Genomic DNA, 139,994 nt, shown 5'->3' on the forward strand with positions numbered 1-139,994 from the left:
ACCCAGTCCGCCGCGTGAATCAAAGGATCTATGGTTTTCCCTCGAGTCTTTCCCACGAGGCTTTCCCACGAGGCTTTCCCACAGGGCTGTCCCACGTGCACACGTGGTGGGAGTCGATCCTCGGCTTGAACGTCAAGGCAGTGCAGGGAAAACAGGTTCCTCTGGAATGGACTGACACATCTGGGGGACTCTTGGAATGGTGGCACGACCCTGGAGTTCCTCTCGCCTTTCCTGTGGAGAGCGCCTCCTCTTGAGATGCGACGGGAACGCCGGGAAATCTTTCCCTACGAAACAGGGAAAGGATCACTCATCTCGAGGTAGGAGGCGAAACGGGGCTCCCCTGGATGTGTGCGGGACACCACGTACTTCCTCTCGAGTGGAGACGGGTATGTCGGGGAACTTCTTGAGTTGCAGCAAGGGTGTGAAGGACCCTTTGGAAGTTCCAGTGGTTAGAAGTGATTGGCCTCGAGAAGCCTCAGCGGAAATGGGCCTCATCTCGCCTGGAGGGCAAAACCTCCTGGATTTTCTCGAGTTGCGGCAGGTGCTCTCGACTTACGACGGGGACCTCAGGGACCCGCTCTGGTGGCCTCAGGAAAGGCCAGTCCCCATGCGAGTTCCTCGGGGGCCTCTCGGGATTCCTCTCCCGTCGATGCCGGGGCCTAAGACCTTGTGTGGAGTCGGGGCCGGAACCTGAGGATTCCTCTCCAGTGCTGACATGGATCTTGGGGTACTTCTGGAGTCTCCCCAGGGGAGTCAGTCCTCGTCTCGAATGCGGGCATGCACTTGCGCTTTCCTCCAGAGCGGTAGCAGCAGTGTCACGCAGTTCGCCGCGTGGATCAAAGGATCTATGGTTTTCCCTCGAGTCTTTCCCACGAGGCTTTCCCACGAAGCTTTCCCACAGGGCTGTCCCACGTGCACACGTGGTGGGAGTCGATCCTCGGCTTGAACGTCAAGGCAGTGCAGGGAAAACAGGTTCCTCTGGAATGGACTGACACATCTGGGGGACTCTTGGAATGGTGTCACGACCCTGGAGTTCCTCTCGCCTTTCCTGTGGAGAGCGCCTCCTCTTGAGATGCGACGGGAACGCCGGGAATTCTTTCCCTACGAAACAGGGAAGGATCCCTCATCTCGAGCTAGGAGGCGGAAACGGGGCTCACCTGGATGTGTGAGGGACCACACGTGCTTCCTCTCGAGTGGAGACGGGTATGTTGGGGAACTTCTTGAGTGGCAGCAATGGTGTGAAGGACCCTTTGGAAGTTCCAGTCGTTAGATGTGATTGGCCTCGAGAAGCCTCAGCGGAAATGGGCCTCATCTCGCCTGGAGGGCAAAACCTCCTGGATTTTCTCGAGTTGCGGCAGGTGCTCTCGACTTACGACGGGGACCTCAGGGACCCGCTCTGGTGGCCTCAGGAAAGGCCCGTCCCCATGCGAGTTCCTCGGGGGCCTCTCGGGATTCCTCTCCCGTCGATGCCGGGGCCTAAGACCTTGTGTGGAGTCGGGGCCGGAACCTGAGGATTCCTCTCCAGTGCTGACATGGTTCTTGGGGTACTTCTGGAGTCTCCCCAGGGGAGTCAGTCCTCGTCTCGAATGCGGGCATGCACTTGCGCTTTCCTCCAGAGCGGTAGCAGCAGTGTCACGCAGTCCGCCGCATGGATCAAAGGATCTATGGTTTTCCCTCGAGTCTTTCCCACGAGGCTTTCCCACGAGGCTTTCCCACAGGGCTGTCCCACGTACACACGTGGTGGGAGTCGATCCTCGGCTTGAACGTCAAGGCAGTGCAGGGAAAACAGGTTCCTCTGGAATGGACTGACTCATCTGGGAGACTCTTGGAATGGTGGCACGACCCTGGAGGACCTCTCGCCTTTCCTGTGGAGAGCGCCTCCTCTTGAGAAGTGACGGAAACGCCGGGAATTCTTTCCCTACGAAACAGGGAAAGGATCCCTCATCTCGAGCTAGGAGGCGGAAACGGCGCTCCCCTGGATGTGTGCGGGACACCACGTGCTTCCTCTCGAGTGCAGACGGGTATGTCGGGGAACTTCTTGAGTTGCAGCAAGGGTGTGAAGGAACCTTTGGAAGTTCCAGTGGTTAGATGTGATTGGCCTCGAGAAGCCTCAGCGGAAATGGGCCTCATCTCGCCTGGAGGGCAAAACCTCCTGGATTTTCTCGAGTTGCGGCAGGTGCTCTCGACTTACGACGGGGACCTCAGGGACCCGCTCTGGTGGCCTCAGGAAAGGCCAGTCCCCATGCGAGTTCCTCGGGGGCCTCTCGGGATTCCTCTCCCGTCGATGCCGGGGCCTAAGACCTTGTGTGGAGTCGGGGCCGGAACCTGAGGAATCCTCTCCAGTGCTGACATGGATCTTGGGGTACTTCTGGAGTCTCCCCAGGGGAGTCAGTCCTCGTCTCGAATGCGGGCATGCACTTGCGCTTTCCTCCAGAGCGGTAGCAGCAGTGTCACGCAATCCGCCACGTGGATCAAAGGATCTATGGTTTTCCCTCGAGGCTTTCCCACGAGGCTTTCCCACAGGGCTGTCCCACGTGCACACGTGGTGGGAGTCGATCCTCGGCTTGAACGTCAAGGCAGTGCAGGGAAAACAGGTTCCTCTGGAATGGACTGACACATCTGGGGGACTCTTGGAATGGTGGCATGACCCTGGAGTTCCTCTCGCCTCTCCTGTGGAGAGCGCCTCCTCTTGAGATGCGACAAGAACGCCGGGAATTCTTTCCCTACGAAACAGGGAAAGGATCCCTCATCTCGAGCTAGGAGGCGGAAACGGGGCTCCCCTGGATGTGTGCGGGACACCACGTGCTTCCTCTCGAGTGGAGACGGGTATGTCGGGGAACTTCTTGAGTTGCAGCAAGGGTGTGAAGGACCCTTTGGAAGTTCCAGTGGTTAGACGTGATTGGCCTCGAGAAGTCTCAGCGGAAATGGGCCTCATCTCGCCTGGAGGGCAAAACCGCCTGGATTTTCTCGAGTTGCGGCAGGTGCTCTCGACTTACGACGGGGACCTCAGGGAACCGCTCTGGTGGCCTCAGGAAAGGCCCGTCCCCATTCGAGTTCCTCGGGGGCCTCTCGGGATTCCTCTCCCGTCGATGCCGGGGCCTAAGACCTTGTGTGGAGTCGGGGCCGGAACCTGAGGATTCCTCTCCAGTGCTGACATGGATCTTGGGGTACTTCTGGAGTCTCCCCAGGGGAGTCAGTCCTCGTCTCGAATGCGGGCATGCACTTGCGCTTTCCTCCAGAGCGGTAGCAGCAGTGTCACGCAGTCCACCGCATGGATCAAAGGATCTATGGTTTTCCCTCGAGTCTTTCCCACGAGGCTTTCCCACGAGGCTTTCCCACAGGGCTGTCCCACGTACACACGTGGTGGGAGTCGATCCTCGGCTTGAACGTCAAGGCAGTGCAGGGAAAACAGGTTCCTCTGGAATGGACTGACTCATCTGGGAGACTCTTGGAATGGTGGCACGACCCTGGAGGACCTCTCGCCTTTCCTGTGGAGAGCGCCTCCTCTTGAGAAGCGACGGGAACGCCGGGAATTCTTTCCCTACGAAACAGGGAAAGGATCCCTCATCTCGAGCTGGGAGGCGGAAACGGCGCTCCCCTGGATGTGTGCGGGACCCCACGTGCTTCCTCTCGAGTGCAGACGGCTTTGTCGGGGAACTTCTTGAGTTGCAGCAAGGGTGTGAAGGAACCTTTGGAAAGTCCAGTGGTTAGATGTGATTGGCCTCGAGAAGCCTCAGCGGAAATGGTCCTCATCTCGCCTGGAGGGCAAAACCTCCTGGATTTTCTCGAGTTGCGGCAGGTGCTCTCGACTTACGACGGGGACCTCAGGGACCCGCTCTGGTGGCCTCAGGAAAGGCCAGTCCAAATGCGAGTTCCTCGGGGCCCTCTCGTGATTCCTCTCCCGTCGATGCCGGGGCCTAAGACCTTGTGTGGAGTCGGGGCCGGAACCTGAGGATTCCACTCCAGTGCTGACATGGATCTTGGGGTACTTCTGGAGTCTCCCCAGGGGAGTCAGTCCTCGTCTCGAATGCGGGCATGCACTTGCGCTTTCCTCCAGAGCGGTAGAAGCAGTGTCACGCAATCCGCCACGTGGATCAAAGGATCTATGGTTTTCCCTCGAGGCTTTCCCACGAGGCTTTCCCACAGGGCTGTCCCACGTGCACACGTGGTGGGAGTCGATCCTCGGCTTGAACGTCAAGGCAGTGCAGGGAAAACAGGTTCCTCTGGAATGGACTGACACATCTGGGGGACTCTTGGAATGGTGTCACGACCCTGGAGTTCCTCTCGCCTTTCCTGTGGAGAGCGCCTCCTCTTGAGATGCGACTGGAACGCCGAGAATTCTTTCCCTACGAAACAGGGAAAGGATCCCTCATCTCGAGCTAGGAGGCGGAAACGGGGCTCCCCTGGATGTGTGCGGGACACCACGTGCTTCCTCTCGAGTGGAGACGGGTATGTCGGGGAACTTCTTGAGTTGCAGCAAGGGTGTGAAGGACCCTTTGGAAGTTCCAGTGGTTAGACGTGATTGGCCTCGAGAAGTCTCAGCGGAAATGGGCCTCATCTCGCCTGGAGGGCAAAACCGCCTGGATTTTCTCGAGTTGCGGCAGGTGCTCTCGACTTACGACGGGGACCTCAGGGAACCGCTCTGGTGGCCTCAGGAAAGGCCCGTCCCCATTCGAGTTCCTCGGGGGCCTCTCGGGATTCCTCTCCCGTCGATGCCGGGGCCTAAGACCTTGTGTGGAGTCGGGGCCGGAACCTGAGGATTCCTCTCCAGTGCTGACATGGATCTTGGGGTACTTCTGGAGTCTCCCCAGGGGAGTCAGTCCTCGTCTCGAATGCGGGCATGCACTTGCGCTTTCCTCCAGAGCGGTAGCAGCAGTGTCACGCAGTCCACCGCATGGATCAAAGGATCTATGGTTTTCCCTCGAGTCTTTCCCACGAGGCTTTCCCACGAGGCTTTCCCACAGGGCTGTCCCACGTACACACGTGGTGGGAGTCGATCCTCGGCTTGAACGTCAAGGCAGTGCAGGGAAAACAGGTTCCTCTGGAATGGACTGACTCATCTGGAAGACTCTTGGAATGGTGGCACGACCCTGGAGGACCTCTCGCCTTTCCTGTGGAGAGCGCCTCCTCTTGAGAAGCGACGGGAACGCCGGGAATTCTTTCCCTACGAAACAGGGAAAGGATCCCTCTTCTCGAGCTGGGAGGCGGAAACGGCGCTCCCCTGGATGTGTGCGGGACCCCACGTGCTTCCTCTCGAGTGCAGACGGCTTTGTCGGGGAACTTCTTGAGTTGCAGCAAGGGTGTGAAGGAACCTTTGGAAAGTCCAGTGGTTAGATGTGATTGGCCTCGAGAAGCCTCAGCGGAAATGGTCCTCATCTCGCCTGGAGGGCAAAACCTCCTGGATTTTCTCGAGTTGCGGCAGGTGCTCTCGACTTACGACGGGGACCTCAGGGACCCGCTCTGGTGGCCTCAGGAAAGGCCAGTCCAAATGCGAGTTCCTCGGGGCCCTCTCGTGATTCCTCTCCCGTCGATGCCGGGGCCTAAGACCTTGTGTGGAGTCGGGGCCGGAACCTGAGGATTCCACTCCAGTGCTGACATGGATCTTGGGGTACTTCTGGAGTCTCCCCAGGGGAGTCAGTCCTCGTCTCGAATGCGGGCATGCACTTGCGCTTTCCTCCAGAGCGGTAGAAGCAGTGTCACGCAATCCGCCACGTGGATCAAAGGATCTATGGTTTTCCCTCGAGGCTTTCCCACGAGGCTTTCCCACAGGGCTGTCCCACGTGCACACGTGGTGGGAGTCGATCCTCGGCTTGAACGTCAAGGCAGTGCAGGGAAAACAGGTTCCTCTGGAATGGACTGACACATCTGGGGGACTCTTGGAATGGTGTCACGACCCTGGAGTTCCTCTCGCCTTTCCTGTGGAGAGCGCCTCCTCTTGAGATGCGACTGGAACGCCGGGAATTCTTTCCCTACGAAACAGGGAAAGGATCCCTCATCTCGAGCTAGGAGGCGGAAACGGGGCTCCCCTGGATGTTTGCGGGACACCACGTGCTTCCTCTCGAGTGCAGACGGGTATGTCGGGGAACTTCTTGAGTTGCAGCAAGGGTGTGAAGGACCCTTTGGAAGTTCCAGTGGTTAGATGTGATTGGCCTCGAGAAGCCTCAGCGGAAATGGGCCTCATCTCGCCTGGAGGGCAAAACCGCCTGGATTTTCTCGAGTTGCGGCAGGTGCTCTCGACTTACGACGGGGACCTCAGGGACCCGCTCTGGTGGCCTCAGGAAAGGCCAGTCCCCATGCGAGTTCCTCGGGGGCCTCTCGGGATTCCTCTCCCGTCGATGCCGGGTCCTAAGACCTTGTGTGGAGTCGGGGCCGGAACCTGAGGATTCCTCTCCAGTGCTGACATGGATCTTGGGGTACTTCTGGAGTCTCCCCAGGGGAGTCAGTCCTCGTCTCGAATGCGGGCATGCACTTGCGCTTTCCTCCAGAGCGGTAGCAGCAGTGTCACGCAGTCCGCCGCGTGGATCAAAGGATCTATGGTTTTCCCTCGAGTCTTTCCCACGAGGCTTTCCCACGAGGCTTTCCCACAGGGCTGTCCCACGTGCACACGTAGTGGGAGTCGATCCTCGGCTTGAACGTCAAGGAAGTGCAGGGAAAACAGGTTCCTTTGGAATGGACTGACACATTTGGGGGACTCTTGGAATGGTGGCACGACCCTGGAGTTCCTCTCGCCTTTCCTGTGGAGAGCGCCTCCTCTTGAGATGCGACAGGAACGCCCGGAATTCTTTCCCTACGAAACAGGGAAAGGATCCCTCATCTCGAGCTAGGAGGCGAAACGGGGCTCCCCTGGATGTCTGCGGGACACCACGTACTTCCTCTCGAGTGCAGACGGGTATGTCGGGGAACTTCTTGAGTTGCAGCAAGGGTGTGAAGGACCCTTTGGAAGTTCCAGTGGTTAGATGTGATTGGCCTCGAGAAGCCTCAGCGGAAATGGGCCTCATCTCGCCTGGAGCACAAAACCTCCTGGATTTTCTCGAGTTGCGGCAGGTGCTCTCGACTTACGACGGGGACCTCAGGGACCCGCTCTGGTGGCCTCAGGAAAGGCCAGTCCCGATGCGAGTTCCTCGGGGGCCTCTCGGGATTCCTCTCCCTTCGATGGCGGGGCCTAAGTCCTTGTGTGGAGTCGGGGCCGGAATCTGAGGATTCCTCTCCAGTGCTGACATGGATCTTGGGGTACTTCTGGAGTCTCCCCAGGGGAGTCAGTCCTCGTCTCGAATGCGGGCATGCACTTGCGCTTTCCTCCAGAGCGGTAGCAGCAGTGTCACGCAGTCCGCCGCGTGGATCAAAGGATCTATGGTTTTCCCTCGAGTCTTTCCCACGAGGCTTTCCCACGAGGCTTTCCCACAGGGCTGTCCCACGTGCACACGTGGTGGGAGTCGATCCTCGGCTTGAACGTCAAGGCAGTGCAGGGAAAACAGGTTCCTCTGGAATGGACTGACACATCTGGGGGACTCTTGGAATAGTGTCACGACCCTGGAGTTCCTCTCGCCTTTCCTGTGGAGAGCGCCTCCTCTTGAGATGCGACGGGAACGCCAGGAATTCTTTCCCTACGAAACCGGGAAGGATCCCTCATCTCGAGCTAGGAGGCGGAAACGGGGCTCCCCTGGATGTGTGAGGGACCGCACGTGCTTCCTCTCGAGTGGAGACGGGTATGTCGGGGAACTTCTTGAGTTGCAGCAATGGTGTGAAGGACCCTTTGGAAGTTCCAGTGGTTAGATGTGATTGGCCTCGAGAAGCCTCAGCGGAAATGGGCCTCATCTCGCCTGAAGGGCAAAACCTCCTGGATTTTCTCGAGTTGCGGCAAGTGCTCTCGACTTACGACGGGGACCTCAAGAACCGCTCTGGTGGCCTCAGGAAAGGCCAGTCCCCATGCGAGTTCCTCGGGGGCCTCTCGGGATTCCTCTCCCGTCGATGCCAGGGCCTAAGACCTTGTGTGGAGTCGGGGCCGGAACCTGAGGATTCCTCTCCAGTGCTGACATGGATTTTGGGGTACTTCTGGAGTCTCCCCAGGGGAGTCAGTCCTCGTCTCGAATGCGGGCATGCACTTGCGCTTTCCTCCAGAGCGGTAGCAGCAGTGTCACCCAGTCCGCCGCGTGAATCAAAGGATCTATGGTTTTCCCTCGAGTCTTTCCCACGAGGCTTTCCCACGAGGCTTTCCCACAGGGCTGTCCCACGTGCACACGTGGTGGGAGTCGATCCTCGGCTTGAACGTCAAGGCAGTGCAGGGAAAACAGGTTCCTCTGGAATGGACTGACACATCTGGGGGACTCTTGGAATGGTGGCACGACCCTGGAGTTCCTCTCGCCTTTCCTGTGGAGAGCGCCTCCTCTTGAGATGCGACGGGAACGCCGGGAAATCTTTCCCTACGAAACAGGGAAAGGATCACTCATCTCGAGGTAGGAGGCGAAACGGGGCTCCCCTGGATGTGTGCGGGACACCACGTACTTCCTCTCGAGTGGAGACGGGTATGTCGGGGAACTTCTTGAGTTGCAGCAAGGGTGTGAAGGACCCTTTGGAAGTTCCAGTGGTTAGAAGTGATTGGCCTCGAGAAGCCTCAGCGGAAATGGGCCTCATCTCGCCTGGAGGGCAAAACCTCCTGGATTTTCTCGAGTTGCGGCAGGTGCTCTCGACTTACGACGGGGACCTCAGGGACCCGCTCTGGTGGCCTCAGGAAAGGCCAGTCCCCATGCGAGTTCCTCGGGGGCCTCTCGGGATTCCTCTCCCGTCGATGCCGGGGCCTAAGACCTTGTGTGGAGTCGGGGCCGGAACCTGAGGATTCCTCTCCAGTGCTGACATGGATCTTGGGGTACTTCTGGAGTCTCCCCAGGGGAGTCAGTCCTCGTCTCGAATGCGGGCATGCACTTGCGCTTTCCTCCAGAGCGGTAGCAGCAGTGTCACGCAGTTCGCCGCGTGGATCAAAGGATCTATGGTTTTCCCTCGAGTCTTTCCCACGAGGCTTTCCCACGAAGCTTTCCCACAGGGCTGTCCCACGTGCACACGTGGTGGGAGTCGATCCTCGGCTTGAACGTCAAGGCAGTGCAGGGAAAACAGGTTCCTCTGGAATGGACTGACACATCTGGGGGACTCTTGGAATGGTGTCACGACCCTGGAGTTCCTCTCGCCTTTCCTGTGGAGAGCGCCTCCTCTTGAGATGCGACGGGAACGCCGGGAATTCTTTCCCTACGAAACAGGGAAGGATCCCTCATCTCGAGCTAGGAGGCGGAAACGGGGCTCACCTGGATGTGTGAGGGACCACACGTGCTTCCTCTCGAGTGGAGACGGGTATGTTGGGGAACTTCTTGAGTGGCAGCAATGGTGTGAAGGACCCTTTGGAAGTTCCAGTCGTTAGATGTGATTGGCCTCGAGAAGCCTCAGCGGAAATGGGCCTCATCTCGCCAGGAGGGCAAAACCTCCTGGATTTTCTCGAGTTGCGGCAGGTGCTCTCGACTTACGACGGGGACCTCAGGGACCCGCTCTGGTGGCCTCAGGAAAGGCCCGTCCCCATGCGAGTTCCTCGGGGGCCTCTCGGGATTCCTCTCCCGTCGATGCCGGGGCCTAAGACCTTGTGTGGAGTCGGGGCCGGAACCTGAGGATTCCTCTCCAGTGCTGACATGGTTCTTGGGGTACTTCTGGAGTCTCCCCAGGGGAGTCAGTCCTCGTCTCGAATGCGGGCATGCACTTGCGCTTTCCTCCAGAGCGGTAGCAGCAGTGTCACGCAGTCCGCCGCATGGATCAAAGGATCTATGGTTTTCCCTCGAGTCTTTCCCACGAGGCTTTCCCACGAGGCTTTCCCACAGGGCTGTCCCACGTACACACGTGGTGGGAGTCGATCCTCGGCTTGAACGTCAAGGCAGTGCAGGGAAAACAGGTTCCTCTGGAATGGACTGACTCATCTGGGAGACTCTTGGAATGGTGGCACGACCCTGGAGGACCTCTCGCCTTTCCTGTGGAGAGCGCCTCCTCTTGAGAAGTGACGGAAACGCCGGGAATTCTTTCCCTACGAAACAGGGAAAGGATCCCTCATCTCGAGCTAGGAGGCGGAAACGGCGCTCCCCTGGATGTGTGCGGGACACCACGTGCTTCCTCTCGAGTGCAGACGGGTATGTCGGGGAACTTCTTGAGTTGCAGCAAGGGTGTGAAGGAACCTTTGGAAGTTCCAGTGGTTAGATGTGATTGGCCTCGAGAAGCCTCAGCGGAAATGGGCCTCATCTCGCCTGGAGGGCAAAACCTCCTGGATTTTCTCGAGTTGCGGCAGGTGCTCTCGACTTACGACGGGGACCTCAGGGACCCGCTCTGGTGGCCTCAGGAAAGGCCAGTCCCCATGCGAGTTCCTCGGGGGCCTCTCGGGATTCCTCTCCCGTCGATGCCGGGGCCTAAGACCTTGTGTGGAGTCGGGGCCGGAACCTGAGGAATCCTCTCCAGTGCTGACATGGATCTTGGGGTACTTCTGGAGTCTCCCCAGGGGAGTCAGTCCTCGTCTCGAATGCGGGCATGCACTTGCGCTTTCCTCCAGAGCGGTAGCAGCAGTGTCACGCAATCCGCCACGTGGATCAAAGGATCTATGGTTTTCCCTCGAGGCTTTCCCACGAGGCTTTCCCACAGGGCTGTCCCACGTGCACACGTGGTGGGAGTCGATCCTCGGCTTGAACGTCAAGGCAGTGCAGGGAAAACAGGTTCCTCTGGAATGGACTGACACATCTGGGGGACTCTTGGAATGGTGGCATGACCCTGGAGTTCCTCTCGCCTCTCCTGTGGAGAGCGCCTCCTCTTGAGATGCGACAAGAACGCCGGGAATTCTTTCCCTACGAAACAGGGAAAGGATCCCTCATCTCGAGCTAGGAGGCGGAAACGGGGCTCCCCTGGATGTGTGCGGGACACCACGTGCTTCCTCTCGAGTGGAGACGGGTATGTCGGGGAACTTCTTGAGTTGCAGCAAGGGTGTGAAGGACCCTTTGGAAGTTCCAGTGGTTAGACGTGATTGGCCTCGAGAAGTCTCAGCGGAAATGGGCCTCATCTCGCCTGGAGGGCAAAACCGCCTGGATTTTCTCGAGTTGCGGCAGGTGCTCTCGACTTACGACGGGGACCTCAGGGAACCGCTCTGGTGGCCTCAGGAAAGGCCCGTCCCCATTCGAGTTCCTCGGGGGCCTCTCGGGATTCCTCTCCCGTCGATGCCGGGGCCTAAGACCTTGTGTGGAGTCGGGGCCGGAACCTGAGGATTCCTCTCCAGTGCTGACATGGATCTTGGGGTACTTCTGGAGTCTCCCCAGGGGAGTCAGTCCTCGTCTCGAATGCGGGCATGCACTTGCGCTTTCCTCCAGAGCGGTAGCAGCAGTGTCACGCAGTCCACCGCATGGATCAAAGGATCTATGGTTTTCCCTCGAGTCTTTCCCACGAGGCTTTCCCACGAGGCTTTCCCACAGGGCTGTCCCACGTACACACGTGGTGGGAGTCGATCCTCGGCTTGAACGTCAAGGCAGTGCAGGGAAAACAGGTTCCTCTGGAATGGACTGACTCATCTGGGAGACTCTTGGAATGGTGGCACGACCCTGGAGGACCTCTCGCCTTTCCTGTGGAGAGCGCCTCCTCTTGAGAAGCGACGGGAACGCCGGGAATTCTTTCCCTACGAAACAGGGAAAGGATCCCTCATCTCGAGCTGGGAGGCGGAAACGGCGCTCCCCTGGATGTGTGCGGGACCCCACGTGCTTCCTCTCGAGTGCAGACGGCTTTGTCGGGGAACTTCTTGAGTTGCAGCAAGGGTGTGAAGGAACCTTTGGAAAGTCCAGTGGTTAGATGTGATTGGCCTCGAGAAGCCTCAGCGGAAATGGTCCTCATCTCGCCTGGAGGGCAAAACCTCCTGGATTTTCTCGAGTTGCGGCAGGTGCTCTCGACTTACGACGGGGACCTCAGGGACCCGCTCTGGTGGCCTCAGGAAAGGCCAGTCCAAATGCGAGTTCCTCGGGGCCCTCTCGTGATTCCTCTCCCGTCGATGCCGGGGCCTAAGACCTTGTGTGGAGTCGGGGCCGGAACCTGAGGATTCCACTCCAGTGCTGACATGGATCTTGGGGTACTTCTGGAGTCTCCCCAGGGGAGTCAGTCCTCGTCTCGAATGCGGGCATGCACTTGCGCTTTCCTCCAGAGCGGTAGAAGCAGTGTCACGCAATCCGCCACGTGGATCAAAGGATCTATGGTTTTCCCTCGAGGCTTTCCCACGAGGCTTTCCCACAGGGCTGTCCCACGTGCACACGTGGTGGGAGTCGATCCTCGGCTTGAACGTCAAGGCAGTGCAGGGAAAACAGGTTCCTCTGGAATGGACTGACACATCTGGGGGACTCTTGGAATGGTGTCACGACCCTGGAGTTCCTCTCGCCTTTCCTGTGGAGAGCGCCTCCTCTTGAGATGCGACTGGAACGCCGAGAATTCTTTCCCTACGAAACAGGGAAAGGATCCCTCATCTCGAGCTAGGAGGCGGAAACGGGGCTCCCCTGGATGTTTGCGGGACACCACGTGCTTCCTCTCGAGTGCAGACGGGTATGTCGGGGAACTTCTTGAGTTGCAGCAAGGGTGTGAAGGACCCTTTGGAAGTTCCAGTGGTTAGATGTGATTGGCCTCGAGAAGCCTCAGCGGAAATGGGCCTCATCTCGCCTGGAGGGCAAAACCTCCTGGATTTTCTCGAGTTGCGGCAGGTGCTCTCGACTTACGACGGGGACCTCAGGGAACCGCTCTGGTGGCCTCAGGAAAGGCCAGTCCCCATGCGAGTTCCTCGGGGCCCTCTCGTGATTCCTCTCCCGTCGATGCCGGGGCCTAAGACCTTGTGTGGAGTCGGGGCCGGAACCTGAGGATTCCTCTCCAGTGCTGACATGGTTCTTGGGGTACTTCTGAAGTCTCCCCAGGGGAGTCAGTCCTCGTCTCGAATGCGGGCATGCACTTGCGCTTTCCTCCAGAGCGGTAGCAGCAGTGTCACCCAGTCCGCCGCGTGGATCAAAGGATCTATGGTTTTCCCTCGAGTCTTTCCCACGAGGCTTTCCCACAGGGCTGTCCCACGTGCACACGTGGTGGGAGTCGATCCTCGGCTTGAACGTCAAGGCAGTGCAGGGAAAACAGGTTCCTCTGGAATGGCCTGACACATCTGGGGGACTCTTGGAATGGTGGCATGACCCTGGAGTTCCTCTCGCCTTTCCTGTGGAGAGCACCTCCTCTTGAGATGCGACGAGAACGCCGGGAATTCTTTCCCTAGGAAACAGGGAAAGGATCCCTCATCTCGAGCTAGGAGGCGGAAACGGCGCTCCCCTGGATGTGTGCGGGACACCACGTGCTTCCTCTCGAGTGGAGACGGGTATGTCGGGGAACTTCTTGAGTTGCAGCAAGGGTGTGAAGGACCCTTTGGAAGTTCCAGTGGTTAGACGTGATTAGCCTCGAGAAGCCTCAGCGGAAATGGGCCTCATCTCGCCTGGAGGGCAAAACCGCCTGGATTTTCTCGAGTTGCGGCAGGTGCTCTCGACTTACGACGGGGACCTCAGGGACCCGCTCTGGTGGCCTCAGGAAAGGCCAGTCCCCATGCGAGTTCCTCGGGGGCCTCTCGGGATTCCTCTCCCGTCGATGCCGGGTCCTAAGACCTTGTGTGGAGTCGGGGCCGGAACCTGAGGATTCCTCTCCAGTGCTGACATGGATCTTGGGGTACTTCTGGAGTCTCCCCAGGGGAGTCAGTCCTCGTCTCGAATGCGGGCATGCACTTGCGCTTTCCTCCAGAGTGGTAGCAGCAGTGTCACGCAATCGGCCACGTGGATCAAAGGATCTATGGTTTTCCCTCCAGGCTTTCCCACGAGGCTTTCCCACAGGGCTGTCCCACGTGCACACGTGGTGGGAGTCGATCCTCGGCTTGAACGTCAAGGCAGTGCAGGGAAAACAGGTTCCTCTGGAATGGACTGACACATCTGGGGGACTCTTGGAATGGTGGCACGACCCTGGAGTTCCTCTCGCCTTTACTGTGGAGAGCGCCTCCTCTTGAGATGCGACGGGAACGCCGGGAAATCTTTCCCTACGAAACAGGGAAAGGATCACTCATCTCGAGGTAGGAGGCGAAACGGGGCTCCCCTGGATGTGTGCGGGACACCACGTACTTCCTTTCGAGTGGAGACGGGTATGTCGGGGAACTTCTTGAGTTGCAGCAAGGGTGTGAAGGACCCTTTGGAAGTTCCAGTGGTTAGAAGTGATTGGCCTCGAGAAGCCTCAGCGGAAATGGGCCTCATCTCGCCTGGAGGGCAAAACCTCCTGGATTTTCTCGAGTTGCGGCAGGTGCTCTCGACTTACGACGGGGACCTCAGGGACCCGCTCTGGTGGCCTCAGGAAAGGCCAGTCCCCATGCGAGTTCCTCGGGGGCCTCTCGGGATTCCTCTCCCGTCGATGCCGGGGCCTAAGACCTTGTGTGGAGTCGGGGCCGGAACCTGAGGATTCCTCTCCAGTGCTGACATGGATCTTGGGGTACTTCTGGAGTCTCCCCAGGGGAGTCAGTCCTCGTCTCGAATGCGGGCATGCACTTGCGCTTTCCTCCAGAGCGGTAGCAGCAGTGTCACGCAGTTCGCCGCGTGGATCAAAGGATCTATGGTTTTCCCTCGAGTCTTTCCCACGAGGCTTTCCCACGAGGCTTTCCCACAGGGCTGTCCCACGTGCACACGTGGTGGGAGTCGATCCTCGGCTTGAACGTCAAGGCAGTGCAGGGAAAACAGGTTCCTCTGGAATGGACTGACACATCTGGGGGACTCTTGGAATGGTGTCACGACCCTGGAGTTCCTCTCGCCTTTCCTGTGGAGAGCGCCTCCTCTTGAGATGCGACTGGAACGCCGGGAATTCTTTCCCTACGAAACAGGGAAAGGATCCCTCATCTCGAGCTAAGAGGCGGAAACGGGGCTCCCCTGGATGTTTGCGGGACACCACGTGCTTCCTCTCGAGTGCAGACGGGTATGTCGGGGAACTTCTTGAGTTGCAGCAAGGGTGTGAAGGACCTTTTGGAAGTTCCAGTGGTTAGATGTGATTGGCCTCGAGAAGCCTCAGCGGAAATGGGCCTCATCTCGCCTGGAGGGCAAAACCTCCTGGATTTTCTCGAGTTGCGGCAGGTGCTCTCGACTTACGACGGGGACCTCAGGGACCCGCTCTGGTGGCCTCAGGAAAGGCCAGTCCCCATGCGAGTTCCTCGGGGCCCTCTCGTGATTCCTCTCCCGTCGATGCCGGGGCCTAAGACCTTGTGTGGAGTCGGGGCCGGAACCTGAGGATTCCTCTCCAGTGCTGACATGGATCTTGGGGTACTTCTGGAGTCTCCCCAGGGGAGTCAGTCCTCGTCTCGAATGCGGGCATGCACTTGCGCTTTCCTCCAGAGCGGTAGCAGCAGTGTCACCCAGTCCGCCGCGTGGATCAAAGGATCTATGGTTTTCCCTCGAGTCTTTCCCACGAGGCTTTCCCACGAGGCTTTCCCACAGGGCTGTCCCACGTGCACTCGTGGTGGGAGTCGATCCTCGGCTTGAACGTCAAGGCAGTGCAGGGAAAACAGGTTCCTCTGGAATGGACTGACACATCTGGGGGACTCTTGGAATGGTGGCATGACCCTGGAGTTCCTCTCGCCTCTCCTGTGGAGAGCGCCTCCTCTTGAGATGCGACAAGAACGCCGGGAATTCTTTCCCTACGAAACAGGGAAAGGATCCCTCATCTCGAGCTAGGAGGCGGAAACGGGGCTCCCCTGGATGTGTGCGGGACACCACGTGCTTCCTCTCGAGTGGAGACGGGTATGTCGGGGAACTTCTTGAGTTGCAGCAAGGGTGTGAAGGACCCTTTGGAAGTTCCAGTGGTTAGACGTGATTGGCCTCGAGAAGCCTCAGTGGAAATGGGCCTCATCTCGCCTGGAGGGCAAAACCTCCTGGATTTTCTCGAGTTGCGGCAGGTGCTCTCGACTTACGACGGGGACCTCAGGGACCCGCTCTGGTGGCCTCAGGAAAGGCCAGTCCCCATGCGAGTTCCTCGGGGCCCTCTCGTGATTCCTCTCCCGTCGATGCCGGGGCCTAAGACCTTGTGTGGAGTCGGGGCCGGAACCTGAGGATTCCTCTCCAGTGCTGACATGGATCTTGGGGTACTTCTGGAGTCTCCCCAGGGGAGTCAGTCCTCGTCTCGAATGCGGGCATGCACTTGCGCTTTCCTCCAGAGCGGTAGCAGCAGTGTCACCCAGTCCGCCGCGTGAATCAAAGGATCTATGGTTTTCCCTCGAGTCTTTCCCACGAGGCTTTCCCACGAGGCTTTCCCACAGGGCTGTCCCACGTGCACACGTGGTGGGAGTCGATCCTCGGCTTGAACGTCAAGGCAGTGCAGGGAAAACAGGTTCCTCTGGAATGGACTGACACATCTGGGGGACTCTTGGAATGGTGGCATGACCCTGGAGTTCCTCTCGCCTCTCCTGTGGAGAGCGCCTCCTCTTGAGATGCGACAAGAACGCCGGGAATTCTTTCCCTACGAAACAGGGAAAGGATCCCTCATCTCGAGCTAGGAGGCGGAAACGGGGCTCCCCTGGATGTGTGCGGGACACCACGTGCTTCCTCTCGAGTGGAGACGGGTATGTCGGGGAACTTCTTGAGTTGCAGCAAGGGTGTGAAGGACCCTTTGGAAGTTCCAGTGGTTAGACATGATTGGCCTCGAGAAGCCTCAGCGGAAATGGGCCTCATCTCGCCTGGAGGGCAAAACCTCCTGGATTTTCTCGAGTTGCGGCAGGTGCTCTCGACTTACGACGGGGACCTCAGGGACCCGCTCTGGTGGCCTCAGGAAAGGCCCGTCCCCATGCGAGTTCCTCGGGGGCCTCTCGGGATTCCTCTCCCGTCGATGCCGGGGCCTAAGACCTTGTGTGGAGTCGGGGCCGGAACCTGAGGATTCCTCTCCAGTGCTGACATGGTTCTTGGGGTACTTCTGGAGTCTCCCCAGGGGAGTCAGTCCTCGTCTCGAATGCGGGCATGCACTTGCGCTTTCCTCCAGAGCGGTAGCAGCAGTGTCACGCAGTCCGCCGCATGGATCAAAGGATCTATGGTTTTCCCTCGAGTCTTTCCCACGAGGCTTTCCCACGAGGCTTTCCCACAGGGCTGTCCCACGTGCACACGTGGTGGGAGTCGATCCTCGGCTTGAACGTCAAGGCAGTGCAGGGAAAACAGGTTCCTCTGGATTGGACTGACACATCTGCGGGACTCTTGGAATGGTGTCACGACCCTGGAGTTCCTCTCGCCTTTCCTGTGGAGAGCGTCTCCTCTTGAGATGCGACGGGAACGCCGGGAATTCTTTCCCTACGAAACAGGGAAAGGATCCCTCATCTCGAGCTAGGAGGCGGAAACGGGGCTCCCCTGGATGTGTGCGGGACACCACGTGCTTCCTCTCGAGTGCAGACGGGTATGTAGGGGAACTTCTTGAGTTGAATCAAGGGTGTGAAGGACCCTTTGGAAGTTCCAGTGGTTTGATGTGATTGGCCTCGAGAAGCCTCAGCGGATATGGGCCGCATCTCGCCTGGAGGGCAAAACCTCCTGGATTTTCTCGAGTTGTGGCAGGTGCTCTCGACTTACGACGGGGACCTCAGGGACCCGCTCTGGTGGCCTCAGGAAAGGCCAGTCCCCATGCGAGTTCCTCGGGGGCCTCTCGGGATTCCTCTCCCGTCGATGCAGGGGCCTAAGACCTTGTGTGGAGTCGGGGCCGGAACCTGAGGATTCCTCTCCAGGGCTGACATGGATCTTGGGGTACTTCTGGAGTCTCCCCAGGGGAGTCAGTCCTCGTCTCGAATGCGAGCGTGCATTGCGCTTTCCTCCAGAGCGGTAGCAGCAGTGTCACACAGTCCGCTGCGTGGATCAAAGGATCTATGGTTTTCCCTCGAGTCTTTCCCACGAGGCTTTCAAACGAGGCTTTCCCACAGGGCTGTCCCACGTGCACACGTGGTGGGAGTCGATCCTCGGCTTGAACGTCAAGGCAGTGCAGGGAAAACAGGTTCCTCTGGAATGGACTGACTCATCTGGGGGACTCTTGGAATGGTGTCTCGACCCTGCAGTTCCTCTCGCCTTTCCTGTGGAGAGCGCCTCCTCTTGAGATGCGACGCAAACGCCGGGAATTCTTTCCCTACGAATCAGGGAAAGGATCCCTCATCTCGAGCTAGGAGGCGGAAACGGGGCTCCCCTGGATGTGTGCGGGACACCACGTGCTTCCTCTCGAGTGCAGACGGGTATGTCGGGGAACTTCTAAAGTTGCAGCAATGGTGTGAAGGACCCTTTGGAAGTTCCAGTGGTTAGATGTGATTGGCCTAGAGAAGCCTCAGCGGAAATGGGCCTCATCTCGGCTGGAGGGCAAAACCTCCTGGATTTTCTCGAGTTGCGGCAGGTGCTCTCGACTTACGACGGGGACCTCAGGGACCCGCTCTGGTGGCCTCAGGAAAGGCCAGTCCCCATGCGAGTTTCTCGGGGGCCTCTCGGGATTCCTCTCCCGTCGATGCCGGGGCCTAAGACCTTGTGTGGAGTCGGGGCCGTAACCAGAGGATTCCTCTCCAGTGCTGTCATGGATCTTGGGGTACTTCTGGAGTCTCCCCAGGGGAGTCAGTCCTCGTCTCGAATGCGGGCATGCACTTGCGCTTTCCTCCAGAGCGGTAGCAGCAGTGTCACGCAGTCCGCCGCGTGGATCAAAGGATCTATGGTTTTCCCTCGAGTCTTTCCCACGAGGCTTTCCCACGAGGCTTTCCCACAGGGCTGTCCCACGTGCACACGTGGTGGGAGTCGATCCTCGGCTTGAACGTCAAGGCAGTGCAGGGAAAACAGGTTCCTCTGGAATGGACTGACACATCTGGGGGACTCTTGGCATGGTGTCTCGACCCTGGAGTTCCTCTCGCCTTTCCTGTGGAGAGCGCCTCCTCTTGAGATGCGACGGGAACGCCGGGAATTCTTTCCCTACGAAACAGGGAAAGGATCCCTCATTTCGAACTAGGAGGCGGAAACGGGGCTACCCTGGATGTGTGCGGGACCCACGTGCTTCCTCTCGAGTGGAGACGGGTATTTCGGGGAACTTCTTGAGTTGCAGTAAGGGTGTGAAGGACCCTTTGGAAGTTCCAGTGGTTAGACGTGATTAGCCTCGAGAAGCCTCAGGGGAAATGGGCCTCATCTCGCCTGGAGGGCAAAACCTCCTGGATTTTCTCGAGTTGCGGCAGGTGCTCTCGACTTACGACGGGGACCTCAGGGACCCGCTCTGGTGGCCTCAGGAAAGGCCAGTCCCCATGCGAGTTCCTCGAGGGCCTCTCGGGATTCCTCTCCCGTCGATGCAGGGGCCTAAGACCTTGTGTGGAGTCGGGGCCGGAACCTGAGGATTCCTCTCCAGTGCTGACATGGATCTTGGGGTACTTCTGGAGTCTCCCCAGGGGAGTCAGTCCTCGTCTCGAATGCGGGCATGCACTTGCGCTTTCCTCCAGAGCGGTAGCAGCAGTGTCACGCAGTCCGCCGCGTGGATCAAAGGATCTATGGTTTTCCCTCGAGTCTTTCCCACGAGGCTTTCCCACGAGGCTTTCCCACAGGGCTGTCCCACGTGCACACGTGGTGGGATTCGATCCTCGGCTTGAACGTCAAGGCAGTGCAGGGAAAACAGGTTCCTCTGGAATGGACTGACACATCTGGGGGACTCTTGGAATGGTGGCATGACCCTGGAGTTCCTCTCGCCTTTCCTGTGGAGAGCGCCTCCTCTTGAGATGCGACGGGAACGCCGGGAATTCTGTCCCTACGAAACAGGGAAAGGATCCCTCATCTCGAGCTAGGAGGCGGAAACGGGACTCCCCTGGATGTGTGCGGGACCCACGTGCTTCCTCTCGAGTGGAGACGGGTATGTTGGGGAACTTATTGAGTTGCAGCAAGGGTGTGAAGGACCCTTTGGAAGTTCCAGTGGTTAGATGTGATTGGCCTCGAGAAGCCTCAGCGGAAATGGGCCTCATCTCGCCTGGAGGGCAAAACCTCCTGGATTTTCTCGAGTTGCGGCAGGTGCTCTCGACTTACACTGGGGACCTCAGGGACCCGCTCTGGTGGCCTCAGGAAAGGCCAGTCCCCATGCGAGTTCCTCGGGGGCCTCTCGGGATTCCTCTCCCGTCGATGCCGGGGCCTAAGACCTTGTGTGGAGTCGGGGCCGGAACCTGAGGATTCCTCTCCAGTGCTGACATGGATCTTGGGGTACTTCTGGAGTCTCCCCAGGGGAGTCAGTCCTCGTCTCGAATGCGGGCATGCACTTGCGCTTTCCTCCAGAGCGGTAGCAGCAGTGTCACGCAGTCCGCCGCGTGGATCAAAGGATCGATGGTTTTCCCTCGAGTCTTACCCACGAGGCTTTCCCACGAGGCTTTCCCACAGGGCAGTCCCACGTGCACACGTGATGGGAGTCGATCCTCGGCTTGAACGTCAAGGCAGTGCAGGGAAAACAGGTTCCTCTGGAATGGACTGACACATCTGGGGGACTCTTGGAATGGTGTCACGACCCTGGAGTTCCTCTCGCCTTTCCTGTGGAGAGCGCCTCCTCTTGAGATGCGACGGGAACGCCGGGAATTCTTTCCCTACGAAACAGGGAAAGGATCCCTCATCTCGAGCTAGGAGGCGGAAACGGGGCTCCCCTGGATGTGTGCGGGACCCCACGTGCTTCCTCTCGAGTGGAGACGGGTATGTCGGGGAACTTCTTGAGTTGCAGCAATGGTGTGAAGGACCCTTTGGAAGTTCCAGTGGTTAGATGTGATTGGCCTCAAGAAGCCTCAGTGGAAATGGGCCTCGTCTCACCTGGAGGGCAAAACCTCCTGGATTTTCTAGAGTTGCGGCAGGTGCTCTCGACTTACGACGGGGACCTCAGGGAACCGCTCTGGTGGCCTCAGGAAAGGCCAGTCCCCATGCGAGTTCCTCGGGGGCGTCTCGGGATTCCTCTCCCGTCGATGCCGGTGCCTAAGACCTTGTGTGGAGTCGGGGCCGGAACCTGAGGATTCCTCTCCAGTGCTGACATGGATCTTGGGGTACTTCTGGAGTCTCCCCAGGGGAGTCAGTCTTCGTCTCGTTTGCGGGCATGCATTGCGCTTTCCTCCAGAGCTGTAGCAGCAGTGTCACGCATTCCCCGCGTGGATCAAAGGATCTATGGTTTTCCCTCGAGTCTTTCCCACGAGGCTTTCCCACGAGGCTTTCCCACAGGGCTGTCCCACGTGCACACGTGGTGGGAGTCGATCCTCGGCTTGAACGTCAAGGCAGTGCAGGGAAAACAGGTTCCTCTGGATTGGACTGACACATCTGCGGGACTCTTGGAATGGTGTCACGACCCTGGAGTTCCTCTCGCCTTTCCTGTGGAGAGCGTCTCCTCTTGAGATGCGACGGGAACGCCGGGAATTCTTTCCCTACGAAACAGGGAAAGGATCCCTCATCTCGAGCTAGGAGGCGGAAACGGGGCTCCCCTGGATGTGTGCGGGACACCACGTGCTTCCTCTCGAGTGCAGACGGGTATGTAGGGGAACTTCTTGAGTTGAATCAAGGGTGTGAAGGACCCTTTGGAAGTTCCAGTGGTTTGATGTGATTGGCCTCGAGAAGCCTCAGCGGATATGGGCCTCATCTCGCCTGGAGGGCAAAACCTCCTGGATTTTCTCGAGTTGCGGCAGGTGCTCTCGACTTACGACGGGGACCTCAGGGACCCGCTCTGGTGGCCTCAGGAAAGGCCAGTCCCCATGTGAGTTCCTCGGGGGCCTCTCGGGATTCCTCTCCCGTCGATGCAGGGGCCTAAGACCTTGTGTGGAGTCGGGGCCGGAACCTGAGGATTCCTCTCCAGGGCTGACATGGATCTTGGGGTACTTCTGGAGTCTCCCCAGGGGAGTCAGTCCTCGTCTCGAATGCGAGCGTGCATTGCGCTTTCCTCCAGAGCGGTAGCAGCAGTGTCACACAGTCCGCTGCGTGGATCAAAGGATCTATGGTTTTCCCTCGAGTCTTTCCCACGAGGCTTTCAAACGAGGCTTTCCCACAGGGCTGTCCCACGTGCACACGTGGTGGGAGTCGATCCTCGGCTTGAACGTCAAGGCAGTGCAGGGAAAACAGGTTCCTCTGGAATGGACTGACTCATCTGGGGGACTCTTGGAATGGTGTCTCGACCCTGCAGTTCCTCTCGCCTTTCCTGTGGAGAGCGCCTCCTCTTGAGATGCGACGCAAACGCCGGGAATTCTTTCCCTACGAATCAGGGAAAGGATCCCTCATCTCGAGCTAGGAGGCGGAAACGGGGCTCCCCTGGATGTGTGCGGGACACCACGTGCTTCCTCTCGAGTGCAGACGGGTATGTCGGGGAACTTCTAAAGTTGCAGCAATGGTGTGAAGGACCCTTTGGAAGTTCCAGTGGTTAGATGTGATTGGCCTAGAGAAGCCTCAGCGGAAATGGGCCTCATCTCGCCTGGAGGGCAAAACCTCCTGGATTTTCTCGAGTTGCGGCAGGTGCTCTCGACTTACGACGGGGACCTCAGGGACCCGCTCTGGTGGCCTCAGGAAAGGCCAGTCCCCATGCGAGTTTCTCGGGGGCCTCTCGGGATTCCTCTCCCGTCGATGCCGGGGCCTAAGACCTTGTGTGGAGTCGTGGCCGTAACCAGAGGATTCCTCTCCAGTGCTGTCATGGATCTTGGGGTACTTCTGGAGTCTCCCCAGGGGAGTCAGTCCTCGTCTCGAATGCGGGCAGGCACTTGCGCTTTCCTCCAGAGCGGTAGCAGCAGTGTCACGCAGTCCGCCGCGTGGATCAAAGGATCTATGGTTTTCCCTCGAGTCTTTCCCACGAGGCTTTCCCACGAGGCTTTCCCACAGGGCTGTCCCACGTGCACACGTGGTGGGAGTCGATCCTCGGCTTGAACGTCAAGGCAGTGCAGGGAAAACAGGTTCCTCTGGAATGGACTGACACATCTGGGGGACTCTTGGCATGGTGTCTCGACCCTGGAGTTCCTCTCGCCTTTCCTGTGGAGAGCGCCTCCTCTTGAGATGCGACGGGAACGCCGGGAATTCTTTCCCTACGAAACAGGGAAAGGATCCCTCATTTCGAACTAGGAGGCGGAAACGGGGCTACCCTGGATGTGTGCGGGACCCACGTGCTTCCTCTCGAGTGGAGACGGGTATTTCGGGGAACTTCTTGAGTTGCAGTAAGGGTGTGAAGGACCCTTTGGAAGTTCCAGTGGTTAGACGTGATTAGCCTCGAGAAGCCTCAGGGGAAATGGGCCTCATCTCGCCTGGAGGGCAAAACCTCCTGGATTTTCTCGAGTTGCGGCAGGTGCTCTCGACTTACGACGGGGACCTCAGGGACCCGCTCTGGTGGCCTCAGGAAAGGCCAGTCCCCATGCGAGTTCCTCGAGGGCCTCTCGGGATTCCTCTCCCGTCGATGCAGGGGCCTAAGACCTTGTGTGGAGTCGGGGCCGGAACCTGAGGATTCCTCTCCAGTGCTGACATGGATCTTGGGGTACTTCTGGAGTCTCCCCAGGGGAGTCAGTCCTCGTCGGGAATGCGGGCATGCACTTGCGCTTTCCTCCAGAGCGGTAGCAGCAGTGTCACGCAGTCCGCCGCGTGGATCAAAGGATCGATGTTTTTCCCTCGAGTCTTACCCACGAGGCTTTCCCACGAGGCTTTCCCACAGGGCAGTCCCACGTGCACACGTGATGGGAGTCGATCCTCGGCTTGAACGTCAAGGCAGTGCAGGGAAAACAGGTTCCTCTGGAATGGACTGACACATCTGGGGGACTCTTGGAATGGTGTCACGACCCTGGAGTTCCTCTCGCCTTTCCTGTGGAGAGCGCCTCCTCTTGAGATGCGACGGGAACGCCGGGAATTCTTTCCCTACGAAACAGGGAAAGGATCCCTCATCTCGAGCTAGGAGGCGGAAACGGGGCTCCCCTGGATGTGTGCGGGACCCCACGTGCTTCCTCTCGAGTGGAGACGGGTATGTCGGGGAACTTCTTGAGTTGCAGCAATGGTGTGAAGGACCCTTTGGAAGTTCCAGTGGTTAGATGTGATTGGCCTCAAGAAGCCTCAGTGGAAATGGGCCTCGTCTCACCTGGAGGGCAAAACCTCCTGGATTTTCTCGAGTTGCGGCAGGTGCTCTCGACTTACGACGGGGACCTCAGGGACCCGCTCTGGTGGCCTCAGGAAAGGCCAGTCCCCATGCGAGTTCCTCGGGGGCCTCTCGGGATTCCTCTCCCGTCGATGCAGGGGCCTAAGACCTTGTGTGGAGTCGGGGCCGGAACCTGAGGATTCCTCTCCAGGGCTGACATGGATCTTGGGGTACTTCTGGAGTCTCCCCAGGGGAGTCAGTCCTCGTCTCGAATGCGAGCGTGCATTGCGCTTTCCTCCAGAGCGGTAGCAGCAGTGTCACACAGTCCGCTGCGTGGATCAAAGGATCTATGGTTTTCCCTCGAGTCTTTCCCACGAGGCTTTCAAACGAGGCTTTCCCACAGGGCTGTCCCACGTGCACACGTGGTGGGAGTCGATCCTCGGCTTGAACGTCAAGGCAGTGCAGGGAAAACAGGTTCCTCTGGAATGGACTGACTCATCTGGGGGACTCTTGGAATGGTGTCTCGACCCTGCAGTTCCTCTCGCCTTTCCTGTGGAGAGCGCCTCCTCTTGAGATGCGACGCAAACGCCGGGAATTCTTTCCCTACGAATCAGGGAAAGGATCCCTCATCTCGAGCTAGGAGGCGGAAACGGGGCTCCCCTGGATGTGTGCGGGACACCACGTGCTTCCTCTCGAGTGCAGACGGGTATGTCGGGGAACTTCTAAAGTTGCAGCAATGGTGTGAAGGACCCTTTGGAAGGTCCAGTGGTTAGATGTGATTGGCCTAGAGAAGCCTCAGCGGAAATGGGCCTCATCTCGCCTGGAGGGCAAAACCTCCTGGATTTTCTCGAGTTGCGGCAGGTGCTCTCGACTTACGACGGGGACCTCAGGGACCCGCTCTGGTGGCCTCAGGAAAGGCCAGTCCCCATGCGAGTTTCTCGGGGGCCTCTCGGGATTCCTCTCCCGTCGATGCCGGGGCCTAAGACCTTGTGTGGAGTCGTGGCCGTAACCAGAGGATTCCTCTCCAGTGCTGTCATGGATCTTGGGGTACTTCTGGAGTCTCCCCAGGGGAGTCAGTCCTCGTCTCGAATGCGGGCATGCACTTGCGCTTTCCTCCAGAGCGGTAGCAGCAGTGTCACGCAGTCCGCCGCGTGGATCAAAGGATCTATGGTTTTCCCTCGAGTCTTTCCCACGAGGCTTTCCCACGAGGCTTTCCCACAGGGCTGTCCCACGTGCACACGTGGTGGGAGTCGATCCTCGGCTTGAACGTCAAGGCAGTGCAGGGAAAACAGGTTCCTCTGGAATGGACTGACACATCTGGGGGACTCTTGGCATGGTGTCTCGACCCTGGAGTTCCTCTCGCCTTTCCTGTGGAGAGCGCCTCCTCTTGAGATGCGACGGGAACGCCGGGAATTCTTTCCCTACGAAACAGGGAAAGGATCCCTCATTTCGAACTAGGAGGCGGAAACGGGGCTACCCTGGATGTGTGCGGGACCCACGTGCTTCCTCTCGAGTGGAGACGGGTATTTCGGGGAACTTCTTGAGTTGCAGTAAGGGTGTGAAGGACCCTTTGGAAGTTCCAGTGGTTAGACGTGATTAGCCTCGAGAAGCCTCAGGGGAAATGGGCCTCATCTCGCCTGGAGGGCAAAACCTCCTGGATTTTCTCGAGTTGCGGCAGGTGCTCTCGACTTACGACGGGGACCTCAGGGACCCGCTCTGGTGGCCTCAGGAAAGGCCAGTCCCCATGCGAGTTCCTCGAGGGCCTCTCGGGATTCCTCTCCCGTCGATGCAGGGGCCTAAGACCTTGTGTGGAGTCGGGGCCGGAACCTGAGGATTCCTCTCCAGTGCTGACATGGATCTTGGGGTACTTCTGGAGTCTCCCCAGGGGAGTCAGTCCTCGTCGGGAATGCGGGCATGCACTTGCGCTTTCCTCCAGAGCGGTAGCAGCAGTGTCACGCAGTCCGCCGCGTGGATCAAAGGATCTATGGTTTTCCCTCGAGTCTTTCCCACGAGGCTTTCCCACGAGGCTTTCCCACAGGGCTGTCCCACGTGCACACGTGGTGGGAGTCGATCCTCGGCTTGAACGTCAAGGCAGTGCAGGGAAAACAGGTTCCTCTGGAATGGACTGACACATCTGGGGGACTCTTGGAATGGTGGCATGACCCTGGAGTTCCTCTCGCCTTTCCTGTGGAGAGCGCCTCCTCTTGAGATGCGACGGGAACGCCGGGAATTCTTTCCCTACGAAACAGGGAAAGGATCCCTCATCTCGAGCTAGGAGGCGGAAACGGGACTCCCCTGGATGTGTGCGGGACACCACGTGCTTCCTCTCGAGTGCAAACGGGTATGTTGGGGAACTTATTGAGTTGCAGCAAGGGTGTGAAGGACCCTTTGGAAGTTCCAGTGGTTAGATGTGATTGGCCTCGAGAAGCCTCAGCGGAAATGGGCCTCATCTCGCCTGGAGGGCAAAACCTCCTGGATTTTCTCGAGTTGCGGCAGGTGCTCTCGACTTACACTGGGGACCTCAGGGACCCGCTCTGGTGGCCTCAGGAAAGGCCAGTCCCCATGCGAGTTCCTCGGGGGCCTCTCGGGATTCCTCTCCCGTCGATGCCGGGGCCTAAGACCTTGTGTGGAGTCGGGGCCGGAACCTGAGGATTCCTCTCCAGTGCTGACATGGATCTTGGGGTACTTCTGGAGTCTCCCCAGGGGAGTCAGTCCTCGTCTCGAATGCGGGCATGCACTTGCGCTTTCCTCCAGAGCGGTAGCAGCAGTGTCACGCAGTCCGCCGCGTGGATCAAAGGATCGATGGTTTTCCCTCGAGTCTTACCCACGAGGCTTTCCCACGAGGCTTTCCCACAGGGCAGTCCCACGTGCACACGTGATGGGAGTCGATCCTCGGCTTGAACGTCAAGGCAGTGCAGGGAAAACAGGTTCCTCTGGAATGGACTGACACATCTGGGGGACTCTTGGAATGGTGTCACGACCCTGGAGTTCCTCTCGCCTTTCCTGTGGAGAGCGCCTCCTCTTGAGATGCGACGGGAACGCCGGGAATTCTTTCCCTACGAAACAGGGAAAGGATCCCTCATCTCGAGCTAGGAGGCGGAAACGGGGCTCCCCTGGATGTGTGCGGGACCCCACGTGCTTCCTCTCGAGTGGAGACGGGTATGTCGGGGAACTTCTTGAGTTGCAGCAATGGTGTGAAGGACCCTTTGGAAGTTCCAGTGGTTAGATGTGATTGGCCTCAAGAAGCCTCAGTGGAAATGGGCCTCGTCTCACCTGGAGGGCAAAACCTCCTGGATTTTCTAGAGTTGCGGCAGGTGCTCTCGACTTACGACGGGGACCTCAGGGAAACGCTCTGGTGGCCTCAGGAAAGGCCAGTCCCCATGCGAGTTCCTCGGGGGCGTCTCGGGATTCCTCTCCCGTCGATGCCGGTGCCTAAGACCTTGTGTGGAGTCGGGGCCGGAACCTGAGGATTCCTCTCAAGTGCTGACATGGATCTTGGGGTACTTCTGGAGTCTCCCCAGGGGAGTCAGTCTTCGTCTCGTTTGCGGGCATGCATTGCCCTTTCCTCCAGAGCTGTAGCAGCAGTGTCACGCATTCCCCGCGTGGATCAAAGGATCTATGGTTTTCCCTCGAGTCTTTCCCACGAGGCTTTCCCACGAGGCTTTCCCACAGGGCTGTCCCACGTGCACACGTGGTGGGAGTCGATCCTCGGCTTGAACGTCAAGGCAGTGCAGGGAAAACAGGTTCCTCTGGAATGGACTGACACATCTGGGGGACTCTTGGAATGGTGGCACGACCCTGGAGTTCCTCTCGCCTTTCCTGTGGAGAGCGCCTCCTCTTGAGATGCGACGGGAACGCCAGGAATTCTTTCCCTACGAAACAGGGAAAGGATCCCTCATCTCGAGCTAGGAGGCGGAAACGGGGCTCCCCTGGATGTGTGCGGGACACCACGTGCTTCCCCTCGAGTGCAGACGGGTATGTCGGGGAACTTCTTGAGTTGCAGCAATGGTGTGAAGGACCCTTTTGCAGTTCCAGTGGTTAGATGTGATTGGCCTCGAGAAGCCTCAGCGGAAATGGGCCTCATCTCGCCTGGAGGGCAAAACCTCCTGGATTTTCTCGAGTTGCGGCAGGTGCTCTCGACTTACGACGGGGACCTCAGGGAACCGCTCTGGTGGCCTCAGGAAAGGCCAGTCCCCATGCGAGTTCCTCGGGGGCCTCTCGGGATTCCTCTCCCGTCGATGCCGGGGCCTAAGACCTTGTGTGGAGTCGGGGCCGGAACCTGAGGATTCCTCTCCAGTGTTGACATGGATCTTGGGGTACTTCTGGAGTCTCCCCAGGGGAGTCAGTCCTCGTCTCGAATGCGGGCATGCATTGCGCTTTCCTCCAGAACGGTAGCAGCAGTGTCACACAGTCCACCGAGTGGATTAAAGGATCTATGGTTTTCCCTCGAGTCTTTCCCACGAGGCTTTCCCACGAGGCTTTCCCACAGGGCTGTCCCACGTGCACACGTGGTGGGAGTCGATCCTCGGCTTGAACGTCAAGGCAGTGCAGGGAAAACAGGTTCCTCTGGAATGGACTGACTCATCTGGGGGACTCTTGGAATGGTGGCACGAACCTGGAGTTCCTCTCGCCTTTCCTGTGGAGAGCGCCTCCTCTTGAGATGCGACGGGAACGCCGGGAATTCTTTCCCTACGAAACAGGGAAAGGATCCCTCATATCGAGCTAGGAGGCGGAAACGGGGCTCCCCTGGATGTGTGCGGGACACCACGTGCTTCCTCTCGAGTGCAGACGGGTATGTCGGGGAACTTCTTGAGTTGCAGCAATGGTGTGAAGGACCCTTTGGAAGTTCCAGTGGTTAGATGTGATTGGCCTCGAGAAGCCTCAGCGGAAATGGGCCTCATCTCGCCTGGAGGGCAAAACCTCCTGGATTTTCTCGAGTTGCGGCAGGTGCTGTCGACTTACGACGGGGACCTCAGGGAACCGCTCTGGTGGCCTCAGGAAAGGCCAGTCCCCATGCGAGTTCCTCGGGGGCCTCTCGGGATTCCTCTCCCGTCGATGCCGGGGCCTAAGACCTTGTGTGGAGTCGGGGCCGGAACCTGAGGATTCCTCTCCAGTGCTGACATGGATCTTGGGGTACTTCTGGAGTCTCCCCAGGGGAGTCAGTCCTCGTCTCGAATGCGGGCATGCACTTGCGCTTTCCTCCAGAGCGGTAGCAGCAGTGTCACGCAGTCCGCCGCGTGGATCAAAGGATGTTTGGTTTTCCCTCGAGTCTTTCCCACGAGGCTTTCCCACGAGGCTGTCCCACGTGCACACGTGGTGTGAGTCGATCCTCGGCTTGAACGTCAAGGCAGTGCAGGGAAAACAGGTTCCTCTGGAATGGACTGACACATCTGGGGGACTCTTGGAATGGTGTCACGACCCTGGAGTTCCTCTCGCCTTTCCTGTGGAGAGCGCCTCCTCTTGAGATGCGACGGGAACGCCGGGAATTCTTTCCCTACGAAACAGGGAAAGGATCCCTCATCTCGAGCTAGGAGGCCGAAACGGGGCTCCCCTGGATGTTTGCGGGACACCACGTGCTTCCTCTCGAGTGGAGACGGGTATGTCGGGGAACTTCTTGAGTTGCAGCAAGGGTGTGAAGGACCCTTTGGAAGTTCCAGTGGTTAGACGTGATTAGCCTCGAGAAGCCTCAGCGGAAATGGGCCTCATCTCGCCTGGAGGGCAAAACCTCCTGGTTTTTCTCGAGTTGCGGCAGGTGCTCTCGACTTACGACGGGGACCTCAGGGACCCGCTCTGGTGGCCTCAGGAAAGGCCAGTCCCCATGCGAGTTCCTCGGGGGCCTCTCGGGATTCCTCTCCCGTCGATGCCGGGGCCTAAGACCTTGTGTGGAGTCGGGGCCGGAACCTGAGGATTCCTCTCCAGTGCTGACATGGATCTTGGGGTACTTCTGGAGTCTCCCCAGGGGAGTCAGTCCTCGTCTCGAATGCGGGCATGCACTTGCGCTTTCCTCCAGAGCGGTAGCAGCAGTGTCACGCAGTCCGCCGAGTGGATCAAGGGATCTATGGTTTTCCCTCGAGTCTTTCCCACAAGGCTTTCCCACGAGGCTTTCCCACAGGGCTGTCCCACGTGCACACGTGGTGGGAGTCGATCCTCGGCTTGAACGTCAAGGCAGTGCAGGGAAAACAGGTTCCTCTGGAATGGACTGACTCATTTGGGGGACTCTTGGAATGGTGGCACGAACCTGGAGTTCCTCTCGCCTTTCCTGTGGAGAGCGCCTCCTCTTGAGATGCGACGGGAACGCCGGGAATTCTTTCCCTACGAAACAGGGAAAGGATCCCTCATATCGAGCTAGGAGGCGGAAACGGTGCTCCCCTGGATGTGTGCGGGACACCACGTGCTTCCTCTCGAGTGGAGACGGGTATGTCGGGGAACTTCTTGAGTTGCAGCAATGGTGTGAAGGACCATGTGGAAGTTCCAGTGGTTAGATGTGATTGGCCTCGAGAAGCCTCAGCGGGAATGGGCCTCATCTCGCCTGGAGGGCAAAACCTCCTGGATTTTCTCGAGTTGCGGCAGGTGCTCTCGACTTACGACGGGGACCTCAGGGACCCGCTCTGGTGGCCTCAGGAAAGGCCAGTCCCCATGCGAGTTCCTCGGGGGCCTCTGCGGATTCCTCTCCCGTCGATGCCGGGCCTAAGTCCTTGTGTGGAGTCGGGGTCGGAACATGAGGATTCCTCTCCAGTGCTGACATGGATCTTGGGGTACTTCTGGAGTCTCCCCAGGGGAGTCAGTCCTCGTCTCGAATGCGGGCATGCACTTGCGCTTTCCTCCAGAGCGGTAGCAGCAGTGTCACGCAGTCCGCCGCGTGGATCAAAGGATCTATGGTTTTCCCTCGAGTCTTTTCCATGAGGCTTTCCCACAGGGCTGTCCCACGTGCACACGTGGTGGGAGTCGATCCTTGTCTTGAACGTCAAGGCAGTGCAGGGAAAACAGGTTCCTCTGGAATGGACTGACACATCTGGGGGACTCTTGGAATGGTGTCACGACCCTGGAGTTCCTCTCGCCTTTCCTGTGGAGAGCGCCTCCTCTTGAGATGCGACGGGAACGCCGGGAATTCTTTCCCTACGAAACAGGGAAAGGATCCCTCATCTCGAGCTAGGAGTCGGAAACGGAGCTCCCCTGTATGTGGGCGGGACACCACGTGCTTCCTCTCGAGTGGAGACGGGTATGTCGTGGAACTTCTTGAGTTGCAGCAAGGGTGTGAAGGACCCTTTGGAAGTTCCAGTGGTTAGACGTGATTAGCCTGGAGAAGCCTCAGCGGTAATGGGCCTCATCTCGCCTGGAGGGCAAAACCTCCTGGATTTTCTCGAGTTGCGGCAGGTGCTCTCGACTTACGACGGGGACCTCAGGGAACCGCTCTGGTGGCCTCAGGAAAGGCCAGTCCCCATGCGAGTTCCTCGGGGGCGTCTCGGGATTCCTCTCCCGTCAATGCCGGGGCCTAAGACCTTGTGTGGAGTCGGGGCCGGAACCTGAGGATTCCTCTCCAGTGCTGACATGGATCTTGGGGTACGTCTGGAGTCTCCCCAGGGGAGTCAGTCCTCGTCTCGAATGCGGGCATGCACTTGCGCTTTCCTCCAGAGCGGTAGCAGCAGTGTCACGCAGTCCGCCGCGTGGATCAAAGGATCTATGGTTTTCCCTCGAGTCTTTCCCACGAGGCTTTCCCACGAGGCTTTCCCACAGGGCTGTCCCACGTGCACACGTGGTGGGAGTCGATCCTCGGCTTGAACGTCAAGGCAGTGCAGGGAAAACAGTTTCCTCTGGAATGGACTGACACATCTGGGGGACTCTTGGAATGGTGGCACGACCCTGGAGTTCCTCTCGCCTTTCCTGTGGAGAGCGCCTCCTCTTGAGATGCGTCGGGAATGCCGGGAATTCTTTCCCAAAGAAACAGGGAAAGGATCCCTCATCTCGAGCTAGGAGGCGGAAACGGGGCTCCCATGGATGTGTGCGGGACCCCACGTGCTTCCTCTCGAGTGGAGACGGGTATGTCGGGGAACTTCTTGAGTTGCAGCAAGGGTGTGAAGGACCCTTTGGAAGTTCCAGTGGTTAGACGTGATTAGCCTCGAGAAGCCTCAGCGGAAATGGGCCTCATCTCGCCTGGAGGGCAAAACCGCCTGGATTTTCTCGAGTTGCGGCAGGTGCTCTCGACTTACGACGGGGACCTCAGGGACCCGCTCTGGTGGCCTCAGGAAAGCCAAGTCCCCATGCGAGTTCCTCGGGGGCCTCTCGGGATTCCTCTCCCGTCGATGCCGGGTCCTAAGACCTTGTGTGGAGTCGGGACCGGAACCTGAGGATTCCTCTCCAGTGCTGACATGGATCTTGGGGACTTCTGAAGTCTCCCCAGGGGAGTCAGTCCTCGTCTCGAATGCGGGCATGCACTTGCGCTTTCCTCCAGAGCGGTAGTAGCAGTGTCACGCACTCCGCCGCGCGGATCAAAGGATCTATGGTTTTCCCTCGAGTCTTTCCCACGAGGATTTCCCACGAGGCTTTCCCACAGGGCTGTCCCACGTGCACACGTGGTGGGAGTCGATCCTCGGCTTGAACGTCAAGGCAGTGCAGGGAAAACAGGTTCCTCTGGAATGGACTGACACATCTGGGGGACTCTTGGAATGGTGGCACGACCCTGGAGTTCCTCTCGCCTTTCCTGTGGAGAGCGCCTCCTCTTGAGATGCGACGGGATCGCCGGGAATTCTTTCCCTACGAAACAGGGAAAGGATCCCTCATCTCGAGCTAGGAGTCGGAAACGGAGCTCCCCTGTATGTGGGCGGGACACCACGTGCTTCCTCTCGAGTGGAGACGGGTATGTCGGGGAACTTCTTGAGTTGCAGCAAGGGTGTGAAGGACCCTTTGGAAGTTCCAGTGGTTAGACGTGATTAGCCTCGAGAAGCCTCAGCGGAAATGGCCCTCATCTCGCCTGGAGGGCAAAACCTCCTGGATTTTCTCGAGTTGCGGCAGGTGCTCTCGACTTACGACGGGGACCTCAGGGACCCGCTCTGGTGGCCTCAGGAAAGGCCAGTCCCCATGCGAGTTCCTAGGGGGCCTCTCGGGATTCCTCTCCCGTCGATGCCGGGGCCTAAGTCCTTGTGTGGAGTCGGGGCCGGAACCTGAGGATTCCTCTCCAGTGCTGACATGGATCTTGGGGTACGTCTGGAGTCTCCCCAGGGGAGTCAGTCCTCGTCTCGAATGCGGGCATGCACTTGCGCTTTCCTCCAGAGCGGTAGCAGCAGTGTCACGCAGTCCGCCGCGTGGATCAAAGGATCTATGGTTTTCCCTCGAGTCTTTCCCACGAGGCTTTCCCACGAGGCTTTCCCACAGGGCTGTCCCACGTGCACACGTGGTGGGAGTCGATCCTCGGCTTGCATGTCAAGGCAGTGCAGGGAAAACAGGTTCCTCTGGAATGGACTGACACATCTGGGGGACTCTTGGCATGGTGTCACGACCCTGGAGTTCCTCTCGCCTTTCCTGTGGAGTGCGCCTCCTCTTGAGATGCGACTGGAAGGCCGGGAATTCTTTCCCTACGAAAAAGGGAAGGATCCCTCATCTCGAGCTAGGAGGCGGAAACGGGGCTCCCCTGGATGTGTGAGGGACCCCACGTGCTTCCTCTCGAGTGGAGACGGGTATGTCGGGGAACTTCTTGAGTTGCAGCAATGGTGTGAAGGACCCTTTGGAAGTTCCAGTGGTTAGATGTGATTGGCCTCGAGAAGCCTCAGCGGAAATGGGCCTCATCTCGCCTGGAGGGCAAAACCTCCTGGATTTTCTCGAGTTGCGGCAGGTGCTCTCGACTTACGACGGGGACCTCAGGGACCCGCTCTGGTGGCCTCAGGAAAGGCCAGTCCCCATGCGAGTTCCTCGGGGGCCTCTGGGGATTCCTCTCCCGTCGATGCCGGGCCTAAGTCCTTGTGTGGAGTCGGGGTCGGAACCTGAGGATTCCTCTCCAGTGCTGACATGGATCTTGGGGTACTTCTGGAGTCTCCCCAGGGGAGTCAGTCTTCGTCTCGAATGCGGGCATGCACTTGCGCTTTCCTCCAGAGCGGTAGCAGCAGTGTCACGCAGTCCGCCGCGTGGATCAAAGGATCTATGGTTTTCCCTCGAGTCTTTTCCACGAGGCTTTCCCACGAGGCTTTCCCACAGGGCAGTCCCACGTGCACACGTGGTGGGAGTCGATCCTTGTCTTGAACGTCAAGACAGTGCAGGGAAAACAGGTTCCTCTGGAATGGACTGACACATCTGGGGGACTCTTGGAATGGTGGCACGACCCTGGAGTTCCTCTCGCCTTTCCTGTGGAGAGCGCCTCCTCTTGAGATGCGACGGGAACGCCGGGAATTCTTTCCCTACGAAACAGGTAAAGGTTCCCTCATCTCGAGCTAGGAGTCGGAAACGGAGCTCCCCTGTATGTGGGCGGGACACCACGTGCTTCCTCTCGAGTGGAGACGGGTATGTCGGGGAACCTCTTGAGTTGCAGCAAGGGTGTGAAGGACCCTTTGGAAGTTCCAGTGGTTAGACGTGATTAGCCTCGAGAAGCCTCAGCGGAAATGGGCCTCATCTCGCCTGGAGGGCAAAACCTCCTGGATTTTCTCGAGTTGTGGCAGGTGCTCTCGACTTACGACGGGGACCTCAGGGACCCGCTCTGGTGGCCTCAGGAAAGGCCAGTCCCCATGCGAGTTCCTCGGGGGCCTCTCGGGATTCCTCTCCCGTCGATGCCGGGGCCTAAGTCCTTGTGTGGAGTCGGGGCCGGAACCTGAGGATTCCTCTCCAGTGCTGACATGGATCTTGGGGTACGTCTGGAGTCTCCCCAGGGGAGTCAGTCCTCGTCTCGAATGCGGGCATGCACTTGCGCTTTCCTCCAGAGCGGTAGCAGCAGTGTCACGCAGTCCGCCGCGTGGATCAAAGGATCTATGGTTTTCCCTCGAGTCTTTCCCACGAGGCTTTTCCACGAGGCTTTCCCACAGGGCTGTCCCACGTGCACACGTGGTGGGAGTCGATCCTCGGCTTGCATGTCAAGGCAGTGCAGGGAAAACAGGTTCCTCTGGAATTTTCTGACACATCTGGGGGACTCTTGGCATGGTGTCACGACCCTGGAGTTCCTCTCGCCTTTCCTGTGGAGAGCGCCTCCTCTTGAGATGCGACTGGAAGGCCGGGAATTCTTTCCCTACGAAAAAGGGAAGGATCCCTCATCTCGAGCTAGGAGGCGGAAACGGGGCTCCCCTGGATGTGTGAGGGACACCACGTGCTTCCTCTCGAGTGCAGACGGGTATGTCGGGGAACTTCTTGAGTTGCAGCAATGGTGTGAAGGAACCTTTGGAAGTTCCAGTGGTTAGATGTGATTGGCCTCGAGAAGCCTCAGCAGAAATGGGCCTCATCTCGCCTGGAGGGCAAAACCTCCTGGATTTTCTCGAGTTGCGGCAGGTGCTCTCGACTTACGACGGGGACCTCAGGGACCCGCTCTGGTGGCCTCAGGAAAGGCCAGTCCCCATGCGAGTTCCTCGGGGGCCTCTGGGGATTCCTCTCCCGTCGATGCCGGGCCTAAGTCCTTGTGTGGAGTCGGGGTCGGAACCTGAGGATTCCTCTCCAGTGCTGACATGGATCTTGGGGTACTTCTGGAGTCTCCCCAGGGGAGTCAGTCTTCGTCTCGAATGCGGGCATGCACTTGCGCTTTCCTCCAGAGCGGTAGCAGCAGTGTCACGCAGTCCGCCGCGTGGATCAAAGGATCTATGGTTTTCCCTCGAGTCTTTTCTACGAGGCTTTCCCACGAGGCTTTCCCACTGGGCAGTCCCACGTGCACACGTGGTGGGAGTCGATCCTCGGCTTGAACGTCAAGGCAGTGCAGGGAAAACAGGTTCCTCTGGAATGGACTGACACATCTGGGGGACTCTTGGAATGGTGGCACGACCCTGGAGTTCCTCTCGCCTTTCCTGTGGAGAGCGCCTCCTCTTGAGATGCGACGGGAACGCCGGGAATTCTTTCCCTACGAAACAGGGAAAGGATCCCTCATCTCGAGCTAGGAGTCGGAAACGGAGATCCCCTGTATGTGGGCGGGACACCACGTGCTTCCTCTCGAGTGGAGACGGGTATGTCGGGGAACTTCTTGAGTTGCAGCAAGGGTGTGAAGGACCCTTTGGAAGTTCCAGTGGTTAGACGTGATTAGCCTCGAGAAGCCTCAGCGGAAATGGCCCTCATCTCGCCTGGAGGGCAAAACCTCCTGGATTTTCTCGAGTTGCGGCAGGTGCTCTCGACTTACGACGGGGACCTCAGGGACCCGCTCTGGTGGCCTCAGGAAAGGCCAGTCCCCATGCGAGTTCTTCGGGGGCCTCTCGGGATTCCTCTCCCGTCGATGCCGGGGCCTAAGTCCTTGTGTGGAGTCGGGGCCGGAACCTGAGGATTCCTCTCCAGTGCTGACATGGATCTTGGGGTACGTCTGGAGTCTCCCCAGGGGAGTCAGTCCTCGTCTCGAATGCGGGCATGCACTTGCGCTTTCCTCCAGAGCGGTAGCAGCAGTGTCACGCAGTCCGCCGCGTGGATCAAAGGATCTATGGTTTTCCCTCGAGTCTTTCCCACGAGGCTTTCCCACGAGGCTTTCCCACAGGGCTGTCCCACGTGCACACGTGGTGGGAGTCGATCCTCGGCTTGAACGTCAAGGCAGTGCAGGGAAAACAGGTTCCTCTGGAATGGACTGACACATCTGGGGGACTCTTGGATTGGTGGCACGACCCTGGAGTTCCTCTCGCCTTTCCTGTGGAGAGCGCCTCCTCTTGAGATGCGACGGGAACGCCGGGAATTCTTTCCCTACGAAAAAGGGAAGGATCCCTCATCTCGAGCTAGGAGGCGGAAACGGGGCTCCCCTGGATGTGTGAGGGATCCCACGTGCTTCCTCTCGAGTGGAGACGGGTATGTCGGGGAACTTCTTGAGTTGCAGCAATGGTGTGAAGGACCCTTTGGAAGTTCCAGTGGTTAGATGTGATTGGCCTCGAGAAGCCTCAGCAGAAATGGGCCTCATCTCGCCTGGAGGGCAAGACCTCCTGGATTTTCTCGAGTTGCGGAAGGTGCTCTCGACTTACGACGGGGACCTCAGGGACCCGCTCTGGTGGCCTCAGGAAAGGCCAGTCCCCATGCGAGTTCCTCGGGGGCCTCTCGGGATTCCTCTCCCGTCGATGCCGGGGCCTAAGACCTTGTGTGGAGACGGGGCCGGAATCTGAGGATTCCTCTCCAGTGCTGACATGGATCTTGGGGTACGTCTGGAGTCTCCCCAGGGGAGTCAGTCCTCGTCTCGAATGCGGGCATGCACTTGCGCTTTCCTCCAGAGCGGTAGCAGCAGTGTCACGCAGTCCGCCGCGTGGATCAAAGGATCTATGGTTTTCCCTCGAGTCTTTCCCACGAGGCTTTCCCACGAGGCTTTCCCACAGGGCTGTCCCACGTGCACACGTGGTGGGAGTCGATCCTCGGCTTGAACGTCAAGGCAGTGCAGGGAAAACAGGTTCCTCTGGAATGGACTGACACATCTGGGGGACTCTTGGATTGGTGGCACGACCCTGGAGTTCCTCTCTCCTTTCCTGTGTAGAGCGCCTCCTCTTGAGATGCGACGGGAATGCCGGGAATTCTTTCCCTACGAAACAGGGAAAGGATCCCTCATCTCGAGCTAGGAGGCGGAAACGGGGCTCCCCTGGATGTGTGTGGGACACCACGTGCTTCCTCTCGAGTGGAGACGGGTATGTCGGGGACCTTCTTGAGTTGCAGCAAGGGTGTGAAGGACCCTTTGGAATTTCCAGTGGTTAGACGTGATTAGCCTCGAGAAGCCTCAGCGGAAATGGGCCTCATCTCGCCTGGAGGGCAAAACCGCCTGGATTTTCTCGAGTTGCGGCAGGTGCTCTCGACTTACGACGGGGACCTCAGGGACCCGCTCTGGTGGCCTCAGGAAAGGCCAGTCCCCATGCGAGTTCCTCGGGGGCCTCTCGGGATTCCTCTCCCGTCGATGCCGGGGCCTAAGACCTTGTGTGGTGTCGGGGCCGGAACCTGAGGATTCCTCTCCAGTGCTGACATGGATCTTGGGGTACTTCTGAAGTCTCCCCAGGGGAGTCAGTCCTCGTCTTGAATGCGGGCATGCGCTTGCGCTTTCCTCCAGAGCGGTAGCAGCAGTGTCACGCAGTCCGCCGCGTGGATCAAAGGATCTATGGTTTTCCCTCGAGTCTTTCCCACGAGGCTTTCCCACGAGGCTTTCCCACAGGGCTGTCCCACGTGCACACGTGGTGGGAGTCGATCCTCGGCTTGAACGTCAAGGCAGTGCAGGGAAAACAGGTTCCTCTGGAATGGACTGACACATCTGGGGGACTCTTGGAATGGTGTCACGACCCTGGAGTTCTTCTCGCCTTTCCTGTGGAGAGCGCCTCCTCTTGAGATGCGACGGGAACGCCGGGAATTCTTTCCCTACGAAACAGGGAAAGGATCCCTCATCTCGAGCTAGGAGGCGGAAACGGGGCTCCCCTGGATGTGTGCGGGACCCCACGTGCTTCCTCTCGAGTGGAGACGGGTATGTCGGGGAACTTCTTGAGTTGCAGCAATGGTGTGAAGGACCCTTTGGAAGTTCCAGTGGTTAGATGTGATTGGCCTCGAGAAGCCTCAGCAGAAATGGGCTTCATCTCGCCTGGAGGGCAAAACCTCCTGGATTTTCTCGAGTTGCGGCAGGTGCTCTCGACTTACGACGGGGACCTCAGGGACCCGCTCTGGTGGCCTCAGGAAAGGCCAGTCCCCATGCGAGTTCCTCGGGGGCGTCTCGGGATTTCTCTCCCGTTGATGCCGGGGCCTAAGACCTTGTGTGGAGTCGGGGCCGGAAACTTGAGGATTCCTCTCCAGTGCTGACATGGATCTTGGGGTACGTCTGGAGTCTCCCCAGGGGAGTCAGTCCTCGTCTCGAATGCGGGCATGCACTTGCGCTTTCCTCCAGAGCGGTAGCAGCAGTGTCACGCAGTCCGCCTCGTGGATCAAAGGATCTATGGTTTTCCCTCGAGTCTTTCCCACGAGGCTTTCCCACGAGGCTTTCCCACAGGGCTGTCCCACGTGCACACGTGGTGGGAGTCGATCCTCGGCTTGAACGTCAAGGCAGTTCAGGGAAAACAGGTTCCTCTGGAATGGACTGACACATCTAGGGGACTCTTGCAATGGTGGCACGACCCTTCAGTTCCTCTCGCCTTTCCTGTGGAGAGCGCCTTCTCTTGAGATGCGACGGGAACGCCGGGAATTCTTTCCCTACGAAACAGGGAAAGGATCCCTCATCTCGAGCTAGGAGGCGGAAACGGGGCTCCCCTGGATGTGTGCGGGACACCACGTGCTTCCTCTCGAGTGGAGACGGGTATGTCGGGGAACTTCTTGAGTTGCAGCAAGGGTGTGAAGGACCCTTTGGAAGTTCCAGTGGTTAGACGTGATTAGCCTCGAGAAGCCTCAGTGGAAATGGGCCTCATCTCGCCTGGAGGGCAAAACCTCCTGGATTTTCTCGAGTTGCGGCAGGTGCTCTCGACTTACGACGGGGACCACAGGGACCCGCTCTGGTGGCCTCAGGAAAGGCCAGTCCCCATGCGAGTTCCTCGGGGGCCTCTCGGGATTCCTCTCCCGTCGATGCCGGGGCCTAAGACCTTGTGTGGAGTCGGGGCCGGAACCTGAGGATTCCTCTCCAGTGCTGACATGGATCTTGGGGTACGTCTGGAGTCTCCCCAGGGGAGTCAGTCCTCATCTCGAATGCGGGCATGCACTTGCGCTTTCCTCCAGAGCAGTAGCAGCAGTGTCACGCAGTCCGCCGCGTGGATCAAAGGATCTATGGTTTTCCCTCGAGTCTTTCCCACGAGGCTTTCCCACGAGGCTTTCCCACAGGGCTGTCCCACGTGCACACCTGGTGGGAGTCGATCCTCGGCTTGCACGTCAAGGCAGTGCAGGGAAAACAGGTTCCTCTGGAATGGACTGACACATCTGGGGGACTCTTGGAATGGTGTCACGACCCTGGAGTTCCTCTCGCCTTTCCTGTGGAGAGCGCCTCCTCTTGAGATGCGACGGGAACGCCGGGAATTCTTTCCCTACGAAAAACGGAAGGATCCCTCATCTCGAGCTAGGAGGCGGAAACGGGGCTCCCCTGGATGTGTGCGGGACCCACGTGCTTCCTCTCGAGTGGAGACGGGTATGTCGGGGAACTTCTTGAGTTGCAGCAAGGGTGTGAAGGACCCTTTGGAATTTCCAGTGGTTAGACGTGATTGGCCTCGAGAAGCCTCAGCGGAAATGGGCCTCATCTCACCTGGAGGGCAAAACCGCCTGGATTTTCTCGAGTTGCGGCAGGTGCTCTCGACTTACGACGGGGACCTCAGGGACCCGCTCTGGTGGCCTCAGGAAAGACCAGTCCACATGCGAGTTCCACGGGGGCCTCTCGGGATTCCTCTCCCGTCGATGCCGGGGCCTAAGACCTTGTGTGGAGTCGGGGCCGGAACCTGAGGATTCCTCTCCAGTGCTGACATGGATCTTGGGGTACTTCTGGAGTCTCCCCAGGGGAGTCAGTCCTCGTCTCGAATGCGGGCATGCACTTGCGCTTTCTTCCAGAGCGGTAGCAGCAGTGTCACGCAGTCCGCCGCGTGGATCAAAGGATCTATGGTTTTCCCTCGAGTCTTTCCCACGAGGCTTTCCCACGAGGCTTTCCCACAGGGCTGTCCCACGTGCACACGTGGTGGGAGTCGATCCTCGGCTTGAACGTCAAGGCAGTGCAGGGAAAACAGGTTCCTCTGGAATGGACTGACACATCTGGGGGACTCTTGGTATGGTGGCATGACCCTGGAGTTCCTCTCGCCTTTCCTGTGGAGAGCGCCTCCTCTTGAGATGCGACGGGAACGCCGGGAATTCTTTCCCTACGAAACAGGGAAAGGATCCCTCACCTCGAACTAGGGGGCGGAAACGGAGCTCCCCTGGATGTGTGCGGGACCCCACGTGCTTCCTCTCGAGTGGAGACGGGTATGTCGGGGAACTTCTTGAGTTGCAGCAATGGTGTGAAGGATCCTTTGGAAGATCCAGTGGTTAGATGTGAGTGGCCTCGAGAAGCCTCAGCGGAAATGGGCCTCATCTCGCCTGGAGGGCAAAACCTCCTGGATTTTCTCGAGTTGCGGCAGGTGCTCTCGACTTACGACGGGGACCTCAGGGAACCGCTCTGGTGGCCTCAGGAAAGACCAGTCCCCATGCGAGTACCTCGGGGGCGTCTCGGGATTCCTCTCCCGTCGATGCCGGGGCCTAAGACCTTGTGTGGAGTCGGGGCCGGAACCTGAGGATTCCTGTCCAGTGCTGACATGGATCTTGGGGTACTTCTGGAGTCTCCCCAGGGGAGTCAGTCCTCGTCTCGAATGCGGGCATGCATTGCGCTTTCCTCAAGAGCTGTAGCAGCAGTGTCACGCAGTCCGCCGCGTGGATCAAAGGATCTATGGTTTTCCCTCGAGTCTTTCCCACGAGGCTTTCCCACGAGTCTTTCCCACAGGGCTGTCCCACGTGCACACGTGGTGGGAGTCGATCCTCGGCTTGAACGTCAAGGCAGTGCAGGGAAAACAGGTTCCTCTGAAATGGACTGACACATCTGGGGGACTCTTGGAATGGTGGCACGACCCTGGAGTTCCTCTCTCCTTTCCTGTGGAGAGCGCCTCCTCTTGAGATGCGACGGGAACGCCGGGAATTCTTTCCCTACGAAACAGGGAAAGGATCCCTCATCTCGAGCTAGGAGGCGGAAACGGGGCTCTCCTGGATGTGTGCGGGACACCACGTGCTTCCTCTCGAGTGCAGACGGGTATGTCGGGGAACTTCTTGAGTTGCAGCAAGGGTGTGAAGGACCCTTTGGAAGTTCCAGTGTTTAGATGTGATTGGCCTCGAGAAGCCTCAGCGGAAATGGGCCTCATCTCGCCTGGAGGGAAAACCTCCTGGATTTTCTCGAGTTGCGGCAGGTGCTCTCGACTTACGACGGGGACCTCAGGGAACCGCTCTGGTGGCCTCAGGAAAGGCCAGTCCCCATGCGAGTTCCTCGGGGGCCTCTCGGGATTCCTCTCCCGTCGATGCCGGGGCCTAAGACCTTGTGTGGAGTTGGGGCCGGAACCTGAGGATTACTCTCCAGGGCTGACATGGATCTTGGAGTACTTCTGGAGTCTCCCCAGGGGAGTCAGTCCTCGTCTCGAATGCGGGCATGCACTTGCGCTTTCCTCCAGAGCGGTAGCAGCAGTGTCACGCAGTCCGCCGCGTGGATCAAATGATCTATGGTTTTCCCTTGAGTCTTTCCCACGAGGCTTTCCCACGAGGCTTTCCCACAGGGCTGTCCCACGTGCACACGTGGTGGGAGTCGATCCTCGGCTTGAACGTCAAGGCAGTGCAGGGAAAAAAGGTTCCTCTGGAATGGACTGACACATCTGGGGGACTCTTGGAATGGTGGCACGACCCTGGAGTTCCTCTCGCCTTTCCTGTGGAGAGCGCCTCCTCTTGAGATGCGACGGGAACGCCGGGAATTCTTTCCCTACGAAACAGGGAAAGGATCCCTCATCTCGAGCTAGGAGGCGGAAACGGGGCTCCCCTGGACGTGTGCGGGACCCCACGTGCTTCCTCTCGAGTGGAGACGGGTATGTCGGGGAACTTCTTGAGTTGCAGCAAGGGTGTGAAGGACCCTTTGGAAGTTCCAGTGGTTAGACGTGATTGGCCTCGAGAAGCCTCAGCGGAAATGGGCCTCATCTCGCCTGGAGGGCAAAACCTCCTGGATTTTCTCGAGTTGCGGCAGGTGCTCTCGACTTACGACGGGGACCTCAGGGACCCGCTCTGGTGGCCTCAGGAAAGGCCAGTCCCCATGCGAGTTCCTCGGGGGCCTCTCGGGATTCCTCTCCCGTCGATGCCGGGGCCTCAGACCTTGTGTGGAGTCGGGGCCGGAACCTGAGGATTCCTCTCCAGTGCTGACATGGATCTTGGGGTACTTCTGGAGTCTCCCCAGGGGAGTCAGTCCTCGTCTCGAATGCGGGCATGCACTTGCGCTTTCCTCCAGAGCGGTAGCAGCAGTGTCACGCAGTCCGCCGCGTGGATCAAAGGATCTATGGTTTTCCCTCGAGTCTTTCCCACGAGGCTTTCCCACGAGGCTTTCCCACAGGGCTGTCCCACGTGCACACGTGGTGGGAGTCGATCCTCGGCTTGAACGTCAAGGCAGTGCAGGGAAAACAGGTTCCTCTGGAATGGACTGACACATCTGGGGGACTCTTGGAATGGTGGCACGACCCTGGAGTTCCTCTCGCCTTTCCTGTGGAGAGCGCCTCCTCTTGAGATGTGACCTGAACGCCGGGAATTCTTTCCCTACGAAACAGGGAAAGGATCCCTCATCTCGAGCTAGGAGGCGGAAACGGGGCTCCCCTGGATGTATGCGGGACCCCGCGTGCTTCCTCTCGAGTGCAGACGGGTATGTCGGGGAACTTCTTGAGTTGCAGCAAGGGTGTGAAGGATCCTTTGGAAGATCCAGTGGTTAGATGTGAGTGGCCTCAAGAAGCCTCAGCGGAAATGGGCCTCATCTCGCCTGGAGGGCAAAACCTTCTGGATTTTCTCGAGTTGCGGCAGGTGCTCTCGACTTACGAAGGGGACCTCAGGGAACCGCTCTGGTGGCCTCAGGAAAGGCCAGTCCCCATGCGAGTACCTCGGGGGCGTCTCGGGATTCCTCTCCCGTCGATGCCGGGGCCTAAGACCTTGTGTGGAGTCGGGGCCGGAACCTGAGGATTCCTCTCCAGTGCTGACATGGATCTTGGGGTACTTCTGGAGTCTCCCCAGGGGAGTCAGTCCTCGTCTCGAATGCGGGCATGCACTTGCGCTTTCCTCCAGAGCGGTAGCAGCAGTGTCACGCAGTCCGCCGCGTGGATCAAAGGATCTATGGTTTTCCCTCGAGTCTTTCCCAAGAGGCTTTCCCACGAGGCTTTCCCACAGGGCTGTCTCACGTGCACACGTGGTGGGAGTCGATCCTCGGCTTGAACGTCAAGGCAGTGCAGGGAAAACAGGTTCCTCTGGAATGGACTGACACATCTGGGGGACTCTTGGAATGGTGTCTCGACCCTGCAGTTCCTCTCGCCTTTCCTGTGGAGAGCGCCTCCTCTTGAGATGCGACGGGAACGCCGGGAATTCTTTCCCTACGAAACAGGGAAAGGATCCCTCATCTCGAGCTAGGAGGCGGAAACGGGTCTCCCCTGGATGTGTGTGGACAACCACGTGCTTCCTCTAGAGTGGAGACGGGTATGTCGGGGAACTTCTTGAGTTGCAGCAAGGGTGTGAAGGACCCTTTGGAAGTTCCAGTGGTTAGACGTGATTAGCCTCGAGAAGCCTCAGTGGAAATGGGCCTCATCTCGCCTGGAGGGCAAAACCTCCTGGATTTTCTCGAGTTGCGGCAGGTGCTCTCGACTTACGACGGGGACCTCAGGGACCCGCTCTGGTGGCCTCAGGAAAGGGCAGTCCCCATGCGAGTTCCTCGGGGGCCTCTCGGGATTCCTCTCCCGTCGATGCCGGGGCCTAAAACCTTGTGTGGAGTCGGGGCCGGAACCTGAGGATTCCTCTCCAGTGCTGACATGGATCTTGGGGTATTCTGGAGTCTCCCCAGGGGAGTCAGTCCTCGTCTCGAATGCGGGCATGCACTTGCGCTTTCCTCCAGAGCGGTAGCAGCAGTGTCACGCAGTCCGCCGCGTGGATCAAAGGATCTATGGTTTTCCCTCGAGTCTTTCCCACGAGGCTTTCCCACGAGGCTTTCCCACAGGGCTGTCCCACGTGCACACGTGGTGGGAGTCGATCCTCGGCTTGAACGTCAAGGCAGTGCAGGGAAAACAGGTTCCTCTGGAATGGACTGACACATCTGTGGGACTCTTGGAATGGTGGCACGACCCTGGAGTTACTCTCGCCTTTCCTGTGGAGAGCGCCTCCTCTGGAGATGCGACGGGAACGCCGGGAATTCTTTCCCTACGAAACAGGGAAAGGATCCCTCATCTCGAGCTAGGAGGCGGAAACGGGGCTCCCCTGGATGTGTGCGGGACCCCACGTGCTTCCTCTCGAGTGGAGACGGGTATGTCGGGGAACTTCTTGAGTTGCAGCAATGGTGTGAAGTACCCTTTGGAAGTTCCAGTGGTTAGATGTGATTGGCCTCGAGAATCCTCAGCGGAAATGGGCCTCATCTCGCCTGGAGGGCAAAACCTCCTGGATTTTCTCGAGTTGCGGCAGGTGCTCTCGACTTACGACGGGGACCTCAGGGACCCGCTCTGGTGGCCTCAGGAAAGGCCAGTCCCCATGCGAGTTCCTCGGGGGCCTCTCGGGATTCCTCTCCCGTCGATGCCGGGGCCTAAGACCTTGTGTGGAGTCGGGGCCGGAACCTGAGGATTCCTCTCCAGTGCTGACATGGATCTTGGGGTACTTCTGGAGTCTCCCCAGGGGAGTCAGTCCTCGTCTCGAATGCGGGCATGCACTTGGGCTTTCCTCCAGAGCGGTAGCAGCAGTGTCACGCAGTCCGCCGCGTGGATCAAAGGATCTATGGTTTTCCCTCGAGTCTTTCCCACGAGGCTTTCCCACGAGGCTTTCCCACAGGGCTGTCCCACGTGCACACGTGGTGGGAGTCGATCCTCGGCTTGAACGTCAAGGCAGTGCAGGGAAAACAGGTTCCTCTGGAATGGACTGACACATCTGGGGGACTCTTGGAATGGTGGCACGACCCTGGAGATCCTCTCGCCTTTCCTGTGGAGAGCGCCTCCTCTTGAGATGCGACGGGAACGCCGGGAATTCTTTCCCTACGAAACAGGGAAAGGATCCCTCATCTCGAGCTAGGAGGCAGAAACGGGGCTCCCCTGGATGTGTGCGGGACCCACGTGCTTCCTCTCGAGTGGAGACGGGAATGTCGGGGAACTTCTTGAGTTGCAGCAAGGGTGTGAAGGACCCTTTGGAAGTTCCAGTGGTTAGATGTGATTGGCCTCGAGAAGCCTCAGCGGAAATGGGCCTCATCTCGCCTGGAGGGCAAAACCACCTGGATTTCCTCGAGTTGCGGCAGGTGCTCTCGACTTACGACGGGGACCTCAGGGAACCGCTCTGGTGGCCTCAGGAAAGGCCAGTCCCCATGCGAGTTCCTCGGGGGCGTCTCGGGATTCCTCTCCCGTCGATGCCGGGGCCTAAGACCTTGTGTGGAGTCGGGGCCGGAACCTGAGGATTCCTCTCCAGTGCTGACATGGATCTTGGGGTATTCTGGAGTCTCCCCAGGGGAGTCAGTCCTCGTCTCGAATGCGGGCATGCACTTGCGCTTTCCTCCAGAGCGGTAGCAGCAGTGTCACGCAGTCCGCCGCGTGGATCAAAGGATCTATGGTTTTCCCTCGAGTCTTTCCCACGAGGCTTTCCCACGAGGCTTTCCCACAGGGCTGTCCCACGTGCACACGTGGTGGGAGTCGATCCTCGGCTTGAACGTCAAGGCAGTGCAGGGAAAACAGGTTCCACTGGAATGGACTGACACATCTGGGGGACTCTTGGAATGGTGGCACGACCCTGGAGTTCCTCTCGCCTTTCCTGTGGAGAGCGCCTCCTCTTGAGATGCGACGGGAACGCCGGGAATTCTTTCCCTACGAAACAGGGAAAGGATCCCTCATCTCGAGCTAGGAGGCGGAAACGGGGCTCCCCTGGATGTGTGCGGGACCCACGTGCTTCCTCTCGAGTGGAGACGGGTATGTCGGGGAACTTCTTGAGTTGCAGCAAGGGTGTGAAGGACCCTTTGGAAGTTCCAGAGGTTAGACGTGATTAGCCTCGAGAAGCCTCAGCGGAAATGGGCCTCATCTCGCCTGGAGGGCAAAACCTCCTGGATTTTCTCGAGTTGCGGCAGGTGCTCTCGACTTACGACGCGGACCTCAGGGACCCGCTCTGGTGGCCTCAGGAAAGGCCAGTCCCCATGCGAGTTCCTCGGGGGCCTCTCGGGATTCCTCTACCGTCGATGCTGGGGCCTAAGACCTTGTGTGGAGTCGGGGCCGGAACCTGAGGTTTCCTCTCCAGTGCTGACATGGATCTTGGGGTACTTCTGGAGTCTCCTCAGGGGAGTCAGTCCTCGTCTCGAATGCGGGCATGCACTTGCGCTTTCCTCCAGAGCGGTAGCAGCAGTGTCACGCAGTCTGCCAAATGGGTCAAAGGATCTATGGTTTTCCCTTGAGTCTTTCCCACGAGGCTTTCCCACGAGGCTTTCCCACAGGGCTGTCCCACGTGCACACGTGGTGGGAGTCGATCCTCGGCTTGAACGTCAAGGCAGTGCAGGGAAAACAGGTTCCTCTGGAATGGACTGACACATCTGTGGGACTCTTGGAATGGTGGCACGACCCTGGAGTTACTCTCGCCTTTCCTGTGGAGAGCGCCTCCTCTGGAGATGCGACGGGAACGCCGGGAATTCTTTCCCTACGAAACAGGGAAAGGATCCCTCATCTCGAGCTAGGAGGCGGAAACGGGGCTCCCCTGGATGTGTGCGGGACCCCACGTGCTTCCTCTCGAGTGGAGACGGGTATGTCGGGGAACTTCTTGAGTTGCAGCAATGGTGTGAAGGACCCTTTGGAAGTTCCAGTGGTTAGATGTGATTGGCCTCGAGAATCCTCAGCGGAAATGGGCCTCATCTCGCCTGGAGGGCAAAACCTCCTGGATTTTCTCGAGTTGCGGCAGGTGCTCTCGACTTACGACGGGGACCTCAGGGACCCGCTCTGGTGGCCTCAGGAAAGGCCAGTCCCCATGCGAGTTCCTCGGGGGCCTCTCGGGATTCCTCTCCCGTCGATGCCGGGGCCTAAGACCTTGTGTGGAGTCGGGGCCGGAACCTGAGGATTCCTCTCCAGTGCTGACATGGATCTTGGGGTACTTCTGGAGTCTCCCCAGGGGAGTCAGTCCTCGTCTCGAATGCGGGCATGCACTTGCGCTTTCCTCCAGAGCGGTAGCAGCAGTGTCACGCAGTCCGCCGCGTGGATCAAAGGATCTATGGTTTTCCCTCGAGTCTTTCCCACGAGGCTTTCCCACGAGGCTTTCCCACAGGGCTGTCCCACGTGCACACGTGGTGGGAGTCGATTCTCGGCTTGAACGTCAAGGCAGTGCAGGGAAAACAGGCTCCTCTGGAATAGACTGACACATCTGGGTGACTCTTGGAATGGTGGCACGACCCTGGAGTTCCTCTCGCCTTTCCTGTGGAGAGCGCCTCCTCTTGAGATGCGACGGGAACGCCGGGAATTCTTTCCCTACGAAACAGGGAAAGGATCCCTCATCTCGAGCTAGGAGGCGGAAATGGGGCTCCCCTGGATGTGTGCGGGACCCAAGTGCTTCCTCTCGAGTGGAGACGTGTATGTCGGGGAACTTCTTGAGTTGGAGCAAGGGTGTGAAGGACCCTTTGGAAGTTCAAGTGGTTAGACGTGATTAGCCTCGAGAAGCCTCAGCGGAAATGGGACTCATCTCGCCTGGAGGGCAAAACCTCCTGGATTTTCTCGAGTTGCGGCAGGTGCTCTCGACTTACTACGGGGACCTCAGGGACCCGCTCTGGTGGCCTCAGGAAAGGCCAGTCCCCATGCGAGTTCCTCGGGGGCCTCTCGGGATTTCTCTCCCGTCGATGCCGGGGCCTAAGACCTTGTGTGGAGTCGGGGCCGGAACCTGAGGATTCCTCTCCAGGGCTGACATGGATCATGGGGTACTACTGGAGTCTCCCCAGGGGAGTCAGTCCTCGTCTCGAATGCGGGCATGCACTTGCGCTTTCCTCCAGAGCGGTAGCAGCAGTGTCACGCAGTCCGCCGCGTGGATCAAAGGATCTATGGTTTTCCCTCGAGTCTTTCCCACGAGGCTTTCCCACGAGGCTTTCCCACAGGGCTGTCCCACGTGCACACGTGGTGGGAGTCGATCCTCGGCTTGAACGTCAAGGCAGTGCAGGGAAAACAGGTTCCTCTGGAATGGACTGACACATCTGGAGAACTCTGGGAATGGTGGCACGACCCTGGAGTTCCTCTCGCCTTTCCTGTGGAGAGCGCCTCCTCTTGAGATGCGACGGGAACGCCGGGAATTCTTTCCCTATGAAGCAGGGAAAGGATCCCTCATCTCGAGCTAGGAGGCGGAAACGGGGCTCCCCTGGATGTGTGCGGGACCCCACGTGCTTCCTCTCGAGTGGAGACGGGTATGTCGGGGAACTTCTTGAGTTGCAGCAAGGGTGTGAAGGTCCCTTTGGAAGTTCCAGTTATTAGATGTGATTGGCCTCGAGAAGCCTCAGCGGAAATGGGCCTCATCTCGCCTGGAGGGCAAAACCTCCTGGATTTTCTCGAGTTGCGGCAGGTGCTCTCGACTTACGACGGGGACCTCAGGGACCCGCTCTGGTGGCCTCAGGAAAGGCCAGTCCTCATGCGAGTTCCTCGGGGGCCTCTCGGGATTCCTCTCCCGTCGATGCCGGGGCCTAAGACCTTGTGTGGAGTCGGGGCCGGAACCTGAGGATTCCTCTCCAGTGCTGACATGGATCTTGGGGTACTTCTGGATCTCCCCAAGGGAGTCAGTCCTTGTCTCGAATGCGGGCATGCACTTGCGCTTTCCTCCAGAGCGGTAGCAGCAGTGTCACGCAGTCCGCCGTGTGGATCAAAGGATCTATGGTTTTCCCTCGAGTCTTTCCCACGAGGCTTTCCCACGAGGCTTTCCACAGGGCTGTCCCACGTGCACACGTGGTGGGAGTCGATCCTCAGCTTGAACGTCAAGGCAGTGCAGGGAAAACAGGTTCCTCTGGAATGGACTGACACATCTGGGGGACTCTTGGAATGGTGGCACGACCCTGGAGTTCCTCTCGCCTTTCCTGTGGAGAGCGCCTCCTCTTGAGATGCGACGGAAACGCCGGGACTTCTTTCCCTACGAAACAGGGAAAGGATCCCTCATCTCGAGCTAGGAGGCGGAAACGGGGCTCCCCTGGATGTGTGCGGGACACCACGTGCTTCCTCTCGAGTGGAGACGGGTATGTCGGGGAACTTCTTGAGTTGCAGCAAGGGTGTGAAGGACCCTTTGGAAGTTCCAGTGGTTAGACGTGATTGGCCTCGAGAAGCCTCAGCGGAAATGGGCCTCATCTCGCCTGGAGGGCAAAACCTCCTGGATTTTCTCGAGTTGCGGCAGGTGCTCTCGACTTACGACGGGGACCTCAGGGACCCGCTCTGGTGGCCTCAGGAAAGGCCAGTCCCCATGCGAGTTCCTCGGGGGCCTCTCGGGATTCCTCTCCCGTCGATGCCGGGGCCTAAGACCTTGTGTGGAGTCGGGGCCGGAACCTGAGGATTTCTCTCCAGTGCTGACATGGATCTTGGGGTACTTCTGGAGTCTCCCCAGGGGAGTCAGTCCTCGTCTCGAATGCGGGCATGCACTTGCGCTTTCCTCCATACTGGTAGCAGCAGTGTCACGCAGTCCGCCGCGTGGATCAAAGGATCTATGGTTTTCCCTCGAGTCTTTACCAGGAGGCTTTCCCACGAGGCTTTCCCACAGGGCTGTCCCACGTGCACACGTGGTGGGAGTCGATCCTCGGCTTGAACGTCAAGGCAGTGCAGGGAAAACAGGTTCCTCTGGAATGGACTGACACATCTGGGGGACTCTTGGAATGGTGGCACGACCCTGGCGTTCCTCTCGCCTTTCCTGTGGAGAGCGCCTCCTCTTGAGATGCGACGGGAACGCCGGGAATTCTTTCCCTACGAAACAGGGAAAGGATCCCTCATCTCGAGCTAGGAGGCGGAAACGGGGCTCCCCTGGATGTGTGCGGGACCCCACGTGCTTCCTCTCGAGTGGAGACGGGTATGTCGGGGAACTTCTTGAGTTGCAGCAAGGGTGTGAAGGACCCTTTGGAAGTTCCAGTGGTTAGATGTGATTGGCCTCGAGAAGCCTCAGCGGAAATGGGCCTCATCTCGCCTGGAGGGCAAAACCTCCTGGATTTTCTCGAGTTGCGGCAGGTGCTCTCGACTTACGACGGGGACCTCAGGGAGCCGCTCTGGTGGCCTCAGGAAAGGCCAGTCCCCATGCGAGTTCCTCGGGGGCCTCTCGGGATTCCTCTCCCGTCGATGCCGGGGCCTAAGACCTTGTGTGGAGTCGGGGCCGGAACCTGAGGATTCCTCTCCAGTGCTGACATGGATCTTGGGGTACTTCTGGAGTCTCCCCAGGGGAGTCAGTCCTCGTCTCGAATGCGGGCATGCACTTGCGCTTTCCTCCAGAGCGGTAGCAGCAGTGTCACGCAGTCCGCCGCGTGGATCAAAGGATCTATGGTTTTCCCTCGAGTCTTTCCCACGAGGCTTTCCCACGAGGCTTTCCCACAGGGCTGTCCCACGTGCACACGTGGTGGGAGTCGATCCTCGGCTTCAACGTCAAGGCAGTGCAGGGAAAACAGGTTCCTCTGGAATGGACTGACACATCTGGGGGACTCTTGGAATGGTGGCACGACCCTGGAGTTCCTCTCGCCTTTCCTGTGGAGAGCGCCTCCTCTTGAGATGCGACGGGAACGCCGGGAATTCTTTCCCTACGAAACAGGGAAGGGATCCCTCACCTCGAACTAGGGGGCGGAAACGGAGCTCCCCTGGATGTGTGCGGGACCCCACGTGCTTCCTCTCGAGTGGAGACGGGTATGTCGGGGAACTTCTTGAGTTGCAGCAATGGTGTGAAGGACCCTTTGGAAGTTCCAGTGGTTAGATGTGATTGGCCTCGAGAAGCCTCAGCGGAAATGGGCCTCATCTCGCCTGGAGGGCAAAACCTCCTGGATTTTCTCGAGTTGCGGCAGGTGCTCTCGACTTACGACGGGGACCTCAGGGACCCGCTCTGGTGGCCTCAGGAAAGGCCAGTCCCCATGCGAGTTCCTCGGGGGCCTCTCAGGATTCCTCTCCCGTCGATGCCGGGGCCTAAGACCTTGTGTGGAGTCGGGGCCGGAACCTGAGGATTCCTCTCCAGTGCTGACATGGATCTTGGGGTACTTCTGGAGTCTCCCCAGGGGAGTCAGTCCTCGTCTCGAATGCAGGCATGCACTTGCGCTTTCCTCCACAGCGGAAGCAGCAGTTTCACGCAGTCCGCCGCGTGGATCAAAGGATCTATGCTTTTCCCTCGAGTCTTTCCCACGAGGCTTTCCCACGAGGCTTTCCCACAGGGCTGTCCCACGTGCACACGTGGTGGGAGTCGATCCTCGGCTTGAACGTCAAGGCAGTGCAGGGAAAACAGGTTCCTCTGGAATGGACTGACACATCTGGGGGACTCTTGGAATGGTGTCACGACCCTGGAGTTCCTCTCGCCTTTCCTGTGGAGAGCGCCTCCTCTTGAGATGCGACGGGAACGCCGGGAATTCTTTCCCTACGAAACAGGGAAAGGATCCCTCATCTCGAGCTAGGAGGCGGAAACGGGGCTCCCCTGGATGTGTGCGGGACCCCACGTGCTTCCTCTCGAGTGGAGACGGGTATGTCGGGGAACTTCTTGAGTTGCAGCAATGGTGTGAAGGACCCTTTGGAAGTTCCAGTGGTTAGATGTGATTGGCCTCGAGAAGCCTCAGCGGAAATGGGCCTCATCTCGCCTGGAGGGCAAAACCTCCTGGATTTTCTCGAGTTGCGGCCGGTGCTCTCGACTTACGACGGGGACCTCAGGGACCCGCTCTGGTGGCCTCAGGAAAGGCCAGTACCCAAGCGAGTTCCTCGGGGGCCTCTCGGGATTCCTCTCCCGTTGATGCCGGGGCCTAAGACCTTGTGTGGAGTCGGGGCCGGAACCTGAGGATTCCTCTCCAGTGCTGACATGGATCTTGGGGTAATTCTGGAGTCCCCCCAGGGGAGTCAGTCCTCGTCTCGAATGCGGACATGCACTTGCGCTTTCCTCCAGAGCGGTAGCAGCAGTGTCACGCAGTCCGCCGCGTTGATCAAAGGATCTATGGTTTTCCCTCGAGTCTTTCCCACGAGGCTTTCCCACGAGGCTTTCCCACAGGGCTGTCCCACGTGCACACGTGGTGGGAGTCGATCCTCGGCTTGAACGTCAAGGCAGTGCAGGGAAAACAGGTTCCTCTGGAAAGGACTGACACATCTGGGGGACTCTTGGAATGGTGTCACGACCCTGGAGTTCCTCTCGCCTTTCCTGTTGAGAGCGCCTCCTCTTGAGATGCGACGGGAACGCCGGGAATTCTTTCCCTACGAAACAGGGAAAGGATCCTTCATCTCGAGCTAGGAGGCGGAAACGGGGCTCCCCTGGATGTGTGCGGGACCCACGTGCTTCCTCTCGAGTGCAGACCGGTATGTCGGGGAACTTCTTGAGTTGCAGCAAGGGTGTGAAGGACCCCTTGGAAGTTCCAGTGGTTAGACGTGATTAGCCTCGAGAAGCTTCAGCGGAAATGGGCCTCATCTCGCCTGGAGGGCAAAACCTCCTGGATTTTCTCGAGTTGCGGCAGGTGCTCGCGACTTACGACGGGGACCTCAGGGACCCGCTCTGGTGGCCTCAGGAAAGGCCAGTCCCCATGCGAGTTCCTTGGGGGCCTCTCGGGATTCCTCTCCCGTCGATGCCGGGGCCTAAGTCCTTGTGTGGAGTCGGGGCCGGAACCTGAGGATTCCTCTCCAGTGCTGACATGGATCTTGGGGTACTTCTGGAGTCTCCCCAGGGGAGTCAGTCCTCGGCTCGAATGCGGGCATGCACTTGCGCTTTCCTCCAAAGCGGTAGCAGCAGTGTCACGCAGTCCGCCGCGTGGATCAAAGGATCTATGGTTTTCCCTCGAGTCTTTCCCACGAGGCTTTCCCACGAGGCTTTCCCACAGGGCTGTCCCACGTGCACACGTGGTGGGAGTCGATCCTCGGCTTGAACGTCAAGGCAGTGCAGGGAAAACCGGTTCCTCTGTAATGGACTGACAAATCTGGGGGACTCTTGGAATGGTGTCACGACCCTGGAGTTCCTCTCGCCTTTCCTGTGGAGAGCGCCTCCTCTTGAGATGCGACGGGAACGCCGGGAATTCTTTCCCTACGAAACAGGGAAAGGATCCCTCATCTCGAGGTAGGAGGCGGAAAGGGGCCCCCCTGGATGTGTGCGGGACACCACGTGCTTCCTCTCGAGTGCAGACGGGTATGTCGGGGAACTGCTTGAGTTGCAGCAAGGGTGTGAAGGACCCTTTGGAAGGTCCATGGTTAGATGTGATTGGCCTCGAGAAGCCTCAGCGGAAATGGGCCTCATCTCGCCTGGAGGGCAAAACCTCCTGGATTTTCTCGAGTTGCGGCAGGTGCTCTCGACTTACGACGGGGACCTCAGGGACCCGCTCTGGTGGCCTCAGGAAAGGCCAGTCCCCATGCGAGTTCCTCGGGGGCCTCTCGGGATTCCTCTCCCGTCGATGCCGGGGCCTAAGACCTTGTGTGGAGTCGGGGCCGGAACCTGAGGATTCCTCTCCAGTGCTGACATGGATCTTGGGGTACTTCTGGAGTCTCCCCAGGGGAGTCAGTCCTCGTCTCGAATGCGGGCATGCACTTGCGCTTTCCTCCAGAGCGGTAGCAGCAGTGTCACGCAGTCTGCCGCGTGGATCAAAGGATCTATGGTTTTCCCTCGAGTCTTTCCCACGAGGCTTTCCCACGAGGCTTTCCCACAGGGCTGTCCCACGTGCACACGTGGTGGGAGTCGATCCTCGGCTTGAACGTCAAGGCAGTGCAGGGAAAACAGGTTCCTCTGGAATGGACTGACACATCTGGGGGACTCTTGGAATGTTGGCACGACCCTGGAGTTCCTCTCACCTTTCCTGTGGAGAGCGCCTCCTCTTGAGATGCGACGGGAACGCCGGGAATTCTTTCCCTACGAAACAGGGAAAGGATCCCTCATCTCGAGCTAGGAGGCGGAAACGGGGCTCCCCTGGATGTGTGCGGGAAACCTCGTGCTTCCTCTCGAGTGCAGACGGGTATGTCGGGGAACTTCTTGAGTTGCAGCAATGGTGTGAAGGACCCTTTGGAAGTTCCAGTGATTAGATGTGATTGGCCTCGAGAAGCCTCAGCGGAAATGGGCCTCATCTCGCCTGGAGGGCAAAACCTCCTGGATTTTCTCGAGTTGCGGCAGGTGCTCTCGACTTACGACGGGGACCTCAGGGACCCGCTCTGGTGGCCTCAGGAAAGGCCAGTCCGCATGCGAGTTCCTCGGGGGCCTCTCAGGATTCCTCTCCCGTCGATGCCGGGGCCTAAGACCTTGTGTGGAGTCGGGGCCGGAACCTGAGGATTCCTCTCCAGTGCTGACATGGATCTTGGGGTACTTCTGGAGTCTCCCCAGGGGAGTCAGTCCTCGTCTCGAATGCGGGCATGCGCTTGCGCTTTCCTCCAGAGCGGTAGCAGCAGTGTCACGCAGTCCGCCGCGTGGATCAAAGGATCTATGGTTTTCCCTCGAGTCTTTCCCACGAGGCTTTCCCACGAGGCTTTCCCAAAGGGCTATCCCACGTGCACACGTGGTGGGAGTCGATCCTCGGCTTCAACGTCAAGGCAGTGCAGCGAAAACAGGTTCCTCTGGAATGGACTGACACATCTGGGGGACTCTTGGAATGGTGTCACGACCCTGGAGTTCCTCTCGCCTTTCCTGGGGAGAGCGCCTCCTCTTGAGATGCGACGGGAACGCTGGGAATTCTTTCCCTACGAAACAGGAAAAGGATCCCTCATCTCGAGCTAGGAGGCGGAAACGGGGCTCCCCTGGATGTGTGCGGGACCCCACGTGCTTCCTCTGGTGTGGAGACGGGTATGTCGGGGAACTTCTTGAGTTGCAGCAAGGGTGTGAAGGACCCTTTGGAAGTTCCAGTGGTTAGATGTGATTGGCCTCGAGAAGCCTCAGCGGAAATGGGCCTCATCTCGCCTGGAGGGCAAAACCTCCTGGATTTTCTCGAGTTGCGGCAGGTGCTCTCGACTTACGACGGGGACCTCAGGGACCCGCTCTGGTGGCCTCAGGAAAGGCCAGTCCCCATGCGAGTTCCTCGGGGGCCTCTCGGGATTCCTCTCCCGTCGATGCCGGGCCTAAGACCTTGTGTGGAGTCGGGGCCGGAACCTGAGGATTCCTCTCCAGTGCTGACATGGATCTTGGGGTACTTCTGGAGTCTCCCCAGGGGAGTCAGTCCTCGTCTCGAATGCGGGCATGCACTTGCGCTTTCCTCCAGAGCGGTAGCAGCAGTGTCATGCAGTCCGCCGCGTGGATCAAAGGATCTATGGTTTTCCCTCGAGTCTTTCCCACGAGGCTTTCCCACGAGGCTTTCCCACAGGGCTGTCCCACGTGCACACGTGGTGGGAGTCGATCCTCGGCTTGAACGTCAAGGCAGTGCAGGGAAAATAGATTCCTCTGGAATGGACTGACACATCTGGGGGACTCTTGGAATGGTGGCATGACCCTGGAGTTCCTCTCGCCTTTCCTGTGGAGAGCGCCTCCTCTTGAGATGCGACGGGAACGCCGGGAATTCTTTCCCTACGAAACAGGGAAAGGATCCCTCATCTCGAGCTAGGAGGCGGAAACGGGGCTCGCCTGGATGTGTGCGGGACCCACGTGCTTCCTCTCGAGTGCAGACCGGTATGTCGGGGAACTTCTTGAGTTGCAGCAAGGGTGTGAAGGACCCTTTGGAAGTTCCAGTGGTTAGACGTGATTAGCCTCGAGAAGCCTCAGCGGAAATGGGCCTCATCTCGCCTGGAGGGCAAAACCTCCTGGATTTTCTCGAGTTGCGGCAGGTGCTCTCGACTTACGACGGGGACCTCAGGGACCCGCTCTGGTGGCCTCAGGAAAGGCCAGTCCCCATGCGAGTTCCTTGGGGGCGTCTCGGGATTCCTCTCCCGTCGATGCCGGGCCTAAGACCTTGTGTGGAGTCGGGGCCGGAACCTGAGGATTCCTCTCCAGTGCTGACATGGATCTTGGGGTACTTCTGGAGTCTCCCCAGGGGAGTCAGTCCTCGTCTCGAATGCGGGCATGCACTTGCGCTTTCCTCCAGAGCGGTAGCAGCAGTGTCACGCAGTCCGCCGCGTGGATCAAAGGATCTATGGTTTTCCCTCGAGTCTTTCCCACGAGGCTTTCCCACGAGGCTTTCCCACAGGGCTGTCCCACGTGCACACGTGGTGGGAATCGATCCTCGGCTTGAACGTCAAGGCAGTGCAGGGAAAACAGGTTCCTCTGGAATGGACTGACACATCTGGGGGACTCTTGGAATGGTGTCACGACCCTGGAGTTCCTCTCGCCTTTCCTGTGGAGAGCGCCTCCTCTTGAGATGCGACGGGAACGCCGGGAATTCTTTCCCTACGAAACAGGGAAAGGATCCCTCATCTCGAGCTAGGAGGCGGAAACGGGGCTCCCCTGGATGTGTGCGGGACCCACTTGCTTCCTCTCGAGTGGAGACGGGTATGTCGAGGAACTTCTTGAGTTGCAGCAAGGGTGTGAAGGACCCTTTGGAAGTTCCAGTGGTTAGACGTGATTGGCCTCGAGAAGCCTCAGCGGAAATGGGCCTCATCTCGCCTGGAGGGCAAAACCTCCTGGATTTTCTCGAGTTGCGGCAGGTGCTCTCGACTTACGACGGGGACCTCAGGGACCCGCTCTGGTGGCCTCAGGAAAGGCCAGTCCCCATGCGAGTTCCTCGGGGGCCTCTCGGGATTCCTCTCCCGTCGATGCCGGGGCCTAAGACCTTGTGTGGAGTCGGGGCCGGAACCTGAGGATTCCTCTCCAGTGCTGACATGGATCTTGGGGTATTTCTGGAGTCTCCCCAGGGGAGTCAGTCCTCGTCTCGAATGCGGGCATGCATTGCGCTTTCCTCCAGAGCGGTAGCAGCAGTGTCACGCAGTCCGCCGCGTGGATCAAAGGATCTATGTTTTCCGTCGAGTCTTTCCCACGAGGCTTTCCCACGAGGCTTTCCCACAGGGCTGTCCCACGTGCACACGTGGTGGGAGTCGATCCTCGGCTTGAACGTCAAGGCAGTGCAGGGAAAACAGGTTCCTCTGGAATGGACTGACACATCTGGGGGACTCTTGGAATGGTGTCACGACCCTGGAGTTCCTCTCGTCTTTCCTGTGGAGAGCGCCTCCTCTTGAGATGCGACGGGAACGCCGGGAATTCTTTCCCTACGAAACAGGGAAAGGATCCCTCATCTCGAGCTAGGAGGCGGAAACGGGGCTCCCCTGGATGTGTGCGGGACCCACGTGCTTCCTCTCGAGTGCAGACCGGTATGTCGGGGAAGTTCTTGAGTTGCAGCAAGGGTGTGAAGGACCCTTTGGAAGTTCCAGTGGTTAGACGTGATTAGCCTCGAGAAGCTTCAGCGGAAATGGGCCTCATCTCGCCTGGAGGGCAAAACCTCCTGGATTTTCTCGAGTTGCGGCAGGTGCTCTCGACTTACGACGGGGACCTCAGGGACCCGCTCTGGTGGCCTCAGGAAAGGCCAGTCCCCATGCGAGTTCCTTGGGGGCCTCTCGGGATTCCTCTCCCGTCGATGCCGGGCCTAAGAACTTGTGTGGAGTCGGGGCCGGAACCTGAGGATTCCTCTCCAGTGCTGACATGGATCTTGGGGTAATTCTGGAGTCCCCCCAGGGGAGTCAGTCCTCGTCTCGAATGCGGGCATGCACTTGCGCTTTCCTCCAGAGCGGTAGCAGCAGTGTCACGCAGTCCGCCGCGTTGATCAAAGGATCTATGGTTTTCCCTCGAGTCTTTCCCACGAGGCTTTCCCACGAGGCTTTCCAACAGGGCTGTCCCACGTGCACACGTGGTGGGAGTCGATCCTCGGCTTGAACGTCAAGGCAGTGCAGGGAAAACAGGTTCCTCTGGAAAGGACTGACACATCTGGGGGACTCTTGGAATGGTGTCACGACCCTGGAGTTCCTCTCGCCTTTCCTGTTGAGAGCGCCTCCTCTTGAGATGCGACGGGAACGCCGGGAATTCTTTCCCTACGAAACAGGGAAAGGATCCTTCATCTCGAGCTAGGAGGCGGAAACGGGGCTCCCCTGGATGTGTGCGGGACCCACGTGCTTCCTCTCGAGTGCAGACCGGTATGTCGGGGAACTTCTTGAGTTGCAGCAAGGGTGTGAAGGACCCTTTGGAAGTTCCAGTGGTTAGACGTGATTAGCCTCGAGAAGCTTCAGCGGAAATGGGCATCATCTCGCCTGGAGGGCAAAACCTCCTGGATTTTCTCGAGTTGCGGCAGGTGCTCTCGACTTACGACGGGGACCTCAGGGACCCGCTCTGGTGGCCTCAGGAAAGGCCAGTCCCCATGCGAGTTCCTTGGGGGCCTCTCGGGATTCCTCTCCCGTCGATGCCGGGGCCTAAGTCCTTGTGTGGAGTCGGGGCCGGAACCTGAGGATTCCTCTCCAGTGCTGACATGGATCTTGGGGTACTTCTGGAGTCTCCCCAGGGGAGTCAGTCCTCGTCTCGAATGCGGGCATGCACTTGCGCTTTCCTCCAAAGCGGTAGCAGCAGTGTCACGCAGTCCGCCGCGTGGATCAAAGGATCTATGGTTTTCCCTCGAGTCTTTCCCACGAGGCTTTCCCACGAGGCTTTCCCACAGGGCTGTCCCACGTGCACACGTGGTGGGAGTCGATCCTCGGCTTGAACGTCAAGGCAGTGCAGGGAAAACAGGTTCCTCTGTAATGGACTGACAAATCTGGGGGACTCTTGGAATGGTGTCACGACCCTGGAGTTCCTCTCGCCTTTCCTGTGGAGAGCGCCTCCTCTTGAGATGCGACGGGAACGCCGGGAATTCTTTCCCTACGAAACAGGGAAAGGATCCCTCATCTCGAGGTAGGAGGCGGAAAGGGGCCCCCCTGGATGTGTGCGGGACACCACGTGCTTCCTCTCGAGTGCAGACGGGTATGTCGGGGAACTGCTTGAGTTGCAGCAAGGGTGTGAAGGACCCTTTGGAAGGTCCATGGTTAGATGTGATTGGCCTCGAGAAGCCTCAGCGGAAATGGGCCTCATCTCGCCTGGAGGGCAAAACCTCCTGGATTTTCTCGAGTTGCGGCAGGTGCTCTCGACTTACGACGGGGACCTCAGGGACCCGCTCTGGTGGCCTCAGGAAAGGCCAGTCCCCATGCGAGTTCCTCGGGGGCCTCTCGGGATTCCTCTCCCGTCGATGCCGGGGCCTAAGACCTTGTGTGGAGTCGGGGCCGGAACCTGAGGATTCCTCTCCAGTGCTGACATGGATCTTGGGGTACTTCTGGAGTCTCCCCAGGGGAGTCAGTCCTCGTCTCGAATGCGGGCATGCACTTGCGCTTTCCTCCAGAGCGGTAGCAGCAGTGTCACGCAGTCTGCCGCGTGGATCAAAGGATCTATGGTTTTCCCTCGAGTCTTTCCCACGAGGCTTTCCCACGAGGCTTTCCCACAGGGCTGTCCCACGTGCACACGTGGTGGGAGTCGATCCTCGGCTTGAACGTCAAGGCAGTGCAGGGAAAACAGGTTCCTCTGGAATGGACTGACACATCTGGGGGACTCTTGGAATGTTGGCACGACCCTGGAGTTCCTCTCACCTTTCCTGTGGAGAGCGCCTCCTCTTGAGATGCGACGGGAACGCCGGGAATTCTTTCCCTACGAAACAGGGAAAGGATCCCTCATCTCGAGCTAGGAGGCGGAAACGGGGCTCCCCTGGATGTGTGCGGGAAACCTCGTGCTTCCTCTCGAGTGCAGACGGGTATGTCGGGGAACTTCTTGAGTTGCAGCAATGGTGTGAAGGACCCTTTGGAAGTTCCAGTGATTAGATGTGATTGGCCTCGAGAAGCCTCAGCGGAAATGGGCCTCATCTCGCCTGGAGGGCAAAACCTCCTGGATTTTCTCGAGTTGCGGCAGGTGCTCTCGACTTACGACGGGGACCTCAGGGACCCGCTCTGGTGGCCTCAGGAAAGGCCAGTCCGCATGCGAGTTCCTCGGGGGCCTCTCAGGATTCCTCTCCCGTCGATGCCGGGGCCTAAGACCTTGTGTGGAGTCGGGGCCGGAACCTGAGGATTCCTCTCCAGTGCTGACATGGATCTTGGGGTACTTCTGGAGTCTCCCCAGGGGAGTCAGTCCTCGTCTCGAATGCGGGCATGCGCTTGCGCTTTCCTCCAGAGCGGTAGCAGCAGTGTCACGCAGTCCGCCGCGTGGATCAAAGGATCTATGGTTTTCCCTCGAGTCTTTCCCACGAGGCTTTCCCACGAGGCTTTCCCAAAGGGCTATCCCACGTGCACACGTGGTGGGAGTCGATCCTCGGCTTGAACGTCAAGGCAGTGCAGGGAAAACAGGTTCCTCTGGAATGGACTGACACATCTGGGGGACTCTTGGAATGGTGTCACGACCCTGGAGTTCCTATCGCCTTTCCTGTGGAGAGCGCCTCCTCTTGAGATTCGACGGGAACGCCGGGAATTCTTTCCCTACGAAACAGGGAAAGGATCCCTCACCTCGAGCTAGGGGGCGGAAACGGAGCTCCCCTGGATGTGTGCGGGACCCCACGTGCTTCCTCTCGAGTGGAGACGGGTCTGTCGGGGAACTTCTTGAGTTGCAGCAATGGTGTGAAGGACCCTTTCGAAGTTCCAGTGGTTAGATGTGATTGGCCTCGAGAAGCCTCAGCGGAAATGGGCCTCATCTCGCCTGGAGGGCAAAACCTCCTGGATTCTCTCGAGTTGCGGCAGGTGCTCTCGACTTACGACGGGGACCTCAGGGAACCGCTCTGGTGGCCTCAGGAAAGGCCAGTCCCCATGCGAGTTCCACGGGGGCCTCTCGGGATTCCTCTCCCTTCGATGCCGGGGCCTAAGACCTTGTGTGGAGTCGGGGCCGGAACCTGAGGCTTCCTCTCCAGTGCTGACATGGATCTTGGGGTACTTCTGGAGTCTCCCCAGGGGAGTCATTCCTCGTCTCGAATGCGGACATGCACTTGCGCTTTCCTCCACAGCGGTAGCAGCAGTGTCACGCAGTCCGCCGCGTGGATCAAAGGATCTATGGTTTTCCCTCGAGTCTTTCCCACGAGGCTTTCCCACGAGGCTTTCCCACAGGGCTGTCCCACGTGCACACGTGGTGGGAGTCGATCCTCGGCTTCAACGTCAAGGCAGTGCAGCGAAAACAGGTTCCTCTGGAATGGACTGACACATCTGGGGGACTCTTGGAATGGTGTCACGACCCTGGAGTTCCTCTCGCCTTTCCTGGGGAGAGCGCCTCCTCTTGAGATGCGACGGGAACGCTGGGAATTCTTTCCCTACGAAACAGGAAAAGGATCCCTCATCTCGAGCTAGGAGGCGGAAACGGGGCTCCCCTGGATGTGTGCGGGACCCCACGTGCTTCCTCTGGTGTGGAGACGGGTATGTCGGGGAACTTCTTGAGTTGCAGCAAGGGTGTGAAGGACCCTTTGGAAGTTCCAGTGGTTAGATGTGATTGGCCTCGAGAAGCCTCAGCGGAAATGGGCCTCATCTCGCCTGGAGGGCAAAACCTCCTGGATTTTCTCGAGTTGCGGCAGGTGCTCTCGACTTACGACGGGGACCTCAGGGACCCGCTCTGGTGGCCTCAGGAAAGGCCAGTCCCCATGCGAGTTCCTCGGGGGCCTCTCGGGATTCCTCTCCCGTCGATGCCGGGCCTAAGACCTTGTGTGGAGTCGGGGCCGGAACCTGAGGATTCCTCTCCAGTGCTGACATGGATCTTGGGGTACTTCTGGAGTCTCCCCAGGGGAGTCAGTCCTCGTCTCGAATGCGGGCATGCACTTGCGCTTTCCTCCAGAGCGGTAGCAGCAGTGTCATGCAGTCCGCCGCGTGGATCAAAGGATCTATGGTTTTCCCTCGAGTCTTTCCCACGAGGCTTTCCCACGAGGCTTTCCCACAGGGCTGTCCCACGTGCACACGTGGTGGGAGTCGATCCTCGGCTTGAACGTCAAGGCAGTGCAGGGAAAATAGATTCCTCTGGAATGGACTGACACATCTGGGGGACTCTTGGAATGGTGGCATGACCCTGGAGTTCCTCTCGCCTTTCCTGTGGAGAGCGCCTCCTCTTGAGATGCGACGGGAACGCCGGGAATTCTTTCCCTACGAAACAGGGAAAGGATCCCTCATCTCGAGCTAGGAGGCGGAAACGGGGCTCCCCTGGATGTGTGCGGGACCCACGTGCTTCCTCTCGAGTGCAGACCGGTATGTCGGGGAAGTTCTTGAGTTGCAGCAAGGGTGTGAAGGACCCTTTGGAAGTTCCAGTGGTTAGACGTGATTAGCCTCGAGAAGCTTCAGCGGAAATGGGCCTCATCTCGCCTGGAGGGCAAAACCTCCTGGATTTTCTCGAGTTGCGGCAGGTGCTCTCGACTTACGACGGGGACCTCAGGGACCCGCTCTGGTGGCCTCAGGAAAGGCCAGTCCCCATGCGAGTTCCTTGGGGGCCTCTCGGGATTCCTCTCCCGTCGATGCCGGGCCTAAGAACTTGTGTGGAGTCGGGGCCGGAACCTGAGGATTCCTCTCCAGTGCTGACATGGATCTTGGGGTACTTCTGGAGTCTCCCCAGGGGAGTCAGTCCTCGTCTCGAATGCGGGCATGCACTTGCGCTTTCCTCCATAGCGGTAGCAGCAGTGTCACGCAGTCCGCCGCGTGAATTAAAGGCTCTATGGTTTTCCCTCGAGTCTTTCCCACGAGGCTTTCCCACGAGGCTTTCCCACAGGGCTGTCCCACGTGCACACGTGGTGGGAATCGATCCTCGGCTTGAACGTCAAGGCAGTGCAGGGAAAACAGGTTCCTCTGGAATGGACTGACACATCTGGGGGACTCTTGGAATCGTGGCACGACCCTGGAGTTCCTCTCGACTTTCCTGTGGAGAGCGCCTCCTCTTGAGATGCGACGGGAACGCCGGGAATTCTTTCCCTACGAAACAGGGAAAGGATCCCTCATCTCGAGCTAGGAGGCGGAAACGGGGCTCCCCTGGATGTGTGCGGGACCCACGTGCTTCCTCTCGAGTGGAGACGGGTATGTCGAGAAACTTCTTGAGTTGCAGCAAGGGTGTGAAGGACCCTTTGGAAGTTCCAGTGGTTAGACGTGATTAGCCTCGAGAAGCCTCCGCGGAAATGGGCCTCATCTCGCCTGGAGGGCAAAACCTCCTGGATTTTCTCGAGTTGCGGCAGGTGCTCTCGACTTACGACGGGGACCTCAGGGACCCGCTCTGGTGGCCTCAGGAAAGGCCAGTCCCCATGCGAGTTCCTCGGGGGCCTCTCGGGATTCCTCTCCCGTCGATGCCGGGACCTAAGACCTTGTGTGGAGTCGGGGCCGGAACCTGAGGATTCCTCTCCAGTGCTGACATGGACCTTGGGGTATTTCTGGAGTCTCCCCAGGGGAGTCAGTCCTCGTCTCGAATGCGGGCATGCACTTGCGCTTTCCTCCAGAGCGGTAGCAGCAGTGTCACGCAGTCCGCCGCGTGGATCAAAGGATCTATGGTTTTCCCTCGAGTCTTTCCCACGAGGCTTTCCCACGAGGCTTTCCCACAGGGCTGTCCCACGTGCACACGTGGTGGGAGTCGATCCTCGGCTTGAACGTCAAGGCAGTGCAGGGAAAACAGGTTCCTCTGGAATGGACTGACACATCTGGGGGACTCTTGGAATGGTGGCATGACCCTGGAGTTCCTCTCGCCTTTCCTGTGGAGAGCGCCTCCTCTTGAGATGCGACGGGAACGCCGGGAATTCTTTCCCTACGAAACAGGGAAAGGATTCCTCATCTCGAGCTAGGAGGCGGAAACGGGGCTCCCCTGGATGTGTGCGGGACACCACGTGCTTCCTCTCGGGTGCAGACGGGTATGTCGGGGAACTTCTTGAGTTGCAGCAAGGGTGTGAAGGACCCTTTGGAAGTTCCAGTGGTTAGATGTGATTGGCCTCGAGAAGCCTCAGCGGAAATGGGCCTCATCTCGCCTGGAGGGCAAAACCTCCTGGATTTTCTCGAGTTGCGGCAGGTGCTCTTGACTTACGACGGGGACGTCAGGGACCCGCTCTGGTGGCCTCAGAAAAGGCCAGTCCCCATGCGAGTTCCTCGGGGGCCTCTCGGGATTCCTCTCCCGTCGATGCCGGGGCCTAAGACCTTTTGTGGAGTCGGGGCCGGAACCTGAGGATTCCTCTCCAGTGCTGAACTGGATCTTGGGGTACTTCTGGATTCTCCCCAGGGGAGTCAGTCCTCGTCTCGAATGCGGGCATGCACTTGTGCTTTCCTCCAGAGCGGTAGCAGCAGTGTCACGCAGTCCGCCGCGTGGATCAAAGGATCTATGGTTTTCCCTCGAGTCTTTCCCACGAGGCTTTCCCACGAGTCTTTCCCACAGGGCTGTCCCTCGTGCACACGTGGTGGGAGTCGATCCTCGGCTTGAACGTCAAGGCAGTGCAGGGAAAACAGGTTCCTCTGGAATGGACTGACACATCTGGGGGACTCTTGGAATGGTGTCACGACCCAGGAGTTCCTCTCGCCTTTCCTGTGGAGAGCGCCTCCTCTTGAGATGCGACGGGAACGCCGGGAATTCTTTCCCGAAGAAACAGGGAAAGGATCCCTCACCTCGAGCTAGGGGGCGGAAACGGAGCTCCCCTGGATGTGTGCGGGACCCCACGTGCTTCCTCTCGAGTGGAGACGGGTATGTCGGGGAACTTCTTGAGTTGCAGCAATGGTGTGAAGGACCCTTTCGAAGTTCCAGTGGTTAGATGTGATTGGCCTCGAGAGGCCTCAGCGGAAATGGGCCTCATCTCGCCTGGAGGGCAAAACCTCCTGGATTCTCTCGAGTTGCGGCAGGTGCTCTCGACTTACGACGGGGACCTCAGGGAACCGCTCTGGTGGCCTCAGGAAAGGCCAGTCCCCATGCGAGTTCCACGGGGGCCTCTCGGGATTCCTCTCCCTTCGATGCCGGGGCCTAAGACCTTGTGTGGATTCGGGGCCGGAACCTGAGGCTTCCTCTCCAGTGCTGACATGGATCTTGGGGTACTTCTGGAGTCTCCCCGGGGGAGTCATTCCTCGTCTCGAATGCGGACATGCACTTGCGCTTTCCTCCACAGCGGAAGCAGCAGTGTCACGCAGTCCGCCGCGTGGATCAAAGGATCTATGGTTTTCCCTCGAGTCTTTCCCACGAGGCTTTACCACGAGGCTTTCCCACAGGGCTGTCCCACGTGCACACGTGGTGGGAGTCGATCCTCGGCTTCAACGTCAAGGCAGTGCAGCGAAACAGGTTCCTCTGGAATGGACTGACACATCTGGGGGACTCTTGGAATGGTGTCACGACCCTGGAGTTCCTCTCGCCTTTCCTGTGGAGAGCGCCTCCTCTTGAGATGCGACGGGAACGCCGGGAATTCTTTCCCTACGAAACAGGAAAAGGATCCCTCATCTCGAGCTAGGAGGCGGAAACGGGGCTCCCCTGGATGTGTGCGGGACCCCACGTGCTTCCTCTGGTGTGGAGACGGGTATGTCGGGGAACTTCTTGAGTTGCAGCAAGGGTGTGAAGGACCCTTTGGAAGTTCCAGTGGTTAGATGTGATTGGCCTCGAGAAGCCTCAGTGGAAATGGGCCTCATCTCGCCTGGAGGACAAAACCTCCTGGATTCTCTCGAGTTGCGGCAGGTGCTCTCGACTTACGACGGGGACCTCAGGGACCCGCTCTGGTGGCCTCAGGAAAGGCCAGTCCCCATGCGAGTTCCTCGGGGGCCTCTCGGGATTCCTCTCCCGTCGATGCCGGGCCTAAGACCTTGTGTGGAGTCGGGGCCGGAACCTGAGGATTCCTCTCCAGTGCTGACATGGATCTTGGGGTACTTCTGGAGTCTCCCCAGGGGAGTCAGTCCTCGTTTCGAATGCGGGCATGCTCTTGCGCTTTCCTCCAGAGCGGTAGCAGCAGTGTCATGCAGTCCGCCGCGTGGATCAAAGGATCTATGGTTTTCCCTCGAGTCTTTCCCACGAGGCTTTCCCACGAGGCTTTCCCACAGGGCTGTCCCACGTGCACACGTGGTGGGAGTCGATCCTCGGCTTGAACGTCAAGGCAGTGCAGGGAAAACAGGTTCCTCTGGAATGGACTGACACATCTGGGGGACTCTTGGAATGGTGGCATGACCCTGGAGTTCCTCTCGCCTTTCCTGTGGAGAGCGCCTCCTCTTGAGATGCGACGGGAACGCCGGGAATTCTTTCCCTACGAAACAGGGAAAGGATCAATCATCTCAAGCTAGGAGGCGGAAACGGGGCTCCCCTGGATGTGTGCGGGACCCACGTGCTTCCTCTCGAGTGCAGACCGTTATGTCGGGGAACTTCTTGAGTTGCAGCAAGGGTGTGAAGGACCCTTTGGAAGTTCCAGTGGTTAGACGTGATTAGCCTCGAGAAGCCTCAGCGGAAATGGGCCTCATCTCGCCTGGAGGGCAAAACCTCCTGGATTTTCTCGAGTTGCGGCAGGTGCTCTTGACTTACGACGGGGACGTCAGGGACCCGCTCTGGTGGCCTCAGAAAAGGCCAGTCCCCATGCGAGTTCCTCGGGGGCCTCTCGGGATTCCTCTCCCGTCGATGCCGGGGCCTAAGACCTTTTGTGGAGTCCGGGCCGGAACCTGAGGATTCCTCTCCAGTGCTGAACTGGATCTTGGGGTACTTCTGGATTCTCCCCAGGGGAGTCAGTCCTCGTCTCGAATGCGGGCATGCACTTGTGCTTTCCTCCAGAGCGGTAGCAGCAGTGTCACGCAGTCCGCCGCGTGGATCAAAGGATCTATGGTTTTCCCTCGAGTCTTTCCCACGAGGCTTTCCCACGAGTCTTTCCCACAGGGCTGTCCCTCGTGCACACGTGGTGGGAGTCGATCCTCGGCTTGAACGTCAAGGCAGTGCAGGGAAAACAGGTTCCTCTGGAATGGACTGACACATCTGGGGGACTCTTGGAATGGTGTCACGTCCCAGGAGTTCCTCTCGCCTTTCCTGTGGAGAGCGCCTCCTCTTGAGATGCGACGGGAACGCCGGGAATTCTTTCCCGAAGAAACAGGGAAAGGATCCCTCACCTCGAGCTAGGGGGCGGAAACGGAGCTCCCCTGGATGTGTGCGGGACCCCACGTGCTTCCTCTCGAGTGGAGACGGGTATGTCGGGGAACTTCTTGAGTTGCAGCAATGGTGTGAAGGACCCTTTCGAAGTTCCAGTGGTTAGATGTGATTGGCCTCGAGAGGCCTCAGCGGAAATGGGCCTCATCTCGCCTGGAGGGCAAAACCTCCTGGATTCTCTCGAGTTGCGGCAGGTGCTCTCGACTTACGACGGGGACCTCAGGGAACCGCTCTGGTGGCCTCAGGAAAGGCCAGTCCCCATGCGAGTTCCACGGGGGCCTCTCGGGATTCCTCTCCCTTCGATGCCGGGGCCTAAGACCTTGTGTGGATTCGGGGCCGGAACCTGAGGCTTCCTCTCCAGTGCTGACATGGATCTTGGGGTACTTCTGGAGTCTCCCCGGGGGAGTCATTCCTCGTCTCGAATGCGGACATGCACTTGCGCTTTCCTCCACAGCGGAAGCAGCAGTGTCACGCAGTCCGCCGCGTGGATCAAAGGATCTATGGTTTTCCCTCGAGTCTTTCCCACGAGGCTTTACCACGAGGCTTTCCCACAGGGCTGTCCCACGTGCACACGTGGTGGGAGTCGATCCTCGGCTTCAACGTCAAGGCAGTGCAGCGAAACAGGTTCCTCTGGAATGGACTGACACATCTGGGGGACTCTTGGAATGGTGTCACGACCCTGGAGTTCCTCTCGCCTTTCCTGTGGAGAGCGCCTCCTCTTGAGATGCGACGGGAACGCCGGGAATTCTTTCCCTACGAAACAGGAAAAGGATCCCTCATCTCGAGCTAGGAGGCGGAAACGGGGCTCCCCTGGATGTGTGCGGGACCCCACGTGCTTCCTCTGGTGTGGAGACGGGTATGTCGGGGAACTTCTTGAGTTGCAGCAAGGGTGTGAAGGACCCTTTGGAAGTTCCAGTGGTTAGATGTGATTGGCCTCGAGAAGCCTCAGTGGAAATGGGCCTCATCTCGCCTGGAGGACAAAACCTCCTGGATTTTCTCGAGTTGCGGCAGGTGCTCTCGACTTACGACGGGGACCTCAGGGACCCGCTCTGGTGGCCTCAGGAAAGGCCAGTCCCCATGCGAGTTCCTCGGGGGCCTCTCGGGATTCCTCTCCCGTCGATGCCGGGCCTAAGACCTTGTGTGGAGTCGGGGCCGGAACCTGAGGATTCCTCTCCAGTGCTGACATGGATCTTGGGGTACTTCTGGAGTCTCCCCAGGGGAGTCAGTCCTCGTCTCGAATGCGGGCATGCTCTTGCGCTTTCCTCCAGAGCGGTAGCAGCAGTGTCATGCAGTCCGCCGCGTGGATCAAAGGATCTATGGTTTTCCCTCGAGTCTTTCCCACGAGGCTTTCCCACGAGGCTTTCCCACAGGGCTGTCCCACGTGCACACGTGGTGGGAGTCGATCCTCGGCTTGAACGTCAAGGCAGTGCAGGGAAAACAGGTTCCTCTGGAATGGACTGACACATCTGGGGGACTCTTGGAATGGTGGCATGACCCTGGAGTTCCTCTCGCCTTTCCTGTGGAGAGCGCCTCCTCTTGAGATGCGACGGGAACGCCGGGAATTCTTTCCCTACGAAACAGGGAAAGGATCCCTCATCTCAAGCTAGGAGGCGGAAACGGGGCTCCCCTGGATGTGTGCGGGACCCACGTGCTTCCTCTCGAGTGCAGACCGTTATGTCGGGGAACTTCTTGAGTTGCAGCAAGGGTGTGAAGGACCCTTTGGAAGTTCCAGTGGTTAGACGTGATTAGCCTCGAGAAGCCTCAGCGGAAATGGGCCTCATCTCGCCTGGAGGGCAAAACCTCCTGGATTTTCTCGAGTTGCGGCAGGTGCTCTCGACTTACGACGGGGACCTCAGGGACCCGCTCTGGTGGCCTCAGGAAAGGCCAGTCCCCATGCGAGTTCCTCGGGGGCCTCTCGGGATTCCTCTCCCGTCGATGCCGGGCCTAAGACCTTGTGTGGAGTCGGGGCCGGAACCTGAGGATTCCTCTCCAGTGCTGACATGGATCTTGGGGTACTTCTGGAGTCTCCCCAGGGGAGTCAGTCCTCGTCTCGAATGCGGGCATGCACTTGCGCTTTCCTCCAGAGCGGTAGCAGCAGTGTCACGCAGTCCGCCGCGTGGATCAAAGGATCTATGGTTTTCCCTCGAGTCTTTCCCACGAGGCTTTCCCACGAGGCTTTCCCACAGGGCTGTCCCACGTGCACACGTGGTGGGAATCGATCCTCGGCTTGAACGTCAAGGCAGTGCAGGGAAAACAGGTTCCTCTGGAATGGACTGACACATCTGGGGGACTCTTGGAATCGTGGCACGACCCTGGAGTTCCTCTCGCCTTTCCTGTGGAGAGCGCCTCCTCTTGAGATGCGACGGGAACACCGGGAATTCTTTCCCTACGAAACAGGGAAAGGATCCCTCATCTCGAGCTAGGAGGCGGAAACGGGGCTCCCCTGGATGTGTGCGGGACCCACTTGCTTCCTCTCGAGTGGAGACGGGTATGTCGAGGAACTTCTTGAGTTGCAACAAGGGTGTGAAGGACCCTTTGGAAGTTCCAGTGGTTAGACGTGATTAGCCTCGAGAAGCCTCAGCGGAAATGGGCCTCATCTCGCCTGGAGGGCAAAACCTCCTGGATTTTCTCGAGTTGCGGCAGGTGCTCTCGACTTACGACGGGGACCTCAGGGACCCGCTCTGGTGGCCTCAGGAAAGGCCAGTCCCCATGCGAGTTCCTCAGGGGCCTCTCGGGATTCCTCTCCCGTCGATGCCGGGGCCTAAGACCTTGTGTGGAGTCGGGGCCGGAACCTGAGGATTCCTCTCCAGTGCTGACATGGATCTTGGGGTACTTCTGGAGTCTCCCCAGGGGAGTCAGTCCTCGTCTCGAATGCGGGCATGCACTTGCGCTTTCCTCCAGAGCGGTAGCAGCAGTGTCACGCAGTCCGCCGCGTGGATCAAAGGATCTGTGGTTTTCCCTCGAGTCTTTCCCACGAGGCTTTCCCACGAGGCTTTCCCACAGGGCTGTCCCACGTGCACACGTGGTGGGAGTCGATCCTCGGCCTGAACGTCAAGGCAGTGCAGGGAAAACAGGTTCCTCTGGAATGGACTGACACATCTGGGGGACTCTTGGAATGGTATCACGACCCTGGAGTTCCTCTCGCCTTTCCTGTTGAGAGCGCCTCCTCTTGAAATGCGACGGGAATGCCGGGAATTCTTTCCCTACGAAACAGGGAAAGGATCCCTCATCTCGAGCTAGGAGGCGGAAACGGGGCTCCCCTGGATGTGTGCGGGACCCCACGTGCTTCCTCTCGAGTGGAGACGGGTATGTCGGGGACCTTCTTGAGTTGCAGCAAGGGTGTGAAGGACCCTTTGGAAATTCCAGTGGTTAGATGTGATTGGCCTCGAGAAGCCTCAGCGGAAATGGGCCTCATCTCGCCTGGAGGGCAAAACCTCCTGGATTTTCTCGAGTTGCGGCATGTGCTCACGACTTACGACGAGGACCTCAGGGACCCGCTTTGGTGGCCTCAGGAAAGGCCAGTCCCCATGCGAGTTCCTCTGGGGATTCCTCTCCCGTCGATGCCGGGGCCTAAGACCTTGTGTGGAGTCGGGGCCGGAACCTGAGGATTCCTCTCCAGTGCTGACATGGATCTTGGGGTACTTCTGGAGTCTCCCCAGGGGAGTCAGTCCTCGTCTCGAATGCGGGCATGCACTTGCGCTTTCCTCCAGAGCGGTAGCAGCAGTGTCACGCAGTCCGCCGCGTGGATCAAAGGATCTATGGTTTTCCCTCGAGTCTTTCCCACGAGGCTTTCCCACAGGGGTGTCCCACGTGCACACGTGGTGGGAGTCGATCCTCGGCTTGAACGTCAAGGCAGTGCAGGGAAAACATGTTCCTCTGAAATGGACTGACACATCTGGGGGACTCTTGGAATGGTGTCACGACCCTGGAGTTCCTCTCGCCTTTCCTGTGGAGAGCGCCTCCTCTTGAAATGCGACGGGAACGCCGGGAATTCTTTCCCTGCGAAACAGGGAAAGGATCCCTCATCTCGAGCTAGGAGGCGGAAACGGGGCTCCCCTGGATGTGTGCGGGACACCACGTGCTTCCTCTCGAGTGGAGACGGGTATGTCGGGGAAGTTCTTGAGTTGCAGCAAGGGTGTGAAGGACCCTTTGGAAGTTCCAGTGGTTAGATGTGATTGGCCTCGAGAAGCCTCAGCGGAAATGGGCCTCATCTCGCCTGGAGGGCAAAACCTCCTGGATTTTCTCGAGTTGCGGCAGGTGCTCTCGACTTACGACGGGGACCTCAGGGACCCGCTCTGGTGGCCTCAGGAAAGGCCAGTCCCCATGCGACTTCCTCGGGGGCCTCTCGGGATTCCTCTCCCGTCGATGCCGGGGCCGAAAACCTTGTGTGGAGTCGGGGCCGGAACCTGAGGATTCCTCTCCAGTGCTGACATGGATCTTGGGGTACTTCTGGAGTCTCCCCAGGGGAGTCAGTCCTCGTCTGGAATGCGGGCATGCACTTGCGCTATCCTCCAGAGCGGAAGCAGCAGTGTCAAGCAATCCGCCGCGTGCATCAAAGGATCTATGGTTTTCCCTCGAGTCTTTCCCACGAGGCTTTCCCACGAGGCTTTCCCACAGGGCTGTCCCACGTGCACACGTGGTGGGAGTCGATCCTCGGCTTGAACGTCAAGGCAGTGCAGGGAAAACAGGTTCCTCTGGAATGGACTGACACATCTGGGGGACTCTTGGAATGGTGGCATGACCCTGGAGTTCCTCTCGCCTTTCCTGTGGAGAGCGCCTCCTCTTGAGATGTGACGGGAACGCCGGAAATTCTTTCCCTACGAAACAGGGAAAGGATCCCTCATCTCGAGCTAGGAGGCGGAAACGGGGCTCCCCTGGATGTGTGCGGGACCCACGTGCTTCCTCTCGAGTGCAGACCGGTATGTCGGGGAACTTCTTGAGTTGCAGCAAGGGTGTGAAGGACCCTTTGGAAGTTCCAGTGGTTAGACATGATTAGCCTCGAGAAGCCTCAGCGGAAATGGGCCTCATCTCGCCTGGAGGGCAAAACCTCCTGGATTTTCTCGAGTTGCGGCAGGTGCTCTCGACTTACGACGGGGACCTCAGGGACCCGCTCTGGTGGCCTCAGGAAAGGCCAGTCACCATGCGAGTTCCTCGGGGGCCTCTCGGGATTCCTCTCCCGTCGATGCCGGGCCTAAGACCTTGTGTGGAGTCGGGGCCGGAACCTGAGGATTCCTCTCCAGTGCTGACATGGATCTTGGGGTACTTCTGGAGTCTCCCCAGGGGAGTCAGTCCTCGTCTCGAATGCGGGCATGCACTTGCGCTTTCCTCCAGAGCGGTAGCAGCAGTGTCACGCAGTCCGCCGCGTGGATCAAAGGATCTATGTTTTCCGTCGAGTCTTTCCCACGAGGCTTTCCCACGAGGCTTTCCCACAGGGCTGTCCCACGTGCACACGTGGTGGGAGTCGATCCTCGGCTTGAACGTCAAGGCAGTGCAGGGAAAACAGGTTCCTCTGGAATGGACTGACACATCTGGGGGACTCTTGGAATGGTGGCACGACCCTGGAGTTCCTCTCGCCTTTCCTGTGGAGAGCGCCTCCTCTGGAGATGCGACGGGAACGCCGGGAATTCTTTCCCTACGAAACAGGGAAAGGATCCCTCATCTCGAGCTAGGAGGCGGAAACGGGGCTCCCCTGGATGTGTGCGGGACCCACGTGCTTCCTCTCGAGTGCAGACCGGTATGTCGGGGAACTTCTTGAGTTGCAGCAAGGGTGTGAAGGACCCTTTGGAAGTTCCAGTGGTTAGACGTGATTAGCCTCGAGAAGCTTCAGCGGAAATGGGCCTCATCTCGCCTGGAGGGCTAAACCTCCTGGATTTTCTCGAGTTGCGGCAGGTGCTCTCGACTTACGACGGGGACCTCAGGGACCCGCTCTGGTGGCCTCAGGAAAGGCCAGTCCCCATGCGAGTTCCTTGGGGGCCTCTCGGGATTCCTCTCCCGTCGATGCCGGGGCCTAAGACCTTGTGTGGAGTCGGGGCCGGAACCTGAGGATTCCTCTTCAGTGCTGACATGGATCTTGGGGTACTTCTGGAGTCTCCCCAGGGGAGTCAGTCCTCGTCTCGAATGCGGGCATGCACTTGCGCTTTCCTCCAGAGCGGTAGCAGCAGTGTCACGCAGTTCGCCGCGTGAATCAAAGGATCTATGGTTTTCCCTCGAGTCTTTCCCACGAGGCTTTACCACGAGGCTTTCCCACAGGGCTGTCCCACGTGCACACGTGGTGGGAATCGATCCTCGGCTTCAACGTCAAGGCAGTGCAGCGAAAACAGGTTCCTCTGGAATGGACTGACACATCTGGGGGACTCTTGGAATGGTGGCAGGACCCTGGAGTTCCTCTCGCCTTTCCTGTGGAGAGCGCCTCCTCTTGAGATGCGACGGGAATGCCGGGAATTCTTTCCCTGCGAAACAGGGAAAGGATCCCTCATCTCGAGCTAGGAGGCGGAAACGGGGCTCCCCTGGATGTGTGCGGGACCCCACGTGCTTCCTCTCGAGTGGAGACGGGTATGTCGGGGAACTTCTTGAGTTGCAGCAAGGGTGTGAAGGACCCTTTGGAAGTTCCAGTGGTTAGATGTGATTGGCCTCGAGAAGCCTCAGCGGAAATGGGCCTCATCTCGCCTGGAGGGCAAAACCTCCTGGATTTTCTCGAGTTGCGGCAGGTGCTCTCGACTTACGACGGGGACCTCAGGGAGCCGCTCTGGTGGCCTCAGGATAGGCCAGTCCCCATGCGAGTTCCTCGGGGGCCTCTCGGGATTCCTCTCCCGTCGATGCCGGGGCCTAAGACCTTGTGTGGAGTCGGGGCCGGAACCTGAGGATTCCTCTCCAGTGCTGACATGGATCTTGGGGTACTTCTGGAGTCTCCCCAGGGGAGTCAGTCCTCGTCTCGAATGCGGGCATGCACTTGCGCTTTCCTCCAGAGCGGTAGCAGCAGTGTCACGCAGTCTGCCGCGTGGATCAAAGGATCTATGGTTTTCCCTCGAGTCTTTCCCACGAGGCTTTCCCCGAGGCTTTCCCACAGGGCTGTCCCACGTGCACACGTGGTGGGAGTCGATCCTCGGCTTGAACGTCAAGGCAGTGAAGGGAAAATAGGTTCCTCTTGAATGGACTGACACATCTGGGGGAATCTTGGAATGGTGGCACGACCCTGGAGTTCCTCTCGTCTTTCCTGTGGAGAGCGCCTCCTCTTGAGATGCGACGGGAACGCCGGGAATTCTTTCCCTACGAAACAGGGAAAGGATCCCTCATCTCGAGCTAGGAGGCGGAAACGGGGCTCCCCTGGATGTGTGCGGGACCCACGTGCTTCCTCTCGAGTGCAGACCGGTATGTCGGGGAACTTCTTGAGTTGCAGCAAGGGTGTGAAGGACCCTTTGGAAGTTCCAGTGGTTAGACGTGATTAGCCTCGAGAAGCCTCAGCGGAAATGGGCCTCATCTCGCCTGGAGGGCAAAACCTCCTGGATTTTCTCGAGTTGCGGCAGGTGCTCTCGACTTACGACGGGGACCTCAGGGACCCGCTCTGGTGGCCTCAGGAAAGGCCAGTCCCCATGCGAGTTCCTCGGGGGCCTCTCGGGATTCCTCTCCCTTCGATGCCGGGCCTAAGACCTTGTGTGGAGTCGGGGCCGGAACCTGAGGATTCCTCTCCAGTGCTGACATGGATCTTGGGGTACTTCTGGAGTCTCCCCAGGGGAGTCAGTCCTCGTCTCGAATGCGGGCATGCACTTGCGCTTTCCTCCAGAGCGGTAGCAGCAGTGTCACGCAGTCCGCCGCGTGGATCAAAGGATCTATGGTTTTCCCTCGAGTCTTTCCCACGAGGCTTTCCCACGAGGCTTTCCCACAGGGCTGTCCCACGTGCACACGTGGTGGGAATCGATCCTCGGCTTGAACGTCAAGGCAGTGCAGGGAAAACAGGTTCCTCTGGAATGGACTGACACATCTGGGGGACTCTTGGAATCGTGGCACGACCCTGGAGTTCCTCTCGCCTTTCCTGTGGAGAGCGCCTCCTCTTGAGATGCGACGGGAACGCCGGGAATTCTTTCCCTACGAAACAGGGAAAGGATCCCTCATCTCGAGCTAGGAGGCGGAAACGGGGCTCCCCTGGATGTGTGCGGGACCCACTTGCTTCCTCTCGAGTGCAGACGGGTATGCCGGGGAACTTCTAAAGTTGCAGCAAGGGTGTGAAAGACCCTTTGGAAGTTCCAGTGGTTAGATGTGATTGGCCTCGAGAAGCCTCAGCGGAAATGGGCCTCATCTCGCCTGGAGGGCAAAACCTCCTGGATTTTCTCGAGTTGCGGCAGGTGTTCTCGACTTACGACGCGGACCTCAGGGACCCGCTCTGGTGGCCTCAGGAAAGGCCAGTCCCCATGCGAGTTCCTCTGGGGCCTCTCGGGATTCCTCTCCCGTCGATGCCGGGGCCTAAGACCTTGTGTGGAGTCGGGGCCGGAACCTGAGGATTCCTCTCCAGTGCTGACATGGATCTTGGGGTACTTCTGGAGTCTCCCCAGGGGAGTCAGTCCTCGTCTCGAATGCGGGCATGCACTTGCGCTTTCCTCCAGAGCGGTAGCAGCAGTGTCACGCAGTCCGCCGCGTGGATCAAAGGATCTATGTTTTCCGTCGAGTCTTTCCCACGAGGCTTTCCCACGAGGCTTTCCCACAGGGCTGTCCCACGTGCACACGTGGTGGGAGTCGATCCTCGGCTTGAACGTCAAGGCAGTGCAGGGAAAACAGGTTCCTCTGGAATGGACTGACACATCTGGGGGACTCTTGGAATGGTGGCACGACCCTGGAGTTCCTCTCGCCTTTCCTGTGGAGAGCGCCTCCTCTGGAGATGCGACGGGAACGCCGGGAATTCTTTCCCTACGAAACAGGGAAAGGATCCCTCATCTCGAGCTAGGAGGCGGAAACGGGGCTCCCCTGGATGTGTGCGGGACCCACGTGCTTCCTCTCGAGTGCAGACCGGTATGTCGGGGAACTTCTTGAGTTGCAGCAAGGGTGTGAAGGACCCTTTGGAAGTTCCAGTGGTTAGACGTGATTAGCCTCGAGAAGCCTCAGCGGAAATGGGCCTCATCTCGCCTGGAGGGCAAAACCTCCTGGATTTTCTCGAGTTGCGGCAGGTGCTCTCGACTTACGACGGGGACCTCAGGGACCCGCTCTGGTGGCCTCAGGAAAGGCCAGTCCCCATGCGAGTTCCTCGGGGGCCTCTCGGGATTCCTCTCCCGTCGATGCCGGGCCTAAGACCTTGTGTGGAGTCGGGGCCGGAACCTGAGGATTCCTCTCCAGTGCTGACATGGATCTTGGGGTACTTCTGGAGTCTCCCCAGGGGAGTCAGTCCTCGTCTCGAATGCGGGCATGCACTTGCGCTTTCCTCCAGAGCGGTAGCAGCAGTGTCACGCAGTCCGCCGCGTGGATCAAAGGATCTATGTTTTCCGTCGAGTCTTTCCCACGAGGCTTTCCCACGAGGCTTTCCCACAGGGCTGTCCCACGTGCACACGTGGTGGGAGTCGATCCTCGGCTTGAACGTCAAGGCAGTGCAGGGAAAACAGGTTCCTCTGGAATGGACTGACACATCTGGGGGACTCTTGGAATGGTGGCACGACCCTGGAGTTCCTCTCGCCTTTCCTGTGGAGAGCGCCTCCTCTGGAGATGCGACGGGAACGCCGGGAATTCTTTCCCTACGAAACAGGGAAAGGATCCCTCATCTCGAGCTAGGAGGCGGAAACGGGGCTCCCCTGGATGTGTGCGGGACCCACGTGCTTCCTCTCGAGTGCAGACCGGTATGTCGGGGAACTTCTTGAGTTGCAGCAAGGGTGTGAAGGACCCTTTGGAAGTTCCAGTGGTTAGACGTGATTAGCCTCGAGAAGCTTCAGCGGAAATGGGCCTCATCTCGCCTGGAGGGCAAAACCTCCTGGATTTTCTCGAGTTGCGGCAGGTGCTCTCGACTTACGACGGGGACCTCAGGGACCCGCTCTGGTGGCCTCAGGAAAGGCCAGTCCCCATGCGAGTTCCTTGGGGGCCTCTCGGGATTCCTCTCCCGTCGATGCCGGGCCTAAGACCTTGTGTGGAGTCGGGGCCGGAACCTGAGGATTCCTCTTCAGTGCTGACATGGATCTTGGGGTACTTCTGGAGTCTCCCCAGGGGAGTCAGTCCTCGTCTCGAATGCGGGCATGCACTTGCGCTTTCCTCCAGAGCGGTAGCAGCAGTGTCACGCAGTCCGCCGCGTGAATCAAAGGATCTATGGTTTTCCCTCGAGTCTTTCCCACGAGGCTTTCCCACGAGGCTTTCCCACAGGGCTGTCCCACGTGCACACGTGGTGGGAGTCGATCCTCGGCTTGAACGTCAAGGCAGTGCAGGGAAAACAGGTTCCTCTGGAATGGACTGACACATCTGGGGGACTCTTGGAATGGTGGCACGACCCTGGAGTTCCTCTCGCCTTTCCTGTGGAGAGCGCCTCCTCTTGAGATGCGACGTGAACGCCGGAATTCTTTCCCTACGAAACAGGGAAAGGATCCCTCATTTCGAGCTTGGAGGCAGAAACGGGGCTCCCCTGGATGTGTGCGGGACCCCACGTGCTTCCTCTCGAGTGGAGACAGGTATGTCGGGGAACTTCTTGAGTTGCAGCAAGGGTGTGAAGGACCCTTTGGAAGTTCCAGTGGTTAGATGTCTTTGGCCTCGAGAAGCCTCAGCGGAAATGGGCCTCATCTCGCCTGGAGGGCAAAACATCCTGGATTTTCTCGAGTTGCGGCAGGTGCTCTCGACTTACGACGGGGACCTCAGGGACCCGCTCTGGTGGCCTCAGGAAAGGCCAGTCCCCATGCGACTTCCTCGGGGGCCTCTCGGGATTCCTCTCCCGTCGATGCCGGGGCCGAAAACCTTGTGTGGAGTCGGGGCCGGAACCTGAGGATTCCTCTCCAGTGCTGACATGGATCTTGGGGTACTTCTGGAGTCTCCCCAGGGGAGTCAGTCCTCGTCTGGAATGCGGGCATGCACTTGCGCTATCCTCCAGAGCGGAAGCAGCAGTGTCAAGCAATCTGCCGCGTGCATCAAAGGATCTATGGTTTTCCCTCGAGTCTTTCCGACGAGGCTTTCCCACGAGGCTTTCCCACAGGGCTGTCCCACGTGCACACGTGGTGGGAGTCGATCCTCGGCTTGAACGTCAAGGCAGTGCAGGGAAAACAGGTTCCTCTGGAATGGACTGACACATCTGGGGGACTCTTGGAATGGTGGCATGACCCTGGAGTTCCTCTCGCCTTTCCTGTGGAGAGCGCCTCCTCTTGAGATGCGACGGGAACGCCGGGAATTCTTTCCCTACGAAACAGGGAAAGGATCACTCATCTCGAGCTAGGAGGCGGAAACGGGGCTCCCCTGGATGTGTGCGGGACCCACGTGCTTCCTCTCGAGTGCAGACCGGTATGTCGGGGAACTTCTTGAGTTGCAACAAGGGTGTGAAGGACCCTTTGGAAGTTCCAGTGGTTAGACGTGATTAGCCTCGAGAAGCCTCAGCGGAAATGGGCCTCATCTCGCCTGGAGGGCAAAACCTCCTGGATTTTCTCGAGTTGCGGCAGGTGCTCTCGACTTACGACGGGGACCTCAGGGACCCGCTCTGGTGGCCTCAGGAAAGGCCAGTCCCCATGCGAGTTCCTCGGGGGCCTCTCGGGATTCCTCTCCCGTCGATGCCGGGCCTAAGACCTTGTGTGGAGTCGGGGCCGGAACCTGAGGATTCCTCTCCAGTGCTGACATGGATCTTGGGGTAATTCTGGAGTCTCCCCAGGGGAGTCAGTCCTCGTCTCGAATGCGGGCATGCACTTGCGCTTTCCTCCAGAGCGGTAGCAGCAGTGTCACGCAGTCCGCCGCGTGGATCAAAGGATCTATGGTTTTCCCTCGAGTCTTTCCCACGAGGCTGTCCCACGAGGCTTTCCCACAGGGCTGTCCCACGTGCACACGTGGTGGGAATCGATCCTCGGCTTGAACGTCAAGGCAGTGCAGGGAAAACAGGTTCCTCTGGAATGGACTGACACATCTGGGGGACTCTTGGAATGGTGGCACGACCCTGGAGTTCCTCTCGCCTTTCCTGTGGAGAGCGCCTCCTCTTGAGATGCGACGGGAAGGCCGGGAATTTTTTCCCTACGAAACAGGGAAAGGATCCCTCATCTCGAGCTAGGAGGCGGAAACGGGGCTCCCCTGGATGTGTGCGGGACCCACTTGCTTCCTCTCGAGTGGAGACGGGTATGTCGAGGAACTTCTTGAGTTGCAGCAAGGGTGTGAAGGACCCTTTGGAAGTTCCAGTGGTTAGACGTGATTAGCCTCGAGAAGCCTCAGCGGAAATGGGCCTCATCTCGCCTGGAGGGCAAAACCTCCTGGATTTTCTCGAGTTGCGGCAGGTGCTCTCGACTTACGACGGGGACCTCAGGGACCCGCTCTGGTGGCCTCAGGAAAGGCCAGTCCCCATGCGAGTTCCTCGGAGGCCTCTCGGGATTCCTCTCCCGTCGATGCCGGGGCCTAAGACCTTGTGTGGAGTCGGGGCCGGAACCTGAGGATTCCTCTCCAGTGCTGACATGGATCTTGAGGTACTTCTGGAGTCTCCCCAGGGGAGTCAGTCCTCGTCTCGAATGCGGGCATGCACTTGCGCTTTCCTCCAGAGCGGTAGCAGCACTGTCACGCAGTCCGCCGCGTGGATCAAAGGATCTATGTTTTCCGTCGAGTCTTTCCCACGAGGCTTTCCCACGAGGCTTTCCCACAGGGCTGTCCCACGTGCACACGTGGTGGGAGTCGATCCTCGGCTTGAACGTCAAGGCAGTGCAGGGAAAACAGGTTCCTCTGGAATGGACTGACACATCTGGGGGACTCTTGGAATGGTGTCACGACCCTGGAGTTCCTCTCGTCTTTCCTGTGGAGAGCGCCTCCTCTTGAGATGCGACGGGAACGCCGGGAATTCTTTCCCTACGAAACAGGGAAAGGATCCCTCATCTCGAGCTAGGAGGCGGAAACGGGGCTCCCCTGGATGTGTGAGGGACCCCACGTGCGTCCTCTCGAGTGGAGACGGGTATGTCGGGGACCTTCTTGAGTTGCAGCAAGGGTGTGAAGGACCCTTTGGAAATTCCAGTGGTTAGATGTGATTGGCCTCGAGAAGCCTCAGCGGAAATGGGCCTCATCTCGCCTGGAGGGCAAAACCTCCTGGATTTTCTCGAGTTGCGGCATGTGCTCACGACTTACGACGAGGACCTCAGGGACCCGCTTTGGTGGCCTCAGGAAAGGCCAGTCCCCATGCGAGTTCCTCTGGGGATTCCTCTCCCGTCGATGCCGGGGCCTAAGACCTTGTGTGGAGTCGGGGCCGGAACCTGAGGATTCCTCTCCAGTGCTGACATGGATCTTGGGGTACTTCTGGAGTCTCCCCAGGGGAGTCAGTCCTCGTCTCGAATGCGGGCATGCACTTGCGCTTTCCTCCAGAGCGGTAGCAGCAGTGTCACGCAGTCCGCCGCGTGGATCAAAGGATCTATGGTTTTCCCTCGAGTCTTTCCCACGAGGCTTTCCCACAGGGGTGTCCCACGTGCACACGTGGTGGGAGTCGATCCTCGGCTTGAACGTCAAGGCAGTGCAGGGAAAACAGGTTCCTCTGGAATGGACTGACACATCTGGGGGACTCTTGGAATGGTGGCACGACCCTGGAGTTCCTCTCGCCTTTCCTGTGGAGAGCGCCTCCTCTTGAGATGCGACGGGAACGCCAGGAATTCTTTCCCTACGAAACAGGGAAAGGATCCCTCATCTCGAGCTAGGAGGCGGAAACGGGGCTCCCCTGGATGTGTGCGGGACCCACGTGCTTCCTCTCGAGTGGAGACGGGTATGTCGGGGAACTTCTTGAATTGCAGCAAGGGTGTGAAGGACCCTTTGGAAGTTCCAGTGGTTAGACGTGATTAGCCTCGAGAAGCCTCAGCGGAAATGGGCCTCATCTCGCCTGGAGGGCAAAACCTTCTGGATTTTCTCGAGTTGCGGCAGGTGCTCTCGACTTACGACGGGGACCTCAGGGAGCCGCTCTGGTGGCCTCAGGAAAGGCCAGTCCCCATGCGAGTTCCTCGTGGGCCTCTCGGGATTCCTCTCCCGTCGATGCCGGGGCCTAAGACCTTGTGTGGAGTCGGGGCCGGAACCTGAGGATTCCTCTCCAGTGCTGACATGGATCTTGGGGTACTTCTGGAGTCTCCCCAGGGGAGTCAGTCCTCGTCTCGAATGCGGGCATGCACTTGCGCTTTCCTCCAGAGCGGTAGCAGCAGTGTCACGCAGTCCGCCGCCTGGATCAAAGGATCTATGGTTTTCCCTCGAGTCTTTCCCACGAGGCTTTCCCACGAGGCTTTCCCACAGGGCTGTCCCACGTGCACACGTGGTGGGAGTCGATCCTCGGCTTGAACGTCAAGGCAGTGCAGGGAAAACAGGTTCCTCTGGAATGGACTGACACATCTGGGGGACTCTTGGAATGGTGGCACGACCCTGGACTTCCTCTCGCCTTTCCTGTGGAGAGCGCCTCCTCTTGAGATGCGACGGGAACGCCGGGAATTCTTTCCCTACGAAACAGGGAAAGGATCCCTCATCTCGAGCTAGGAGGCGGAAACGGGGCTCCCCTGGATGTGTGCGGGACACCACGTGCTTCCTCTCGAGTGGAGATGGGTATGTCGGGGAACTTCTTGAGTTGCAGCAAGCGTGTGAAGGACCCTTTGGAAGTTCCAGTGGTTAGATGTGATTGGCCTCGAGAAGCCTCAGCGGAAATGGGCCTCATCTCGCCTGGAGGGCAAAACCTCCTGGATTTTCTCGAGTTGCAGCAGGTGCTCTCGACTTACGACGGGAACCTCAGGGAACCGCTCTGGTGGCCTCAGGAAAGGCCAGTCCCCATGCGAGTTCCTCGGGGCCCTCTCGGGATTCCTCTCCCGTCGATGCCGGGGCCTAAGACCTTGTGTGGAGTCGGGGCCGGAACCTGAGGATTCCTCTCCAGTGCTGACATGGATCTTGGGGTACTTCTGGAGTCTCCCCAGGGGAGTCAGTCCTCGTCTCGAATGCGGGCATGCACTTGCGCTTTCCTCCAGAGCGGTAGCAGCAGTGTCACGCAGTCCGCCGCGTGGATCAAAGGATCTGTGGTTTTCCCTCGAGTCTTTCCCACGAGGCTTTCCCACGAGGCTTTCCCACAGGGCTGTCCCACGTGCACACGTGGTGGGAGTCGATCCTCGGCCTGAACGTCAAGGCAGTGCAGGGAAAACAGGTTCCTCTGGAATGGACTGACACATCTGGGGGACTCTTGGAATGGTATCACGACCCTGGAGTTCCTCTCGCCTTTCCTGTGGAGAGCGCCTCCTCTTGAGATGCGACGGGAATGCCGGGAATTCTTTCCCTACGAAACAGGGAAAGGAGCCCTCATCTCGAGCTAGGAGGCGGAAACGGGTCTCCCCTGGATGTGTGCGGGACCCCACGTGCTTCCTCTCGAGTGGAGACGGGTATGTCGGGGACCTTCTTGAGTTGCAGCAAGGGTGTGAAGGACCCTTTGGAAATTCCAGTGGTTAGATGTGATTGGCCTCGAGAAGCCTCAGCGGAAATGGGCCTCATCTCGCCTGGAGGGCAAAACCTCCTGGATTTTCTCGAGTTGCGGCATGTGCTCACGACTTACGACGAGGACCTCAGGGACCCGCTTTGGTGGCCTCAGGAAAGGCCAGTCCCCATGCGAGTTCCTCTGGGGATTCCTCTCCCGTCGATGCCGGGGCCTAAGACCTTGTGTGGAGTCGGGGCCGGAACCTGAGGATTCCTCTCCAGTGCTGACATGGATCTTGGGGTACTTCTGGAGTCTCCCCAGGGGAGTCAGTCCTCGTCTCGAATGCGGGCATGCACTTGCGCTTTCCTCCAGAGCGGTAGCAGCAGTGTCACGCAGTCCGCCGCGTGGATCAAAGGATCTATGGTTTTCCCTCGAGTCTTTCCCACGAGGCTTTCCCACAGGGGTGTCCCACGTGCACACGTGGTGGGAGTCGATCCTCGGCTTGAACGTCAAGGCAGTGCAGGGAAAACAGGTTCCTCTGAAATGGACTGACACATCTGGGGACTCTTGGAATGGTGTCACGACCCTGGAGTTCCTCTCGCCTTTCCTGTGGAGAGCGCCTCCTCTTGAGATGGGAAGGGGAACGCCGGGAATTCTTTCCCTACGAAACAGGGAAAGGATCCCTCATCTCGAGCTAGGAGGCGGAAACGGGGCTCCCCTGGATGTGTGCGGGACACCACGTGCTTCCTCTCGAGTGGAGACGGGTATGTCGGGGAAGTTCTTGAGTTGCAGCAAGGGTGTGAAGGACCCTTTGGAAGTTCCAGTGGTTAGATGTGATTGGCCTCGAGAAGCCTCAGCGGAAATGGGCCTCATCTCGCCTGGAGGGGAAAACCTCCTGGATTTTCTCGAGTTGCGGCAGGTGCTCTCGACTTACGACGGGGACCCCAGGGACCCGCTCTGGTGGCCTCAGGAAAGGCCAGTCCCCATGCGAGTTCCTCGGGGGCCTCTCGGGATTCCTCTCCCGTCGATGCCGGGGCCTAAGACCTTGTGTGGAGTCGGGGCCGGAACCTGAGGAAAACTCTCCAGTGCTGACATGGATCTTGGGGTACTTCTGGAGTCTCCCCAGGGGAGTCAGTCCTCGTCTCGAATGCGGGCATGCACTTGCGCTTTCCTCCAGAGCGGTAGCAGCAGTGTCACCCAGTCCGCCACGTGGTTCAAAGGATCTATGGTTTTCCCTCGAGTCTTTCCCACGAGGCTTTCCCACGAGGCTTTCCCACAGGGCTGTCCCACGTGCACACGTGGTGGGAGTCGATCCTCGGCTTGAACGTCAAGGCAGTGAAGGGAAAATAGGTTCCTCTTGAATGGACTGACACATCTGGGGGACTCTTGGAATGGTGGCACGACCCTGGAGTTCCTCTCGTCTTTCCTGTGGAGAGCGCCTCCTCTTGAGATGCGACGGGAACGCTGGGAATTCTTTCCCTACGAAACAGGGAAAGGATCCCTCATCTCGACCTAGGAGGCGGAAACGGGGCTCCCCTGGATGTGTGCGGGACCCACGTGCTTCCTCTCGAGTGGAGACGGGTATGTCGGGGAACTTCTTGAGTTGCAGCAAGGGTGTGAAGGACACTTTGGAAGTTCCAGTGGTTAGATGTGATTAGCCTCGAGAAGCCTCTTTGGAAATGGGCCTCATCTCGCCTGGAGGGCAAAACCTCCTGGATTTTCTCGAGTTGCGGCAGGTGCTCTCGACTTACGACGGGGACCTCAGGGACCCGCTCTGGTGGCCGCAGGAAAGGCCAGTCCCCATGCGAGTTCCTCGGGGGCCTCTCGGCATTCCTCTCCCGTCGATGCCGGGGCCTAAGACCTTGTGTGGAGTCGGGGCCGGAACCTGAGGATTCCTCTCCAGTGCTGACATGGATCTTGGGGTACTTCTGGAGTCTCCCCAGGGGAGTCAGTCCTCGTCTCGAATGCGGGCATGCACTTGCGCTTTCCTCCAGAGTGGTAGCAGCAGTGTCACGCAGTCCGCCGCGTGGATCAAAGGATCTATGGTTTTCCCTCGAGTCTTTCCCACGAGGCTTTCCCACGAGGCTTTCCCACAGGGCTGTCCCATGTGCACACGTGGTGGGAGTCGATCCTCGGCTTGAACGTCAAGGCAGTGCAGGGAAAACAGGTTCCTCTGGAATGGACTGACACATCTGGGGGACTCTTGGAATGGTGGCACGACCCTGGAGTTCCTCTCGCCTTTCCTGTGGAGAGCGCCTCCTCTTGAGATGCGACGGGAACGCCGGAATTCTTTCCCTACGAAACAGGGAAAGGATCCCTCATTTCGAGCTTGGAGGCAGAAACGGGGCTCCCCTGGATGTGTGCGGGACCCCACGTGCTTCCTCTCGAGTGGAGACAGGTATGTCGGGGAACTTCTTGAGTTGCAGCAAGGGTGTGAATGACCCTTTGGAAGTTCCAGTGGTTAGATGTCTTTGGCCTCGAGAAGCCTCAGCGGAAATGGGCCTCATCTCGCCTGGAGGGCAAAACCTCCTGGATTTTCTCGAGTTGCGGCAGGTGCTCTCGACTTACGACGGGGACCTCAGGGACCCGCTCTGGTGGCCTCAGGAAAGGCCAGTCCCCATGCGAGTTCCTCGGGGGCCTCTCGGGATTCCTCTCCCATCGATGCCGGGGCCGAAGACCTTGCGTGGAGTCGGGGCCGGAACCTGAGGATTCCTCTCCAGTGCTGACGTGGATCTTGGGGTACTTCTGGAGTCTCCCCAGGGGAGTCAGTCCTCGTCTCGAATGCGGGCATGCACTTGCGCTTTCCTCCAGAGCGGTAGCAGCAGTGTCACGCAGTCCGCCGCGTGGATCAAAGGATCTATGTTTTCCGTCGAGTCTTTCCCACGAGGCTTTCCCACGAGGCTTTCCCACAGGGCTGTCCCACGTGCACACGTGGTGGGAGTCGATCCTCGGCTTGAACGTCAAGGCAGTGCAGGGAAAACAGGTTCCTCTGGAATGGACTGACACATCTGGGGGACTCTTGGAATGGTGGCACGACCCTGGAGTTCCTCTCGCCTTTCCTGTGGAGAGCGCCTCCTCTTGAGATGCGACGGGAAGGCCGGGAATTTTTTCCCTACGAAACTGGGAAAGGATCCCTCATCTCGAGCTAGGAGGCGGAAACGGGGCTCCCCTGGATGTGTGCGGGACCCACTTGCTTCCTCTCGAGTGGAGACGGGTATGTCGAGGAACTTCTTGAGTTGCAGCAAGGGTGTGAAGGACCCTTTGGAAGTTCCAGTGGTTAGACGTGATTAGCCTCGAGAAGCCTCAGCGGAAATGGGCCTCATCTCGCCTGGAGGGCAAAACCTCCTGGATTTTCTCGAGTTGCGGCAGGTGCTCTCGACTTACGACGGGGACCTCAGGGACCCGCTCTGGTGGCCTCAGGAAAGGCCAGTCCCCATGCGAGTTCCTCGGAGGCCTCTCGGGATTCCTCTCCCGTCGATGCCGGGGCCTAAGACCTTGTGTGGAGTCGGGGCCGGAACCTGAGGATTCCTCTCCAGTGCTGACATGGATCTTGGGGTACTTCTGGAGTCTCCCCAGGGGAGTCAGTCCTCGTCTCGAATGCGGGCATGCACTTGCGCTTTCCTCCAGAGCGGTAGCAGCAGTGTCACGCAGTCCGCCGCGTGGATCAAAGGATCTATGTTTTCCGTCGAGTCTTTCCCACGAGGCTTTCCCACGAGGCTTTCCCACAGGGCTGTCCCACGTGCACACGTGGTGGGAGTCGATCCTCGGCTTGAACGTCAAGGCAGTGCAGGGAAAACAGGTTCCTCTGGAATGGACTGACACATCTGGGGGACTCTTGGAATGGTGTCACGACCCTGGAGTTCCTCTCGTCTTTCCTGTGGAGAGCGCCTCCTCTTGAGATGCGACGGGAACGCCGGGAATTCTTTCCCTACGAAACAGGGAAAGGATCCCTCATCTCGAGCTAGGAGGCGGAAACGGGGCTCCCCTGGATGTGTGAGGGACCCCACGTGCGTCCTCTCGAGTGGAGACGGGTATGTCGGGGACCTTCTTGAGTTGCAGCAAGGGTGTGAAGGACCCTTTGGAAATTCCAGTGGTTAGATGTGATTGGCCTCGAGAAGCCTCAGCGGAAATGGGCCTCATCTCGCCTGGAGGGCAAAACCTCCTGGATTTTCTCGAGTTGCGGCATGTGCTCACGACTTACGACGAGGACCTCAGGGACCCGCTTTGGTGGCCTCAGGAAAGGCCAGTCCCCATGCGAGTTCCTCTGGGGATTCCTCTCCCGTCGATGCCGGGGCCTAAGACCTTGTGTGGAGTCGGGGCCGGAACCTGAGGATTCCTCTCCAGTGCTGACATGGATCTTGGGGTACTTCTGGAGTCTCCCCAGGGGAGTCAGTCCTCGTCTCGAATGCGGGCATGCACTTGCGCTTTCCTCCAGAGCGGTAGCAGCAGTGTCACGCAGTCCGCCGCGTGGATCAAAGGATCTATGGTTTTCCCTCGAGTCTTTCCCACGAGGCTTTCCCACAGGGGTGTCCCACGTGCACACGTGGTGGGAGTCGATCCTCGGCTTGAACGTCAAGGCAGTGCAGGGAAAACAGGTTCCTCTGAAATGGACTGACACATCTGGGGACTCTTGGAATGGTGTCACGACCCTGGAGTTCCTCTCGCCTTTCCTGTGGAGAGCGCCTCCTCTTGAGATGCGAAGGGGAACGCCGGGAATTCTTTCCCTACGAAACAGGGAAAGGATCCCTCATCTCGAGCTAGGAGGCGGAAACGGGGCTCCCCTGGATGTGTGCGGGACACCACGTGCTTCCTCTCGAGTGGAGACGGGTATGTCGGGGAAGTTCTTGAGTTGCAGCAAGGGTGTGAAGGACCCTTTGGAAGGTCCAGTGGTTAGATGTGATTGGCCTCGAGAAGCCTCAGCGGAAATGGGCCTCATCTCGCCTGGAGGGGAAAACCTCCTGGATTTTCTCGAGTTGCGGCAGGTGCTCTCGACTTACGACGGGGACCTCAGGGAACCGCTCTGGTGGCCTCAGGAAAGGCCAGTCCCCATGCGAGTTCCTCGGGGGCCTCTCGGGATTCCTCTCCCGTCGATGCCGGGGCCTAAGACCTTGTGTGGAGTCGGGGCCGGAACCTGAGGATTCCTCTCCAGTGTTGACATGGATCTTGGGGTACTTCTGGAGTCTCCCCAGGGGAGTCAGTCCTCGTCTCGAATGCGGGCATGCACTTGCGCTTTCCTCCAGAGCGGTAGCAGCAGTGTCACGCAGTCTGCCGCGTGGATCAAAGGATCTATGGTTTTCCCTCGAGTCTTTCCCACGAGGCTTTCCCCGAGGCTTTCCCACAGGGCTGTCCCACGTGCACACGTGGTGGGAGTCGATCCTCGGCTTGAACGTCAAGGCAGTGCAGGGAAAACAGGTTCCTCTGGAATGGACTGACACATCTGGGGGACTCTTGGAATGGTGGCACGACCCTGGAGTTCCTCTCGCCTTTCCTGTGGAGAGCGCCTCCTCTTGAGATGCGACGGGAACGCCAGGAATTCTTTCCCTACGAAACAGGGAAAGGATCCCTCATCTCGAGCTAGGAGGCGGAAACGGGGCTCCCCTGGATGTGTGCGGGACCCACGTGCTTCCTCTCGAGTGGAGACGGGTATGTCGGGGAACTTCTTGAATTGCAGCAAGGGTGTGAAGGACCCTTTGGAAGTTCCAGTGGTTAGACGTGATTAGCCTCGAGAAGCCTCAGCGGAAATGGGCCTCATCTCGCCTGGAGGGCAAAACCTTCTGGATTTTCTCGAGTTGCGGCAGGTGCTCTCGACTTACGACGGGGACCTCAGGGAGCCGCTCTGGTGGCCTCAGGAAAGGCCAGTCCCCATGCGAGTTCCTCGTGGGCCTCTCGGGATTCCTCTCCCGTCGATGCCGGGGCCTAAGACCTTGTGTGGAGTCGGGGCCGGAACCTGAGGATTCCTCTCCAGTGCTGACATGGATCTTGGGGTACTTCTGGAGTCTCCCCAGGGGAGTCAGTCCTCGTCTCGAATGCGGGCATGCACTTGCGCTTTCCTCCAGAGCGGTAGCAGCAGTGTCACGCAGTCCGCCGCCTGGATCAAAGGATCTATGGTTTTCCCTCGAGTCTTTCCCACGAGGCTTTCCCACGAGGCTTTCCCACAGGGCTGTCCCACGTGCACACGTGGTGGGAGTCGATCCTCGGCTTGAACGTCAAGGCAGTGCAGGGAAAACAGGTTCCTCTGGAATGGACTGACACATCTGGGGGACTATTGGAATGGTGGCACGACCCTGGACTTCCTCTCGCCTTTCCTGTGGAGAGCGCCTCCTCTTGAGATGCGACGGGAACGCCGGGAATTCTTTCCCTACGAAACAGGGAAAGGATCCCTCATCTCGAGCTAGGAGGCGGAAACGGGGCTCCCCTGGATGTGTGCGGGACACCACGTGCTTCCTCTCGAGTGGAGATGGGTATGTCGGGGAACTTCTTGAGTTGCAGCAAGCGTGTGAAGGACCCTTTGGAAGTTCCAGTGGTTAGATGTGATTGGCCTCGAGAAGCCTCAGCGGAAATGGGCCTCATCTCGCCTGGAGGGCAAAACCTCCTGGATTTTCTCGAGTTGCAGCAGGTGCTCTCGACTTACGACGGGAACCTCAGGGAACCGCTCTGGTGGCCTCAGGAAAGGCCAGTCCCCATGCGAGTTCCTCTGGGGATTCCTCTCCCGTCGATGCCGGGGCCTAAGACCTTGTGTGGAGTCGGGGCCGGAACCTGAGGATTCCTCTCCAGTGCTGACATGGATCTTGGGGTACTTCTGGAGTCTCCCCAGGGGAGTCAGTCCTCGTCTCGAATGCGGGCATGCACTTGCGCTTTCCTCCAGAGCGGTAGCAGCAGTGTCACGCAGTCCGCCGCGTGGATCAAAGGATCTATGGTTTTCCCTCGAGTCTTTCCCACGAGGCTTTCCCACAGGGGTGTCCCACGTGCACACGTGGTGGGAGTCGATCCTCGGCTTGAACGTCAAGGCAGTGCAGGGAAAACAGGTTCCTCTGAAATGGACTGACACATCTGGGGACTCTTGGAATGGTGTCACGACCCTGGAGTTCCTCTCGCCTTTCCTGTGGAGAGCGCCTCCTCTTGAGATGGGAAGGGGAACGCCGGGAATTCTTTCCCTACGAAACAGGGAAAGGATCCCTCATCTCGAGCTAGGAGGCGGAAACGGGGCTCCCCTGGATGTGTGCGGGACACCACGTGCTTCCTCTCGAGTGGAGACGGGTATGTCGGGGAAGTTCTTGAGTTGCAGCAAGGGTGTGAAGGACCCTTTGGAAGTTCCAGTGGTTAGATGTGATTGGCCTCGAGAAGCCTCAGCGGAAATGGGCCTCATCTCGCCTGGAGGGGAAAACCTCCTGGATTTTCTCGAGTTGCGGCAGGTGCTCTCGACTTACGACGGGGACCCCAGGGACCCGCTCTGGTGGCCTCAGGAAAGGCCAGTCCCCATGCGAGTTCCTCGGGGGCCTCTCGGGATTCCTCTCCCGTCGATGCCGGGGCCTAAGACCTTGTGTGGAGTCGGGGCCGGAACCTGAGGAAAACTCTCCAGTGCTGACATGGATCTTGGGGTACTTCTGGAGTCTCCCCAGGGGAGTCAGTCCTCGTCTCGAATGCGGGCATGCACTTGCGCTTTCCTCCAGAGCGGTAGCAGCAGTGTCACGCAGTCCGCCACGTGGTTCAAAGGATCTATGGTTTTCCCTCGAGTCTTTCCCACGAGGCTTTCCCACGAGGCTTTCCCACAGGGCTGTCCCACGTGCACACGTGGTGGGAGTCGATCCTCGGCTTGAACGTCAAGGCAGTGAAGGGAAAATAGGTTCCTCTTGAATGGACTGACACATCTGGAGGACTCTTGGAATGGTGGCACGACCCTGGAGTTCCTCTCGTCTTTCCTGTGGAGAGCGCCTCCTCTTGAGATGCGACGGGAACGCTGGGAATTCTTTCCCTACGAAACAGGGAAAGGATCCCTCATCTCGAGCTAGGAGGCGGAAACGGGGCTCCCCTGGATGTGTGCGGGACCCACGTGCTTCCTCTCGAGTGGAGACGGGTATGTCGGGGAACTTCTTGAGTTGCAGCAAGGGTGTGAAGGACACTTTGGAAGTTCCAGTGGTTAGATGTGATTAGCCTCGAGAAGCCTCTTTGGAAATGGGCCTCATCTCGCCTGGAGGGCAAAACCTCCTGGATTTTCTCGAGTTGCGGCAGGTGCTCTCGACTTACGACGGGGACCTCAGGGACCCGCTCTGGTGGCCGCAGGAAAGGCCAGTCCCCATGCGAGTTCCTCGGGGGCCTCTCGGCATTCCTCTCCCGTCGATGCCGGGGCCTAAGACCTTGTGTGGAGTCGGGGCCGGAACCTGAGGATTCCTCTCCAGTGCTGACATGGATCTTGGGGTACTTCTGGAGTCTCCCCAGGGGAGTCAGTCCTCGTCTCGAATGCGGGCATGCACTTGCGCTTTCCTCCAGAGTGGTAGCAGCAGTGTCACGCAGTCCGCCGCGTGGATCAAAGGATCTATGGTTTTCCCTCGAGTCTTTCCCACGAGGCTTTCCCACGAGGCTTTCCCACAGGGCTGTCCCATGTGCACACGTGGTGGGAGTCGATCCTCGGCTTGAACGTCAAGGCAGTGCAGGGAAAACAGGTTCCTCTGGAATGGACTGACACATCTGGGGGACTCTTGGAATGGTGGCACGACCCTGGAGTTCCTCTCGCCTTTCCTGTGGAGAGCGCCTCCTCTTGAGATGCGACGGGAACGCCGGAATTCTTTCCCTACGAAACAGGGAAAGGATCCCTCATTTCGAGCTTGGAGGCAGAAACGGGGCTCCCCTGGATGTGTGCGGGACCCCACGTGCTTCCTCTCGAGTGGAGACAGGTATGTCGGGGAACTTCTTGAGTTGCAGCAAGGGTGTGAATGACCCTTTGGAAGTTCCAGTGGTTAGATGTCTTTGGCCTCGAGAAGCCTCAGCGGAAATGGGCCTCATCTCGCCTGGAGGGCAAAACCTCCTGGATTTTCTCGAGTTGCGGCAGGTGCTCTCGACTTACGACGGGGACCTCAGGGACCCGCTCTGGTGGCCTCAGGAAAGGCCAGTCCCCATGCGAGTTCCTCGGGGGCCTCTCGGGATTCCTCTCCCATCGATGCCGGGGCCGAAGACCTTGCGTGGAGTCGGGGCCGGAACCTGAGGATTCCTCTCCAGTGCTGACGTGGATCTTGGGGTACTTCTGGAGTCTCCCCAGGGGAGTCAGTCCTCGTCTCGAATGCGGGCATGCACTTGCGCTATCCTCCAGAGCGGTAGCAGCAGTGTCAAGCAGTCCGCCGCGTGCATCAAAGGATCTATGGTTTTCCCTCGAGTCTTTCCCACGAGGCTTTCCCACGAGGCTTTCCCACAGGGCTGTCCCACGTGCACACGTGGTGGGAGTCGATCCTCGGCTTGAACGTCAAGGCAGTGCAGGGAAAACAGGTTCCTCTGGAATGGACTGACACATCTGGGGGACTCTTGGAATGGTGGCACGACCCTGGAGTTCCTCTCGCCTTTCCTGTGGAGAGCGCCTCCTCTTGAGATGCGACGTGAACTCCGGAATTCTTTCCCTACGAAACAGGGAAAGGATCCCTCATTTCGAGCTTGGAGGCAGAAACGGGGCTCCCCTGGATGTGTGCGGGACCCCACGTGCTTCCTCTCGAGTGGAGACAGGTATGTCGGGGAACTTCTTGAGTTGCAGCAAGGGTGTGAAGGACCCTTTGGAAGTTCCAGTGGTTAGATGTCTTTGGCCTCGAGAAGCCTCAGCGGAAATGGGCCTCATCTCGCCTGGAGGGCAAAACCTCCTGGATTTTCTCGAGTTGGGGCAGGTGCTCTCGACTTACGACGGGGACCTCAGGGACCCGCTCTGGTGGCCTCAGGAAAGGCCAGTCCCCATGCGACTTCCTCGGGGGCCTCTCAGGATTCCTCTCCCGTCGATGCTGGGGCCGAAAACCTTGTGTGGAGTCGGGGCCGGAACCTGAGGATTCCTCTCCAGTGCTGACATGGATCTTGGGGTACTTCTGGAGTCTCCCCAGGGGAGTCAGTCCTCGTCTGGAATGCGGGCATGCACTTGCGCTATCCTCCAGAGCGGAAGCAGCAGTGTCAAGCAATCCGCCGCGTGCATCAAAGGATCTAGGTTTTCCCTCGAGTCTTTCCCACGAGGCTTTCCCACGAGGCTTTCCCACAGGGCTGTCCCACGTGCACACGTGGTGGGAGTCGATCCTCGGCTTGAACGTCAAGGCAGTGCAGGGAAAACAGGTTCCTCTGGAATGGACTGACACATCTGGGGGACTCTTGGAATGGTGGCACGACCCTGGAGTTCCTCTAGCCTTTCCTGTGGAGAGCGCCTCCTCTTGAGATGCGACGGGAACGCCGGAATTCTTTCCCTACGAAACAGGGAAAGGATCCCTCATTTCGAGCTTGGAGGCAGAAACGGGGCTCCCCTGGATGTGTGCGGGACCCCACGTGCTTCCTCTCGAGTGCAGACGGGTATGTCGGGGAACTTCTTGAGTTGCAGCAAGGGTGTGAAGGACCCTTTGGAAGTTCCAGTGGTTAGATGTGATTAGCCTCGAGAAGCCTCAGCGGAAATGGGCCTCATCTCGCCTGGAGGGCAAAACCTCCTGGATTTTCTCGAGTTGGGGCAGGTGCTCTCGACTTACGACGGGGACCTCAGGGACCCGCTCTGGTGGCCTCAGGAAAGGCCAGTCCCCATGCGACTTCCTCGGGGGCCTCTCAGGATTCCTCTCCCGTCGATGCTGGGGCCGAAAACCTTGTGTGGAGTCGGGGCCGGAACCTGAGGATTCCTCTCCAGTGCTGACATGGATCTTGGGGTACTTCTGGAGTCTCCCCAGGGGAGTCAGTCCTCGTCTGGAATGCGGGCATGCACTTGCGCTATCCTCCAGAGCGGAAGCAGCAGTGTCAAGCAATCCGCCGCGTGCATCAAAGGATCTAGGTTTTCCCTCGAGTCTTTCCCACGAGGCTTTCCCACGAGGCTTTCCCACAGGGCTGTCCCACGTGCACACGTGGTGGGAGTCGATCCTCGGCTTGAACGTCAAGGCAGTGCAGGGAAAACAGGTTCCTCTGGAATGGACTGACACATCTGGGGGACTCTTGGAATGGTGGCACGACCCTGGAGTTCCTCTAGCCTTTCCTGTGGAGAGCGCCTCCTCTTGAGATGCGACGGGAACGCCGGAATTCTTTCCCTACGAAACAGGGAAAGGATCCCTCATTTCGAGCTTGGAGGCCGAAACGGGGCTCCCCTGGATGTGTGCGGGACCCCACGTGCTTCCTCTCGAGTGCAGACGGGTATGTCGGGGAACTTCTTGAGTTGCAGCAAGGGTGTGAAGGACCCTTTGGAAGTTCCAGTGGTTAGATGTGATTAGCCTCGAGAAGCCTCAGCGGAAATGGGCCTCATCTCGCCTGGAGGGCAAAACCTCCTGGATTTTCTCGAGTTGCGGCAGGTGCTCTCGACTTACGACGGGGACCTCAGAGACCCGCTCTGGTGGCCTCAGGAAAGGCCAGTCCCCATGCGACTTCCTCGGGTCCTCTCGGGATTCCTCTCCCGTCGATGCTGGGGCCTAAGACCTTGTGTGGAGTCGGGGCCGGAACCTGAGGATTCCTCTCCAGTGCTGACATGGATCTTGGGGTACTTCTGGAGTCTCCCCAGGGGAGTCAGTCCTCGTCTCGAATGCGGGCATGCACTTGCGCTTTCCTCCAGAGCGGTAGCAGCAGTGTCACGCAGTCCACCGCGTGGATCAAAGGATCTATGGTTTTCCCTCTAGGCTTTCCCATGAGGCTTTCCCACGAGGCTTTCCCACAGGGCTGTCCCACGTGCACACGTGGTGGGAGTCGATCCTCGGCTTGAACGTCAAGGCAGTGCAGGGAAAACAGGTTCCTCTGGAATGGACTGACACATCTGCGGGTCTCTTGAAATGGTGGCACGACCCTGGAGTTCCTCTCGCCTTTCCTGTGGAGAGCGCCTCCTCTTGAGATGCGACGGGAATGCCGGGAATTCTTTCCTACGAAACAGGGAAAGGATCCCTCATCTCGAGCTAGGAGGCGGAAACGGGGCTACCCTGGATGTGTGCGGGACCCTCGTGCTTCCTCTCGAGTGGAGACGGGTATGTCGGGGAACTTCTAGAGTTGCAGCAAGGGTGTGAAGGACCCTTTGGAAGTTCAAGTGGTTAGACGTGATTAGCCTCGAGAAGCCTCAGCGAAAATGGACTTCATCTCGCCTGGAGGGCAAAATCTCCTGGATTTTCTCGAGTTGTGGCAGGTGCTCTCGACTTACGACGGGGACCTCAGGGACCCGCTCTGGTGACCTCAGGAAAGGCCAGTCCCCATGCGAGTTCCTCGGGGGCCTCTCGGGATTCCTCTCCCGTCGATGCCGGGGCCTAAGACCTTGTGTGGAGTCGGGGCCGGAACCTGAAGATTCCTCTCCAGTGCTGACATGGATCTTGGGGTACTTCTGGAGTCTCCCCAGGGGAGTCAGTCCTCGTCTCGAATGCGGGCATGCACTTGCGCTTTCCTCCAGAGCGGTAGCAGCAGTGTCACGCAGTCTGCCGCGTGGATCAAAGGATCTATGGTTTTCCCTCGAGTCTTTCCCACGAGGCTTTCCCACGAGGCTTTCCCACAGGGCTGTCCCACGTGCACACGTGGTGGGAGTCGATCCTCGGCTTGAACGTCAAGGCAGTGCAGGGAAAACAGGTTCCTCTGGAATGGACTGACATATCTGGGGGACTCTTGGAATGGTGGCACGACCCTGGAGTTCCTCTCTCCTTTCCTATGGAGAGTGCCTCCTCTTGAGATGCGACAGGAACGCCGGGAATTCTTTCCCTACGAAACAGGGAAAGGATCCCTCATCTCGAGCTAGGAGGCGGAAACGGGGCTCCCCTGGATGTGTGCGGGACCCCACGTGCTTCCTCTCGAGTGGAAACGGGTATGTCGGGGAACTTCTTGAGTTGCAGCAAGGGTGTGAAGGACCCTTTGGAAGTTCCAGTGGTTAGAAGTGATTAGCCTCGAGAAGCCTCAGCGGAAATGGGCCTCATCTCGCCTGGAGGGCAAAACCTCCTGGATTTTCTCGAGTTGCGGCAGGTGCTCTCGACTTACTACGGGGACCTCAGGGACCCGCTCTGGTGGCCTCAGGAAAGGCAGTCCCCATGCGAGTTCCTCGGGGGCCTCTCGGCATTCCTCTCCCGTCTATGCCGGGGCCTAAGACCTTGTGTGGAGTCGGGGCCGGAACCTGAGGATTCCTCTCCAGTGCTGACATGGATCTTGGGGTACTTCTGGAGTCTCCCCAGGGGAGTCAGTCCTCGTCTCGAATGCGGGCATGCACTTGCGCTTTCCTCCAGAGCGGTAGCAGCAGTGTCACGCAGTCCCCCGCGTGGATCAAAGGATCTATGGTTTTCCCTCGAGTCTTTCCCACGAGGCTTTCCCACGAGGCTTTCCCACAGGGCTGTCCCACGTGCACACGTGGTGGGAGTCGATCCTCGGCTTGAACGTCAAGGCAGTGCAGGGAAAACAGGTTCCTCTGGAATGGACTGACACATCTGGGGGACTCTTGGAATGGTGGCACGACCCTTCAGTTCCTCTCGCCTTTCCTGTGGAGAGCGCCTCCTCTTGAGATGCGACGGGAACGCCGGGAAATCTTTCCCTACGAAACAGGGAAAGGATCCCTCATCTCGAGCTAGGAGGCGGAAACGGGGCTCCCCTGGATGTGTGCGGGACCCCACGTGCTTCCTCTCGAGTGGAGACATGTATGTCGGGGAACTTCTTGAGTTGCAGCAAGGGTGTGAAGGACCCTTTGGAAGTTCCAGTGGTTAGATGTGATTCGCCTCGAGAAGCCTCAGCGGAAATGGGCCTCATCTCGCCTGGAGGGCAAAACCTCCTGGATTATCTCGAGTTGCGGCAGGTGCTGTCGACTTACGACGGGGACCTCAGGGACCCGCTCTGGTGGCCTCAGGAAAGGCCAGTCCCCATGCGAATTCCTCGGCGGCCTCTCGGGATTACTCTCCCGTCGATGCCGGGGCCAAGACATTGTGTGGAGTCGGGGCCGGAACCTGAGGATTCCTCTCCAGTGCTGACATGGATCTTGGGGTACTTCTGGAGTCTCCCCAGGGGAGTCAGTCCTCGTCTCAAATGCGGGCATGCACTTGCGCTTTCCTCTAGAGCGGTAGCAGCAGTGTCACGCAGTCCGCCGCGTGGATCAAAGGATCTATGGTTTTCCCTCGAGTCTTTCCCACGAGGCTTTCCCACGAGGCTTTCCCAAAGGGCTGTCCCACATGCACAGGTGGTGGGAGTCGATCCTCGGCTTGAACGTCAAGGCAGTGCAGGGAAAACAGGTTCCTCTGGAATGGACTGACACATCTGGGGGACTCTTGGAATGTTGGCACGACCCTGGAGTTCCTCTCGCCTTTCCTGTGGAGAGCGCCTCCTCTTGAGATGCGACGGGAACGCCGGGAATTCTTTCCCTACGAAACAGGGAAACGATCCCTCATCTCGAGCTAGGAGGCGGAAACGGGGCTCCCCTGGATGGGTGCGGGACCCCACGTGCTTCCTCTCGAGTGGAGACGGGTATGTCGGGGCACTTCTTGAGTTGCAGGAAGGGTGTGAAGGACCCTTTGGAAGTTCCAGTGGTTAGACGTGATTAGCCTCGAGAAGCCTCAGCGGAAATGGGCCTCATCTCGCCTGGAGGGCAAAACCTCCTGGATTTTCTCCAGTTGCGGCAGGTGCTCTCGACTTACGACGGGGACGTCAGGGACCCGCTCTGGTGGCCTCAGGAAAGGCCAGTCCCCATGCGAGTTCCTCGGGGGCCTCTCGGGATTCCTCTCCCGTCGATGCCGGGGCCTAAGACCTTGTGTGAAGTCGGGGCCGGAACCTGAGGATTCCTCTCCAGTGCTGACATGGATCTTGGGGTACTTCTGGAGTCTCCCCAGGGGAGTCAGTCCTCGTCTCGAATGCGGGCATGCACTTGCGCTTTCCTCCAGAGCGGTAGCAGCAGTGTCACGCATTCCTCCGCGTGGATTAAAGGATCTATGTTTTCCGTCGAGTCTTTCCAACGAGGCTTTCCCACGAGGCTTTCCCACAGGGCTGTCCCACGTGCACACGTGGTGGGAGTCGATCCTCGGCTTGAACGTCAAGGCAGTGCAGGGAAAACAGGTTCCTCTGGAATGGACTGACACATCTGGGGGACTCTTGGAATGGTGGCACGACCCTGGAGTTCCTCTCGCCTTTCCTGTGGAGAGCGCCTCCTCTTGAGATGCGACGGGAACGCCGGGAATTCTTTCCCTACGAAACAGGGAAAGGATCCCTCATCTCGAGCTAGGAGGCGGAAACGGGTCTCCCCTGGATGTGTGCGGGACCCCACGTGCTTCCTCTCGAGTGGAGACGGGTATGTCGGGGAACTTCTTGAGATGCAGCAAGGGTGTGAAGGACCCTTTGGAAGTTCCAGTGGTTAGACGTGATTGGCCTCGAGAAGCCTCCGCGGAAATGGGCCTCATCTCGCCTGGAGGGCAAAACCTCCTGGATTTTCTCGAGTTGCGGCAGGTGCTCTCGACTTACGACGGGGACCTCAGGGACCCGCTCTGGTGGCCTCAGGAAAGGCCAGTCCCCATGCGAGTTCCTCGGGGGCCTCTCGGGATTCCTCTCCCGTCGATGCCAGGGCCTAAGACCTTGTGTGGAGACGGGGCCGGAACCTGAGGATTCCTCTCCAGTGCTGACATGGATCTTCGGGTAATTCTGGAGTCTCCCCAGGGGAGTCAGTCCTCGTCTCGAATGCGGGCATGCACTTGCGCTTTCCTCCAGTGCGGTAGCAGCAGTGTCACGCAGTCCGCCGCGTGGATCAAAGGATCTATGGTTTTCCCTCGAGTCTTTCCCACGAGGCTTTCCCACGAGGCTTTCCCACAGGGCTGTCCCACGTGCACACGTGGTGGGAGTCGATCCTCGGCTTGAACGTCAAGGCAGTGCAGGGAAAACAGGTTCCTCTGGAATGGAATGACACATCTGGGGGACTCTTGGAATGGTGGCACGACCCTGGAGTTCCTCTCGCCTTTCCTGTGGAGAGCGCCTCCTCTTGAGATGCGACGGGAACGCCGGGAATTCTTTCCCTACGAAACAGGGAAAGGATCCCTCATCTCGAGCTAGGAGGCGGAAACGGGTCTTCCCTGGATGTGTGCGGGACCCCACGTGCTTCCTCTCGAGTGGAGACGGGTATGTCGGGGAACTTCTTGAGATGCAGCAAGGGTGTGAAGGACCCTTTGGAAGTTCCAGTGGTTAGATGTGATTAGCCTCGAGAAGCCTCAGCGGAAATGGGCCTCATCTCGCCTGGAGGGCAAAACCTCCTGGATTTTCTCGAGTTGCGGCAGGTGCTCTCGACTTACGACGGGGACCTCAGGGACCCGCTCTGGTGGCCTCAGGAAAGGCCAGTCCCCATGCGAGTTCCACGGGGGCCTCTCGGGATTCCTCTCCCGTCGATGCCGGGGCCTAAGACCTTGTGTGGAGTCGGGGCCGGAACCTGAGGATTCCTCTCCAGTGCTGACATGGATCTTGGGGTACTTCTGGAGTCTCCCCAGGGGAGTCAGTCCTCGTCTCGAATGCGAGCATGCACTTGCGCTTTCCTCCAGAGCGGTAGCAGCAGTGTCACGCAGTCCGCCGCGTGGATCAAAGGATCTATGGTTTTCCCTCGAGTCTTTCCCACGAGGCTTTCCCACGAGGCTTTCCCACAGGGCTGTCCCACGTGCACACGTGGTGGGAGTGGATCCTCGGCTTGAACGTCAAGGCAGTGCAGGGAAAACAGGTTCCTCTGGAATGGACTGACACATCTGGGGGACTCTTGGAATGGTGGCACGACCCTGGAGTTCCTCTCGCCTTTCCTGTGGAGAGCGCCTCCTCTTGAGATGCGACGGGAACGCCGGGAATTCTTTCCCTACGAAACAGGGAAAGGATCCCTCATCTCGAGCTAGGAGGCGGAAACGGGGCTCCCCTGGATGTGTGCGGGACCGCACGTGCTTCCTCTCGAGTGGAGACGTGTATGTCGGGGCACTTCTTGAGTTGCAGCAAGGGTGTGAAGGACCCTTTGGAAGTTCCAGTGGTTAGACGTGATTAGCCTCGAGAAGCCTCAGCGGAAATGGGCCTCATCTCGCCTGGAGGGCAAAACCTCCTGGATTTTCTCGAGTTGCGGCAGGTGCTCTCGACTTACGACGGGGACCTCAGGGACCCGCTCTGGTGGCCTCAGGAAAGGCCAGTCCCCATGCGAGTTCCTCGGGGGCCTCTCGGCATTCCTCTCCCGTCGATGCCGGGGCCTAAGACCTTGTGTGGAGTCGGGGCCGGAACCTGAGGATTCCTCTCCAGTGCTGACATGGATCTTGGGGTACTTCTGGAGTCTCCCCAGGGGAGTCAGTCCTCGTCTCGAATGCGGGCATGCACTTGCGCTTTCCTCCAGAGCGGTAGCAGCAGTGTCACGCAGTCCGCCGCGTGGATCAAAGGATCTATGGTTTTCCCTCGAGTCTTTCCCACGAGGCTTTCCCACGAGGCTTTCCCACAGGGATGTCCCACGTGCACACGTGGTGGGAGTCGATCCTCGGCTTGAACGTCAAGGCAGTGCAGGGAAAACAGGTTCCTCTGGAATGGACTGACACATCTGGGGGACTCTTGGAATGGTGGCACGACCCTGGAGTTCCTCTCGCCTTTCCTGTGGAGAGCGCCTCCTCTTGAGATGCGACGGGAACGCCGAGAATTCTTTCCCTACGAAACAGGGAAAGGATCCCTCATCTCGAGCTAGGAGGCAGAAACGGGGCTCCCCTGGATGTGTGCGGGACCCCACGTGCTTCCTCTCGAGTGGAGACGGGTTTGTCGGGGAACTTCTTGAGATGCAGCAAGGGTGTGAAGGACCCTTTGGAAGTTCCAGTGGTTAGACGTGATTAGCCTCGAGAAGCCTCAGCGGAAATGGGCCTCATCTCGCCTGGAGGGCAAAACCTCCTGGATTTTCTCGAGTTGCGGCAGGTGCTCTCGACTTACGACGGGGACCTCAGGGACCCGCTCTGGTGGCCTCAGGAAAGGCCAGTCCCCATGCGAGTTCCTCGGGGGCCTCTCGGGATTCCTCTCCCGTCGATGCCGGGGCCTAAGACCTTGTGTGGAGTCGGGGCCGGAACCTGAGGATTCCTCTCCAGTGCTGACATGGTTCTTGGGGTACTTTTGGAGTCTCCCCAGGGGAGTCAGTCCTCGTCTCGAATGCGGGCATGCACTTGCGCTTTCCTCCAGAGCGGTAGCAGCAGTGTCACACAGTCCGCCGCGTGGATCAAAGGATCTATGGTTTTCCCTCGAGTCTTTCCCACGAGGCTTTCCCACGAGGCTTTCCCACAGGGCTGTCCCACGTGCACACGTGGTGGGAGTGGATCCTCGGCTTGAACGTCAAGGCAGTGCAGAGAAAACAGGTTCCTCTGGAATGGACTGACACATCTGGGGGACTCTTGGAATGGTGGCACGACCCTGGAGTTCCTCTCGCCTTTCCTGTGGAGAGCGCCTCCTCTTGAGATGCGACGGGAACGCCGGGAATTATTTCCCTACGAAACAGGGAAAGGATCCCTCATCTCGAGCTAGGAGGCGGAAACGGGGCTCCCCTGGATGTGTGCGGGACCCCACGTGCTTCCTCTCGAGTGGAGACGGGTATGTCGGGGAACTTCTTGAGTTGCAGCAAGGGTGTGAAAGACCCTTTGGAAGTTCCAGTGGTTAGACGTGATTAGCCTCGAGAAGCCTCAGCGGAAATGGGCCTCATCTCGCCTGGAGGGCAAAACCTCCTGGATTTTCTCGAGTTGCGGCAGGTGCTCTCGACTTACGACTGGGACCTCAGGGACCCGCTCTGGTGGCCTCAGGAAAGGCCAGTCCCCATGCGAGTTCCTCGGGGGCCTCTCGGGATTCCTCTCCCGTCGATGCCGGGGCCTAAGACCTTGTGTGAAGTCGGGGCCGGAACCTGAGGATTCCTCTCCAGTGCTGACATGGATCTTGGGGTAATTCTGGAGTCTCCCCAGGGGAGTCAGTCCTCGTCTCGAATGCGGGCATGCACTTGCGCTTTCCTCCAGAGCGGTAGCAGCAGTGTCACGCAGTCCGCCGCGTGGATCAAAGGATCTATGGTTTTCCCTCGAGTCTTTCCCACGAGGCTTTCCCACGAGGCTTTCCCACAGGGCTGTCCCACGTGCACACGTGGTGGGAGTCGATCCTCGGCTTGAACGTCAAGGCAGTGCAGGGAAAACAGGTTCCTCTGGAATGGACTGACACATCTGGGGGACTCTTGGAATGGTGGCACGACCCTGGACTTCCTCTCGCCTTTCCTGTGGAGAGCGCCTCCTCTTGAGATGCGACGGGAACGCCGGGAATTCTTTCCCTACGAAACAGGGAAAGGATCCCTCATCTCGAGCTAGGAGGCGGAAACGGGGCTCCCCTGGATGTGTGCGGGACCCCACGTGCTTCCTCTCGAGTGGAGACGGGTATGTCGGGGAACTTCTTGAGTTGCAGCAAGGGTGTGAAGGACCCTTTGGAAGTTCCAGTGGTTAGACGTGATTAGCCTCGAGAAGCCTCAGCGGAAATGGGCCTCATCTCGCCTGGAGGGCAAAACCTCCTGGATTTTCTCGAGTTGCGGCAGGTGCTCTCGACTTACGACGGGGACCTCAGGGACCCGCTCTGGTGGCCTCAGGAAAGGCCAGTCCCCATGCGAGTTCCTCGGGGGCCTCTCGACATTCCTCTCCCGTCGATGCCGGGGCCTAAGAACTTGTGTGGAGTCGGGGCCGGAACCTGAGGATTCCTCTCCAGTGCTGACATGGATCTTGGGGTACTTCTGGAGTCTCCCCAGGGGAGTCAGTCCTCGTCTCGAATGCGGGCATGCACTTGCGCTTTCCTCCAGAGCGGTAGCAGCAGTGTCACGCAGTCCGCCGCGTGGATCAAAGGATCTATGGTTTTCCCTCGAGTCTTTCCCACGAGGCTTTCCCACAGGGGTGTCCCACGTGCACACGTGGTGGGAGTCGATCCTCGGCTTGAACGTCAAGGCAGTGCAGGGAAAACAGGTTCCTGTGGAATGCACTGACACATCTGGGGGACTCTTGGAATGGTGGCATGACCCTGGAGTTCCTCTCGCCTTTCCTGTGGAGAGCGCCTCCTCTTGAGATACGACGGGAACGCCGGGAATTCTTTCCCTAGGAAACAGGGAAAGGATCCCTCATCTCGAGCTAGGAGGCGGAAACGGGGCTCCCCTGGATGTGTGCGGGACACCACGTGCTTCCTCTCGAGTGGAGACGGGTATGTCGGGGAACTTCTTGAGTTGCAGCAACGGTGTGAAAGACCCTTTTGAAGTTCCAGTGGTTAGATGTGATTGGCCTCGAGAAGCCTCAGCGGAAATGGGCGTCATCTCGCCTGGAGGGCAAAACCTCCTGGATTTTCTCGAGTTGCGGCAGGTGCTCTCGACTTACGACGGGGACCTCGGGGACCCGCTCTGGTGGCCTGAGGAAAGGCCAGTCCCCAAGCGAGTTCCTCGGGGTCTCTCGGGATTCCTCTCCCGTCGATGCCGGGGCCTAAGACCTTGTGTGGAGTCGGGGCCGGAACCTGAGGATTCCTCTCCAGTGCTGACATGGATCTTGGGGTACTTCTGGAGTCTCCCCAGGGGAGTCAGTCCTCGTCCCGAATGCGGGCATGCACTTGCGCTTTCCTGCAGAGCGGTAGCAGCAGTGTCACTCAGTCCGCCGCGTGGATCAAAGGATCTATGGTTTTCCCTCGAGTCTTTCCCACGAGGCTTTTCCACGAGGCTTTCCCACAGGGCTGTCCCACGTGCACACGTGGTGGGAGTCGATCCTCGGCTTGAACGTCAAGGCAGTGCAGGCAACACAGGTTCCTCTGGAATGGACTGACACATCTGGGGGACTCTTGGAATGGTGGCACGACCCTGGAGTTCCTCTCGCCTTTCCTGTGGAGAGCGCCTCCTCTTGAGATGCGACGGGAACGCCGGGAATTCTTTCCCTACGAAACAGGGAAAGGATCCCACATCTCGAGCTAGGAGGCGGAAACGGGGCTCCCCTGGATGTGTGCGGGACCCCACGTGCTTCCCCTCGAGTGGAGAGGGGTATGTCGTGGAACTTCTTCTGTTGCAGCAAGGGTGTGAAGGACCCTTTGGAAGTTCCAGTGGTTAGATGTGATTAGCCTCTAGAAGCCTCAGCGGAAATGGGCCTCATCTCGCCTGGAGGGCAAAACCTCCTGGATTTTCTCGAGTTGCGGCAGGTGCTCTCGACTTACGACGGGGACCTCAGGGACCCGCTCTGGTGGCCTCAGGAAAGGCCAGTCCCCATGCGAGTTCCTCGGGGGCCTCTCGGGATTCCTCTCCCGTCGATGCCGGGGCCTAAGACCTTGTGTGGAGTCGGGGCCGGAACCTGAGGATTCCTCTCCAGTGCTGACATGGATCTTGGGGTACTTCTGGAGTCTCCCCAGGGGAGTCAGTCCTCGTCTCGAATGCGGGCATGCACTTGCGCTTTCCTCCAGAGCGGTAGCAGCAGTGTCACGCAGTCCGCCGCGTGGATCAAAGGATCTATGGTTTTCCCTCGAGTCTTTCCCACGAGGCTTTCCCACGAGGCTTTCCCACAGGGCTGTCCCACGTGCACACGTGGTGGGAGTCGATCCTCGGCTTGAACGTCAAGGCAGTGCAGGGAAAACAGGTTCCTCTGGAATGGACTGACACATCTGGGGGACTCTTGGAATGGTGGCACGACCCTGGACTTCCTCTCGCCTTTCCTGTGGAGAGCGCCTCCTCTTGAGATGCGACGGGAACGCCGGGAATTCTTTCCTACGAAACAGGGAAAGGATCCCTCATCTCGAGCTAGGAGGCGGAAACGGGGCTCCCCTGGATGTGTGCGGGACCGCACGTGCTTCCTCTCGAGTGGAGACGTGTATGTCGGGGCACTTCTTGAGTTGCAGCAAGGGTGTGAAGGACCCTTTGGAAGTTCCAGTGGTTAGACGTGATTAGCCTCGAGAAGCCTCAGCGGAAATGGGCCTCATCTCGCCTGGAGGGCAAAACCTCCTGGATTTTCTCGAGTTGCGGCAGGTGCTCTCGACTTACGACGGGGACCTCAGGGACCCGCTCTGGTGGCCTCAGGAAAGGCCAGTCCCCATGCGAGTTCCTCGGGGGCCTCTCGGCATTCCTCTCCCGTCGATGCCGGGGCCTAAGACCTTGTGTGGAGTCGGGGCCGGAACCTGAGGATTCCTCTCCAGTGCTGACATGGATCTTGGGGTACTTCTGGAGTCTCCCCAGGGGAGTCAGTCCTCGTCTCGAATGCGGGCATGCACTTGCGCTTTCCTCCAGAGCGGTAGCAGCAGTGTCACGCAGTCCGCCGCGTGGATCAAAGGATCTATGGTTTTCCCTCGAGTCTTTCCCACGAGGCTTTCCCACGAGGCTTTCCAACAGGGCTGTCCCACGTGCACACGTGGTGGGAGTCGATCCTCGGCTTGAACGTCAAGGCAGTGCAGGGAAAACAGGTTCCTCTGGAATGGACTGACACATCTGGGGGACTCTTGGAATGGTGGCACGACCCTGGAGTTCCTCTCGCCTTTCCTGTGGAGAGCGCCTCCTCTTGAGATGCGACGGGAACGCCGAGAATTCTTTCCCTACGAAACAGGGAAAGGATCCCTCATCTCGAGCTAGGAGGCGGAAACGGGGCTCCCCTGGATGTGTGCGGGACCCCACGTGCTTCCTCTCGAGTGGAGACGGGTTTGTCGGGGAACTTCTTGAGATGCAGCAAGGGTGTGAAGGACCATTTGGAAGTTCCAGTGGTTAGACGTGATTAGCCTCGAGAAGCCTCAGCGGAAATGGGCCTCATCTCGCCTGGAGGGCAAAACCTCCTGGATTTTCTCGAGTTGCGGCAGGTGCTCTCGACTTACGACGGGGACCTCAGGGACCCGCTCTGGTGGCCTCAGGAAAGGCCAGTCCCCATGCGAGTTCCTCGGGGGCCTCTCGGGATTCCTCTCCCGTCGATGCCGGGGCCTAAGACCTTGTGTGAAGTCGGGGCCGGAACCTGAGGATTCCTCTCCAGTGCTGACATGGATCTTGGGGTAATTCTGGAGTCTCCCCAGGGGAGTCAGTCCTCGTCTCGAATGCGGGCATGCACTTGCGCTTTCCTCCAGAGCGGTAGCAGCAGTGTCACGCAGTCCGCCGCGTGGATCAAAGGATCTATGGTTTTCCCTCGAGTCTTTCCCACGAGGCTTTCCCACGAGGCTTTCCCACAGGGCTGTCCCACGTGCACACGTGGTGGGAGTGGATCCTCGGCTTGAACGTCAAGGCAGTGCAGGGAAAACAGGTTCCTCTGGAATGGACTGACACATCTGGGGGACTCTTGGAATGGTGGCACGACCCTGGAGTTCCTCTCGCCTTTCCTGTGGAGAGCGCCTCCTCTTGAGATGCGACGGGAACGCCGGGAATTCTTTCCCTACGAAACAGGGAAAGGATCCCTCATCTCGAGCTAGGAGGCGGAAACGGGGCTCCCCTGGATGTGTGCGGGACCCCACGTGCTTCCTCTCGAGTGGAGACGGGTATGTCGGGGAACTTCTTGAGTTGCAGCAAGGGTGTGAAGGACCCTTTGGAAGTTCCAGTGGTTAGACGTGATTAGCCTCGAGAAGCCTCAGCGGAAATGGGCCTCATCTCGCCTGGAGGGCAAAACCTCCTGGATTTTCTCGAGTTGCGGCAGGTGCTCTCGACTTACGACGGGGACCTCAGGGACCCGCTCTGGTGGCCTCAGGAAAGGCCAGTCCCCATGCGAGTTCCTCGGGGGCCTCTCGACATTCCTCTCCCGTCGATGCCGGGGCCTAAGAACTTGTGTGGAGTCGGGGCCGGAACCTGAGGTTTCCTCTCCAGTGCTGACATGGATCTTGGGGTACTTCTGGAGTCTCCCCAGGGGAGTCAGTCCTCGTCTCGAATGCGGGCATGCACTTGCGCTTTCCTCCAGAGCGGTAGCAGCAGTGTCACGCAGTCCGCCGCGTGGATCAAAGGATCTATGGTTTTCCCTCGAGTCTTTCCCACGAGGCTTTCCCACGAGGCTTTCCCACAGGGCTGTCCCACGTGCACACGTGGTGGGAGTCGATCCTCGGCTTGAACGTCAAGGCAGTGCAGGGAAAACAGGTTCCTCTGGAATGGACTGACACATCTGGGGGACTCTTGGAATGGTGGCACGACCCTGGACTTCCTCTCGCCTTTCCTGTGGAGAGCGCCTCCTCTTGAGATGCGACGGGAACGCCGGGAATTCTTTCCCTACGAAACAGGGAAAGGATCCCTCATCTCGAGCTAGGAGGCGGAAACGGGGCTCCCCTGGATGTGTGTGGGACCCCACGTGCTTCCTCTCGAGTGGAGACGGGTATGTCTGGGAACTTCTTGAGTTGCAGCAAGGGTGTGAAGGACCCTTTGGAAGTTCCAGTGGTTAGACGTGATTAGCCTCGAGAAGCCTCAGCGGAAATGGGCCTCATCTCGCCTGGAGGGCAAAACCTCCTGGATTTTCTCGAGTTGCGGCAGGTGCTCTCGACTTACGACGGGGACCTCAGGGACCCGCTCTGGTGGCCTCAGGAAAGGCCAGTCCCCATGCGAGTTCCTCGGGGGCCTCTCGGGATTCCTCTCCCGTCGATGAGGGGCCTAAGACCTTGTGTGGAGTCGGGGCCGGAACCTGAGGATTCCTCTCCAGTGCTGACATGGATCTTGGGGTATTTCTGGAGTCTCCCCAGGGGAGTCAGTCCTCGTCTCGAATGCGGGCATGCACTTGCGCTTTCCTCCAGAGCGGTAGCAGCAGTGTCACGCAGTCCGCCGCGTGGATCAAAGGATCTATGGTTTTCCCTCGAGTCTTTCCAACGAGGCTTTCCCACGAGGCTTTCCCACAGGGCTGACCCACGTGCACACGTGGTGGGAGTCGATCCTCGGCTTGAACGTCAAGGCAGTGCAGGGAAAACAGGTTTCTCTGGAATGGACTGACACTTCTGGGGGACTCTTGGAATGGTGGCACGACCCTGGAGTTCCTCTCGCCTTTCCTGTGGAGAGCGCCTCCTCTTGAGATGCGACGGGAACGCCGGAATTCTTTCCCTATGAAACAGGGAAAGGATCCCTCATTTCGAGCTAGGAGGCGGAAACGGGTCTCCCCTGGATGTGTGCGGGACCCCACGTGCTTCCTCTCGAGTGGAGACGGGTATGTCGGGGAACTTCTAGGGTTGCAGCAAGGGTGTGAAGGACCCTTTTTAATTTCCAGTGGTTAGATGTGATTGGCCTCGAGAAGCCTCAGTGGAAATGGGCCTCATCTCGCCTGGAGGTGAAAACCTCCTGGATTTTCTCGAGTTGCGGCAGGTGCTCTCGACTTACGACGGGGACCTCAGGGACCCGCTCTGGTGGCCTCAGGAAAGGCCAGTCCCCATGCGAGTTCCTCGGGGGCCTCTCGGGATTCCTCTCCCGTCGATGCCGGGGCCTAAGACCTTGTGTGGAGTCGGGGCCGGAACCTGAGGATTCCTCTCCAGTGCTGACATGGATCTTGGGGTACTTCTGGAGTCTCCCCAGGGGAGTCAGTCCTCGTCTCGAATGCGGGAAAGCACTTGCGCTTTCCTCCAGAGCGGTAGCAGCAGTGTCACGCAGTCCGCCACGTGGATCAAAGGATCTATGGTTTTCCCTCGAGTCTTTCCCACGAGGCTTTCCCACGAGGCTTTCCCACAGGGCTGTCCCACGTGCACACGTGGTGGGAGTCGATCCTCGGCTTGAACGTCAAGGCAGTGCAGGGAAAAAAGGTTCCTCTGGAATGGACTGACACATCTGGGGGACTCTTGGAATGGTGTCACGACCCTGGAGTTCCTCTCGCCTTTCCTGTGGAGAGCGCCTCCTCTTGAGATGCGACGGGAACGCCGGGAATTCTTTCCCTACGAAACAGGGAAAGGATCCCTCATCTCGAGCTAGGAGGCGGAAACGGGGCTCCCCTGGATGTGTGCGGGACCCCACGTGCTTCCTCTTGAGTGGAGACGGGTATGTCGGGGAACTTCTTGAGTTGCAGCAATGGTGTGAAGGACCCTTTGGAAGTTCCAGTGGTTAGATGTGATTGGCCTCGAGAAGCCTCAGTGGAAATGGGCCTCATCTCGCCTGGAGGGCAAAACCTCCTGGATTTTCTCGAGTTGCGGCAGGTGCTCTCGACTTACGACGGGGACCTCAGGGAACCGCTCTGTTGGCCTCAGGAAAAGCCAGTCCCCATGCGAGTTCCTCTGGGGCATCTCGGGATTCGTCTCCCGTCGATGCCGGGGCCTAAGACCTTGTGTGGAGTCGGGGCCGGAACCTGAGGATTCCTCTCCAGTGCTGACATGGATCTTGGGGTACTTCTGGAGTCTCCCCAGGGGAGTCAGTCCTCGTCTCGAATACGGGCATGCATTGCGCTTTCCTCCAGAGCGGTAGCAGCAGTGTCACGCAGTCCGCCGCGTGGATCAAAGGATCTATGGTTTTCCCTCGAGTCTTTCCCACGAGGCTTTCCCACAGGGCTGTCCCACGTGCACACGTGGTGGGAGTCGATCCTCGGCTTGAACGTCAAGGCAGTGCAGGGAAAACAGGTTCCTCTGGAATGGACTGACACATCTGGGGGACTCTTGGAATGGTGGCACGACCCTGGAGTTCCTCTCGCCTTTCCTGTGGAGAGCGCCTCCTCTTGAGATGCGACGGGAACGCCGGGAATTCTTTCCCTACGAAACAGGGAAAGGATCCCTCATCTCGAGCTAGGAGGCGGAAACGGGGCTCCCCTGGATGTATGCGGGACACCACGTGCTTCCTCTCGAGTGGAGACGGGTATGTCGGGGAACTTCTTGAGTTGCAGCAAGGGTGTGAAGGACCCTTTGGAAGTTCCAGTGGTTAGATGTGATTGGCCTCGAGAAGCCTCAGCGGAAATGGGCCTCATCTCGCCTGGAGGGCAAAACCTCCTGGATTTTCTCGAGTTGCGGCAGGTGCTCTCGACTTACGACGGGGACCTCAGGGACCCGCTCTGGTGGCCTCAGGAAAGGCCAGTCCCCATGCGAGTTCCTCTGGGGCCTCTCGGGATTCCTCTCCAGTCGATGCCGGGGCCTAAGACCTTGTGTGGAGTCGGGACCGGAACCTGAGGATTCCTCTCCAGTGCTGACATGGACCTTGGGGTACTTCTGGAGTCTCCCCAGCGGAGTCAGTCCTCGTCTCGAATGCGGGCATGCACTTGCGCTTTCCTCCATACTGGTAGCAGCAGTGTCACGCAGTCCGCCGCGTGGATCAAAGGATCTGTGGTTTTCCCTCGAGTCTTTCCCACGAGGCTTTCCCACGAGGCTTTCCCACAGGGCTGTCCCACGTGCACACGTGGTGGGAGCCGATCCTCGGCTTGAACGTCAAGGCAGTGCAGGGAAAACAGGTTCCTCTGGAATGGACTGACACATCTGGGGGACTCTTGGAATGGTGGCACGACCCTGGAGTTCCTCTCGCCTTTCCTGTGGAGAGCGCCTCCTCTTGAGATGCGACGGGAACGCCGGGAATTCTTTCCCTATGAAACAGGGAAAGGATCCCTCATCTCGAGCTAGGAGGCGGAAACGGGGCTCCCCTGGATGTGTGCAGGACACCACGTGCTTCCTCACGAGTGGAGACGGGTATGTCGGGGAACTTCTTGAGTTGCAGCAAGGGTGTGAAGGACCCTTTGGAAGTTCCAGTGGTTAGATGTGATTGGCCTCGAGAAGCCTCAGCGGAAATGGGCCTCATCTCGCCTGGAGGGCAAAACCTCCTGGATTTTCTCGAGTTGCGGCAGGTGCTCTCGACTTACGACGGGGACCTCAGGGACCCGCTCTGGTGGCCTCAGGAAAGGCCAGTACCCATGCGAGTTCCTCGGGGGCCTCTCGGGATTCCTCTCCCGTCGATGCCGGGGCCTAAGACCCTGTGTGGAGTCGGGGCCGGAACCTGAGGATTCCTCTCCAGTGCTGACATGGATCTTGGGGTACTTCTGGAGTCTCCCCAGGGGAGTCAGTCCTCGTCTCGAATGCGGGCATGCACTTGCGCTTTCCTCCAGAGCGGTAGCAGCAGTGTCACGCAGTCCGCCGCGTGGATCAAAGGATCTATGGTTTTCCCTCGAGTCTTTCCCACAGGCTTTCCCACGAGGCTTTCCCACAGGGCTGTCCCACGTGCACACGTGTTGGGAGTCGATCCTCGGCTTGAACGTCAAGGCAGTGCAGGGAAAACAGGTTCCTCTGGAATGGACTGACACATCTGGGGTCTCTTGGAATGGTGGCACGACCCTTGAGTTCCTCTCGGCTTTCCTGTGCAGAGCTCCTCCTTTTGAGATGCGACGGGAACGCCGGGAATTCTTTCCCTACGAAACAGGGAAAGGATCCCTCATCTCGAGCTAGGAGGCGGAAAAGGGGCTCCCGTGGATGTGTGCGGGACCCCACGTGTTTCGCCTCGAGTGGAGACGGGTATGTCGCGGAACTGCTTGAGTTGCAGCAAGGGTATGAAGGACCCTTTGGAAGTTCCAGTGGTTAGATGTGATTAGCCTCGAGAAGCCTCAGCAGAAATGGGCCTCATCACGCCTGGAGGGCAAAACCTCCTGGATTTTCTCGAGTTGTGGCAGGTGCTCTCGACTTACGACGGGGACCTCAGGGACCCGCTCTGGTGGCCTCAGGAAAGGCCAGTCCCCATGCGAGTTCCTCGGGGGCCTCTGGGGATTCCTCTCCCGTCGATGCCGGGGCCTAAGACCTTGTGTGGATTCGGGGCCGGAAACTGAGGATTCCTCTCCAGTGCTGACATGGATCTTGGGGTACTTCTGGAGTCTCCCCAGGGGAGTCAGTCCTCGTCTCGAATGCGGGCATGCACTTGCGCTTTCCTCCAGAGCGGTAGCAGCAGTGTCACGCAGTCCGCTGCGTGGATCAAAGGATCTATGGTTTTCCCTCGAGTCTTTCCCACGAGGCTTTCCCACGAGGCTTTCCCACAGGGCTGTCCCACGTGCACACGTGGTGGGAGTCGATCCTCGGCTGGAAAGTCAAGGCAGTGCAGGGAAAACAGTTTCCTCTGGAATGGATTGACACATCTGGGGGTCTCTTGGAATGGTGGCACGACCCTGGAGTTCCTCTCCCCTTTCCTGTGGAGAGCGCCTCCTCTTGAGATGCGACGGGAACGCCGGGAATTCTTTCCCTACGAAACAGGGAATGGATCCCTCATCTCGAGCTAGGAGGCGGAAACGGGGCTCCCCTGGATGTGTGCGGGACACCACGTGCTTCCTCTCGAGTGCAGACGGGTATGTCGGGGAACTTCTTGAGTTGCAGCAAGGGTGTGTAGGACCCTTTGGAAGGTCCAGTGGTTAGATGTGATTGGCCTCGAGAAACCTCAGCGGAAATGGGCCTCATCTCGCCTGGAGGGCAAAACCTCCTGGATTTTCTCGAGTTGCGGCAGGAGCTCTCGACTTACGACGGGGACCTGAGGGACCCGCTCTCGTGGCCTCAGGAAAGGCCAGTCCCCATGCGATTTCCTCGGGGGCCTCTCGGGATTCCTCTCCCGTCGATGCCGGGGCCTAAGACCTTGTGTGGAGTCGGGGCCGGAACCTGAGGATTCCTCTCCAGTGCTGACATGGATCTTGGGGTACTTCTGGAGTCTCCCCAGGGGAGTCAGTCCTCGTCTCGAATGCGGGCATGCACTTGCGCTTTCCTCCAGAGCGGTAGCAGCAGTGTCACGCAGTCCGCCGCGTGGATCAAAGGATCTATGGTTTTCCCTCGAGTCTTTCCCACAGGCTTTCCCACGAGGCTTTCCCACAGGGCTGTCCCACGTGCACACGTGTTGGGAGTCGATCCTCGGCTTGAACGTCAAGGCAGTGCAGGGAAAACAGGTTCCTCTGGAATGGACTGACACATCTGGGGGACTCTTGGAATGGTGGCAAGACCCTGGAGTTCCTCTCGCCTTTCCTGTGGAGAGCGCCTCCTCTTGAGATGCGACGGGAACGCCGGGAATTCTTTCCCTACGAAACAGGGAAAGGATCCCTCATCTCGAGCTAGGAGGCGGAAACGGGGCTGCCCTGGATGTGTGCGGGACCCACGTGCTTCCTCTCGAGTGGAGACGGGTATGTCGGGGAACTTCTTGAGTTGCAACAAGGGTGTGAAGGACCCTTTGGAAGTTCCAGTGGTTAGACGTGATTAGCCTCGAGAAGCCTCAGCGGAAATGGGCCTCATCTCGCCTGGATGGCAAAACCTCCTGGATTTTCTCGAGTTGCGGCAGGTGCTCTCGAGTTACGTCGGCGACCTCAGGGACCCGCTCTGGTGGCCTCAGGAAAGGCCAGTCCCCATGCGAGTTCCTCGGGGGCCTCTTGGGATTCCTCTCCCATCGATGCCGGGGCCTAAGACCTTGTGTTTAGTCGGGGCCGGAACCTGAGGATTCCTCTCCAGTGCTGACATGGATCTTGGGGTACTTCTGGAGTCTCCCCAGGGGAGTCAGTCCTCGTCTCGAATGCGGGATTGCACTTGCACTTTCCTCCAGAGCGGTAGCAGCAGTGTCACGCAGTCCGCCGCGTGAGTCAAAGGATCTATGGTTTTCCCTCGAGTCTTTCCCACGAGGCTTTCCCACGAGGCTTTCCCACAGGGCTGTCCCACGTGCACACGTGGTGGGAGTCGATCGTCGGCTTGAACGTTAAGGCAGTGTAGGGAAAACAGGGTCCCTGGAATGGACTGACACATCTGGGGGACTCTTGGAATGGTGGCACGACCCTGGAGTTCCTCTCGCCTTTCTTGTGGAGAGCGCCTCCTCTTGAGATGCGACGGGAACGCCGGGGAATCTTTCCCTACGAAACAGGGAAAGGATCCCTCATCTCGAGCTAGGAGGCGGAAACGGGGCTCCCCTGGATATGTGCGGGACCCCACGTGCTTCCTCTCGAGTGGAGACGTGTATGTCGGGGCACTTCTTGAGTTGCAGCAAGGGTGTGAAGGACCCTTTGGAAGTTCCAGTGGTTAGACGTGATTAGCCTCGAGAAGCCTCAGCGGAAATGGGCCTCATCTCGCCTGGAGGGCAAAACCTCCTGGATTTTCTCGAGTTGCGGCAGGTGCTCTCGACTTACGACGGGGACCTGAGGGACCCGCTCTGGTGGCCTCAGGAAAGGCCAGTCCCCATGCGAGTTCCTCGGGGGCCTCTCGGGATTCCTCTCCCGTCGATGCCGGGGCCTAAGACCTTGTGTGGAGTCGGGGCCGGAACCTGAGGATTCCTCTCCAGTGCTGACATGGATCTTGGGGTACTTCTGGAGTCTCCCCAGGGGAGTCAGTCCTCGTCTCGAATGCGGGCATGCACTTGCGCTTTCCTCCAGAGCGGTAGCAGCAGTGTCACGCAGTCCGCCGCGTGGATCAAAGGATCTATGGTTTTCCCTCGAGTCTTTCCCACGAGGCTTTCCCACGAGGCTTTCCCACAGGGCTGTCCCACGTGCACACGTGTTGGGAGTCGATCCTCGGCTTGAACGTCAAGGCAGTGCAGGGAAAACAGGTTCCTCTGGAATGGACTGACACATCTGGGGTCTCTTGGAATGGTGGCACGACCCTTGAGTTCCTCTCGGCTTTCCTGTGCAGAGCTCCTCCTTTTTAGATGCGACGGGAACGCCGGGAATTCTTTCCCTAAGAAACAGGGAAAGGATCCCTCAGCTCGAGCTAGGAGGCGGAAACGGGGCTCCCCTGGATGTGTGCGGGACACCACGTGCTTCCTCTCGAGTGCAGACGGGTATGTCGGGGAACTTATTGAGTTGCAGCAAGGGTGTGAAGGACCCTTTGGAAGTTCCAGTGGTTAGACGTGATTGGCCTCGAGAAGCCTCAGCGGAAATGGGCCTCATCTCCCCTGGAGGGCAAAACCTCCTGGATTTTCTCGAGTTGCGGCAGGTGCTCTCGACTTACGACGGGGACCTCAGGGAACCGCTCTGGTGGCCTCAGGAAAGGCCAGTCCCCATGCGAGTTCCTCGGGGGCCTCTCGGGATTCCTCTCCCGTCGATGCCGGGGCCTAAGACCGTGTGTGGAGTCGGGGCCGGAACCTGAGGATTCCTCTCCAGTGCTGACATGGATCTTGGGGTACTTCTGGAGTCTCCCCAGGGGAGTCAGTCCTCGTCTCGAATGCGGGCATGCACTTGCGCTTTCCTCCAGAGCGGTAGCAGCAGTGTCACGCAGTCTGCCGCGTGGATCAAAGGATCTATGGTTTTCCCTCGAGTCTTTCCCACGAGGCTTTCCCACGAGGCTTTCCCACAGGGCTGTCCCACGTGCACACGTGGTGGGAGTCGATCCTCGGCTTGAACGTCAAGGCAGTGCAGGGAAAACCGGTTCCTCTGGAATGGACTGACACATCTGGGGGACTCTTGGAATGGTGGCACGACCCTGGAGTTCCTCTCGCCTTTCCTGTGGAGAGCGCCTCCTCTTGAGATGCGACGGGAACGCCGGGAATTCTCTCCCTACGAAACAGGGAAAGGATCCCTCATCTCGAGCTAGGAGGCGGAAACGGGGCTCCCCTGGATGTGTGCGGGACCCACGTGCTTCGTCTCGAGTGGAGACGGGTATGTCGGGGAACTTCTTGAGTTGCAGCAAGGGTGTGAATGACCCTTTGGAAGTTCAGTGGTTAGACGTGATTAGCCTCCAGAAGCCTCAGCGGAAATGGGCCTCATCTCGCCTGGAGGGCAAAACCTCCTGGATTTTCTCGAGTTGCGACAGGTGCTCTCGACTTACGACGGGGACCTCAGGGACCCGCTCTGCTGGCCTCAGGAAAGGCCAGTCCTCAAGCGAGTTCCTCGGGGGCCTCTCGGGATTCCTCTCCCGTCGATGCCGGGGCCTAAGACCTTGTGAGGAGTCGGGGCCGGAACCTGAGGATTCCTCTCCAGTGCTGACATGGATCTTATGGTACTTCTGGAGTCTCCCCAGGGGAGTCAGTCCTCGTCTCGAATGCGGGCATGCACTTGTGCTTTCCTCCAGAGCGGTAGCAGCAGTGTCACGCATTCCGCCGCGTGGATCAAAGGATCTGTGGTTTTCCCTCGAGTCTTTCCCACGAGGCTTTCCCACGAGGCGTTCCCACAGGGCTGTCCCACGTGCACACTTGGTGGGAGTCGATCCTCGGCTTGAACGTCAAGGCAGTGCAGGGAAAACAGGTTCCTCTGGAGTGGACTGACACATCTGGGGGACTCTTGGAATGGTGGCATGACCCTGGAGTTCCTCTCCCCTTTCCTGTGGAGAGCGCCTCCTCTTGAGATGCGACGGGAACGCCGGGAATTCTTTCCCTACGAAACAGGGAAAGGATCCCTCATCTCGAGCTAGGAGGCGGAAACGGGGCTCCCCTGGATGTGTGCGGGACCCCAGGTGCTTCCTCTCGAGTGCAGACGGGTATGTCGGGGAACTTCTTGAGTTGCAGCAAGGGTGTGAAGGACCCTTTGGAAGTTCCAGTGGTTAGATGTGATTAGCCTCGAGAAGCCTCAGCGGAAATGGGCCTCATCTCGCCTGGAGGTGAAAACCTCCTGGATTTTCTCGAGTTGCGGCAGGTGCTCTCGACTTACGACGGGGACCTCAGGGACCCGCTCTGGTGGCCTCAGGAAAGGCCAGTCCCCATGCGAGTTCCTCGGGGGCCTCTCGGGATTCCTCTCCCGTCGATGCCGGGGCCTAAGACCTTGTGTGGAGTCGGGGCCGGAACCTGAGGATTCCTCTCCAGTGCTGACATGGATCTTGGGGTACTTCTGGAGTCTCCCCAGGGGAGTCAGTCCTCGTCTCGAATGCGGGAAAGCACTTGCGCTTTCCTCCAGAGCGGTAGCAGCAGTGTCACGCAGTCCGCCACGTGGATCAAAGGATCTATGGTTTTCCCTCGAGTCTTTCCCACGAGGCTTTCCCACGAGGCTTTCCCACAGGGCTGTCCCACGTGCACACGTGGTGGGAGTCGATCCTCGGCTTGAACGTCAAGGCAGTGCAGGGAAAAAAGGTTCCTCTGGAATGGACTGACACATCTGGGGGACTCTTGGAATGGTGTCACGACCCTGGAGTTCCTCTCGCCTTTCCTGTGGAGAGCGCCTCCTCTTGAGATGCGACGGGAACGCCGGGAATTCTTTCCCTACGAAACAGGGAAAGGATCCCTCATCTCGAGCTAGGAGGCGGAAACGGGGCTCCCCTGGATGTGTGCGGGACCCCACGTGCTTCCTCTTGAGTGGAGACGGGTATGTCGGGGAACTTCTTGAGTTGCAGCAATGGTGTGAAGGACCCTTTGGAAGTTCCAGTGGTTAGATGTGATTGGCCTCGAGAAGCCTCAGTGGAAATGGGCCTCATCTCGCCTGGAGGGCAAAACCTCCTGGATTTTCTCGAGTTGCGGCAGGTGCTCTCGACTTACGACGGGGACCTCAGGGAACCGCTCTGTTGGCCTCAGGAAAAGCCAGTCCCCATGCGAGTTCCTCTGGGGCGTCTCGGGATTCGTCTCCCGTCGATGCCGGGGCCTAAGACCTTGTGTGGAGTCGGGGCCGGAACCTGAGGATTCCTCTCCAGTGCTGACATGGATCTTGGGGTACTTCTGGAGTCTCCCCAGGGGAGTCAGTCCTCGTCTCGAATACGGGCATGCATTGCGCTTTCCTCCAGAGCGGTAGCAGCAGTGTCACGCAGTCCGCCGCGTGGATCAAAGGATCTATGTTTTTCCCTCGAGTCTTTCCCACGAGGCTTTCCCACAGGGCTGTCCCACGTGCACACGTGGTGGGAGTCGATCCTCGGCTTGAACGTCAAGGCAGTGCAGGGAAAACAGGTTCCTCTGGAATGGACTGACACATCTGGGGGACTCTTGGAATGGTGGCACGACCCGGGAGTTCCTCTCACCTTTCCTGTGGAGAGCGCCTCCTCTTGAGATGCGACGGGAACGCCGGGAATTCTTTCCCTACGAAACAGGGAAAGGATCCCTCATCTCGAGCTAGGAGGCGGAAACGGGGCTCCCCTGGATGTGTGCGGGACCCACGTGCTTCCTCTCGAGTGGAGACGGGTATGTCGGGGAACTTCTTTAGTTGCAGCAAGGGTGTGAAGGACCCTTTGGAAGTTCCAGTGGTTAGATGTGATTGGCCTCGAGAAGCCTCAGCGGAAATGGGCCTCATCTCGCCTGGAGGGCAAAACCTCCTAGATTTTCTCGAGTTGCGGCAGGTGCTCTCGACTTACGACGTGGACCTCAGGGACCCGCTCTGGTGACCTCAGGAAAGGCCAGTCCCCATGCGAGTTCCTCGGGGGCCTCTCGGGATTCCTCTCCCGTCGATGCCGGGGCCTAAGACCTTGTGTGGAGTCGGGGCCGGAACCTGAGGATTCCTCTCCAGTGCTGACATGGATCTTGGGGTACATCTGGAGTCTCCCCAGGGGAGTCAGTCCTCGTCTCGAATGCGGGCATGCACTTGCGCTTTCCTCCATACTGGTAGCAGCAGTGTCACGCAGTCCGCCGCGTGGATCAAAGGATCTATGGTTTTCCCTCGAGTCTTTCCCACGAGGCTTTCCCACGAGGCTTTCCCACAGGGATGTCCAACGTGCACACGTGGTGGGAGTCGATCCTCGGCTTGAACGTCAAGGCAGTGCAGGGAAAACAGGTTCCTCTGGAATGGACTGACACATCTGGGGGACTCTTGGAATGGTGGCACGACCCGGGAGTTCCTCTCACCTTTCCTGTGGAGAGCGCCTCCTCTTGAGATGCGACGGGAACGCCGGGAATTCTTTCCCTACGAAACAGGGAAAGGATCCCTCATCTCGAGCTAGGAGGCGGAAACGGGGCTCCCCTGGATGTATGCGGGACCCCACGTGCTTCCTCTCGAGTGGAGACGGGTATGTAGGGGAACTTCTTGAGTTGCAGCAATGGTGTGAAGGACCCTTTGGAAGTTCCAGTGGTTAGATGTGATTGGCCTCGAGAAGCCTCAGCGGAAATGGGCCTCATCTCGCCTGGAGGGCAAAACCTCCTGGATTTTCTCGAGTTGCGGCAGGTGCTCTCGACTTACGACGGGGACCTCAGGGACCCGCTTTGGTGGCCTCAGGAAAGGCCAGTCCTCACTCGAGTTCCTAGGGGGCCTCTCGGGATTCCTCTCCCGTCGATGCTGGGGCCTAAGACCTTGTGTGGAGTCGGGACCGGAACCTGAGGATTCCTCTCCAGTGCTGACATGGACCTTGGGGTACTTCTGGAGTCTCCCCAGCGGAGTCAGTCCTCGTCTCGAATGCGGGCATGCACTTGCGCTTTCCTCCATACTGGTAACAGCAGTGTCACGCAGTCCGCCGCGTGGATCAAAGGATCTGTGGTTTTCCCTCGAGTCTTTCCCACGAGGCTTTCCCACGAGGCTTTCCCACAGGGCTGTCCCACGTGCACACGTGGTGGGAGTCGATCCTCGGCTTGAACGTCAAGGCAGTGCAGGGAAAACAGGTTCCTCTGGAATGGACTGACACATCTGGGGGACTCTTGGAATGGTGGCACGACCCTGGAGTTCCTCTCGCCTTTCCTGTGGAGAGCGCCTCCTCTTGAGATGCGACGGGAACACCGGGAATTCTTTCCCTACGAAACAGGGAAAGGATCCCTCATCTCGAGCTAGGAGGCGGAAACGGGGCTCCCCTGGATGTGTGCGGGACCCCACGTGCTTCCTCTCGAGTGGAGACGGGTATGTCGGGGAACTTCTTGAGTTGCAGCAAGGGTGTGAAGGACCCTTTGGAAGTTCCAGTGGTTAGACGTGATTAGCCTCGAGAAGAATCAGCGGAAATGGGCCTCATCTCGCCTGGAGGGCAAAACCTCCTGGATTTTCTCGAGTTGCGGCAGGTGCTCTCGACTTACGACGGGGACCTCAGGGACCCGCTCTGGTGGCCTCAGGAAAAGCCAGTCCCCATGCGAGTTCCTCGGGGGCCTCTCGGGATTCCTCTCCCGTCGTTGCCGGGGCCTAAGACCTTGTGTGGAGTCGGGGCCGGAACCTGAGGATTCCTCTCCAGTGCTGACATGGATCTTGGGGTACTTCTGGAGTCTCCCCAGGGGAGTCAGTCCTCGTCTCGAATGCGGGCATGCACTTGCGCTTTCCTCCAGAGCGGTAGCAGCAGTGTCACGCAGTCCGCCGCGTGGATCAAAGGATCTATGGTTTTCCCTCGAGTCTTTCCCACGAGGCTTTCCCACGAGGCTTTCCCACAGGGCTGTCCCACGTGCACAGGTGGTGGGAGTCGATCCTCGGCTTGAACGTCAAGGCAGTGCAGGGAAAACAGGTTCCTCTGGAATGGACTGACACATCTGGGCGACTCTTGGAATGGTGGCACGACCCTGGAGTTCCTCTCGCCTTTCCTGTGGAGAGCGCCTCCTCTTGAGATGCGACAGGAACGCCGGGAATTCTTTCCCTACGAAACAGGGAAAGGATCCCTCATCTCGAGCTAGGAGGCGGAAACGGGGCCCCCCTGGATGTGTGCGGGACCCCACGTGCTTCCTCTCGAGTGGAGACGGGTATGTCGGGGAACTTCTTGAGTTGCAACAAGGGTGTGAAGGACCCTTTGGAAGTTCCAGTGGTTAGACGTGATTAGCCTCGAGAAGCCTCAGCGGAAATGGGCCTCATCTCGCCTGGAGGGCAAAACCTCCTGGATTTTCTCGAGTTGCGGCAGGTGCTCTCGACTTACGACGGGGACCTCAGGGACCCGCTCTGGTGGCCTCAGGAAAGGCCAGTCCCCATGCGAGTTCCTCGGGGGCCTCTCGGGATTCCTCTCCCGTCGATGCCGGGGCCTAAGACCTTGTGTGGAGTCGGGGCCGGAACCTGAGGATTCCTCTCCAGTGCTGACATGGATCTTGGAGTACTTCTGGAGTCTCCCCAGGGGAGTCAGTCCTCGTCTCGAATGCGGGCATGCACTTGCGCTTTCCTCCAGAGCGGTAGCAGCAGTGTCACGCAGTCCGACGCGTGGATCAAAGGATCTATGGTTTTCCCTCGAGTCTTTCCCACGAGGCTTTCCCACGAGGCTTTCCCACAGGGCTGTCCCACGTGCACACGTGGTGGGAGTCGATCCTCGGCTTGAAAGTCAAGGCAGTGCAGGGAAAACAGGTTCCTCTGGAATGGACTGACACATCTGGGGGACTCATGGAATGGTGTCACGACCCTGGAGTTCCTCTCTACATTCCTGTGGAGAGCGCCTCCTCTTGAGATGCGATGGGAACGCCGGGAATTCTTTCCCTACGAAACAGGGAAAGGATCCCTCATCTCGAGCTAGGAGGTGGAACCGGGGCTCCCCTGGATGTGTGCGGGAACCCACGTGCTTCTTCTCGAGTGGAGACGGGTATGTCGGGGAACTTCTTGAGTTGCAGCAATGGTGTGAAGGATCCTTTGGAAGATCCAGTGGTTAGATGTGAGTGGCCTCGAGAAGCCTCAGCGGAAATGGGCCTCATCTCGCCTGGAGGGCAAAACCTCCTGGATTTTCTCGAGTTGCGGCAGGTGCTCTCGACTTACGACGGGGACCTCAGGGAACCGCTCTGGTGGCCTCAGGAAAGGCCAGTCCCCATGCGAGTACCTCGGGGGCGTCTCGGGATTCCTCTCCCGTCGATGCCGGGGCCTAAGACCTTGTGTGGAGTCGGGGCCGGAACCTGAGGATTCCTCTCCAGTGCTGACATGGATCTTGGGGTACTTCTGGAGTCTCCCCAGGGGAGTCAGTCCTCGTCTCGAATGCGGGCATGCATTGCGCTTTCCTCAAGAGCGGTAGCAGCAGTGTCACGCAGTCCGCCGCGTGGATCAAAGGATCTATGGTTTTCCCTCGAGTCTTTCCCACGAGGCTTTCCCACGAGGCTTTCCCACAGGGCTGTCCCACGTGCACACGTGGTGGGAGTCGATCCTCGGCTTGAACGTCAAGGCAGTGCAGGGAAAACAGGTTCCTCTGGAATGGACTGACACATCTGGGGGACTCTTGGAATGGTGGCACGACCCTGGAGTTCCTCTCGCCTTTCCTGTGGAGAGCGCCTCCTCTTGAGATGCGACGGGAACGCCGGGAATTCTTTACCTACGAAACAGGGAAAGGATCCCTCATCTCGAGCTAGGAGGCGGAAACGGGGCTCCCCTGGATGTGTGCGGGACCCCATGTGCTTCCTCTCGAGTGGAGACGGGTATGTCTGGGAACTTCTGGAGTTGCAGCAAGGGTGTGAAGGACCCTTTGGAAGTTCCAGTGGTTAGACGTGATTAGCCTCGAGAAGCCTCAGCGGAAATGGGCCTCATCTCGCCTGGAGGGCAAAACCTCCTGGATTTTCTCGAGTTGCGGCAGGTGCTCTCGACTTACGACGGGGACCTCAGGGACCCGCTCTGGTGGCCTCAGGAAAGGCCAGTCCCCATGCGAGTTCATCGGGGGCCTCTTGGGATTCCTCTCCCGTCGATGCCGGGGCCTAAGACCTTGTGTGGAGTCGGGGCCGGAACCTGAGGATTCCTCTCCAGTGCTGACATGGATCTTGGGGTACTTCTGGAGTCTCCCCAGGGGAGTCAGGCCTCGTCTCGAATGCGGGCATGCACTTGCGCTTTCCTCCAGAGCGGTAGCAGCAGTGTCACGCAGTCCGCCGCGTGGATCAAATGATCTATGTTTTTCCCTCGAGTCTTTCCCACGAGGCTTTCCCACGAGGCTTTCCCACAGGGCTGTCCCACGTGAACACGTGGTGGGAGTCGATCCTCGGCTTGAACGTCAAGGCAGTGCAGGGAAAACAGGTTCCTCTGGAATGGACTGACACATCTGGGGGACTCTTGGAATGGTGGCACGACCCTGGAGTTCCTCTCGCCTTTCCTGTGGAGAGCGCCTCCTCTTGAGATGCGACGGGAACGCCGGGAATTCTTTACCTACGAAACAGGGAAAGGATCCCTCATCTCGAGCTAGGAGGCGGAAACGGGGCTCCCCTGGATGTGTGCGGGACCCCACGTGCTTCCTCTCGAGTGGAGACGGGTATGTAGGGGAACTTCTTGAGTTGCAGCAAGGGTGTGAAGGACCCTTTGGAAGTTCCAGTGGTTAGACGTGATTAGCCTCGAGAAGCCTCAGCGGAAATGGGCCTCATCTCGCCTGGAGGGCAAAACCTCCTGGATTTTCTCGAGTTGCGGCAGGTGCTCTCGACTTACGACGGGGACCTCAGGGACCGCTCTGGTGGCCTCAGGAAAGGCCAGTCCCCATGCGAGTTCCTCGGGGGCCTCTCGGGATTCCTCTCCCGTCGATGCCGGGGCGTAAGACCTTGTGTGGAGTCTGGGCCGGAACCTGAGGATTCCTCTCCAGTGCTGACATGGATCTTGGGGTACTTCTGGAGTCTCCCCAGGGGAGTCAGTCCTCGTCTCGAATGCGGGCATGCACTTGCGCTTTCCTCCAGAGCGGTAGCAGCAGTGTCACGCAGTCCGCCGCGTGGATCAAAGGATCTATGGTTTTCCCTCGAGTCTTTCCCACGAGGCTTTCCCACGAGGCTTTCCCACAGGGCTGTCCCACGTGCACAGGTGGTGGGAGTCGATCCTCGGCTTGAACGTCAAGGCAGTGCAGGGAAAACAGGTTCCTCTTGAATGGACTGACACATCTGGGCGACTCTTGGAATGGTGGCACGACCCTGGAGTTCCTCTCGCCTTTCCTGTGGAGAGCGCCTCCTCTTGAGATGCGACAGGAACGCCGGGAATTCTTTCCCTACGAAACAGGGAAAGGATCCCTCATATCGAGCTAGGAGGCGGAAACGGGGCCCCCCTGGATGTGTGCGGGACCCCACGTGCTTCCTCTCGAGTGGAGACGGGTATGTCGGGGAACTTCTTGAGTTGCAACAAGGGTGTGAAGGACCCTTTGGAAGTTCCAGTGGTTAGACGTGATTAGCCTCGAGAAGCCTCAGCGGAAATGGGCCTCATCTCGCCTGGAGGGCAAAACCTCCTGGATTTTCTCGAGTTGCGGCAGGTGCTCTCGACTTACGACGGGGACCTCAGGGACCCGCTCTGGTGACCTCAGGAAAGGCCAGTCCCCATGCGAGTTCCTCGGGGGCCTCTCGGGATTTCTCTCCCGTCGATGCCGGGGCCTAAGACCTTGTGTGGAGTCGGGGCCGGAACCTGAGAATTCCTCTCCAGTGCTGACATGGATCTTGGGGTACTTCTGGAGTCTCCCCAGGGGAGTCAGTCCTCGTCTCGAATGCGGGCATGCACTTGCGCTTTCCTCCAGAGCGGTAGCAGCAGTGTCACGCAGTCCGCCGCGTGGATCAAAGGATCTATGGTTTTCCCTCGAGTCTTTCCCACGAGGCTTTCCCACGAGGCTTTCCCACAGGGCTGTCCCACGTGAACAGGTGGTGGGAGTCGATCCTCGGTTTGAACGTCAAGGCAGTGCAGGGAAAACAGGTTCCTCTGGAATGGACTGACACATCTGGGGGACTCTTGGAATGGTGGCACGACCCTGGAGTTCCTCTCGCCTTTCCTGTGGAGAGCGCCTCCTCTTGAGATGCGACGGGAACGCCGGGAATTCTTTCCCTACGAAACAGGGAAAGGATCCCTCATCTCGAGCTAGGAGGCGGAAATGGGGCTCCCCTGGATGTGTGCGGGACCCCACGTGCTTCCTCTCGAGTGGAGACGGGTATGTCGGGGAACTTCTTGAGTTGCAGCAAGGGTGTGAAGGACCCTTTGGAATTTCCAGTGGTTAGATGTGATTGGCCTCGAGAAGCCTCAGCGGAAATGGGCCTCATCTCGCCTGGAGGGCAAAACCTCCTGGATTTTCTCGAGTTGCGGCAGGTGCTCTCGACTTACGACGGGGACCTCAGGGACCCGCTCTGGTGGCCTCAGGAAAGGGCAGTCCCCATGCGACTTCCTCGGGGGCCTCTCGGGATTCCTCTCCCGGCGATGCCGGGGCCGAAGACCTTGTGTGGAGTCGGGGCCGGAACCAGAAGATTCCTCTCCAGTGCTGACATGGATCTTGGGGTACTTCTGGAGTCTCCCCAGGGGAGTCAGTCCTCATCTCGAATGCGGGCATGCACTTGCGCTTTCCTCCAGTGCGGTAGCAGCAGTGTCACGCAGTCCGCCGCGTGGATCAAAGGATCTATGGTTTTCCCTCGAGTCTTTCCCACGAGGCTTTCCCACGAGGCTTTCCACAGGGCTGTCCCACGTGCACACGTGGTGGGACTCGATTCTCGGCTTGAACGTCAAGGCAGTGCAGGGAAAACAGGTTCCTCTGGAATGGACTGACACATCTGGGGGACTCTTGGAATGGTGGCACGACCCTGGAGTTCCTCTCGCCTTTCCTGTGGAGAGCGCCTCCTCTTGAGATGCGACGGGAACGCCGGGAATTCTTTCCCTACGAAACAGGGAAAGGATCCCTCATCTCGAGCTAGGAGGCGGAAACGGGGCTCCCCTGGATGTGTGCGGGACCCCACGTGCTTCCTCTCGAGTGGAGACTGGTATGTCGGGGAACTTCTTGAGTTGCAGCAAGGGTGTGAAGGACCCTTTGGAAGTTCCAGTGGTTAGATGTGATTGGCCTCGAGAAGCCTCAGCGGAAATGGGCCTCATCTCGCCTGGAGGGCAAAACCTCCTGGATTTTCTCGAGTTGCGTCATGTGCTCTCGACTTACGACGGGGACCTCGGGGACCCGCTCTGGTGGCCTCAGGAAAGGCCAGTCCCCATGCGAGTTCCTCGGGGGCCTCTCGGGATTCCTCTCCCGTCGATGCCGGGGCCTAAGACCTTGTGTGGAGTCTGGGCCGGAACCTGAGGATTCCTCTCCAGTGCTGACATGGATCTTGGGGTACTTCTGGAGTCTCCCCAGGGGAGTCAGTCCTCGTCTCGAATGCGGGCATGCACTTGCGCTTTCCTCCAGAGCGGTAGCAGCAGTGTCACGCAGTCCGCCTCGTGGATCAAAGGATCTATGGTTTTCCCTCGAGTCTTTCCCACGAGGCTTTCCCACGAGGCTTTCCACAGGGCTGTCCCACCTGCACACGTGGTGGGAGTCGATCCTCGGCTTGAACGTCAAGGCAGTGCAGGGAAAACAGGTTCCTCTGGAATGGACTGACACATCTGGGGGACTCTTGGAATGGTGGCACGACCCTGGAGTTCCTCTCGCCTTTCCTGTGGAGAGCGCCTCCTCTTGAGATGCGACGGGAACGCCGGGAATTCTTTCCCTACGAAACAGGGAAAGGATCCCTCATCTCGAGCTAGGAGGTGGAAACGGGGTTCCCCTGGATGTGTGCGGGACCCCATGTGCTTCCTCTCGAGTGGAGACGGGTATGTCTGGGAACTTCTTGAGTTGCAGCAAGGGTGTGAAGGACCCTTTGGAAGTTCCAGTGGTTAGACGTGATTAGCCTCGAGAAGCCTCAGTGGAAATGGGCCTCATCTCGCCTGGAGGGTAAAACCTCCTGGATTTTCTCGAGTTGCGGCAGGTGCTCTCGACTTACGACGGGGACCTCAGGGACCCGCTCTGGTGGCCTTAGGAAAGGCCAGTCCCCATGCGAGTTCATCGGGGGCCTCTCGGGATTCCTCTCCCGTCGATGCCGGGGCCTAAGACCTTGTGTGGAGTCGGGGCCGGAACCTGAGGATTCCTCTCCAGTGCTGACATGGATCTTGGGGTACTTCTGGAGTCTCCCCAGGGGAGTCAGTCCTCGTCTCGAATGCGGGCATGCACTTGGGCTTTCCTCCAGAGCGGTAGCAGCAGTGTCTCGCAGTCCGCCGCGTGGATCAAAGGATCTATGGTTTTCCCTCGAGTCTTTCCCACGAGGCTTTCCCACAGGGCTGTCCCACGTGCACACGTGGTGGGAGTCGATCCTCGGCTTGAACGTCAAGGCAGTGCAGGGAAAACAGGTTCCTCTGGAATGGACTGACACATCTGGGGGACTCTTGGAATGGTGGCACGACCCTGGAGTTCCTCTCGCCTTTCCTGTGTAGAGCGCCTCCTCTTGAGATGCGACGGGAACGCCGGGAATTCTTTACCTACGAAACAGGGAAAGGATCCCTCATCTCGAGCTAGGAGGCGGAAACGGGGCTCCCCTGGATGTGTGCGGGACCCCACGTGCTTCCTCTCGAGTGGAGACGGGTATGTAGGGGAACTTCTTGAGTTGCAGCATGGGTGTGAAGGACCCTTTGGAAGTTCCAGTGGTTAGACGTGATTAGCCTCGAGAAGCCTCAGCGGAAATGGGCCTCATCTCGCCTGGAGGGCAAAACCTCCTGGATTTTCTCGAGTTGCGGCAGGTGCTCTCGACTTACGACGGGGACCTCAGGGACCGCTCTGGTGGCCTCAGGAAAGGCCAGTCCCCATGCGAGTTCTTCGGGGGCCTCTCGGGATTCCTCTCCCGTCGATGCCGGGGCCTAAGACCTTGTGTGGAGTCGGGGCCGGAACCTGAGGATTCCTCTCCAGTGCTGACATGGATCTTGGGGTACTTCTGGAGTCTCCCCAGGGGAGTCAGTCCTCGTCTCGAATGCGGGCATGCACTTGCGCTTTCCTCCAGAGCGGTAGCAGCAGTGTCACGCAGTCCGCCGCGTGGATCAAAGGATCTATGGTTTTCCCTCGAGTCTTTCCCACGAGGCTTTCCCACGAGGCTTTCCCACAGGGCTGTCCCACGTGCACACGTGGTGGGAGTCGATCCTCAGCTTGAACGTCAAGGCAGTGCAGGGAAAGCAGGTTCCTCTGGAATGGACTGACACATTTGGGGGACTCTTGGAATGGTGGCACGACCCTGGAGTTCCTCTCGCCATTCCTGTGGAGAGCGCCTCCTTTTGAGATGCGACGGGAACACCGGGAATTCTTTCCCTACGAAACAGGGAAAGGATCCCTCATCTCGAGCTAGGAGGCGGAAATGGGGCTCCCCTGGATGTTTGCGGGACCCCACGTGCTTCCTCTCGAGTGGAGACGGGTATGTCGGGGAACTTCTAGAGTTGCAGCAAGGGTGTGAAGGACCCTTTGGAAGTTCCAGTGGTTAGATGTGATTTGCCTTGAGAAGCCTCAGCGGAAATGGGCTTCATCTCGCCTGGAGGGCAAAACCTCCTGGATTTTCTCGAGTTGCGGCAGGTGCTCTCGACTTACGACGGGGACCTCAGGGACCGCTCTGGTGGCCTCAGGAAAGGCCAGTCCCCATGCGAGTTCCTCGGGGGCCTCTCGGGATTCCTCTCCCGTCGATGCCGGGGCCTAAGACCTTGTGTGGAGTCGGGGCCGGAACCTGAGGATTCCTCTCCAGTGCTGACATGGATCTTGGGGTACTTCTGGAGTCTCCCCAGGGGAGTCAGTCCTCGTCTCGAATGCGGGCATGCACTTGCGCTTTCCTCCAGAGCGGTAGCAGCAGTGTCACGCAGTCCGCCGCGTGGATCAAAGGATCTATGGTTTTCCCTCGAGTCTTTCCCACGAGGCTTTCCCACGAGGCTTTCCCACAGGGCTGTCCCACGTGCACACGTGGTGGGAGTCGATCCTCGGCTTGAAAGTCAAGGCAGTGCAGGGAAAACAGGTTCCTCTGGAATGGACTGACACATCTGGGGGACTCATGGAATGGTGTCACGACCCTGGAGTTCCTCTCTACATTCCTGTGGAGAGCGCCTCCTCTTGAGATGCGATGGGAACGCCGGGAATTCTTTCCCTACGAAACAGGGAAAGGATCCCTCATCTCGAGCTAGGAGGTGGAACCGGGGCTCCCCTGGATGTGTGCGGGAACCCACGTGCTTCTTCTCGAGTGGAGACGGGTATGTCGGGGAACTTCTTGAGTTGCAGCAATGGTGTGAAGGATCCTTTGGAAGATCCAGTGGTTAGATGTGAGTGGCCTCGAGAAGCCTCAGCGGAAATGGGCCTCATCTCGCCTGGAGGGCAAAACCTCCTGGATTTTCTCGAGTTGCGGCAGGTGCTCTCGACTTACGACGGGGACCTCAGGGAACCGCTCTGGTGGCCTCAGGAAAGGCCAGTCCCCATGCGAGTACCTCGGGGGCGTCTCGGGATTCCTCTCCCGTCGATGCCGGGGCCTAAGACCTTGTGTGGAGTCGGGGCCGGAACCTGAGGATTCCTCTCCAGTGCTGACATGGATCTTGGGGTACTTCTGGAGTCTCCCCAGGGGAGTCAGTCCTCGTCTCGAATGCGGGCATGCATTGCGCTTTCCTCAAGAGCGGTAGCAGCAGTGTCACGCAGTCCGCCGCGTGGATCAAAGGATCTATGGTTTTCCCTCGAGTCTTTCCCACGAGGCTTTCCCACGAGGCTTTCCCACAGGGCTGTCCCACGTGCACACGTGGTGGGAGTCGATCCTCGGCTTGAACGTCAAGGCAGTGCAGGGAAAACAGGTTCCTCTGGAATGGACTGACACATCTGGGGGACTCTTGGAATGGTGGCACGACCCTGGAGTTCCTCTCGCCTTTCCTGTGGAGAGCGCCTCCTCTTCAGATGCGACGGGAAAGCCGGGAATTCTTTCCCTACGAAACAGAGAAAGGATCCCTCATCTCGAGCTAGGAGGCGGAAATGGGGATCCCCTGGATGTGTGCGGGACACCACGTGCTTCCTCTCGAGTGCAGACGGGTATGTCGGGGAACTTCTTGAGTTGCAGCAAGGGTGTGAAGGACCCTTTGGAAGTTCCAGAGGTTAGATGTGATTGGCCTCGAGAAGCCTCAGTGGAAATGGGCCTCATCTCGCCTGGAGGGCAAAACCTCCTGGATTTTCTCGAGTTGCGGCAGGTGCTCTCGACTTACGACGGGGACCTCAGGGACCCGCTCTGGTGGCCTCAGGAAAGGCCAGTCCCCATGCGAGTTCCTCGGGGGCGTCTCGGGATTCCTCTCCCGTCGATGCCGGGGCCTAAGACCTTGTGTGGAGTCGGGGCCGGAACCTGAGGATTCCTCTCCAGTGCTGACATGGATCTTGGGGTACTTCTGGAGTCTCCCCAGGGGAGTCAGGCCTCGTCTCGAATGCGGGCATGCACTTGCGCTTTCCTCCAGAGCGGTAGCAGCAGTGTCACTCAGTCCGCCGCGTGGATCAAAGGATCTATAGTTTTCCCTCGAGTCTTTCCCACGAGGCTTTCCCACGAGGCTTTCCCACAGGGCTGTCCCACGTGCACACGTGGTGGGAGTCGATCCTCGGCTTGAACGTCAAGGCAGTGCAGGGAAAACAGGTTCCTCTGGAATGGACTGACACATCTGGGGGACTCTTGGAATGGTGGCACGACCCTGGAGTTCCTCTCGCCTTTCCTGTGGAGAGCGCCTCCTCTTGAGATGCGACGGGAACGCCGGGAATTCTTTCCCTACGAAACAGGGAAAGGATCCCTCATCTCGAGCTAGGAGGCGGAAACGGGGCTCCCCTGGATGTGTGCGGGACCCCATGTGCTTCCTCTCGAGTGGAGACGGGTATGTCTGGGAACTTCTTGAGTTGCAGCAAGGGTGTGAAGGACCCTTTGGAAGTTCCAGTGGTTAGACGTGATTAGCCTCGAGAAGCCTCAGCGGAAATGGGCCTCATCTCGCCTGGAGGGCAAAACCTCCTGGATTTTCTCGAGTTGCGGCAGGTGCTCTCGACTTACGACGGGGACCTCAGGGACCCGCTCTGGTGGCCTCAGGAAAGGCCAGTCCCCATGCGAGTTCATCGGGGGCCTCTTGGGATTCCTCTCCCGTCGATGCCGGGGCCTAAGACCTTGTGTGGAGTCGGGGCCGGAACCTGAGGATTCCTCTCCAGTGCTGACATGGATCTTGGGGTACTTCTGGAGTCTCCCCAGGGGAGTCAGGCCTCGTCTCGAATGCGGGCATGCACTTGCGCTTTCCTCCAGAGCGGTAGCAGCAGTGTCACGCAGTCCGCCGCGTGGATCAAATGATCTATGTTTTTCCCTCGAGTCTTTCCCACGAGGCTTTCCCACGAGGCTTTCCCACAGGGCTGTCCCACGTGAACACGTGGTGGGAGTCGATCCTCGGCTTGAACGTCAAGGCAGTGCAGGGAAAACAGGTTCCTCTGGAATGGACTGACACATCTGGGGGACTCTTGGAATGGTGGCACGACCCTGGAGTTCCTCTCGCCTTTCCTGTGGAGAGCGCCTCCTCTTGAGATGCGACGGGAACGCCGGGAATTCTTTACCTACGAAACAGGGAAAGGATCCCTCATCTCGAGCTAGGAGGCGGAAACGGGGCTCCCCTGGATGTGTGCGGGACCCCACGTGCTTCCTCTCGAGTGGAGACGGGTATGTAGGGGAACTTCTTGAGTTGCAGCAAGGGTGTGAAGGACCCTTTGGAAGTTCCAGTGGTTAGACGTGATTAGCCTCGAGAAGCCTCAGCGGAAATGGGCCTCATCTCGCCTGGAGGGCAAAACCTCCTGGATTTTCTCGAGTTGCGGCAGGTGCTCTCGACTTACGACGGGGACCTCAGGGACCGCTCTGGTGGCCTCAGGAAAGGCCAGTCCCCATGCGAGTTCCTCGGGGGCCTCTCGGGATTCCTCTCCCGTCGATGCCGGGGCGTAAGACCTTGTGTGGAGTCTGGGCCGGAACCTGAGGATTCCTCTCCAGTGCTGACATGGATCTTGGGGTACTTCTGGAGTCTCCCCAGGGGAGTCAGTCCTCGTCTCGAATGCGGGCATGCACTTGCGCTTTCCTCCAGAGCGGTAGCAGCAGTGTCACGCAGTCCGCCGCGTGGATCAAAGGATCTATGGTTTTCCCTCGAGTCTTTCCCACGAGGCTTTCCCACGAGGCTTTCCCACAGGGCTGTCCCACGTGCACAGGTGGTGGGAGTCGATCCTCGGCTTGAACGTCAAGGCAGTGCAGGGAAAACAGGTTCCTCTTGAATGGACTGACACATCTGGGCGACTCTTGGAATGGTGGCACGACCCTGGAGTTCCTCTCGCCTTTCCTGTGGAGAGCGCCTCCTCTTGAGATGCGACAGGAACGCCGGGAATTCTTTCCCTACGAAACAGGGAAAGGATCCCTCATATCGAGCTAGGAGGCGGAAACGGGGCCCCCCTGGATGTGTGCGGGACCCCACGTGCTTCCTCTCGAGTGGAGACGGGTATGTCGGGGAACTTCTTGAGTTGCAACAAGGGTGTGAAGGACCCTTTGGAAGTTCCAGTGGTTAGACGTGATTAGCCTCGAGAAGCCTCAGCGGAAATGGGCCTCATCTCGCCTGGAGGGCAAAACCTCCTGGATTTTCTCGAGTTGCGGCAGGTGCTCTCGACTTACGACGGGGACCTCAGGGACCCGCTCTGGTGACCTCAGGAAAGGCCAGTCCCCATGCGAGTTCCTCGGGGGCCTCTCGGGATTTCTCTCCCGTCGATGCCGGGGCCTAAGACCTTGTGTGGAGTCGGGGCCGGAACCTGAGAATTCCTCTCCAGTGCTGACATGGATCTTGGGGTACTTCTGGAGTCTCCCCAGGGGAGTCAGTCCTCGTCTCGAATGCGGGCATGCACTTGCGCTTTCCTCCAGAGCGGTAGCAGCAGTGTCACGCAGTCCGCCGCGTGGATCAAAGGATCTATGGTTTTCCCTCGAGTCTTTCCCACGAGGCTTTCCCACGAGGCTTTCCCACAGGGCTGTCCCACGTGAACAGGTGGTGGGAGTCGATCCTCGGTTTGAACGTCAAGGCAGTGCAGGGAAAACAGGTTCCTCTGGAATGGACTGACACATCTGGGGGACTCTTGGAATGGTGGCACGACCCTGGAGTTCCTCTCGCCTTTCCTGTGGAGAGCGCCTCCTCTTGAGATGCGACGGGAACGCCGGGAATTCTTTCCCTACGAAACAGGGAAAGGATCCCTCATCTCGAGCTAGGAGGCGGAAATGGGGCTCCCCTGGATGTGTGCGGGACCCCACGTGCTTCCTCTCGAGTGGAGACGGGTATGTCGGGGAACTTCTTGAGTTGCAGCAAGGGTGTGAAGGACCCTTTGGAATTTCCAGTGGTTAGATGTGATTGGCCTCGAGAAGCCTCAGCGGAAATGGGCCTCATCTCGCCTGGAGGGCAAAACCTCCTGGATTTTCTCGAGTTGCGGCAGGTGCTCTCGACTTACGACGGGGACCTCAGGGACCCGCTCTGGTGGCCTCAGGAAAGGGCAGTCCCCATGCGACTTCCTCGGGGGCCTCTCGGGATTCCTCTCCCGGCGATGCCGGGGCCGAAGACCTTGTGTGGAGTCGGGGCCGGAACCAGAAGATTCCTCTCCAGTGCTGACATGGATCTTGGGGTACTTCTGGAGTCTCCCCAGGGGAGTCAGTCCTCATCTCGAATGCGGGCATGCACTTGCGCTTTCCTCCAGTGCGGTAGCAGCAGTGTCACGCAGTCCGCCGCGTGGATCAAAGGATCTATGGTTTTCCCTCGAGTCTTTCCCACGAGGCTTTCCCACGAGGCTTTCCACAGGGCTGTCCCACGTGCACACGTGGTGGGACTCGATTCTCGGCTTGAACGTCAAGGCAGTGCAGGGAAAACAGGTTCCTCTGGAATGGACTGACACATCTGGGGGACTCTTGGAATGGTGGCACGACCCTGGAGTTCCTCTCGCCTTTCCTGTGGAGAGCGCCTCCTCTTGAGATGCGACGGGAACGCCGGGAATTCTTTCCCTACGAAACAGGGAAAGGATCCCTCATCTCGAGCTAGGAGGCGGAAACGGGGCTCCCCTGGATGTGTGCGGGACCCCACGTGCTTCCTCTCGAGTGGAGACTGGTATGTCGGGGAACTTCTTGAGTTGCAGCAAGGGTGTGAAGGACCCTTTGGAAGTTCCAGTGGTTAGATGTGATTGGCCTCGAGAAGCCTCAGCGGAAATGGGCCTCATCTCGCCTGGAGGGCAAAACCTCCTGGATTTTCTCGAGTTGCGTCATGTGCTCTCGACTTACGACGGGGACCTCGGGGACCCGCTCTGGTGGCCTCAGGAAAGGCCAGTCCCCATGCGAGTTCCTCGGGGGCCTCTCGGGATTCCTCTCCCGTCGATGCCGGGGCCTAAGACCTTGTGTGGAGTCTGGGCCGGAACCTGAGGATTCCTCTCCAGTGCTGACATGGATCTTGGGGTACTTCTGGAGTCTCCCCAGGGGAGTCAGTCCTCGTCTCGAATGCGGGCATGCACTTGCGCTTTCCTCCAGAGCGGTAGCAGCAGTGTCACGCAGTCCGCCTCGTGGATCAAAGGATCTATGGTTTTCCCTCGAGTCTTTCCCACGAGGCTTTCCCACGAGGCTTTCCACAGGGCTGTCCCACCTGCACACGTGGTGGGAGTCGATCCTCGGCTTGAACGTCAAGGCAGTGCAGGGAAAACAGGTTCCTCTGGAATGGACTGACACATCTGGGGGACTCTTGGAATGGTGGCACGACCCTGGAGTTCCTCTCGCCTTTCCTGTGGAGAGCGCCTCCTCTTGAGATGCGACGGGAACGCCGGGAATTCTTTCCCTACGAAACAGGGAAAGGATCCCTCATCTCGAGCTAGGAGGTGGAAACGGGGTTCCCCTGGATGTGTGCGGGACCCCATGTGCTTCCTCTCGAGTGGAGACGGGTATGTCTGGGAACTTCTTGAGTTGCAGCAAGGGTGTGAAGGACCCTTTGGAAGTTCCAGTGGTTAGACGTGATTAGCCTCGAGAAGCCTCAGCGGAAATGGGCCTCATCTCGCCTGGAGGGTAAAACCTCCTGGATTTTCTCGAGTTGCGGCAGGTGCTCTCGACTTACGACGGGGACCTCAGGGACCCGCTCTGGTGGCCTTAGGAAAGGCCAGTCCCCATGCGAGTTCATCGGGGGCCTCTCGGGATTCCTCTCCCGTCGATGCCGGGGCCTAAGACCTTGTGTGGAGTCGGGGCCGGAACCTGAGGATTCCTCTCCAGTGCTGACATGGATCTTGGGGTACTTCTGGAGTCTCCCCAGGGGAGTCAGTCCTCGTCTCGAATGCGGGCATGCACTTGGGCTTTCCTCCAGAGCGGTAGCAGCAGTGTCTCGCAGTCCGCCGCGTGGATCAAAGGATCTATGGTTTTCCCTCGAGTCTTTCCCACGAGGCTTTCCCACAGGGCTGTCCCACGTGCACACGTGGTGGGAGTCGATCCTCGGCTTGAACGTCAAGGCAGTGCAGGGAAAACAGGTTCCTCTGGAATGGACTGACACATCTGGGGGACTCTTGGAATGGTGGCACGACCCTGGAGTTCCTCTCGCCTTTCCTGTGTAGAGCGCCTCCTCTTGAGATGCGACGGGAACGCCGGGAATTCTTTACCTACGAAACAGGGAAAGGATCCCTCATCTCGAGCTAGGAGGCGGAAACGGGGCTCCCCTGGATGTGTGCGGGACCCCACGTGCTTCCTCTCGAGTGGAGACGGGTATGTAGGGGAACTTCTTGAGTTGCAGCATGGGTGTGAAGGACCCTTTGGAAGTTCCAGTGGTTAGACGTGATTAGCCTCGAGAAGCCTCAGCGGAAATGGGCCTCATCTCGCCTGGAGGGCAAAACCTCCTGGATTTTCTCGAGTTGCGGCAGGTGCTCTCGACTTACGACGGGGACCTCAGGGACCGCTCTGGTGGCCTCAGGAAAGGCCAGTCCCCATGCGAGTTCTTCGGGGGCCTCTCGGGATTCCTCTCCCGTCGATGCCGGGGCCTAAGACCTTGTGTGGAGTCGGGGCCGGAACCTGAGGATTCCTCTCCAGTGCTGACATGGATCTTGGGGTACTTCTGGAGTCTCCCCAGGGGAGTCAGTCCTCGTCTCGAATGCGGGCATGCACTTGCGCTTTCCTCCAGAGCGGTAGCAGCAGTGTCACGCAGTCCGCCGCGTGGATCAAAGGATCTATGGTTTTCCCTCGAGTCTTTCCCACGAGGCTTTCCCACGAGGCTTTCCCACAGGGCTGTCCCACGTGCACACGTGGTGGGAGTCGATCCTCAGCTTGAACGTCAAGGCAGTGCAGGGAAAGCAGGTTCCTCTGGAATGGACTGACACATTTGGGGGACTCTTGGAATGGTGGCACGACCCTGGAGTTCCTCTCGCCATTCCTGTGGAGAGCGCCTCCTTTTGAGATGCGACGGGAACACCGGGAATTCTTTCCCTACGAAACAGGGAAAGGATCCCTCATCTCGAGCTAGGAGGCGGAAATGGGGCTCCCCTGGATGTTTGCGGGACCCCACGTGCTTCCTCTCGAGTGGAGACGGGTATGTCGGGGAACTTCTAGAGTTGCAGCAAGGGTGTGAAGGACCCTTTGGAAGTTCCAGTGGTTAGATGTGATTTGCCTTGAGAAGCCTCAGCGGAAATGGGCTTCATCTCGCCTGGAGGGCAAAACCTCCTGGATTTTCTCGAGTTGCGGCAGGTGCTCTCGACTTACGACGGGGACCTCAGGGACCGCTCTGGTGGCCTCAGGAAAGGCCAGTCCCCATGCGAGTTCCTCGGGGGCCTCTCGGGATTCCTCTCCCGTCGATGCCGGGGCCTAAGACCTTGTGTGGAGTCGGGGCCGGAACCTGAGGATTCCTCTCCAGTGCTGACATGGATCTTGGGGTACTTCTGGAGTCTCCCCAGGGGAGTCAGTCCTCGTCTCGAATGCGGGCATGCACTTGCGCTTTCCTCCAGAGCGGTAGCAGCAGTGTCACGCAGTCCGCCGCGTGGATCAAAGGATCTATGGTTTTCCCTCGAGTCTTTCCCACGAGGCTTTCCCACGAGGCTTTCCCACAGGGCTGTCCCACGTGCACACGTGGTGGGAGTCGATCCTCGGCTTGAAAGTCAAGGCAGTGCAGGGAAAACAGGTTCCTCTGGAATGGACTGACACATCTGGGGGACTCATGGAATGGTGTCACGACCCTGGAGTTCCTCTCTACATTCCTGTGGAGAGCGCCTCCTCTTGAGATGCGATGGGAACGCCGGGAATTCTTTCCCTACGAAACAGGGAAAGGATCCCTCATCTCGAGCTAGGAGGTGGAACCGGGGCTCCCCTGGATGTGTGCGGGAACCCACGTGCTTCTTCTCGAGTGGAGACGGGTATGTCGGGGAACTTCTTGAGTTGCAGCAATGGTGTGAAGGATCCTTTGGAAGATCCAGTGGTTAGATGTGAGTGGCCTCGAGAAGCCTCAGCGGAAATGGGCCTCATCTCGCCTGGAGGGCAAAACCTCCTGGATTTTCTCGAGTTGCGGCAGGTGCTCTCGACTTACGACGGGGACCTCAGGGAACCGCTCTGGTGGCCTCAGGAAAGGCCAGTCCCCATGCGAGTACCTCGGGGGCGTCTCGGGATTCCTCTCCCGTCGATGCCGGGGCCTAAGACCTTGTGTGGAGTCGGGGCCGGAACCTGAGGATTCCTCTCCAGTGCTGACATGGATCTTGGGGTACTTCTGGAGTCTCCCCAGGGGAGTCAGTCCTCGTCTCGAATGCGGGCATGCATTGCGCTTTCCTCAAGAGCGGTAGCAGCAGTGTCACGCAGTCCGCCGCGTGGATCAAAGGATCTATGGTTTTCCCTCGAGTCTTTCCCACGAGGCTTTCCCACGAGGCTTTCCCACAGGGCTGTCCCACGTGCACACGTGGTGGGAGTCGATCCTCGGCTTGAACGTCAAGGCAGTGCAGGGAAAACAGGTTCCTCTGGAATGGACTGACACATCTGGGGGACTCTTGGAATGGTGGCACGACCCTGGAGTTCCTCTCGCCTTTCCTGTGGAGAGCGCCTCCTCTTCAGATGCGACGGGAAAGCCGGGAATTCTTTCCCTACGAAACAGAGAAAGGATCCCTCATCTCGAGCTAGGAGGCGGAAATGGGGATCCCCTGGATGTGTGCGGGACACCACGTGCTTCCTCTCGAGTGCAGACGGGTATGTCGGGGAACTTCTTGAGTTGCAGCAAGGGTGTGAAGGACCCTTTGGAAGTTCCAGAGGTTAGATGTGATTGGCCTCGAGAAGCCTCAGTGGAAATGGGCCTCATCTCGCCTGGAGGGCAAAACCTCCTGGATTTTCTCGAGTTGCGGCAGGTGCTCTCGACTTACGACGGGGACCTCAGGGACCCGCTCTGGTGGCCTCAGGAAAGGCCAGTCCCCATGCGAGTTCCTCGGGGGCGTCTCGGGATTCCTCTCCCGTCGATGCCGGGGCCTAAGACCTTGTGTGGAGTCGGGGCCGGAACCTGAGGATTCCTCTCCAGTGCTGACATGGATCTTGGGGTACTTCTGGAGTCTCCCCAGGGGAGTCAGTCCTCGTCTCGAATGCGGGCATGCACTTGCGCTTTCCTCCAGAGCGGTAGCAGCAGTGTCACGCAGTCCGCCTCGTGGATCAAAGGATCTATGGTTTTCCCTCGAGTCTTTCCCACGAGGCTTTCCCACGAGGCTTTCCACAGGGCTGTCCCACCTGCACACGTGGTGGGAGTCGATCCTCGGCTTGAACGTCAAGGCAGTGCAGGGAAAACAGGTTCCTCTGGAATGGACTGACACATCTGGGGGACTCTTGGAATGGTGGCACGACCCTGGAGTTCCTCTCGCCTTTCCTGTGGAGAGCGCCTCCTCTTGAGATGCGACGGGAACGCCGGGAATTCTTTCCCTACGAAACAGGGAAAGGATCCCTCATCTCGAGCTAGGAGGTGGAAACGGGGTTCCCCTGGATGTGTGCGGGACCCCATGTGCTTCCTCTCGAGTGGAGACGGGTTTGTCGGGGAACTTCTTGAGTTGCAGCAAGGGTGTGAAGGACCCTTTGGAAGTTCCAGTGGTTAGACGTGATTAGCCTCGAGAAGCCTCAGCGGAAATGGGCCTCATCTCGCCTGGAGGGTAAAACCTCCTGGATTTTCTCGAGTTGCGGCAGGTGCTCTCGACTTACGACGGGGACCTCAGGGACCCGCTCTGGTGGCCTTAGGAAAGGCCAGTCCCCATGCGAGTTCATCGGGGGCCTCTCGGGATTCCTCTCCCGTCGATGCCGGGGCCTAAGACCTTGTGTGGAGTCGGGGCCGGAACCTGAGGATTCCTCTCCAGTGCTGACATGGATCTTGGGGTACTTCTGGAGTCTCCCCAGGGGAGTCAGTCCTCGTCTCGAATGCGGGCATGCACTTGGGCTTTCCTCCAGAGCGGTAGCAGCAGTGTCTCGCAGTCCGCCGCGTGGATCAAAGGATCTATGGTTTTCCCTCGAGTCTTTCCCACGAGGCTTTCCCACAGGGCTGTCCCACGTGCACACGTGGTGGGAGTCGATCCTCGGCTTGAACGTCAAGGCAGTGCAGGGAAAACAGGTTCCTCTGGAATGGACTGACACATCTGGGGGACTCTTGGAATGGTGGCACGACCCTGGAGTTCCTCTCGCCTTTCCTGTGTAGAGCGCCTCCTCTTGAGATGCGACGGGAACGCCGGGAATTCTTTACCTACGAAACAGGGAAAGGATCCCTCATCTCGAGCTAGGAGGCGGAAACGGGGCTCCCCTGGATGTGTGCGGGACCCCACGTGCTTCCTCTCGAGTGGAGACGGGTATGTAGGGGAACTTCTTGAGTTGCAGCATGGGTGTGAAGGACCCTTTGGAAGTTCCAGTGGTTAGACGTGATTAGCCTCGAGAAGCCTCAGCGGAAATGGGCCTCATCTCGCCTGGAGGGCAAAACCTCCTGGATTTTCTCGAGTTGCGGCAGGTGCTCTCGAC

This window comes from Ovis canadensis, chromosome 13 (genome assembly GCF_042477335.2).
Source record: "Ovis canadensis isolate MfBH-ARS-UI-01 breed Bighorn chromosome 13, ARS-UI_OviCan_v2, whole genome shotgun sequence".
NCBI lineage: Eukaryota > Metazoa > Chordata > Mammalia > Artiodactyla > Bovidae > Ovis > Ovis canadensis.